The 118,796-nt window shown below is 42.5% G+C and overlaps 1 protein-coding gene and 2 pseudogenes across 2 annotated transcripts; all 3 read right to left on the bottom strand.

Annotated features, from left to right (window-relative positions):
- Nucleotides 1-8,754: 8,754 nt before the first annotated feature.
- On the bottom strand, nt 8,755-103,218 carry TPST1 (tyrosylprotein sulfotransferase 1). 2 transcript variants are annotated; one of them, XM_060173135.1, is made up of 6 exons: nt 103,083-103,218; nt 50,715-51,655; nt 31,754-31,952; nt 21,784-21,834; nt 16,560-16,606; nt 8,755-9,242 (listed from the first exon to the last, which is right to left on the bottom strand). In XM_060173135.1, the coding sequence occupies exons 2-5, from the start codon at nt 51,557-51,559 to the stop codon at nt 16,589-16,591; spliced, it is 1,113 nt and encodes a 370-aa protein (XP_060029118.1). In that variant the 5' UTR covers nt 51,560-51,655; nt 103,083-103,218; the 3' UTR covers nt 8,755-9,242; nt 16,560-16,588. The 2 variants fall into 2 exon arrangements, with proteins under 2 accessions (XP_060029118.1, XP_007530119.1); XM_007530057.3 differs by lacking the exon at nt 103,083-103,218 and adding an exon at nt 100,668-100,907.
- On the bottom strand, nt 93,774-95,091 carry LOC107522887 (large ribosomal subunit protein uL16-like; annotated as a pseudogene).
- On the bottom strand, nt 94,762-94,886 carry LOC132533254 (small nucleolar RNA SNORA70; annotated as a pseudogene).
- Nucleotides 103,219-118,796: the final 15,578 nt, after the last annotated feature.

The following is a 118,796-nucleotide window of genomic DNA, read 5'->3' as shown; positions in this document are numbered from 1 at the left end:
CCATTCTACAGTCTTTCTCCCCCCACAAGTGTCTCCACTCATTTAGAAACTGCTGAATTTGAGACCAAGAGGAGCCTGCTTTCTCTGAAGCCCTAAAAGGGAATGTATCAGGAAAACAATAACTTGCCTGCTGGGGGTTTCCTACATATGCCATTTGTTTAGAACTGTCAGTGGAAAGTCCTTTGGCCAGCTAGAAACATTAAGGTGTACTGAAATATTTAAATGTCCTGAGGCAATAGAGGTTAAAAATAACCTAAAAGAGATCTGCTAACTTTTTTGGGGGGGTAATGAATCAGATATTAAATATGAAACAGGAAGGTCTGGGAGGTGGTACAATGGATAGCATGGCGCTGCTATTAGGCATGAGGTCACATTTGATGGCTTGGCTCTTTCACTAACAAATAATGTAATAAATATAAAGAATTATATATATATAAATATTATATATATATATATATACAGTATATATGGGCAATAGCATAATGATTCTGCAGAGACTCTCATGCCTGAGATTCTAAAGTCCCAGGTTTAATCCTTAGAACCACCATAAGTCAGAGCTGAGCAGTGCTCTCAAAAGAAAAAAATTAAAATAAAATAAAATATTGAACTGTTGGAAAATTCATGACATATTTTTGCACAGAAAGACAGAGAATGGGGCCAGGTAGTGGCTCACCTGGTGAGTGTACATGTTACAGTGCGCAAGGACCCGGGTTCAAGCCCCCAGTCATCACCTGCAGGGGGAAATTTTTGCAAGTGGTGAAGCAGGGCTGCAGGTATCTGTTTGTCTCTGTCTATTGCTACTCCTTCCTCCAAATTTCTGGATATCCAATAAATAAATAAATAATAAAATTAAGATTACAAAATTAAAAAAAAGAAAAACATAGAAAAAATAAACCGTAACTTTTCCAATGACTCAATATTAATACTACATAGTTTTTCATCAAAAGAATTAACTAAACAATAACATTTATGCTAAAATAAAGGAACTGAACGTTAACTAGTAGTTATGGGTAAATCACAGCGATACTTTAAATCTCTATTTGTCTGTTTTTAATTTTTTTTAAGATTTATTTTTGTTTATGTATTTGTATTATTTGGATTCATACAGGGAGAAATTGAGAGGAGGAACAGAGACAGAGAGAGGGAAAGAGACAGAGAGACACCTGAAGCCTTGCTTCACTACTCATGAAGCTTTCCCCCTGCAGGTGGGGAGCAGGGACTTGATTCTGGGTCCTTCTGCACTGTAATGTGTACACTTAGCCAAGCACACCACCTCCTGGGCCTCATTTGTCCATGTGTATCTTAAGATTAAAGAGCTCAATTTATTTTTTTTTAATTTTTAATTTTTTTGTATTTATTTTATTATTATTATTATTATTATCATTTTAACCAGAGCACTTTTCAGCTCTGGTTTATGGTGGTGCAGGGGATTGAACCTGGGACTTTGGAGCCTCAGGCATGAGAGTCTGTTTGCATAACCATTATTCTATCTACCCTCCGATCAAGAGCTCAATTTCACACCATCTCTAAAAAATACAAACTTCTATTAAAACATCATAGCATATTTTGAAAAGAGTTAAAAAGAAGAAAACAGTAATAGTACCCACATATGCTGATCATAGCATATTTTGAAAATAGAGTTAAGGAGAAAGAAAACAGTAATATATGCCAAGCAGACTTCCCTGGACAGATAACCCCACCAATGTGTCCTAGAGCTCCATTTCCTCAGAGCCCCACCCCATTAGGGAAAGAGAGAGGCAGACTGGGAGTATGGATTGATCTGCCAACACCCATGTTCAGTGGGGAAGCAATTACAGAAGCCAGACCTTCCACCTTCTGCATCCCACAATGACCTTGGGTCCATACTCCCAGAGAGTTAAAGAATAGGAAAGCTATCAGGGGAGAGGATGGGATACGAAGTTCTGACAATGGGAATTGTGTGGAGTTGTACCCGTCTTATCCTATGGTTTGTCAATGTTTTCTAATTATTATTATTATTTTTAATATTTATTCCCTTTTGTCACCCTTATTGTTTTATTGTAGTTATTATTGTTGTTACTGATGTTATCGTTGCTGGATAGGACAGAGAGAAATGGAGAGAGGAAGGGAAGACAGAGAGGGGGAGAGAAAGATAGACACTTGCAGACCTGCTTCACTGCCTGTGCAGTGACTCCCTTACAGGTGGGGAGCCAGGGGCTCGAACCGGGATCCTTATGCCAGTCCTTGCGCTTTGCACCACGTGTGCTTAACCCACTGGGCTACTGTCCAACTCCCAAATGTTTCCTTTTTATAAATAAAATAAAAAAGAGAACAGTAATAATACCCATAAACCCACCATAAAGAGATACCACTGTTAAAAGTTTCAATTCATGTCCTTTTGTTGCCTGTCAATTTAACTATTGGATCTATTCTTTCATTACTAAAAAGTGACCTGGGAGATGGTGCAATGGATAAAACATCAAATTCTCAAGCATGAGGCCCCAAGTTTGAACATGGCATCACATATTCCAGAGTGATGCACTGGTTCATTTTGACTCTCCTCCTGCTTCTCCCTCCCTCCCTCCCTCCCTCACCCTCCTTCTCTTTCTCTTATTGATATGTTGCATAATAAAAACAATGAAAACACTAAGTGGTGTTAGTGAAAACACTAACACAACTTTTTACTTAGTATCAAATGAACATTTTTCCATGTTACTACTTTCTTACAATATTATATCATCAGTAACTGAATAACAATTTATTATGTGGATGTACCACACATAATCCGCTGAATAAATTTGCTTTTTTTTTTTTTAACTGGGATTTCACTGCTCCAGAATGACTTTTTAAAAATTGTTTTTTTTTTCCTCCAGGGTTATCACTGGGGCTCAGTGCCGGCACTATGAATCTACTGCTGCTGACAGGCATCCCCTCATTTTATTGAATATGACAGGGAGAAATTGAGAGGGGAAGGGAAGATAGGGGAAAGAAAGACAGGCACCTGCAGACCTTCACAGCTTGTGAAGTGACCCCCTGTGGGTGGGGAGTCGGGGGCTTGAACCAGGATCCTTGAGCAGGTCCTTGTGCTTCATACTATGTGTGCTTAACCCGGTGCACCACTACCCAACTCCCAGACGAACTTTTTCAGAGAAAAACAGATAAAGAACGATACCACAACAGATGTGATGACTCAAAACATAACAAAACAAGCACACTATCCAAGCGAGTTGCTTTGCCAATCCTTTTGTTAAAATTTCCCCCATTTTTCTTGTTTTCATAAACTATATTGCAATTGACATATGTACAGAGAAAGCTTTGTAATACATTTCCTTCAATTTGAAAGCATTTTCTAGGCTTCAGTAGTCATTTCTTGTCTTACCAGTAGAGGGCATTTTAAGTTTTCTTTTCCAGGTAAAGTCACTGATGCCATTTCTATAGTACAAAACTATGAAAAAAATAATAGTTTTATTATGAAATTCTTTTAACTTTGGGTTTTTATTATCAACAAACTCCAAATGAAGAATCAAAGTCATTTATACTTATATCTAACATTACTGTCTCTCTCTCTCTAACTATGCACTGCTGTTAGACTTAAAAATCCAAAATGGCGGGGGGGGGGGTTGGACAGTGGCGCAGCAGGTTAAACACACGTGGCTCAAGGCACAAGGACCAGCGTAGGGGTCCCGGTTTGAGCCCACGGCTCCCCACCTGCAGGGGAGTCGCTTCACAGGCGGTGAAGTAGGTCTGTAGGTGTCTATCTTTCTCTCCCTGTCTTCCCCTCCTCTCTCTATTTCTCTGTCCTATCCAACAACGAATGTCAATAACAGTAATAACCACAACTAGGCTACAACAACAAGGGCAACAAAAGGGGAAAAAATGGCCTCCAGGAGCAGTGGATTCATGGTGCAGGCACTGAGCCCCAGCAATAGCCCTGGAGGCAAAAAAAAAAAATCCAAAATACGGGGGTTGCATGGTAGTACAGCGGGTTAAGCGCACAACACGAAGCGCAAGGACCTATGTAAGGATCCTGGTTTGAGCCCCCAGATCCCCACCTGCAGGGGGATCACTTCACAAGTGGTGAAGCAGGTCTCTAGGTGTCTCCCCTTTCCCCCTCTGTCTTCCCCTCCTCTCTCGATTTCTCTCTGTCCTGTCCAACAGCAATAACAACAGCAATAAATGGAAAAAATGGCCTCCAGGAGCAGTGGATTCGTAGTGCAGGCACCGATCCGCAGCAATAACCCTGGAGGCAAAAAAAAAAAAAATCCAAAATAGATTTAGATCCCGTCCCCAATTCAGAATAATCAAGAGAGGCCTACTTCATGCAAAATTGTAAAGGCTCTATAGAAAACAATTTGGCAGTAACAGATAAGCAGGAAAAGAAACTCAAATTATCAAAATGCTGATCTTGTCAGAGGAAAAAGTCAACAGTTTCAGGATTTGCAGCTTTCTAGATGTAAGGAGTTGGGAGAAATAACGAATGGATTTTTGCTTGGACTACTGCTTATCCAGCAGTCAGTTTTGGGGAGATAATACTATGTCTTACATGATGGGGTTAGACCTCAAATAAATCCCTCTCTCCATTGTTACTGGTCATCTCTATCAAGAACAACATAATAGACCCCTTTGTGGGTCCCCCATAGGACCTTGCCCTCAACTTCGATCAACAACGATAGAGAATGTTCCATCCTCTGAAGGGAGGATGGACAACATACTCTATGCTACATCTGAGGAAGGTGGGTCAATACTGGGGCAGCTTGGAATGTTCCTACTCATGACCACAGAATGTGAGCTCAGATCTACAGGGATGCAGAGGTCACATAGGCTCCTAAGCTGAATATGGGCCCCAGATCACATCAAATTGATGGGGTTTACAGTCAACAATATTTATACCCTTTCCCATATTAGGGATCTTCCCTGATCCAGCTTTCTGTTCCTTTTCCAGCCATGACATCATCTCCCCAGACAATAACTTGGATCCACCTGCATATCAGATTTCAGGCTCAGGGGTAAAAAACAAAACAAACAAACAAAAAACAAACAACTAGTATAGCCACAGGCCCTTTGGAATATAACTAAAATATGCCTACTAACTATCTACAAAATGGAGGACCCCCCCCAACTCTTCATCTGCATTATTCCAGCCTTTAGTTTCGTGATTGTTCAACAATTTGTTTGGCTTTGTATGTTAACTCTCTTTTCAGACACCAGGTTCCAGATGCTAGCAGGATGCTGACTAGACTTCCCTGGACAGACAACCCCACAAAAGTGTCCTGGAGCTCCACTTCCCCAGAGCTCCACCCTACTAGGGAAAGAGAGAGTCAGGCTGGGAGTATGGATTGACCTGTCAACGCCCATGTTTAGCAGGGAAGCAATTACAGAAGCCAATGACCTTGGGTCCATACTCCCAGAGGGTTAAAGAATAGGAAAGCTGGGAACCAGCTAGCAGTGCAGCAGGTTAAGCGCATTTTGCTTGAAGCTCAAGGACCAGTGTAAGGGTCTGGGTTTGAGCCCCCGGCTCCCCACCTGTAGGGGAGTTGCTTCACAGGTGGTGAAGCAGATTTACAGGTGTCTATCTTTCTCTCTCCCTCTCTATCTTCCCCTCCTCTCTCCATTTCTCTCTGTTCTATCCAATGACAACAACAACAATAATAATAACCACAACAATGATAAAAAAACAACAACAATGGCAACAAAAGGGGAAAAAATGGTCTCCAGGAGCAGTGGATTCGTAGTGCAGGCACCGAGCCCTGGCAATAACCCTGGAGGCAAAAAAAAAAAAATAGGAAAGCTATCAGGAGAGGGGATGAGATACGGAGATCTGGTGGTGGAATTGTGTGGAGTTGTACCCCTCTTATCCTATGGTTTTGTCAATGCTTCCTTTTTATAAATAAAAAAAATACTATGTCTTGTTAAGAGTTTGAATTATTGTTTCAAGTATATTTTCTTGATTTTTCATCAAAATCATAAATTCCCAAGGCTGGCAGTAGAGTTTATCCCCAGCACCACATGTGGGCAACAAAAACCAAAATGAGCAGAAGTCCATGAATGGTGGAGCAGTGTTTGGAGAAGTGGCACGGTGGACAGAATATTGGACACTCAAGCATGAGGTCCAGAGTTCAGTTCCCAATATTGCATGTGCTCTGACTCTGTCTTCTCTCTCTCTTGCGCACATAAATAAACCCTTAAAATTTAATTTCATTCAAATATATTGAATGAAATTGGCAGTAGCAGCAATCCGTCTGCACTTGTTGGTACACTTAGTTACACCTAACAAATTACCAAGCACAAAGGAGGAACTTAAATACTTATTGAATGCTAACAACCAGTTTCTATTCTAGGAGGTGATGAAGAGGTAGAGCATAGTAGTTAAGAGTTGAGGCTCTGGAGCCAGACAGCTCTAGAATTACTAGGTGGACCACGTACTTGATTTCCCTGAGCCAGTGTTCATCCTCCTGTAAAATGTGAGATCTAAAAGAACCTGCCTTAGAGCGGGATTATGAGGGGTTTTTGTTTTTACTCTTACTCCACGCCTGCATGATTCTATCGTTCCTGGAAACTCCCCTTAAATCTTTCTCTCTCTCTCTCTCCCTTCCTTCCTTCCTCCCTCCCACCCTCTCTCTTTCTCTCTCCCTTCCTTTTTCTTTTTTTAAAGAATTTATTTATTTATTCATTAAGAAGGAGAAAGAGAGAGAAGGAGAGAAAGAACCAGACATTACTCTGGTACATGTGCTGCCAGGGATTGAACTCAGGACCTCATGCTTCAGAGTCTGATGCTTTATCCACTGCGCCACCTCCTGGGCCACTCCCTTCCTTTTTCTTTTCCTTCCTTCCAACTCCCCTTAAATCTCTCTCTCCCTTCTCTCCTCCCTCCCTCCCTTTCTCTCTCCCTTCCTTTTTCTTTTCTTTTCCTTCCTTCCTCCTGCCCTTTCTCCCTTCCTTCCTTCCTTCCTTCCTTCCTTCCTTCCTTCCTTCCTTCCTTCCTTCCTTCCTTCCTTCCTTCCTTCCTTCCTTTCTGCCTCACCCATGCAGGTGTGTCCATGTGGTGGCCAAGGGCTCAACCCTAGGTCCTTGCACATAGTAAAGTTTGCCCTCTACAGGGAAATGTACACTTGTAACAACAAAAATCCTGTGAATCAACATTCTTTTATAAAGTGATATTGGAATTAGAAAAAAAAAAAGGGGGGGGGAGTGGGATGGGGTGGGGAGGATATACCTGGTGAGCCATCCCCTGGTACCTGATTATGGGCACTGAATTTCAACATGGAAATGGGCCTGGATCATCAGAATCTCTGGCCTGTTACTCAAATGACTACTTCACTAAGTGATCACTCAGACTGTCCTCGTTTAAAAACATTTTGGTTACATTTTATTTTAAATTATGATAGAGACAGAGAGAAGCAAGGAGAGATGGGGGAGAGCGGGGCAGGAGAGGCCTGTAGCCTGCTCCACTGCTTGTGAAGACTCCCCCCTGCAGGTGGGGGTGGTGTTGAACCTGGGTCCCTGAGTGCTGTAACATGTACTCTCTGTTGGCTGCACCACCACCCAGCTCCCATCACATTTTCCCTTCTTTTCTACAATTTTTTTAAATTTGTGATTTAAGTTGATCTACAACATTATAACAGGGGTATAATTCCCACCATTCCCACCACCAGAGTTCTGTGTCCTCCTCCCTCTCCAGCAGAAGCTACAATAGTTTTTCCTCAGGTCACAGATATGGGTTGATTGTCTGTCTGTCTGTGTGCCTGTCTATTTGTATCTGTATTTTACCCCATTTTGACTTCTATGGTCCTACCTTCATTTTCATTTTTTTAAAAAGATTTTAATTATTTATTCATGAGAAATTATAGGAAAGAAAGAACCAGACATCATTCTGGTACATGAGCTGCTGGGGATTGAACTCAGGACCTCATGCTTTAGAGTCCAGTGCTTTATCCACTGTGCCACCTCCTGAACCACCCTTCATTTTCATTCTAAGTCACACCTACACCTGTTACTACTTCTCAATATCCTTCCTTTTTTCCTCTTCTCTCTCAGATAAGTCAAACAGTGCCTAATTTCCTCTGGTGTTCTCCAGATTACTTTTCTTTTTTTTTTAAATTATCTTTATTTACTTATTGGATAGAGACAGCCAGAAATTGAGAAGGAAGGGGGAGATAAAAGGAGAGAGAGAGACACTTACAGTCCTTGCTTCCCCACTCATGAAGCTTTTCCCCCTGCAGGTGGGCACTAGGGGCTCGAACCTGGGTCCTTGTGCACTGTAATATGTGCGCTCAGCCAGGTGCGCCACCACCCAGCCCCCAGATTCCTTTTCAGTGATGGTATAAAAACAGATTTCTGGTGGTAAATGTTTCAGGTTCCCATGGAATTGGGGTTCAGAGCCCTCTGCTCATCTTTCCCTGTCATTTTCCCCCTCTGGGAGTATGGATCAAAATTCTTTTTGGGGCACAGAAGGTGGAAGTTCTGGCTTCTGTAATTGCTTCTCTGTTGGATATGGGCATTGGCAGGTTGATCCATACTCTCAGACTTTCATGCCTGAGGCTCCAAAGTCCCAGGTTCAATCCACAGCACCACCAGAAGCCAGAGCTGAACAGAGCTTTGGCCTCTCTTATTTTGTCATTAAAAAAAATTAAAAAAAAAAAAAAGGAAGGAAAGGAAGGAATTATGATGCACACTGAAGATACCAACTGAAAAAAAAGTTGACTTATCATGTGACCGTCTGATTTATCATGTAACTGTCTGAAACTACAGCAATAAAGACATGCAAATAACCAAAAATGCTTCACATTAGAGCTTTTATTTTGAAAAATAAAATACAAAAGTCATTGGGTTGTAAATGTATATGGTAATTTCTCAACTTCTCAGAAACAATGCCATGATTTAAATAATTCTGATATTTAATATTATTCACATCAACACATTGAAGCAGGTATAAGTGTTCTCCAGCACAGTTAGAACACGTAGAGACAACTGAATGCAAGATGAAGCTGCCCAGTTTTGCTTATGGAATGCCATTTGGAAACAAACTCTGGTAGCCGGTAAGAGCTGACAAAGGCCAGGATGTTTTTAACTGAAAGCACACAGGCCCTCCAGACACCTTACCCATAGGGCTGAGCACGGCATCAGGATCAGAAACGCACTAAGGCCCACAAATGTGCACTGACACCCCATGCAGTGGGGGCAGGCAGCACACACGCTCTGCGTGGATCAGCAGGGCACAGCCAGTCCTGGAAACGGTGCTTCTGTGGAGAAGGCAGCATCCTTCCCTAGGACAAACAGAGAATGCAGTTACAGTGTGGAGTCAGTGTGCTCGCCCTGACCATTCACAGCTTCCTTCCCACGTGTGGGCCTGGCTTAAGCCTGGTGGCTGGGAGGTGCATCAACTGTTAGACCTGCAGCCTGGGAGGCTCACTCTCCCTCTGGCCAGGGATGCCTTCAGATGACAATCGGTAGCTTCATTACACAGAACGAGCAGATGGCAGGCAAAGCGAGGCCTGCTGCTGCCCACTTCTAAGTGTGACACTGTGCTCTGTTAGCAGGAGCAGGGCGGTGGCGCACCTGGTAAAGTGCACACATCACAGTGGGTAAGGCCCTGGGTTCAAGCCACTGGGCCCCACCTGCAGGGGGAGGTTTCATGAGTGTTGAAGCAGGGCTGCCGGTGTCTCTCTTTCCCTATCTCCCCTTTCCTCTCAATATCTGTCTCTAAACAAAATAAATAGAAAAAATATATATCTTTAAATAGAGTTTAAAAAAACAACAACTAGTCAACAAATGAATCCATGTGTGTTTCAGGGAGTTAAATTTACCCATAAAATCTGGAAGGTACTGGGGCTTCATGCTGGCACACCAGGTTGAGGACACAAGTTACCATGAACAAGGACTCAGTTTCAAGAACCCAGTCCCCACCTGCAGGGGAGAAGCTTCAGGAGTGGTAAACCAGTACTGCAAGTGCCTCTCTTCCTCTTTCCTTCTCTAACTCACTCTCTCCTCTCAATTTTTTAAAAAGATTTTATTTATTAATTAATGAAAAACGTAGGAAGGGTAGGGCACCAAAGTAATAACCCTGTGGTGAGGGGTAGACACGCAGCTTCCTGGGACAGTGGGGGGTGGGGTGGGAGTGGGTGGGAGGGATGGGTCACAGTCTTTTGGTGGTGGGAATGGTGTTTATGTACACTCCTAGTAAAATGTAGTCATATACATCACTAGTTAATTAATCCGAGAGGGGGAAAATTAATTGTATGTCTCGAAGTTTTTCAAAACACAGACTGAATCTTTTCTCAATATATGAACTGCAATTGATATGCAGACTCTCTCAAAAGCCTAGACCAAGTAGATCAGAAGCAACCAATAGCACAGCTATATACAAGATACTGGGTACTGTACAGCAAACCCTAACAAAAGGACTTTTCAAAGTTAACCCAATTACCAAATAATGTGATGATAACATTAACTATCGATTGTCTTTTTGAACCCTAAGACAGCAGGAACCTCACATCTCCACTATAGAGCCTCTACTTCCCCCAGTCCTGGAACCATTGTATAGGGCCCACTTTCCCGTATGCCTCTCCCAATCCATATCAAATAATATTGCATCTGCCGATCACAACCTAACCAACACAACGATTGTCACCTCAACATGCTTCACTTCAGACTGTGTCCAGAGACTTCACGTGTGGAATGACAACCCTTCAGCTTCATTACTCGGGTGAGACCTTTCCTTTCATAGTATACTCTAATTCCATCTCAGGTGGTTCACTTTTTTTTTCTTTAAAAAAATTTTTTTTTTAATTTAAGAAAGGATTAATTAACAAAACCATAGGGTAGGAGGGGTACAATTCCACACAATTCCCACCCATTTTCCATATCCCACCCCCTCCTCTGATAGCTTTCCCATTCTCTATCCCTCTGGGAGCATGGACCCAGGGTCATTGAGGGTTGCAGAAGGTAGAAGGTCTGGCTTCTGTAATTGCTTCCCCGCTGAACATGGGCGTTGACTGGTCGGTCCATACTCCCAGTCTGCCTCTCTCTTTCCCTAGTAGGGTGGGTCTCTGGGGAAGCGGAGCTCCAGGACACATTGGTGGGGTCTTCAGTCCAGGGAAGCCTGGCCGGCATCCTGATGACATCTGGAACCTGGTGACTGAAAAGAGAGTTAACATACAAAGCCAAACAAGTTGTTGAGCAATCATGGACCCAAAGCTTGGAATAGAGGAGAGGAAGTGTTAGGGAGGTACTCACTGCAAACTCTAGTGTACTTCTGCTTTCAGGTATATATTTTGCAGTAGTTTATGGATACGTGTGAACATAAGCTCTCTCTCACAGAAACTGGCGTATATCTAGGTTTTGGGACTTTGTTAGAAAGTGAACCACCTGAGATGAAATTAGAGTGTACTATAAAAGGAAAGGTCTCATCCGAGTAATGAAGCTGAAGGGTTGTCATTCCACACGTGAAGTCTCTGGACACAGTCTGAAGTGAAGCATGTTGAGGTGGCAATCGTTGCATTGGTTAGGTTGTGATCGGTGGATGCAATATTATTTGATATGGATTGGGAGAGGCATACGGGAAAGTGGGCCCTATCCAAGGGTTCCAGGACTGGGGGAAGTAGGGGCTCTATAGTGGAGATGTGAGGTTCCTGCTGTCTTAGGGTTCAAAAAGACAATCGATAGTTAATGTTATCATCACATTATTTGGTAATTGGGTTAACTTTGAAAAGTCCTTTTATTATGGTTTGCTGTACAGTACCCAGTATCTTGTATATAGCTGTGCTATTGGATGCTTCTAATCTACTTGGTCTAGGCTTTTGAGAGAGTCCGTATATCAAATACACAGCCTATATATTAAAAAGATTCAGTCTGTGTTTTGAAAAACTTTGAGACATACAATTGATTTCCCCCCTCTCATATTAATTAACTAGTGATTTATATGTCTACATTTTGCTAGGAGTGTACATAAACACCATTCCCACCATCAAAAGACTGTGACCCATCCCTCCCACCCACTACCACCCCCCACTGGCCCAGGAAGCTGCATGTCTACCCCTCACCACAGGGCTTTTACTTTGGTGCCCTACTTACAATTTGGTCAGGTCCTGCTTTTAGTTTCCCTTTCAGATCTTCTTAGTCAACTTCTGTTGATGAGTGGGATCATCCCATACTCATCTTTATCTTTCTGACTTAGCTCACTTAACATAATTCCTTCTAGCTCTGTCCAAGATGGGTCAGAGAAGGTGGGTTCATTGTTCTTGATAGCTGCATAGTATTCAGGTGGTTCACTTTCTAACAAAGTCCCAAAACCTAGCTATACACCAGTTTCTGTGAGAGAGAGCATATGTTCACACGTATCCGTAAACTACTGCAAAATATATACCTGAAAGCAGAAGTACACTAGAGTTTGCAGTGAGTATCCCCCTAACACTTCCTCTCCACTATTCCAAGCTTTGGGTCCATGATTGCTCAACAACTTGTTTGGCTTCGTATGTTAACTCTCTTTTCAATCACCAGGTTCCAGATGTCATCAGGATGCTAGCCAGGCTTCCCTGGACTGAAGACCCCACCAATGTGTCCTGGAGCTCAGCTTCCCCAGAGACCCACCCTACTAGGGAAAGAGAGAGGCAGACTGGGAGCATGGACTGACCAGTCAACGCCCATGTTCAGCGGGGAAGCAATTACAGAAGCCAGACCTTCTACCTTCTGCAACCCACAATGACCCTGGGTCCATGCTCCCAGAGGGCTAGAGAATGGGAAAGCTATCGGGGGAGGGGGTGGGATATGGAGAATGGGTGGTGGGAATTGTGTGGAATTGTACCTCTCCTACCCTATGGCTTTGTTAATTAATCCTTTCTTAAATAAAAAAAAAAAAAAAGAAAAACTTAGGAAGGGAGAGAGAGAGAGAAAGAACCAGACATCACTCTGGTACATGTATTGCTGAGGATTTAACTCAAGACCTTATGCTTGAGAGTCCAATGCTTTATCCACTGTGCCATTTCCCAGATCACTCCTCTCTCAATTTCTCTCTGTCCTATCAAGTAAAAGAAAGAAGGAAAAAAGGATAAGAATGGCTACTAGGAGCAGTGGATTCATCATGGAGGCACTGAGCTACAGCAATAATACTGGTGGCAATGAAAACTTTTTTTCTAAAGTATTTTTGATAAACAAAGTTATCCAAAGCCTGACAACTATTCTTATATAAGCTGGCTCATAGAGAATAAGTCTATCAGTCAGCATTTTCTCCTTAGTTAAAAGCCCATCATAAATCCTGAAAGCTATTATTACTAGCTCACTGCCACATACAATTTGACAAGGCACAGTGGCGTTTGCATGCGTTTTCATATCATACTATATCAACACAACAAGCGTCAGTCAAATTATCCAATCTCAGTTTCCTCATCGATGTTAATAGGGATAATACCACCTCCTTGCCAGAGTGATTTAAAATTGAATGAAGCTGGGGAGAGAGCACAATGGCTTACACAAGACTTGCATGCCTAAGGTCCCAGAGGTCTCAGGTTCAATCTCCAACACTACCAAATCAAGAGGTAAGTAGTGCTCTGGTTTTTCTCTCTCTCTCTCATTAAAGTGAAAAATACATATGTTAAAAAACCATAAAATTGGGAGTTGGGCGGTAGCGCAGCAGGTTAAGCATAGGTGGTGTGAAGCCCAAGGACCGGCGTTAAGGATCCCGGTTGGTGCCCCTGGCTCCCCCCCCTGCAGAGGGGTTGCTTCACAGGCGGTGAAGCAGGTCTGCAGGTGTCTTTCTCTCCCCCTCTGTCTTCCTCTCCTCTCTCCATTTCTCTCTGTCCTATCCAACAATGATGACATCAATAACAACAATAATAACTACAGCAATAAAACAACAAGGGCAGCAAAAGGGAATAAATATTTAAAAATCAAAAACCCATAAAATTGAATTAAATCATTCTTATTTATCACAGCTATTGTTATATATTGTATCACATATTCTATGCCATATCATATTGTATATGTCAATGTACATATAAAATAAACATATATGCAAATGTGTGCAAATATTTAATACAAAATATAATACTTTATATACAAAATATAATTTTTATGACTGATATGGAGTATGCATATGTAATTATTATGTAAAATAAAAATAAAAACCAGCAAGCTATACAAAATTCGGATAGAGGGCCCAGGTGGTGGCACACCTAGTTGAGTGCACATGTTACAGTGCACAAGGACCTGGGTTCAGCCCCCAGCTGCAGGGGAAAGCTTTGCCAGTGGTGAAGCAGGGCTGCAGGTGTCTCTCTCCCTCTCTTTTTAAAATTTTTTTTCTTTTTATTTATCTTCCCTTTTGTTGCCTTTGATGTCGTCGTCGTCGTCGTTGTATAGGACAGAGAGAAATGGAGAAAGGAGGGGAAGGAAGATGTGTCGGGGGGGGGGGGAGAAAGATAAGACATCTGCAGACCTGCTTCACTACTTGTGAAGTGACTCCCCTGCAGGTGGGGAGCCGGGGGCTCGAACCAGGATGCTTAAGCCGGTGAACTGGGATGCTTAAGCCGGTCCTTGCTCTTTGCGCCACTTGCGCTTAACTAGCTGTGCTACCGTCTGACTCGCCGCCCTTTTTTTTTTTTAATTGTTGTTGTAGTTATTATTGTTGTAGTTATTGATGTCGTTAATAAGAGAAATGGTGAGAGGAGGGGAGGATGGGGGGGGAGAAAGACACCTGCAGACCTGCTTCACCGCTTGTGAAGTGACTCCCCTGAAGGTGGGAAGCTGGGGGCTCAAACCAGGATCTTTAAGCCGGTCCTTGCGCTTTGCGCCACGTGTGCTTAACCCGCTGCCCTACCGCCCAACTCCCATCTGTCTCCCTTTCTATCCCCACCTTCCTCTCAATATCTGGCTGTCTCTATCCAATAAATACATAAAGATAATAAAAAACTTTTTAAAAAGACCTTTGCATTTAAAAAAACAAACTCAGATAGAAAACAAACAACAGGCAGAGGTAGACAGCATAATGGTCATACAAAAAGAGTCTCGTGCCTGAGGCTCTAAGGTCCCAGGTTCAATCCCCTGTACTGCTATTAGCCAGAGCTGAGCAGTGCTCTGGTAAAATAAAGAAAAATAAAAAAAAAAGAAAACAAATAACAATAACAAAAACAAACGAGCAAACATGGAGCACTGGTGGATAGTGCATGGCTTACTATATGTGAGATTCTGAGCTCAGACCCCCAGCACCACATGGACCATGGATTACAGAGCAGATGCTGTGGTAGCCCCTCTCTCAAAATAATAATAATAACAACAACAACAATATAAAATTGGATCAGTGAGATTACACAGTAGTATGGCAGGTGCCCTAAATTCATTCGCAGTGCCACACCTAACACTTTTCAAGTTCCAAGTGATCTAAGGTGTCTTCACATCATGTAAAACAAAACAGTATCTTAAAGGAGCCTACGAGGGGACGCAGAATTGCAGTACAGGACTTGCAGGAGTGAAGTCCCAAGTTTGGTTGCCAGCACATCATATGCCAAGGTGCTAATCTGGTTTGTTCCCCTCACATTAACAGATAAATAAACTCTTAAAAAAAAACAAACATTGTAGAGCTAGAAAACAACAAACAAAAAACCAACAATGGGGGGGGTGGGATGGGGAATTTCTGAGCACTTCTACCAGGAGGTATGGTTCAGAAATCAATTTTGTCATTAATTGGTCTCCCTTGACATTTTCTAATGGTGACTCAGATGTATCAATAAAAGGGGCTTTATGAGGCATGGCTGACCTAGCTCAGCTGCAGTCCTCAGCCACAATGAGACAGGACAGGTTGTAAACACAAGACATCACAATAAATTAAATACATCAAAGGCCGACTTGGAAAGCCAGCCAACCAACCAGTGCCCTCCCCTCCCCTAATACTAAAGCAAAAACATCTGCAGATGTACCCAGCAGATAGAACAAGCAACACAGGAGGTGGGTGAAGCCTTGGCAGGAAAGTTCCTCAGGCCTAGCTCTCGCCTCCCCGTGATGTCACCGTGACAGATGACCTGATCTCACTTGGATCAGTTTCCTCCTCAGCAAAGTGATGTCTGAAATTGGTGGGTCTCCAGGGTTCTTTTCAACTAAAATATTTTATCTATCATTTAAAAAATTTCCTCATATTAAAAAAAAAAGAAAACTCACACTACTTGAGTGCTTATTATATGTCTTGCTTTTTTAAAAAATTAGAGACGGAAATTGAGAGGGAAGGGGGAGACTGAGAAGGAGAGAGATAAAAGACACCTGCAGCCCCGCTTCACCACTAATGAAGCTTTCCCCCTGCAGGTGGGAACCAGAGTCTTGAACCTGGGTCCTTGCATATTGCAATGTGAGTGCTTAACCAGGTGTGCCACCAGCTGGCCCCCGTCATGCTTTTTTGATTCATTCTGACCACCACTCATTATCACCTTCTTTTTCCAGAGAAGGACGCTAAGACACAAAGACGCTGAGTCATTTGCTCTGTGCCACACAGAATCAAGACTGCAGTCCCTCAGAGTGACTCCAGAACCGTGCTCTCCACCCTGCCTCCTGTAGAGCCCCGACAGGGATGCCTGAAAGCCCTGGCAGTGTACCCCGACTCTCACCTCACGTCTGAAAGAGGCTCCGGGATCTGCTACTCCGCTTGCTGAGTCTGTTGGAGGAAGCAAAAGATGTTTTAAAAATCCTTGAAGTGGGTGAGCAAAGTGATTGCTGTCATTGAAATATTGAAGAAGTCATAGCTTTGGGGGCCAGGTGGTGGTGCACCTGGTTGAGCGCGCATGTTACAATGCACAAGGACCCAGGTTTGAGCCCCCAGTCCCCATCTACAAAGGGAAAGCTTTGCAAGTGGTGAAGCAGTGCTGCAGGTGTCTGTCTCCCTCTCTACCTCCCCCATCCTTTTCAATTTCTGTTTCTATCCAATAAATAAATATGATAAAAAATTAAAAGCTTAAAAAGTTATAGCTTTCAGGCTATTATACACACACACACACACACACACACACACACACACACACATATACTTGTCACCAAGGTTACCACAAGCCTGGTGCTGCCACTACATAAAGAAAATTTTTTTCTTTTTCTTCTTTCTTTTTTTTAAAATATTTTTTTATATATTTATTTTTATTTATTCCCTTTTGTTGCCCTTGTTGTTTTATTGTTGTAGTTATTATTGTTGTCATTGTTGTTGGATAGGACAGAGAGAAATGGAGAGGGGAGGGGGAAGACAGAGAGAGGGAGAGAAAGATAGACACCTGCAGACCTGTTTCACCGCTTGTGAAGCGACACCCCTGCAGGTGGGGAGCCAGGGCTTGAACCAGGATCCTTATGCAGGTCCTTGTGCTTAACCCGCTGTGCTACAGCCCGACTCCCCTTTTTCTTCTTCCTGTTTTACTGGCTAGGACAGAGAGAGACTGATTGGGGAGGAAGAGTTATAGTGGAAGAGAGACACCTGCAGACCTGCTTCACTGCTCACGAAGCATCCCCCCCTGCAGGTGGGAGCAGGGCTCTTGTGCATGGTGTTGTCCGTGCCACACTAACTGGGTGTGCCAGCACCCAGGCCTGATACACCTTCTAACAGTTGATCTCTTGGGTGACAGTACTGAATTTGGCTGACCTTGGTCCTGGCTACTGGTAAGGGAACCATAGTAGTTTCAGAGTAAGAGGTGTATTTATTTCTCTGTTTATTCGTGAACCCCTTGGATTATTACTGAGGTTTAAGCTCAGATGACTCAGGATGGGGATGGTCAATGAAAAAAAATAATCGGGTGACTAGAGGGTTGAAGCTCTGAGCCCTACCTACCTCTGGGGAGGAGAGCTTGGAAATCATTGAGCTCAGCTGCTGGGTGACTGATTCAATCAGCCCTGCCTTTGTAATTAGATTCAATAAAAATCCCTGCATGGGGGAGTCGCTTCACAGGCAGTGAAGCAGGTCTGCAGGTGTCTATCTTTCTCTCCCCCTCTGTCTTCCCCTCCTCTCTCCATTTCTCTCTGTCCTATCTAATGACGACGACATCAATAACTACAACAACAATAAAAAACAAGGGCAACAAAAGGAAAAATAAATAAATTAAAAAAAAAACAACCCTGCATGCGGCAATCCAGTGAAATGCCCTGCTGGTGAACCTGTTGATGTGTCAGGAGGGAGGGAGACAACCTACTCTGATTCCCTGGGGAGTGGGCACAGAGGCTCTGTATTTGAGACCCTCTTAGACATTGTCCTGTGTGTTTCATTTGGCTGATGCTAATCTGTACCCTTTACAATAAGACAATACAGCCACAACTGCCTAAGCTCTGTGACCTTTTAGCTGAATAAAAAAAAATTTTTTTTTAGTGGTCCAGAAGGTGGGGCAGCGGATAAAGCATTGAATTCTCAACCATGAGGTCTTCACAGAGGTTGGACCAATTTATATTCCCACCAGCATTGCAGGAGGGTTCCTTTGTCCCCACAACCTCTCCAGCAATTGTTGCTGCTGTCATTTTTGATGTATGATATTCTCACGGGGTAAGGTGGTATTTCATTCTTGTCTTTATTTGAATTTCTCTGACAATCAGTGACCTGGAGCAGTTTCATGTTTTTTTTGCCTTTTGGATCTCTTCTGCAGTGAATATTCTGTTCATATCCTCTGCCCACTTTTGGATTGGGTCATTTGTTTTTTGGTTGCTAAATTTAGTGAATTCTTTATATATTTTGGTTGTTAGTCTCTTGTCTGATGTATGGCATATAAAGATCTTCTCCCATTCTGTGAGGGGTCTCTTCATTTGAGTGATGGTTTCTTTTGCTGTGCAGAAGCTTTTCAATTTGATGTAGTCCCACTGATTTGTTTTTGATTTAGTCTTTCTTGCAACTGGGTTTGCTGTTTGTTTTTATTGATTTGTATGAATGTTCTATAATAATCTATACTCTACAGATAGTACAGAGAGAAATTGAGAGGAGGGAAAATAGGGAGAGAGAAAGAGAGAAACCTACAGAACTGCTTCACCACTAGGCAGGGACCAGAAGCTTGAACCCGGCATCTTTTGCACTGTAATGTGTACATTCAACTAGGTGGACCACTACCTGGTCCCAAAAGTAGGTCTTTATTCATTATTACTACTCTTATTATCATCATTATTTTACCAGAGCACTGTTCAGCCCTCGCTTATGGTGGTGTGGAGGATTGAACCTGAAACCGTGGCGCCTCGAGCATGAGAGCTCCTTTGCATAACCATTATGCTATCTCCCTCACCCCTTTTTACTGTCTTTATGCTGTTTTCCAATAAATAAACACCCCCAATTGTAATGGAGCCCAACCTATCAATAATTTCAAATTAATTATATTCTTCTAACTTGTTTAACAAATACTTCCCTCAACAGATCACAAAGATACTCTCTCTTATAATCTCAAGACTTGAATTATTTTGCCTCTCACTCCATAATCAACATGGAAATGATTTTTGTGTGTGCTATCAAGTAGGACATGTCCCTTGAGTTTGACTCTCAAATTTTCTTTCTCAATTCTTTCAGATTTATTGTGCAAAACTGCCTTTGGGTTGAGTCAATTCATAAATTCATATTATTTTCAGGCTCCAATTGCCACAGTAAGTAAATGAACATAACTTAAGGTTTCTGGAACTCCACGTCCATCCAGACCTCAGAGTCTGGAACATCATGTCCAGCACATACCTCAGACTTTGCCCCCTTGTCTACAAAAAGCCGGTCACACACAGTCTTGGACAGACGAGGAGTTCCCTAACTTCATCATTTTTTTTCCCCCTTCTGACTCCTGAGAACTTACTTACATTTCTTACCTATAATAAAAAATGCAGTACACATTTGTTAAATAAATGAAATCAATGGATAGATGGATTAAAATTTAATATACGCTAGTAAGAAAGTAAGTCTTGGATGCAGTTTGCAAGTCTTAAGTGATAGGTATCGATTATTGATGGCTGACTGTCCCAGACAAGGGTCTGGGAAGGCAGAGCCTTTGATCTGGGTGTGGGACACAGCTTCTTTGTCTCCCATTCTTTGGTTTTCTTTTATCACAAGCCATTTTTCATTTACGGTTAATATACCTACATATTATATTATATGTATTTCTTTACTTTTATTGCCACCAGTGTTACTGCTTGGGCTCAGTGCCGGCACTACAAATCCACTGTTCCTAGCAGCCATGTTTTCCTCTCCCCCCACCCTTTATTTTATTTGCTAGGACAGAGAGAAGTTGAGGAGATAGAAAGGGGAGAGAAGAGCTCCAGTGGCGCAATCGGTTAGCGCGCGGTACTTATACAGAAAGGGGAGAGAAAGACACCCACAGACCGACTTCACCTCTTATGAATGGGGGCTCAAACCTGGGCCCTTGCTCCTGGTTAACAGTGGTTTTGGAGACTGCACAATTCCAGGGTTTAGTTCCACACCGAACCCACCACTAAGGGTTTGACACACAGCTTCTCTTAAGAGCCCACCCCACTGACTCTTGGCTGGCTTCAGGCGACACATCATCACATAAACTGTGAGGTGGGATGCTTCCCATGCCAATGCACATCTGGCACATTATTAACTTAATTTTACGAGAGAGGTAGAGGAGAACACAGCTCAGACATATGCAGTGCCAGCTATCAAACACGGCCTTGTGCACACACAATAATCTCGCTATCTGCTGAGTCACCTCCTTGGCCCTCCTCCCCGCAACCCTGGAGCCCTTTTAAGGAATTTGAATTCAATGTCAACTATCTATTTCTTACTAATCAACTAACCCCAGATAGCAGCAATGTAGAATCAACGTGCATTATCATTATGTGAGAAAGGAAGTCTGCTGCAGTTATTGAACTTGGGTCTCTGTGCATTGTAGCGTGTGTGTTTAAGCAGGTGTGCCACCACCGACTGGTCCCCACTGTCTCTTTTTTTTTTTTTCCTCCAGGGTTATTGCTGGGCTCGGTGCCTGCACCATGAATCCACCGCTCCTGGAGGCCATTTTTTCCCCCTTTTGTTGCCCTTGTTGTTGCAGCCTCGTTGTGGTTATTATTATTACCATTGTTGATGTTGTTCGTTGTTGGATAGGACAGAGAGAAATGGAGAGAGGAGGGGAAGACAGAGAGGGGGAGAGAAAGATAGACACCTGCAGACCTGCTTCACCGCCTGTGAAGCGACTCCCCTGCAGGTGGGGAGCCAGGGGCTCGAACCGGGATCCCTACGGCCGGTTCTTGTGCTTTGCGCCACATGTGCTTAACCCACCGCCCGACCCCGTCTTTTTTTTTTTTTTAATCATTTTATTTATTTATTTATTCCCTTTTGTTGGCCCTTTGTTGTTGTTGTAGTATTATTATTATTGTTGTTGTTGTTGGATAGGACAGAGAGAAATGGAGAGAGGAGGGGAAGATAGAGTGGGGGAGAGAAAGATAGACACCTGCAGACCTGCTTTACCACTTGTGAAGCCACGCCCTTGCAGGTGGGGAGCCGGGGCTCGAACCAGGATCCTTATGCTGGTCCTTGCATTACATGTGCTTAACCCGCTGTGCCCGACTCCCCTGTCTCTCTTTTTTTTTTAAAGATTACCTTCACACAAAGGGGCAGGGTGTCACAGGAAGTGTGGTAGTAGGTGTAGTGAGCTGCACACATACATACAGGTGTGAAATTATAGCCCTGAAATTGTATAGTTGTGTAAACCAACGCTAAATCAGTAATGATAAAAATATGTAACAAAATCACTTACACAAAAGTTTATTATGCAATTTCTGGTTACACTTTATATGCTATATATATTTCATACATTATATCTGTGTATACAACACTACACATTATACAAATTACACCATACGTGGCAGAGGAGGAAGCAGATACAGTACCTGAGATTTTTCTTTCAGAAAGTCAGGAAGTTGAAATTCTCCTTTATAGACCTGGAAAAACAGAAGACAAATACGAGTGAGTTTAAGGAAACCAGGACTGCCATCATTTCCGAGGGTGTGTGTAATGTCTCAGAGTAGACAGATTTATTCCTTCATTCTGGATGGATTGAGAATGGGACGGAAGAAGCCATGAGATCGTACACTGGACTCAGGCCCTGGCACCACAGGGAAAGCTTTGTGAGTAGTGAAGCAGGTCTGCAGGTACCTCTCCTTCTCTCTCTCTATCTCTTCCCTCCCTTCTCATTTCTCTCTGTCCCATCAAAAATGAGGGGGGGAAATGAAAAAAAAAAAAAAGGCTTCCAGGAGCAGTGTGGTTCAGGTTACAGCCCAGTGATAACCCTGATGGCAATAAGAACAAATAAATAATTAAATGAATAACTAAAACATTTGCCATTACCAGTCAGAAACTGTCAAGCTGGTTTGCAAGTGGCTATTTCATTTTGCATCCCAACCAGCAATAATAGTCTCACATTCTCACAGTCACATAGTGGTGGTGTCATTCTTCTGAATTTTGGCCATTCTGATAGATGTGTCGCAGTTTCTCGTTGTTTTGATTAGCACTTAAGTAATGTTACACACCTATCCTTTTATATGCTTACTGGCCACTGGTATGTTTACTCTGGCAAGGTTTCTGCAGCTCTTTTGAGCTCTCTCATTTATTTATTTGCTTATTTTTTTTACCAGAACACTGCTCAGCTCTGGCTTATGGTGGTGCATGGGATTAAACCTGGGCCTTTAGAGTCTCAGGCATGAGAGTCACTTTGCAGAACCATTACGCTATCTACCTCCACCCTTGTTTATTTATATTTTACATTCACATACTGTCAGATTTTTCAGACCATGATGAGAAAATCAAAGTATAGAAAGAGCCAGAAGCTTGCTGAAGGTCACACAACTAGAAAGTACCAGCTAGGCCATATTTTATATTCTTATCTACTTCATCATATTGTCTCATTTACATTTCATTCTATTCTCACAGAAAGAAAGCAGAGACAGAGTCCATTTCTATGCTTCTTTTACTCACCTTATTGTTTTTTTTACTATAATAGTTCTGTGGTATCCTTGATTTACAAATCTATATTTGATATGACAAAGAGAAATTGAGAGGGGAGGAGGGAGACAGGGAGAGAGAAAGAGAGACCTGCAGCTCTGTTTCATCACTTGTGAAGCTCCTTCCCTGCATGTGGGGACTGGGGACTTGAACCTGGGTCCTTGTACATGGTAACATGTGTGTTCAACCAAGTGCTCCACTAGTTGGACCCTTGAGACTTGCTTTTTAAGAAGAATTCAAGTTGGACTTGCAATCATGAACGTTTTCAGACTGCTTTTGAAACCTCTGTCATTTTGGTTCACAGGGGAGTGAAGCATTGCCTCAGTTTCCGTGCGGGGCTAATCCTTACTTGTTGACCTGCCTGTTTATCAACCTGCTCACGTACCAGGACTTTGCTGGGGGAAAACAGCTTTCATCCTCGCATCTTGCGTCACCTCTCAGTTTCAGTCTCAACTCCCACAGTTGGTCAGTGTATACTATACTAGCTCTTTTGGACTATAGATTTGTAATTTATTGTGCATAAAATAATACAACTGATTTCCTCTAACTTTATAGTTACTACTGAATAAACATTAAAAAGAAAACATTTAAATGTTACAAATGATGCCAAGGTGATTTTACATGATTTAAAGGTGGCTGGCAAGCCGATTACCAATGTAGTATATTATGCCTGAAATACCAGTAAGGGTGGTTCTCGTTTCATCATAGATTCACTTAGCAACTGGGTCTCAGGAACAGTACCTATGTCAAAATTTTCCAGAAATCAAATTCTAAGCAGAGGGAAAAAACACCCCCCAAAACCTGTGATTAATTAAAAGAAAAGAACTGTGGGAAATCTTTGAAGGATTGTTAAGCGATCCTAAAATAATCTCTCTGTCTTTGTGAAAAGAGCAATACCTATGGGAGTCAGGCGGTAGCGCAGCAGGTTAAGCACACATGGCGCAAAGCACAAGGACTGGCGTAAGGATCCCTGTTCGAGGCCCCGGCTCCCCAACTGCAGGGGAGTAACTTCACAAGTGACTTTCTCTCTCCTTCTTCTCTCCATTTCTCTCTGTCCTATCCAACAATGACGACATCAATAACAACAACAATAATAACTACAACAATAAAATAACAAGGGCAACAAAAGGGAATAAATAAATAAATATTAAAAAAGAGTAATACCTATGAATCAGGTCTATCTGGTATGTTAAAATTTCATCAGAATCAAAGCACTGTCACATAAAAATGTTTAAGCTTCTTAACACACATGTAAGTGTTAAATGGATATTCGAAAACTGTAAAACTTGCTAAGATCTGATATGCTCTCGTTATTATTCAAACTATATGGCACAACATTTGAGAAAGCTTCTCTGACAGTTGCATTATAGTCAAACCTTTAATCATGGTTATTCAGAGTCCATTGTCACTTATGGAAACTACAGTTTACTCTAGTGCTCTAGATTCAGAGGATTCATTCACAGGAGAGAACATTGACAAGTACTTTGGAAATACAGGTTTATCATGGAACTGAAAATAAACAATCACAGAACCTATGGAAAAAAGAAAAATGGGGGGGTGCTGGGCAGTGGCACACTTGTTTAAGCACATACAGTACTAAGTGCAAGGACTCGCTCAAGGATCAGGGTTCAAGCTCCCCTGTAATGGGGACGATTCCTAAGTGGTGAAGCAGGTCTGCAGGTGTCTGTCATTCTCTCTCTCTCTCTTTTTCTCTCTCCTCTCTCAATTTCTCTCGGTCTCTCTCTGACCTATTCAGAAAAATGGCTGCCAGGAGCAATGGATTCATAGTGCTGACACCCAGCCCCAGTGATAACCCTGGAAGCAAAAAAGAAAGAAAAAAATAAAATTGGACTTTGGAAAAATTAGCAACGAGGGGTCCAAGAAAAGGCTCACCAGGTAGACAGCACACTTAATTACGCATGAGGACCCAGGCTCAAGTCTCTGGTAGCTGGAAATAATGAGTCTGGGGCTCAAGAAAGAGACCCACTGGGAGCTATTAAGAGGCTTTTAATTTGATTGGTTTTAGGGAGCAGTAAAACTGTGAATAAAAATTCTGTGTTACATACATGTCTGTGCTTCTAAGTTATAGGTCCAAAGGTTTAATATGCTTTTCATTAAAGGCCTACAAACCTCAAAAGATTAAAAATCTATGGAGGAGGAAGAAGAAGGAGGACATGACTAGAAGGCTTTTTTTTTTTTTTTTTTTTTTTGCTTTCAGGGTTATCATGGGGCTCAGTGCCTATGCTATAGATCTACTGCTCCATTTTTTCCATTGTTGTTGTTGGATAGGACAGAGAGAAACTGAGAGAGGAAGGGAAGGCAAAGAGGGAGAGAGAAAGACAGACAACTGCAGACCTGCTTCACCACTTGCAAAGCGACTCCCTCCCGCAGTGGCGAACTAGGGGCTCTAACCATGTGTGCTTAACCCTGTGCGCCAATGCACGGCCCCCCAGGGGGCACTATTATCCAACTTTGAAATCAGAGACAGTGGCGGGAAGGGCATGGAATACATTAGCATTTCACCCCCAATTTACCCTCTGAATCACAGCAACCAAGAAGCACATGATTTTCTTTTCAAACTTGGGCAATTATGTCTCCAAAATGTGCTGACGCAGAAATTTAGTATTTCCCCAGAATATATGAAAACCAGCAGTTTCAGGCCTGGAGCTTTGAGTTCTACATTCCAAGTCAAAATGTGATTTCTTCCTCCCACTCCCATCCCATAATAGAGGGAACAATCTCCCCAGCCACCTTTGGTCTCTGTGAAAGGAGAGTCCATATGAATTAGGCCTATTTGATGTTAAAATTCCAAGGCATAGTCACACAAGGAAAAAATTTAATAACATGGGAATATTAAGATGGGTATTCTAAAACTATGAGAAATGTGCTCATGTCATAGTTTATAGTCCAAGACTTGCTTTAAGCATTACTTTAAACCTTTTAGTCATCAAAGATGGATATCAGTTATCTGAATTTTTATGGGCAAAACAGCTCTGAGAATACAAAGCATTTAGACTCCACAAAGACTCCACTAAGCTCACAAAACAACAGCTTGAATGCATTATCACAAAATGCTTAGAAACAAAATACTGGGAGTTGGGCGGTAGTGTAGTGGGTTAAGTGCACGTGGCATGAAGCACAAGGACCAGCATAAGGATCCCAGTTCGAGCCCCTGGCTCCCCACCTGCAGGGGAGTTTCTTCACAGGGGGTGAAGCAGGTCTGCAGGTGTCTTATCTTTCTCTCCCCCTCTCTATCTTCCCCTCCTCTCTCCATTTCTCTCTGTCCTATCTAACAACGAACAACATCAACAATGGTAATAATAATAACCACAGCGAGGCTACAACAAGGGCAACAAAAGGGGGGGAAGAAACAAAATATTCTTCACACTTTATCTTCCCCCCCAAATTATCTGTCAAAAAAAATTATCTGTCAACTTAGAAACAGATGTCCAACAACAGATGAGTGGCTGAGCAAGCTGTGGTATATATACACAATGGAATACTACTCAGCTGTAAAAAATGGTGACTTCACCGTTTTCAGCCGATCTTGGATGGACCTTGAAAAAATCATGTTGAGTGAAATAAGTCAGAAACAGAAGGATGAATATGGGATGATCTCACTCTCAGGCCGAAGTTGAAAAACAAGATTAGAAAAGAAAACACAAGTCGAACCTGAAATGGAATTGGAGTATTACACCAAAGTAAAAGACTCTGGGGTGGGTGGGTGGGTGGGGAGAATACAGGTCCATGAAAAATGATGAATGAAATAGTGGGGGTTGTATTGCTAAATGGGAATCTGGGGAATGTTATGCATGTAAAAAAAAAAAAGAAGTAGAAACGCAAAGCAAAAAAAAAAAAAAAAAAAGAAACAGATGGCAGGAAAAATGCTTTTCTCCTCCACTGTGCATTTTGAAACCTTTTCAGATGCCACAAGTGTGTATGAGACAGATTCTGGGATCATATGTGTTCAAGCCACAGCGTTCTTCTCAGCCTAGCTTGGGAATAGCTCCCAAGTAGGGTGCCTGCCTCGCCCTCATGTGGCCTGTGCTCGGGTCACGTGTCACGTGGGGAGTGTTACCGTGGCACTGCAGGAAAGCTCTGGCGCTATGGCCTCTCCCTCTCTGTCTCTCTTCCATTACCGTCTAGAGCAGGGAAGATACAAGGACACAGACACACACGCCAGCCTGATTATATGTTATAAAAACATAAAAACTGATGCCTGGAAACCTCTAAACCAAATATATATACTTTTTAATAATAGCTTGGTTAAAGCGGATTCTTTTTAAAAATCTTTAAATTTGTATTATCTTTATTTATTTATTGCAGACAGCCAGAAATTGAGGGGGTGGGAAGAGACACGCAGCCCTGCTTCACCTCTTTTTTTTTTTCCCTTCCAGGGTTATTGCTGGGCTCGGTGCCTGCACCATGAATCCACCGCTCCTGGAGGCCACTTTTCCCCCCTTTTGTACAACATGTAATATATATGCCATAATTTCTTTATATTCTGTAGAATACTACTCTCTAACCCACTATTAATCACAAATAAGAAGTGGAAAAAGATAATGTACAACAAAAAATCCCATGAATAGTCAATTACCAAGAGATTATCTTGAAATAAAATAGAATGTTAGGACATCCTTGTTTGGCAGAATGTAGTTAATACCCTTAACAAATAAACATTTTTGAAAACATAAGAGACAGTTCATTCCCTTACACGCGCGCACACACACACACACACACACACACACACACACACATGAGTACTAACTGGAAAAGGGTTCAATTACATTAGCCAATAAAAGTTATTTGAGTAAGCAAATGTCTAAAGATCTTGCCTATTACATTGGTAGTTCAAAAGATTTAGGAAAAAAACTACCAAGCAGTTTACAAATTCTTTGATCATTTGAGTTGGTTTGATTCCACTTTTATTAGTCTAACCCTTTTTTGAAAACCTGAAATGTAGGATGTACAGAAGATGTTCATCACAGCATACCTGTAAGCAAAAATGATCAAATTACAGAGCACATACCAGAGAAATGTGTTTTGCTCGCTCATTCACTTAATGCTAAGTTTCAAAAAGGACTTAAGGTACTCAAATGATAATACATCTTAGTTATAAAATCCCTGCTTAAAAGTGCAGGGGTGGCAGCTGGGTCACCTGGGAGAGTGAACACCCCACCCTGTGAGAGGACCCAGGTTTGAGCCCCAGGCCACCACATGGGAGTCCTGCAAGAGGCGGGGGGGTCAGGGACTCAGGAGTGGGTGGGGCAGCGCTTCAGGGACTCCTCTCTGTCTCTTCTCCTCTGTCTAGGGGAAAGAAGTAGAAAACCAACTGTTGGGAACAGTGGAGTTGTGCAGGCATTGAGCCCCAGCAACAACCCTGGCGGCAAGAAAGAAAGGAAGGAGAGAAGGAAGAAAAGGGGGGAAATGTGCACAATACGAAAACGCTCAGGAGGAATAGAGGAAAGGACTGGATACAAAAATGTGTGTTGTGAAGGTATAATTACAAGAAGTGCAATCTGGGGGGGGGGCGACAAAAAAAGTGCAATCTGGGGGTCGGGCAGTAGCACAGCGGGTTGGACGCACATGGCGCAAAGCGCAAGGACCAGCGTAGGGATCCTGGTTCGAGCCCCGGTTCCCCACCTGCAGGGGAGTCGCTTCACAGGCGGTGAAGCAGGTCTGCAGGTGTCTGTCTTTCTCTCCCCCTCTCTGTCTTCCCCTCCTCCCTCCATTTCTCTCTGTCCTATCCAACAATGAACGACATCAACGGCAACAATAACCACAACAAGGCTACAACAACAAAGGGCAACAAAAGGGAGAAAAAATGGCCTCTAGGAGCAGTGGATTCATGGTGCAGGCACTGAGCCCCAGCAATAACCCTAATCAATCTTATTTTAGTAACTCAGAAGGCAGAAAAACTCATCAAAACATAGTAATGGTATGCATTATCTGGTGGCAATATTATAGACAAAACTTATTCTCTACCTTCTTAATTTCATAGGGCTTATATGTTGATTTAGCTTTGTACAAAATGTTTATACATATGAAAAAAATGAACAAGTGACACTATTAAATGATTTTTTCATCTTGGGGCTGGCTGTTCACCCCCTGTAGGCACACGCCTTGTTATACACAGGGTCTGAGTTAGAGCTCTGGCACCACATGAAATGCCAGGGCACCAAGGGAAGGTCCAGTGTTCTGGTGTTTCTCCTCTCTCTGCCTCTATTAGTAAAAAGCATACAAATGTGGGGGGGGGGCAGTGGTGCACTTGATCACTAGGCACAAGGATCCAGGTTCACCCCCGCTTCCCACCTGCAGGGAGGACGTCTTATGAGTAGTGAAGCAGGTCTGCTGGTATTTCTTTCTCTACCCCTCTATCTCACTTTCCCGTTCAAATTCTCTCTGTCCGGTCAGTCAGATAAGAATAAAGTAGAAAAAAAAAAGGCAAAATGGCCAGCAGGAGCCATGGATTCACAGTGCCAGCATTATTGAGCCCCAGCGATAACCCTGGTGGCAAAAAAAAAAAAAAAAAAAAGAGTGAAAACACACAAAGACCTCTAGTTTCATTTGCTCTATTCCAACCTTTGGGTTCCTGTTTATTGAACAATTTGTCCTCCTTTATATCTTACCACCTTTCAGTCACCAAATTACAGTCACTACCATGGCCATCCTGACCTCCCTGGGCAGACAACCTCACCAATGTGTCCCAGAACCTTACCTCCCCAGAGCCCCACCCCACTAGGGGAAGACAGAAACAGACAGGGAGTACGGATCGCCCTGCCAACACCCATGTCCAGCATTAGAAGCAATTAGAGAAGCCAAACCTTCCACCATCTGCATCTCATAAAGAATTTTGGCTCATATTCCCAGAGGGATACAGAATAGGAAAACCAGAGGCTGGGTGGTGGTGCCCCTGGTTGACTGCATATGTCACAATGTGCAAGCACCCAGGTTTGAACCCCCAGTCCCCACCTGCAGGGGGAAAGCTTTACGAGTGGTGAATCAGTGCTGCAGGTGTCTGTTTCTTTTCCTCTCCATCACCATCTTCCCTTTTGATTTCTGGCTGTCTCTATCCAATAAATGAAGGAAGGAAGGAAGGAAGGAAGGAAGGAAGGAAGGAAGGAAGGAAGGAAGGAAGGGAGGGAGGGAGGGAGGGAGGAGGAAGAAAGAAAGAAAGAAAGAAAGAAAGAGAATAGGAAAGCTTCCAATGGATAAGATAGGATATAGAACTCTGGTGATGCAAACTATATGGAATTGTATCCCTGTTACCTTACAGTCTTGTTAATAATTATTAAATCTCTAATAAGAAATTGAAAGAAAGTGAAAGTACTTATTGAATTAAAAGAAGGGGAGGGTCAGAGAGATGCTCTCTAGGAAAGAAGCTTCAGTGCGGTGGTGCCTTTTCCTCTGTCTGTATTAGAATGAAAAAGTGGCCCAAAGTGGTGCAATCACATAAGCTCAAGACTCAGGCTCTGGGAGAGACAGAGAAACTAGAAGTGAGGTCACTGATATTTCTGGTGCTTATATACATTTGTGGTGATCAAGTATGAGAATAAATCTCCCCCGCAAAGAAAGTATTATTGCTAGAAATTAGGTAAAATGCACTAAGGCACTGTCCCCACACTTCCTGGGAAGAGCCACAGTTATCCTTAAAATGCAAAGGAAAATTTCTGAGGACACAGTATTCCATAAAGAGAATGTTCTGAATTGAAAATATGTTCAAGGAGGTATAGGCAGTGCAGGGGTACAAAATAGCACTTGCGTGTGGTCTGGGAGGTGATGCAGCGGATAAAACACTGGACTCTCAAGAATGAGGTCCTGAGTTCGATCCCCAGCAGCACATGTACCAGAGTGATGTCTGGTTCTCTCTCTCTTTCTCTCTTCGCCTATCTTTCTCATAAATAAATAGTTGGGGGAGGGAAAGGATTAAAAAAGAAAGGCAAAAAAAAAAAAAAAAAAAGGACTTGCATGTGCAAAGTTCCAAATTTGATCTGTGGCACTGCATATGTGATGCATCCTCTCACTCTTTCTCATTAATAAATTTATTGCTTTTTTCATATAGTTTATTTATGGTTGGACAGAGACAGAGAAAAATCGAGAAGGGAGGGAGAGAGAGAGGAGAGGGGGAAAAAAAAAGAGAGAGAGAGATCTGTATCACTACTTTGCCACTTGTGAAGCTTCCTCCCTGCATATGGGGACTGGGGACTTGAACCTGGATCTTGGTGCTTGGTCATGTGTGTGGTTAACCCAGTGTGCCACCACTCCGCACGCCTGCTGGATTTTGTTTTGTTCTAAGTGGCCTTTCACATGCATGCTGCCATCCCTGAGTGGCATCTCCAGGTCAATTCCTAGCATTCCTTATTTGGACAGAAAGGGACAGACAGCTAAACAGAGACAAAAGAGACACCACAACACCACTCCACCATCTGTGGAGTACTCAGTACCACCCCGGGTGCTCCCACGAGGTGTAGTAGCCTGAAACCAGGACCTCACACATGACAAGAAGCATGAAGCTTAAAAGTAAAAACAAACAAACAAATTATCATAAAAAACCAGAAACAAAGGGCCAGGTGGTGGTGCATCTTGTTGAGCCCACATGTTACAGTGCACAAGGACCTGGGTTCAAACCCTCGGTCTCCACCTGCAGGGGGAAAGCTCTGTGAGTAGTGAAGCAGTAATGCAAGTGTCTCTCTGTCTCTTTTCCACTCTATCTCCCCCCTTTCCCTCTTGACTTCTGAATGTCTCTATCCAATAAATAAGATAATTTAAAAAAAGAAAGAAACCAGAAATGAAACCTAGGATCAACATTTCTTATCCAGTCTTTTCCAATTTACTTTAAAAAAAAAAAATCTCACTTACCCTTCTCGTATTTTCCAGGATTTTGGGATCGGGTTTTCCATAATTGGGTGGATTGGCATAGGGGTCGTAGCCCAGCTTGGCAAGCATAGGCGCAATCACCGCCATGTCCTGTAAAACATCTGGAGGGATCTTCCCAACCCACTTGGACAGAGCGGCCACGTTGACTGGCTTGATGACCTGGTCAGTGGATCTCTCCACTCTGAAAACAAGACAACATGAGTATGTACTTAGAATACAAAAGAGAGATGACGTATCACTGGGACTTTTGATAACTTTAGACTTACGGATGTTGGGTTAGAACTGGAGCTACAGCTCACTGGCTGGGGCACATGATGCCCAGGTTTAAGCCCTGGCACCGTGCCACTGATGCTGTGGTACCAGAGGAAGTTCTGGTGGAGTGGTATCTCTATGTCTCTTTATCTCAATTGAGAAGTGGCTCCAAGAGGCGAAATCGCACATGTGTGAAGGCGTGGCTCACCAACACCAAGCAGAAGTGTCTGGACTACAAAGCTACTGAGAAAGACGGCACTTAGCAAGCTTGACACTACTTATCAGAGTAATTAATTTTCCCAGAGCACTGCTCAGCTCTAGTTTATGGGGGGGCTGGGGACTGAACCTGGGAGCTCAGAATCTCAGGCATGAGAGTCATTCATATGACCATTGTGAAAGTCACTCCTATTTCCCCAGCCCCAAACATTATTTAATTCATCTATTTCTTACGTGGTCCTTGGGATTGAACCCACAGCTTTGCATATGTGCAACACTGGCAAGAAACCACTCTAGTCCAATTCCTCTTCCTCCCCCTCCTATGTTTTTTTTTCTTCTTTCTTTCTCCTAAGAGATGGGGACAATGGAAGGAGCAGGAAGAAGAGGCAGGCAGAGAAAGACACAGCACAGCACTGTTGTGCCATACCTAAGAGTCACACATAATGCTCCCAGGAGGTGCCAGGGTTCAGACTTTAAATTTTCTAAATCTGGTGCAACACGCCAATTCCAGTTCAGGTTCTACTTGTGCTTTCTCTTCTGATCTTGTTTTTCAACTTCTAGAGGTTGCATTGCTATGTGGAAAAACTGGGAAATGTTATGCATGTACAAACTATTGTATTTACTGTCAAATGTAAAACATTAATTCTCTAATCAAGAAATTAAAAATAAATAAATAAATTTTCTAAATCTGAAAGCAACTGTTGGCAATTTGAGAGTTCCAGAAAAAGGGAAGAGAATGAGTTAAAAACATCTGTGAAAAAAAAAAAATTGACACCTTAAATTACAAGTCAAAAAGAATGGCAAAGATTGCTTAGAAAAAAAAATCAATAAAATGCATCTTACTTGAAATGCATCAATAAATACACAAGGTGGATGACTAGAGAGAGCGAAGAGAAGAATCCATGGTATCGTAAATACAGCAAAATAGTCACTGGACAGCCAGAAACCTGGCCTGAGCAGCAGAGCACAGAAAGCACCTGCGTGAGGACCCAGGTCTGACACTCAGCATGCGCTACGTGTGCCAGAGTGGTGCTCTGATTTTCTTCTCTCGTTAAATAAATCAAACTTTAAAAAACAAACAAAAGAAATTCACACATCTTGGGCCAGCCCCCGCCGGCCCCTCTACACTTTGTTTCTTACTAATCTGTACTTTTACTTCCACAAATAAATCCTCCTTAAAAAAATAAAAATAAAATAAGCTGAATCTAAAATGTTTATAATAGGGGCTGGGTTGGCGGCGCAACTCAGCTGAACATACATGTTATAATGTGCAAGGGACTCATCTGAACATACATGTTACAGTGTGCAAGGGACTGGGTGCAGGCCCTCAGGCCTACCTGCACCTGCAGGGTAGAAACTTTGCAATTGATGAGGCCATACTGCAGGTCTTGCTCCTTCTGTCTCAGATTCTTTTAAATATATATATAATTTCATTGAATAGAGACAGAGAAAGATTGAGTGGGAAAGAAGGGGGGGAGCAAGTGGTGGTGCACCTGGTTGAGCGCACACATCATAGTGTGTAAGGACCCGGGTTAAGTTCCTGGTCCCCACCTTTGGGGGGGGGGGAGTTTCACAAGTGGTGAAGCTGTGGAGCAGTGCTTCAGGCATCTGTCTGCCCAGCTATTTATCTATTTCTCCCCCTTCCATCTCCCACTTCCCTCTCCATTTCTGTCTATCCAAAATAAATAAATATTTATAAAACATAAATAAACAGAGGGGGAGAGAGAAAGAGAGACACCTACAGCACTGCTTCACTGCTTGTGAAGTTCTCCTATAGGTGGGGACTGGGGGATTGAAACTGGGCCCTTGTGCACAGTAACGTGTGCGCTTTACTGGGTGCACTACCACCTGGCCTCTGCCCTCTAGACTTCTCTCTGCCTCTATCAGATAAATAAATAAAATATTTTTAAGAATAGATGTATAAAAATTTTCTATAATGAAATATTAGAGGGAAAACAACCAGTAACAATACACTTACAAACCACTCATCTGTAATTTTCTCTGACTTCCTGAAAAACCCTATCTTCTAAGGAAGAAAAAAAAAGTGCCATTTTATCATTTTCAATGTTACAGAATAAATATCCTTTAACCCTTGACCTGGAAATTTATTTTATAAATTTATAGAATATATAGATATTACATATCTATATATTCTATAAATTTATATAGGATATATCACTATTTCATAGAGAAAGTAAAAGCCATCATTTACCACTACCATCGAATTAAGGATTTGGAGATAAAGTTCAATCAGCTTTTGTGTAACAGGACTCTCAAATGAAAGAATTTGGAATGACTTTCTAAATTTGTATTAATTATTATTATTATTATTATTGTCACCAGAGTTTCACTGTTCTGGACCATCGTTTTCAGACAGAGACAGAGACAGAAAAGAGAAGTCACCAGAGTTTCCTCCGGTGTGGTGGAAGTGGTCTCATAAAGCCCTTACTTATGTGATCACAGAGCCACAAGAGCCACTAGTAGCAAAGGCGGTGACAAAGGCCTCAGTGGGAAAGTCTACTACACAGAAATGTGATGTTTTCCTTTAAGATGGCAGTAATGACATTTTATGTTTAGCAACCATTTGGAATTCAGATAAAACAAAGACCTTCATATTCACTACGTGTCACAACAAGTGTTAGGAACTAAAGATGCAGAAATGACTGACTAGGTCATTAGTCCTCCTCTCAAGAAGTGCAGAGTCCAACTGAAACACTAATTTGAAGGAACATATGCACCCCTATGTTCATAGCTGTATTATTCACAATAGTCAAAGAGTGAAAACAACCTAAATGCCCATCAACAGATGACTGGCTAAAGAATTTATGGGATAGGGTGGGGGGTAGATAGCATAATGGTTATGCAAAGAGACTCTCATGCTTGAGGCTCCGAAGTCCCAGGTTCAATCCCCTGCACCACCATAAACCAGAGCTGAGCAGTGTTCTGTTAAAATATATATATGTATATATATATATGACATATATTCCATGGAATACTACTCTGTAATAAAAAAAGATGATATTGTGCCCTTTGGAATAAAATGGATGGAATTGGAGCTGAATATGCTTAGCAAATTAAATAAAGAGATGAACGACAACCGTGGGATGGTTTCATTCATATGTGGAATCTAGAGATCTGGTACACACGAACTTGAAAAAAAAACAAACCCAAAAAACAGAAGTAAGCAAACTTTCTAAAACTTGTGAGAAATAAGAGTGGTTATCTTTGGGAAGTGGGGGTGGGGGGTGGGGATACAGAACTCTGATGGTGGGTATGTTGTGGAACTACACATTGTAATTTGGAACCTACTATTAATCACAAATAAGCAAATTTCAAAAAAGTGCAGAGTCCATTAAGAAAGCAAAGCATGCATGAATGACTAACATACAGTATGACAAATATAATGGCCATGGGTAGGATCTTTTTTATGGGAATGCAGAAGAACTAACAGTTTAGATGTGGAAAGGCCACACTTGAGGCCGTTCTCATGGGGCAGGGCAGACGGCAGAGTAAGTTATCAAGAAGCAAAGACAAAAGGTACAGGCCAAGTCCAGTCTCACTGCCTGCTTTTGACTGGCCTTGAGGCTAGGAATGGCATACATATTTTAAATCAAAAGAAAATCGTTCTAACACATGAAAATCACATAGAACTCAAAACTTCGGGCTGAATTAGCTTTTCTTCCCATGCTCCAACTACTGAGTTTTCTTTTTTCTAAGAAGTAGAGGGAGTTGGGCGGTAGCGCAGTGGGTTCAGCGCACGTGGCATGAAGCGCAAGGACCAGAGTAAGGATCCGGGTTTGAGCCCTGGGCTCCCACCTGCAGGGGAGTCACTTCACAGGTGGTGAAGCAGGTCTGCAGGTGTCTATCTTTCTCTCCCCCTCTCTGTCTTCCCCTCCTCTCTCCATTTCTCTCTGTCCTATCTAGCAATGACGACATCAATAACAACAACAACAACAACAAAAAAAAAAACAAGGGCAACAAAAGGGGGAAAAAAACCTATTAAAAAAAAAGTAGCAAGGAGTAATGAGATAACTACAGACCCTGGAGTTGTCCTATGTGATCTCAGCTTTCTCACAGACTGGGGATAATGACCACTCACACACAGATGTAGCTTCTAAAACCATTGTTTAAAAAAAAAAAGGAATTGGCAAAGCATGCCACCTGCTTTGCAAATGAGGCATCACGAAAAAAAAAAAAAAGCCTGTTTTTTTCACTACCCACAGCTGGTTTTGTTCTACAACACCAGAACAGTTACAGCCAAAGCCAAAAATACCTGTCCCTTCAGGGAAAAAAAAAAAAACCAAATAACAAACACTAGTCATTCTCTCTCCAAAAGGTTATTTCAAAAGGTTATACTATAGTGTGCAAGGACCCGGGTTCAAGCTCCTGGTCCCCTCCTGCAGGGGAAAAGCTTCATGAGTGATGAAGCAGGGCTGCAGGTGTATGTCTCCCTCTCTATTTCCCTCTCCCCCTCTCAGTTTCTTTCTCTCTGTCTCTATGCAATAATAAATAAAGATCAATTAAAAAAATAAAATAAAATCTCCCAGATTCTCTCAGTTAATCAGAGCTCAGTCCAACAGTCAGGCATAATTACACTAGGGTATAAACTGTTGGCTTGTCGGAAACGTCACTGCTCACAGCAGAAGGCGTTCCTCCTCGGGGAGTGGGGATGATGCCAAAGTCTTGAACAACTGAGGTGAACATAATCCTCCAGGACACTCATTTTAAAAGCACTGATCTTCCCTGAGTCTTTGGTAAACACTACAGTCCTGCAGACTGCCAGGCCAGAGAGGTCTGAGTTAGGATGCACAACAGCTACTACAGCAAACCAAATTCGGTCTACACAAAGGCATCAGTGTTAGAATGGACACGCAAAAAGGGGTGGGTGAGAGTACACAAACTCGAGGACGGTGGAGGTGTACCTACTTGAGCACATGCATTGCCATGTGCGAGGACCCAGGTTCAAGCCCCACCCTCCACCTGCAGGGGGAAAGCTTCATGAGCAGTGAAGCAAGTACTGCAGCTGTCTCTCTCCTCTACCTCCGCCTCCTCTCTCAATTTCTCTCCACCCTATCAAATAAAAGAAATTTAAAAAAATGTTGGAATATAAAGGAAGCCTTCTACACTGCTGGTGGGAATGTAAATTGGTCCAACTCCTGTGGAAAGCAGTCTGGAGAATTCTCAAAAGGTTATAAATGGACCTAATTACCTGGCAATTCTCTTGGAGATATATCCTAAGGAATCAAACACAGCCACTCAAATAGACCTACGTATACCTTCTATGTTCTATGTTCACAGAAGCTCAAGGTTTGTAATTGCCAGACCCTGGAAGCAACCCAGGTATCCAACAGCAGATGAGTGTGGCTGAGAAGTTGTGGTCTACATACTCAAAGGAGCACTGCTCAGCTATTAATGATGAAACCATCTTCTTCACCTCATCTTGGATGGGAGCTGGAAGGAATCATGTTACATGAGCTCTAAGCCAAAGGGAGCAGGATGAACAGGGGAATATCTCACTTGCAGGTGGAACTTAAGAACAAAGACAGAAGGGGGAAACACAAAGTAAAACTTGAACTGGATTTGGTGTACTGCACCGAGGCAAAGGATTCTGGGAGAAGTGGGGGTGGCTTTGGGGTCCTGGAGCATGATGGTGAAAAGACCCAATTGGGGGTGAGAATGTTCTGCAGACACCTAGCATGGTGACAGAAGACACTGTGCCCATGTGTCAACAACTGTACTATAAACCACTAACCCTCCCTAATAAAATGATCAAACAAAAATAACAAAACAAGAGAAAACCTGTCAGTTAACTCATACCAAAAGATCAGAGTCATTTGTGATACTAATACAGATTTTTTGGAAACATTCCTCCTCCTTAAAGCTTAAGAAAATTTTATTTATGTAAAAATGAACAACAAAGTATAAAGTCAAATTCCAACTAAGTTATTATAAAAATGAGAATAGTCTGGGGCCAAGTGGTGGCCTGATTAAGGACACACATTACAGTGTTCAAGGACCAGGTTTAAGCTCTTGGCCCCCGCCTGCAGGGGGAATGCTTCAAATGGGGTGAAGCAGGGCTGCCGGTGTCTCTCTGTTTCTCTCCCTCTCTGTCTCCCTCTCCCCTTTCAATTTCTGTCTCTATCCAATAATAAATAAAAATATTTTTTAAAAATGAGAATATTCTTAGAAGAAACAAGGCAGCCAGAAATACATGCCCACAAAACATATTAAGATTCTGAAAGCTAGATATTAAGAAAACAAGGGGCCGAATAGTGGGACACCTGGTTAAGCTTACACACAATGTGCAAGGATCTAGGTTCAAGCCCCTGGTTCCCACCTGCAGGGGAAAAGTTCACGAGTGGTGAAGTAGTGCTGAGGCTCCCGCTCCCTTTCTATCCCCCTGTCCTCTCAACATCTGTTTCTATCTAACAGACAAATAAACAAAGAAAACATTTTTTTAAAAATGAGAATGATATGGGGACTGGGTGGTGGCATGTCTGATCGAGCACACACATTATCATGTGTGCAAGGAGCCAGGTTCAAGCCCCCGAGTTTCCACCTGCAAGGGGGAAGTTTCATAAGCAGTGAAGTAGTATTACAAGCATCTCTGTCTCTCCTCTCTCCCCTCCCCTCTCAATTCTCGCTGTCCTATCAAATGATCATTTTTTTAAAAGGGAAAATAGAGAAAAATCATTTCAAAAATAGAGACAACAAGGGGATCAGGCAGTAGCGCAGCAGGTTAAGTGCACATGGTGCAAAGCCCAAGGACCACAGTAAGGATCCCCAAGTTCAAGCCCCCAGGCCCCCACCTGCAGGGGGGTCGCTTCACAAGCAGTGAAACAGGTCTGCAGTTGTCTTTCTCTCCCCATCTTCCCCATCTCTCTCGATTTCTCTTTGTCCTATCCAGCAACAATCACATCAATAACAACAATAACAACCACAACAACGATAAAAAACCACCACAAGGGCAACAAAAGGGGAAAAAATGGCCTGTAGGAGCAATGGGTTTGTGGTGTAGGCACCGAGCCCGAGCAATAACCCTGGAGGCAAAAAAAAGAGAGAGAGAGAGAGAGAGAGAGAGAGACAACAACAGACAACCTTAGAAAAAATTTAAAGTGTGGGGAGGGGTGGCAGGTGGCTCATTTGGCAGAGTGCACGTTACCATGCACAGGGACTCAGAATGACACCCTGAACCACCACATGGGAGTGGAAGCTTCACAAGTGGTGAGGTAGTATCTCTCCTTCTCTCTCTCTCTCTTTCTCATACTCTACCTTAAGAAAAAACTGGCCACCAGGAGCAGTGGAGTCAGCAGGTAGGCGCCAAATGCCAGTGATAAACCCAGTGCCATTTTGCCAGTGGCAAAAAAGAAAAAAAAGTGGAATGGGATGTCTTCAAGCATTTTAATATTCTCCAATCTAAAATAATTTGAAACAAAACAAATATTACAGCGGGCCCAGGAGGCCATTAGATAGAACCTAAAAGCATAAGGTCCTGAGTTCTATCCCTGTATTGCATGTGCCGGAGTGGTGATGCTCTGGCTCTCATTCGCTCATTCTCTTTCCCCCCTCTCCCTCCCTACTTCCTTCCTTCCTTCCCTCCCTCCATTATATATATTTAATTGTAAAGATAAAAAAGAAATGAAGAGAGAAAATGAGCTCATGATAAAGTAGCAAATACTGAAAATAAAAGTCAGTATTGAATAACAGGAGTGTTTCAGAAAAAAGAAAATCAAAGGTAGGAAACCAAAATAAAAACAAGAACAAAAATATGTGTGAGACCCAGGTTCGAGCCTGACCCCCAGCACCGGGAAGGGAACCTGAGTGCTGTGGTTTCGTGCACACTTATTGTCTCACTCAAAACAACAACAACAACAACAAAGGTGGGGAGAGAATAATCCACTTACTATATACAAGGTTAATCCATTCTGATCTGGCCACACAGACCTCTATAGTTTCAGGCCAGGTCAGACCAACTCCTCCTTAGAATCTCTAGTAGCTGGATTAGGAGAGAGAGTAGCTCCCAAATATGGGAAAAGTATACAAATACTATTAACTATAACCCCATCAATCTCATCTAGGGCCCATATTCAGCACAGATTAAAAAAAAACAACTGGATATATTTTTTTAAATTTTTATTTATAAAAAGGATACAACTTCGCACAATTCCCACCACCAGAACTCTGTATCCCATTCCCACCCCTGATAGCTTTCCTATTCTTTAACCCTCTGGGAGTATGGAGCCAAGGTCGTTATGGGACCAACTGGATAGTTTTATGATGATTAGTCTTGGTGGGGGCTCTTTTGGTTTCAGGAAACTGGGTATTTACTCAACTACCTGGATGTCTATGTCGTTCAAGTGTGGGAAAATTTTTGGTATGATTTCTTTGAGTATGGTCTCTACTCCCTTCTCCCACACTTCTCCCTCAGGAATTTCAGTAACTTTCACATTCACATTCACTTTTCTAGTGGAATCCGCTATGTTGTGGAGAATTCTTCATTTTTCCAAATTTTTTCTACTTCATCATTTTTGAATTCATATACTGTATTCATTTTATCTTTTTTTTTTTCCCTCCAGGGTTATCACTGAGGCTCGGTGCCTACACTAAGAAGCCACTGCTCCTGGAGGCCATTTTTCCCATTTTGTTGCCCTGTTGTTGTTATTGTCATTGTTGCCATTGCTGTTGTTATTGCTGGACAGGACAGCAAGAATTCAAGAGAGGAGGGGAGGACAGAGAAGTGGAGAGATAGACAGCCTGCAGACCTGCTTCATCACTTGTAAAGTGACCCCCTCTGCAGGTGGGGAGCCGGGGGCTCCAACCAGGATCCTTACATTGGTCCTTGCACTTTGTGCCATGTGCGCTTAACCTGCTGTGCTACCGCTCGGCCCCCCATCTTCTTTCAAAAAATATATATATATGTGTGTGTATGTGTGTGTGTGTGTATGTGTGTGTGTGTACATTAGAAGGAAACAGAGAAATTGAAAGGGGTGTGGGAGATAGAGAGGGAGAGAGACAAACACCTGCAGCCCTGCTTTACCATTTGTGAAGCTTCACCCAGCAGGTGGGGACCAGGGGGTTTGAACCTAGGTCCTTGAGCACTATAATGTGAGTGCCTAACCAGGTGCGCCACTGCCTGGCCCCTTCATTTTATCTTCTAGCACTGAGTTTCTCCTCTGTATGGCTGAATCTATTTCCTAAGCCTGCTGCTTGAGCCTGAACTGCATTCAAAGTATCCTTAACACCCTGTAAATGTGTTTTGTTTTGTTTTTTCTTTTATGATTCCTACATCCCTAGTGAACTCTGTTTGGAATTGTTTGATTACATTTTCTAACTTGTTAGCAAATTCTGTTTGGAGTTTTCCTTCCCGGTTTTCTAAATTCTTAGTGAAATCTTTCAACTCTTGCATATGTTGCTACACGTTAAGTTTAGACTCTTGAATTGTGCTCACGAGTGCTATGGCTGTGTTTTGAATAGTGTATCTCTGTGTGCACATTTAGGGGGGTTTCTGTTGTTGAGTCTGAGGGTGGTGCTAGGGTTACAGTACTACACTGCCCTTCCCTTTGTTTATATATTGGGGGTGGGGGGTTTAGCATGTCACTGGACTATTTAATGCCTGCAAAATAATGGATCTCTCTGCAATATTTCAACCTACACCCAGCTCTCTGAGGACTAGCTGTATGAGAGCTGTTTTCTTCTGAGTGCTTGGAGAAGCAAGGTTTACTTTCCCAGCCAGCAGCCAGCTGGGTTTGCTTATTAATCTCATACAAATCTTCTCTGGGGTAAGAACAGACCACACAGCTTTTCTTCTCAGCCAGCCTACTTCCTTGCCGCACTGTTGAACCTCTACAAGCTTCTCACTGCTCTGGTGCCCTTGAGGTTATGGTGTAAGAGCCCAGAGATTCCTGGCTTCCCTGTGACTGGCACTGTTGTCCACTGCATAGCTGCTCCGACTGTGCTGGCTGACAACACACACAGCTTCTGCACTGGACCTTTGCCCCACTCTCCTTTACTACCCACTTATCACATGCGCTTGCACCAACCTGTGGCTATGTTTTTTTAGAAGTCCCCACTGTGGTTGGATTAAGATTTAGTGTGTTCTTGCACTGACATTTCTAGTTGTTCGGGGGCAGTGACCGTGTATCTGCTGCCAAGGCTATGCCTCCAGAAGTCCTCCAGTAGTTACTTTTGTATCATGGAGAAGTTTGACTGGGATGAGACATAAAGGTATCTCCTTGTTGGCTGATAACTTTATTTTGATACAGGCAGTGATTACACAAATATGAAGGTTTGTCAAACTGTAAGGTAAATAAATACTTCTTCACTATATATGTTATACCCTACATGGTGGTGGTAGTGCTGCGGTGACAACCCGGGGCCTCATATATGTGAAGTGTGTGTTCTACAACTAAGCTATATTCCCAGCCCATATCTTAACTTGAAAAAGTCATACATGGGGGGTGGGAGGACAGCGGGAGTGGTGCACTTAGTTAAGTGCACACATTACCCTGCGCAAGGACCTGGTTCAAGCCCTAGTTCTCCATCTGCAGGGGGAAACTTCACGAGTGGTGAGGCAGGTCTGCAGCTAGTCTCTTTTTCTCTCTCCCTCTCTATTTTCTTTTTCTCCCCATTCAATCTCTCTGTACTATCTGGAAAGGAAAAAATGGCCATCAGGAGTGGTGGATTTGCTGTGCAGATACCACGCCCCAGCAGTAACCTTGGTGGCAATAAAAAAGGAAGAAAGGAAGAAAGAAGGGAAGAAAGAAAGAAGACATATAGTGGTAAGATTCTTGGAATTAGTACTGTAAATTCTAGTTATTGTTCTGCCAATTGTGATACTTGACAAAGCACAAACCCTCACTGGATCACAGCTCCAAATACTACTTACTAAGTCATGCCTTTTTCCCTTCTAAAATCCATTAATTCTAAGTTTTTGTGAATTTTCTCAGTCTTTATGATTACTTTAAACACAATAACTATGCAAAATGATCTACTGATTTCTATAAAAATTTAACTTACGCATATCTCTTTAATTCTATTTATTTATTTTTGCCTCAAGGGTTACCACTGGAGCTCAGTGCCAGCACTACAAATCCACTGCTCCTGGAGGCTATCTTTTTTCCACTGTTGTTGTTGATGATGATGTTATTACTGTAGTTGCTGCTGCTGTTGTTGGATAGGACATAGAGAAAATGAGAGAGGGGAAGACAGAGAGGGGGAGACACTGGCAGACCTGCTTCACCACTTGTTAAGCAACCCCCCTGCAGGTGGGGAGCTGGGGGCTGGAACCGGGATCCTCGCACCAGTCCTTGTGCTTCACACAATGTGCCTTTAACCCAGCGCACTATTGCGTGGCCCCCTGATTCTTACGTAGAGAGACCAGGAGCTCATATAGGCATCTTTCACATTAACAGCAGGAACTAACAACATTTTCTGGGCTAACACACAAGCACCCAGAGTGAACTAAGTAGTTCACCTAGGAATGCAGGTGATTAGAAATGAGATATGGAGATATATGGAAAGAATAAGAAACTGTGATGACAGTAGTTTGAGCTGTAACTCTCTGAATGAACAAAAATAACCGTGAGTTACTATGGTAAGTATGATTAATTTATAATAATAATTGAAAGCTAGGTACAGAAAGGCAGGTATTTCTTTTAAATTACCTGCACCTGGATTCTATTTCCTTTATAAGTACTATATAATAAAACATTAAGATTCAACTTCCGGAGGCGGAGCTACGAGCAGCAGATCGCTTTCTCGCCTCGCCTCGCCTCGCCTCGCCTCGCCTCGCCTCGCCTCGCCTCGCCTCGCCTCGCCTCGCCTCGCCTCGCCTCGCCTCGCCTCGCCTCGCCTCGCCTCGCCTCGCCTCGCCTCGCCTCGCCTCGCCTCGCCTCGCCTCGCCTCGCCTCGCCTCGCCTCGCCTCGCCTCGCCTCGCCTCGCCTCGCCTCGCCTCGCCTCGCCTCGCCTCGCCTCGCCTCGCCTCGCCTCTCTTCTCCCTCTCTTCTCCCAGATCAACTAGGAATACCAAAGGAGACCACACGGACCGAAACAAGACAGGACTAGAATGACCACAGGAACCCAGTAAATCACCCGTGAGTACAAACACGCGTGGCTGATGACAGAGAGGAGAGAGGGGCCTAAGGAGAGATTAAGTGGCTGCTAACAGTTCAACAGTTTATCAGTGGAGACACCACCTCCAGTCTGCTCCACAACAAGGGGACAGCTGAAGGGAGGAAAGGACTCCCCAGAGACTCACTAAGTGCAACTCTGAGTCTCCATTGCTACTACCCTCAGAATCTGGAGCAGCAACAGGGAGGGACACCAGGGGACAGAGATCTAACTGGGAAACTCAGGAGAAGACCTATACCTCGGTGGCACAGCTGAGAGGCTGTGAAAGTCTTTTTGCATAACCACTGGATTATCTCTGCCACACCCTGCTTTATCTATTGGTCAGGAGTCAGTGATTAAGCTAAGAAGCCTATTGATAGTTTAAAAGCCCTCAGGCTCCCATAGCCTACAGGGAAGAAAAACAAAGAGGCTTTTACACCACTGAGCTCCAACTCATTCTGAAAGGTCTCCTATAAACAACCAGACCACCACAAATAGGATATATATCAAAACACTCTAAAACTCTTCAAGAATGGCGTTAAAATATCTCCAATATTTGATATCAATAAATGTCAATGGCCTGAACTCACCTATTAAAAGACACAGAGTAGGAAGATGGATCAGAAAACAACAACCCAACAATATGTTGTCTACAGGAAACCCACCTAACTCAACAAGACAAACACAGACTTAAAGTGAAAGGATGGAAAACTATCATACAAGCCAATGGCCCACAAAAAAGGGCAGGAACAGCTATTCTCATATCTGGCATGATAGACTTTAAAATAGATAAGATTAAAAAAGATAGGAATGGACACTACTTAATGCTCAGAGGATCAGTCAGTCAAGAGGACTTAACAATTATTAACATCTATGCACCCAATGAGAAGCCATCTAAATACATCAAACTTCTACTGAAAGAGCTACAGCAATATATTAACAGCAACACAATCATAGTAGGGGACTTCAACACCCCACTCTCTCAACTTGACAGATCATCCAGGCAGAAAATCAATAAAGACATAAGGGAGCTAAATGAAGAGATAGATAAACTATAACTATTGGACATTTACAGAGTCATTCATCCCAAGAAACTGGAATACACATTTTACTCAAATCCACATGGATCATTCTCAAGGACAGACCATATGTTAGGCCACAAAGACAGCATCATCCAATTCAAGAGCATTGAAATCATCCCAAGCATCTTCTCAGACCTCAGTGGAATTAAACTAACACTTAACAATCAACAAAAGATTAGTAACAGTCCCAAAATGTGGAAGCTCAACAGTACACTTCTTAACAACTTCTGGGTCAAAGAGGAAATCAAGGAAGAAATCAAAATGTTCAGAGAGTTCAATGATAATGAAGACACAAGCTATCAAAATATTTGGGACACAGCTAAAGCACTCCTAAGAGGGAAGTTCATAGCTATACAAGCACACATTAGGAAACAAGAAAAAGCACAAATAAACAGCCTGATTGCACATCTTAAAGACCTAGAAGAAGAACAACAAAGGAACCCTAAAGCAACCAGAAGGACAGAAATCACTAAAGTTAGGGCAGAAATAAATAACATTGAGAATAGGAAAACCATACAAAAGATCAATGAAAGTAAATGTTGGTTCTTTGAAAGAGTAAACAAAATCGACAAACCTTTAGCCAGACTCACAAAAAAAAAGGAAAAGACCCAAATAAATCGAATACTAAATGAAAGAGGAGATATCACAACAGACACCGCAGAAATTCAACATATCCTGCGAGGCTTCTATGAACAACTATATGCCATCAAGCTAGAGAACCTGGAAGAAATGGACGATTTCCTAGATGCCTACCAAATTCCAAAACTAAGTCAAGAATAAGGGGATAACATGAACAGGCCCATCACAGCTAATGAAATTGAAACAGTTATCAAAAATCTCCCCAAAAATAAAAGTCCTGGACCAGATGGTTTTACAAATGAATTCTCCAAAACCTTCAAAGAAGAACTAATACCTCTACTTTTAAGTCTTCCAGAAGATTGAAGACACTGGAATACTCCCTGCCAGCTTCTATGAAGCCAACATCACCCTGATACCAAAAGCAGACAGGGACACAACCAAAAAAGAAAACTACAGACCAATATCTCTGATGAACATAGATGCGAAAATATTGAACAAAATTCTAGCCAACTGGATACAACAGTATATCAAAAAGATTGTTCATCATGACCAAATGGGGTTTATCCCAGGCATGCAAGGTTGGTTTAATATACGTAAATCAATCAATGTGATCCACCACATCAACAAAAGCAAGACCAAAAACCACATGGTCATATCAATAGATGCAGAGAAAGCCTTTGACAAAATACAACATCACTTTATGATCAAAACACTACAAAAAATGGGAATAGATGGAAAATTCCGGAAGATAGTGGAGTCTCTATATAGCAAACCTACAGCCAACATCATACTCAATGGTGAAAAACTGGAAGCATTTCCACTCAGATCAGGTACTAGACAGGGCTGCCCTCTATCAGCATTACTATTCAACATAGTGTTGGAAGTTCTTGCCATAGCAATCAGGCAGGAGCAAGGAATTAAAGGGATACAGATTGGAAGAGAAGAAGTCAAAAACTCTCCTTATTTGCAGATGACATGATAGTATACACAGAAAAACCTAAGGAATCCAGCAAGAAGCTTTTGGAAATCATCAGGCAATACAGTAATGTGTCAGGCTATAAAATTAACATTCAAAAGTCAGTGGCATTCCTCTATGCAAACACTAAGTTAGAAGAAATTGAAATCCAGAAATCAATTCTTTTTACTATAGCAACAAAAACAATAAAATATCTAGGAGTAAACCTAACCAAGGAAGTGAAAGACTTGTATACTGAAAATTATGAGTCACTACTCAAAGAAATTGAAAAAGACACAAAGAAGTGGAAAGATATTCCATGTTCATGGGTTGGAAGAATTAACATCATCAAAATGAATATATTACCCAGAGCCATCTACAAATTTAATGCTATCCCCATCAAGATCCCAAGCACATTTTTTAGGAGAATAGAACAAATGCTACAAATGTTTATCTGGAACCAGAAAAGACCTAGAATTGCCAAAACAGTCTTGAGAAAAAAGAACAGAACCGGAGGCATCACACTCCCAGATCTCAAACTGTACTATAGGGCCATTGTCATCAAAACTGCTTGATACTGGAACATGAATAGACACACTGACCAGTGGAATAGAATTGAGAGCCCAGAAATGAGGCCCCACACCTATGGACATCTAATCTTTGACAAAGGGCCCCAGACTATTACATGGGGAAAGCAGAGTCTCTTCAACAAATGGTGTTGGAAACAATGGGTTGAAACGTGCAGAAGAATGAAACTGAATCACTGTATTTCACCAAATACAAAAGTAAATTCCAAGTGGATCAAGGACTCTGATGTTAGACCACAAACTATCAAATACTTAGAGGAAAATATTGGCAGAACTCTTTTCCACATAAATTTTAAAGACATTTTCAATGAAACGAATCCAATTACAAAGAAGACTAAGGCAAGTATAAACCTATGGGACTACATCAAATTAAAAAGCTTCTTCACAGCAAAAGAAACCACTACCCAAACCAAGAGACCCCTCACAGAATGGGAGAAGATCTTTACATGCCATACATCAGATAAGAGTTTAATAACCAATATATATAAAGAGCTTGCCAGACTCAACAACAAGATAACAAATCACCCCATCCAAAAATGGGGGGAGGACTTGGACAGAATATTCACCACAGAAGAGATCCAAAAGGCTGAGAAACACATGAAAAAATGCTCCAAGTCTCTGATTGTCAGAGAAATGCAAATCAAGACAACAATGAGATACCACTTGACTCCTGTGAGAATGTCATACATCAGAAAAGGTAACAGCAGCAAATGCTGGAGAGGGTGTGGGGTCAAAGGAACCCTCCTGCACTGCTGGTGGGAATGCAAATTGGTCCAACCTCTGTGGAAAACAGTCTGGAGAACTCTCAGAAGGCTAGAAATGGACCTATCCTATGACCCTGCAATTCCTCTCCTGGGGATATATCCTAAGGAACCCAACACATCCATCCAAAAAGATCTGTGTACACATATGTTCTTGGCAGCACAATTTGTAATAGCCAAAACCTGGAAGCAACCCAGGTGTCCAACAACAGGTGAGTGGCTGAGCAAGTTGTGGTATATATACACAATGGAATACTACTCAGCTATAAAAAATGGTGACTTCACCGTTTTCAGCCGATCTTGGATGGACCTTGAAAAAAATCTTGTTGAGTGAAATAAGTCAGAAACAGAAGGATGAATATGGGATTATCTCACTCTCAGGCAGAAGTTGAAAAACAAGATCAGAAAAGAAAACACAAGTAGAACCTGAAATGGAATTGGCGTATTGCACCAAAGCAAAAGACTCTGGGGTGGGTGGGTGGGGAGGATACAGGTCCATGAAGGATGATAAATGACATCGTGGGGGTTGTATTGTTAAATGGGAAACTGGGGAATGTTATGCATGTACAAACTATTGTATTTACTGTTGGATGTAAAACATTAATTCCCCAATAAAGAAATAAATTTAAAAAAAAAGAAAAAAAAAAGCCTTTCATACCTGAAGCTCTGATGTCCCAGGTCCAATCCCTGGCACCACCATAAAGAGAGCTGAGCCATGCTTTGGTTAAATAAAAATAAATAAATAGATGAACAAGTCTATAATGAACCAGCCTGAAATAAAAAATAAAATAAAATAAAGCAAACTCATCAATGAGGATGAGAAGATAGCTCACTTAGCAGAGTGCACATGTGACCACGCACAGAGACTCAGGGTCAGGTCTCCTGGTCACCACATTGGAGCACCATTGCAAAGAGGAAGCTTCACAAGCAGTGGAGCCGTGCTGTGCTATGTATATGTATATGTATATGTATATGTATATGTATATGTGTATATATATGATTGTTGATTTATTAGATTTATTTATTAAATAGAGACAGAGAGAATTTGGGGGGTAGAGAAGAAGAGAGACAGATATCTACAGTCTTGCTTCATCACTCATGAAGCTTTCCCCCTGAAGGTGGGGACCAGGGGCTTGAACCAGCGTCCTTGAACCAGCGTCCTTGTGCACTGTGGTCTGTGCGCTTAACCAGGTGTGCCACGACCCGATCCCCTGTGGTGTATCTTTTTTATGTCTATACCTCTCCCTCTCTCACCCTCTGTACAAAAAAAATTGGATAGAGAGAATTGTGCAGGTGTGATGTTCCAGCCAAATAAAAAAGAGAAAGAAAAAGGAAAAGGAAAGAAAAAGAAAAAGAAGTAAGCCCCCCCTGCCAAATAATGATGTTTTTAACAAGATACATATCATTAAAAGTCCTTATCTCGGGAGTCAGGTGGTAGTGCAGCAGGTTAGGTGCAGGTTGCACAAAGCACAAGGACCAGCGGAAGGCTCCCCACCTGCAGGGGAGTCGCTTCACAGGCGGGGAAGCAGGTCTGCAGGTGTCTATCTTTCTCTCCCCCTCTCTGTCTTCCCCTCCTCTCTCCATTTCTCTCTGTCCCATCTAACAACGACAACATCAATAACAACAACAATAATAACTACCACAACAATAACAACAAGGGCAACAATAGGGAAAAGAAATATAAAAAAAATTTTTTAAAGGGTCCTTATCTCAGTCTTGCCAAATGAGGTAAATTATGTTAATGTGTTGAATTTTTAAATTGATAATATTTCATTTATTTTGATTTATGTTTTATATATTTTTATTATTTATGTATTAAATAGAGACAGAGAAATCAGGAGAGGAGGGGGGAGATAAAGAGGGAGAGACAAAGAGGAATACCTGCAGCACTGCTTCCTGAAGCTTTCCCTCTGCAGGTGGGGCCAGTGGGCTTGAACTGGGTCCTTGTACACTCAACCAGGTGGGCCACTAGCAGCCCCCCAAGAAAAACAACTTATCCATGAAGCTCTATCTGTTTCAGAAAATGCTGGAGTTTCCATATACACATATACACACATATGTGCATGTTTATCATTAGAATAGAAATAAATATTGGGTCAACCCAAGGGAGATCATGAGGCCAAAATATAAGTTATGACCTAAATGTACAACAAAACAGAGAGTCCAAGTAAATATATATTATATGGGAATATAGCATCAAAACAAAAAATTTAACTTCCAGGTGGGGGAGAGAACATCCTGGCTATGCAAAGAGACTCTCATGCCTAAGTTTCTAAAGGCCCTGGTTCCATTCTCCACATTACTATAGGCCAGAGCTGAGCAGTGCTCTGATAAGGAAACAAAACAAGCAAACAAAAACCAAGACATTTTGGTAAATAAATAAATAAATGACTTCGACTCACTTTGACAGAGATACACCTCCAGCTTTCCCAATCATCTCTTCATGGTGCAACACTGAGTGGTTCCAGGGAATATGGAGGAACTTCAAGAGTGTTCTCATCCACCGTTCAGGATGTAAGACAAGTTGTTCATAGTGAACCAGCATGCATTTTTTATAACCAACCTCTACGCACTGATTATACATGGTCTCTATGGCACGATTCCACTTGGTCAAACAGTCCCTATAGCTGTTCAGGTCGAATCCAGCTATGGTAACTTTTCGAGATATCATTGAATGTACAGAGGCCCGGCCATCGCGAACCATCAGGAGAAATTTGGCATTGGGGAACAATCGAGCAAGGTAGGTCAATGATTTCAAGGCGAAAGGATCTTTATTACATAAATAAGGAGCTGGCTCCCCGTGCTTGACTATGATCTCCAGTAAAAAGGCTTGCATGGCAGAGTCCAGCACTTCATCGGTGACGCCTGCTTCATCCAGGCGGATTTTCTCTTTACTGGACCGTGACCACATTTGCTTCAGGGCCAGGATTCGGGGGATGACTCTGGTTTCTTCTCCACAGCGCACATCAGGGTGTGCATCCAGCATGGCCCTCATGAGCGTGGTGCCACTCCGAGGCACACCTCCAATAAATATTAACGGCATATCTTTATGATAGGCAAAGGTTTTGTTGGTTTTGTTGCCTACGTTAGTTCGCACAGTGGTCTTTGTGTTCTCCAGTTTCAGAGGCTGACTACGTTCTTCTATTCGGTGATGGCATTCCATGGCATGTTGGCCCAAGTAAAAAACAGTCACAGAACTAATCACAAGACATGCCAATAGTAGGTTCTGCTTCAGCTTCCCGACCATCTTGATGTAGTGATTATTAGACAGATATTTTGCTTAAAACGACTTGGAGAAAATGTTCAGGCCATGGAGAACGTACTTCAGAAAGATGATCAGTATCTAATAAGAAAAGGGAGAAGTTATCTAAGCATCATATTCAGGTTATTTATTGACTAGTCATCAGTCATCACTATTACACTGTGTCTACATTTTAACTAGAAAGAAGCAGAGGGGATATATCTTAAGGAACCCAATGCACCCATCCAAAAAGATTTGTGTACTCATGTTCTTAGCAGCACAATTTGTAATAGCCAAAACCTGGAAGCAACCCAGATGTCCAACAACGGATGAGTGGCTGAGCAAGTTGTGGTCTATATACACAATGGAATACTACTCAGCTATTGAAAAACGGTGACTTTGGGAGCCAGGGGTAGCGCAGTGGGTTAAGCGCACATGGCGCAAAGCGCAAGGACCGCGTAAGGATCCTGGTTTGAGCCCTCAGCTCCCTACCTGCAGGGGAGTCGCTTCACAGGTGGTGAAGCAGGTCTGTCTGCAGGTGTCTATCTTTCCTTTCCCCTTTCTATCTCCCCCTCTTCTCTCCATTTCTCCCTGTCATATCCAACAACAATGACATTAATAATAACTACAACAATAAAACAACAAGGGCAACAAAAGGGAATAAATAAATAAATATTAAAAAAACCCGGTGACTTCATTGTTTTCAGCCAATCTTGGATGGATCTTGAAAAGTTCATGTTGAGTGAAATAAGTCAGAAACAGAAGGATGAGTATGGGATGATCTCACTCTCAGGTAGAAGTTGAAAAACAAGATCAGAAGAGAAAACACAAGTAAAACCTGAACTGGAATTGGCGTATTGCACCAAAGTAAAAGACTCTGGGGTGGGGTGGGGGGGAGAATACAGGTCCAAAAAGGATGACAGAGGACCTAGTGGGGGTTGTTTTGTTACATGGAAAACTGAGAGATGTTATGCATGTACAAACTATTGTATTTACTCTTGAATGTAAAACATTAATTCCCCAATAAAGAAAAGGAAGGAAAGAAAGAGAGAAAAAAGAGAAAGAAAGAAGCAGGGGCCAGGCAGTGGCACACCTGGTTAAGCGCACACATTATATTGCACAAGGTCCCAGGTTCAAGCCCCTGGTCCCCGCCTGTAGGGGGAAAACTACACAAGTGGTGAAGTAGGGCTGCAGGTGTCTCTCTGTCTTCCTCTCCCTCTCTATCTCCCCCACTCCTCTCAATTTCTCTCTATCTCTATCCAATAATAAATAAGTAAAAATATTTAAAAAAAGAAAGAAGCAGAGGCAGCCTAACCCTCTCTTAGAATACAAGTATACATACAAATTCAAGCAAAAAAATCAATCAACATTAAAGTCAGAAACTGTTCTTACTGTAATAACTCTAAAGTCACATGCTTTGCAGAATGGAATACAAAACTATCCCTATCAATGAACCGCACAAATGTACTTACTTAGTTTTATGCAAATATAAAATGTGCCCAACTATATCTGAAATCTAACCCAAAGCTCATCTCTGGTATTTTTTTTTTTAAAGACCACTGAGAGCAGTGGATTTTTTTTTAAATATTTTTTTTGTAATTTTATTTATTTATCTTCCCTTTTGTTGCCCTTGTTGTCTTTTTTTATTGTTGTTGTAGTTGATGTCGTCGTTGTTGGATAGGACAGAGAGAAATGGAGAGAGGAGGGGAAGACAGAGAGGAGGAAAGACAGACACCGGCAGATCTGCTTCACCGCCTGTGAAGCGACTCCCCTGCAGGTGGGGAGCCGGGGGCTCGAACCGGGATCCTCATGCCGGTCCTTGCGCTTAGCGCCACCTGCGCTTAACCTGCTGCGCTACCGCCTGGCTCCCCTGGTATTTTTTTCTAAGAGGTCATTATCTGCACATTCTAAAATAAAGATCTGTACAACTTACAGATCTTTAACACAGATTCGGCTTATTCATTCCACAAATTAGTTATCTAGGTGTTATAGGTCTGACGTTTGAGTGTGGTACAGGATAAACTTTGCAAAGAACAGACCTGCAGTGACCACTGCTCTCGAGAGACAAAATCTTGAGGGAAAGATGTACAATGATAGTAAAATGCGCTCAATATCTTAAGATAGAAACAAAGGCACAGTAGACATATACGGAGAAGCAAGGGAGTCAGGCAGTAGCGCAGCGGGTTAAATGCACGTGGTGTGAAGCGCAAGGACCGGCATAAGGATCTTGGTTTGAGCCCCCGGCTCCCCACCTGCAGGGGAGACGCTTCACAGGCGGTGAAGCAGGTCTGCAGGTGTCTGTCTTTCTCTCCCCCTCTCTGTCTTCCCCTCCTCTCTCCATTTCTTTCTGCCCTATCTAACAATGACAACATCAATAACAATAACAGCTACAAAAACAATAAAAAACAAGGGCAACAAAATGGAAAATAAAGAAATGAAATAAAATAAAAGAGAGAGAGAAGCAGAAGTCTGCCTGTGAAAGCTGTCAAAGTCATAAAATGAGGCGGGGGGGGGTTACTGTAAGCAATAAGAACTTGTATGCAAAGGCACAATGACAGGACCTAAGGCAGCAGGATCAGGTAAAGTCATCGCTCACGATGCAAGTCTGCATGCAGAGTGTATGTGTGAGGGACAGTCATGTGGTCTTCCAAGGGACAGATGAGACTAGGCCATACAGAACGTGTAAGCTGTTACCAAAGATGTGGATGCACAGAACTAGGGACATGCAGGTAAAATATGGGGACTACTAGTTTAAGTGAAGCAGATAGATGGTAATCAGACTATGTTTAAACTTTAAACAATCATAGTGATTAATTTTTACATGTCAAGTTGGCTATCCTAACATGCCCAGTGTTTGGGCCAAATATCAGTCTAGACAGTTGTTGTAAAAGCATTTGATAGATGTGATTAACACTGGGAATCAACAGACTCTGAGTAGAGCAGGTTACCCCCCTAAATCAACATTTCCTCTATAGCAGGATACTGAAGTTTAAAAAAAAACTTAATAAAAAACTAAAGTAACGGAGACGATGCAGTAATGGAATAAAAATAGACACACAAATGAACAGAATAAAACTGCAAGTCCAAACCCGATCTTTATTTACCATCTATTAATCTTTGACAGTGTTGCCATGACACGAGTGAGGGAAGAACAGTCTTTTCAGCAAATGGTGTTGGGACAAACTGGATATCCACTTGCAAAATAAAGAAGATCAGTCTCTACCTCATACCACTCATTAAACTCAAAATCCACTAGAGACCCAGATAAAAGACCTGAAACTAATAATAGTTGTGCAAAGAGACTCTTGTGCCTAAGGCTCCAAAGTCCCAGGTTCAATCCCTGGCACCACCATAAGCCAGAACTGATAAGTGCTCTGGTAAAAAATCAATAGGGGGTTAGGTGGTGGCGCACCTGGCTGAGTGCATGTTACCATGTACAAGGAACTGGGTTCAAGCCCCCAGTCCCATCTGCAGGAGGAAAGCTTTGCAAGTGGTGAAGCAATGTTGCAGATGTCCTCTCTCTCTCTCTCCCTTTCTATCTCCCGCACCCCTTGATTTTTGGCTGTCTCTATCAAAGAAATAAAGATAATAAGAACATTTAAAAATAAGGCTTGAAACTATAAAGCTCTAAGAAGAAAACAAAATGTGCATCTTTGTGTTGTGTTAAAACACAAAAGATAGGGAGTCGGGTGGTAGCACAGTGGGTTAAGCACACGTGGCGCAAAGCACAAGGACCAGTGTAAAGATCCCGGTTCAAGCCCCCCAGCTCCCCACAGAGGAGTCGCTTCACAGGCGGTGAAGCAGGTCTGCAGGTGTCTGTCATTCTCTCCCCCTCTCTGTCTTCCCTTCCTCTCTCCATTTCTCTCTGTCCTATCTAAAAAAAAAAGAACAGAAAGAGGAAGCACCACTTTCTGTTTAAAAAAACACACAAAAGATAAAGAAAAACCAAATGACCTAACAAATGACTTAACAAATGACAAAAAACAAATAACTTAAACTTTGTCAAAATTAAAACCATTTGTTTCAGGAAAAAAAAAAAAACCCTGAATTTCAAAGGATACTATTCCTAAAAGTGAAAGGCAAACAAAAGAAAGAGAGAAAATAAGAAAAGGAAATCAGAATATATGCAGAGCTATTATTAATTCAACAATAAGCACAAACAGTTCAATTAAAAACTGGGCAAAGACAATTATCCAAAGAAGATAAATAATCAATAAGCACATAAAAAGATATTCATCTCAGGGGGCCAGGTGGTGGTGCACCAGTTAAGAGCACATAGTACTAAGTGCCAGGTCAAGGTCCAATGCGAGGATCCAGGTTCGAGCTCTGGCTCCCCACCTGCAGGAGGGGACACTTCACAAATGGTGAAGCATGTCTGCAGGTATCTATCTTCCTACCTACCCCTCTCCTCTCAATTTCTCTCTGTCATATTCATATAGCAGTAACTATAATAATAAATGGCCACCAGGAGCAGTGGATTCAAAGTGCTGGTACTGAACCCCAGTGATAATATTGGAGGGGGAAAAAGATAGTCATTCTCTAGTCTTCAGGAAAAAAATCAATGTGATACCACTTCACATGTACTAGATGACTTAAAATAAACAAAGATATGGAGAAACTGGGACTTTCATGTAATGCTGGAAGGTGGGACTATAAAATTGTGCAGCCATTTAAGGAAACCGCTTAGAAAAAAATAACTAAAAACAAAAATAAAAAATAGCTGAAGACAGATGGGGCAGGCAGATAACATAATGGTTACGCAAAACTCTTTCCTGCCTGAGTTTTCTGAGCATCCACGTTCAACAGTACTTCAGTCTCGCCTCTCTGTCCCTCACCCTTTTCCCTCTCTTGTCCTCTCTCCTTCCTCTCTTCTGCTTTTCTATTTCTGTCATCTTCTCTAAACTAGTAAAAAGTGAAAAGAAAACACAAAACACTAGGTCCAGTAGGCTGTGCAGAAGTATCACACATGTGCACCTTGAGAACTGAAAGAATATGTGTCCATTAAAATGTCTTTAACTTGTTTAAAAATGTTCACTGGGGGCCAGGTAGTGGCTCACCTGATTGAACACACATTACAATATGCAAGGACCTGGGTTCGAGCCCCTGCTCCCTACCTGCGGGGGGAAAGCTTTGCAAGTGGTGAAGCAGTGTTGCAGGTGTCTCTGTCTCTCTCCCTCTCTATCACTCCCTTCCCTCTTGATTTCTAGCTGTCTCTATTCAATAAATAAATAAATATTTTAAAAGATTAAAAAAAAAAACATTCACTGCATTATTAATCTCAGCCCCAAAGTAGCAAGAACACAAATGTTCACTAACTGATAAATGGGTAAAAGATAGTGTAGCCATACAATGGAAGTATTATTAAGTCTTAAAAACAAAGGACATACTGACGGATGCTACAGTGTGAGTGACCCTACAAAATATTCTGCTAAGGGGTTGGGAGATAGCTCATTCAGTAGAAAGCCTGCTTCATTAGCCCCTGGCCACCAGGTAGGAGCAACACGCAGAAGGGGAAGCTTCCTGAGAAGTGGAACAGAGCTATTATTGTCACCTTCTCTCTCATTCTCTACCTGGGTAGGGGTGGGGGGAGTCTGTCAAGAACAGTGGAATTCTATAGCATGAAGACCTAGCACAGCTCTGGCATAAATATGTATATGTACATATAGATCTATATTGTCTGAAGTCACTAACAGAAGACTACACACTGTATAATTCCACTCTGATGACATTTCCAGACAGGAAAATTAACAGTTGCCTAGGCTTGAAAGGAAGACAGAAATGACGACTGTGGCTTCTTTTGAGGGGTGATAAAAAATGATGTAAATAAGGGGCCCTGTGGTAGAGCAGCAGGTTAAGCACACATGGCCTGAAGCCAAGGACCGGCCTAAGGATCCTGTTTGAGCCCCTGCTCCCCACCTTCAGGGGAATCACTCCACAAGCGGTGAAGCAGGTCTGCAGGTGTCTATCTTTCTCTCCCCCATTCCATATCCTCCTCCTCTCTCCATTTCTCTCTGTCCTATCCAACAGCAACAACAGCAGCAGCAACAATTACAAAAAATAAAATAATAGCAACAACAATAACGGGGGGAAAAGATGGTCACTGGGAGCTGTGGATTTGTGGTGTTGGCACTGAGCTCCAGCAATAACTCTGGAGGCAAATAAAATAAAATAAAATAAATGATGTGAATACAGACTATGGGGATTTTATGGTCTGTGGGTTATATCTCAATAATATTGTTTTTAATTACTATACACCTAAAAGGAAAGACTAAAATAAAAAAAAATACTGGCAATATCAAGTATTGCTGAAGAAGAGACTCATACACAATGAGACATCCACTCTGAGAAAATATTGGTAGTTTCCAATAAAGATAAACATGTGTTCACCATGTACTCCAGCAGTCTCACTTGTTCTGAGCATCTATCTCAGAGAAACAAAAGTTACATCCAAAGAAAGCCTGCACATGAGTGTCTCTAAAAGCTCTATTCATAGTTACAAAGAAAGGAAAATTAAAAAAAAAAAAACCCAAGTGCTTTTCAGTGCCTTTCTTTTTATTTTATTTTATTTTATTTATTTATTCCCTTTGTTGTAGCTATTGTTGTTGTTTTGTTATTGATGTCATCGTTGTTGGATAGGACAGAGAGAAATGGAGAGAGGAGGGGAAGACAGAGAGGGGGAGAGAAAGACAGACACCTGCAGACCTGCTTCACCGCCAGTGAAGCGACTCCCCTGCAGGTGGGGAGCAAGGGGTTCTAACCGGGATCCTTAAGCCGGTCCATTAACGCTTTGCGCCACGTGTGCTTAACCCTGGTGCACTACCGCCCAACTCCCCTTCAGTGCCTTTCAATGCAGTCCATTTGCTGCTAGAAATCCCATAGTAAAGAAGAAACAAACTCGTGATCCATGAAGCCATTTCATTAGTGGCAGAGGCCATCGACTAAGTAAGTGGAGAAGTCAGCCTCACAATCATGTCTATTCACAGACTATTCTCAGAAAAAGACAAAAACTACAGATCAACAGATGCCAGAGAGCTGTAACTCGAAAGACAAAACACAAGTGAATTTTCTATGGCAAATGAAGTATTCTGTGAGAGTATCTGATCCAAGAACCAAGAAATGCACCAAGGAATTGTACCTTCAGTAATGTCAATTTGACCACATAATACAATTTTAAAACAAAAATGTTTGTTTTAAACAACTCCTGAATTGGCCTTTTAATTTTCTTTCTTTTTTAAAATCTCATAAAGAAGAGGGAGAGAAGGGCTACAGCGGTGTTACAGCAGACAGGAAGGACGTAGCAAGTAACACTTCAGTCTGCGGAGGACACTGTATGGTGTTAGCGGGCCCAGCTGAGCTACTGAACCCTGAGTACTGAACCCTGAGTAAGATTGCACAGGGGATTTTATCTGCCTCAAGGCTGGAAATGGGACCAAAGGTGGGAGTTTTGAATTGTGAATTTTAAATTCATGGCAGGAAGTGAGTTACAGACGCAAAAGCATTTTCAGTTAGAAAGGGGGAGGGTCTCACATTGAGTCACGTCTGTGTCTTATCTCTGGAACCTGGAGGTTCCAGTAGAGGCAGCTCTGCTTATCAGATAGATTGGGTAATTAAACCCAGGGTTGCTGGTTTATTCACATAGCTGGGGAAGGGGACTAATCACCAGTCAGGCCACTTCACAATGAGACCCAGGGCCCCCGAAATTCTCACCATCACTGGGGTGTGGGGCCTTCCTATAGACATGGAGCTTCCCCTAGTGCTATGGCACTCTCATGTGGCACCAGACTTCATGTGTGGTAAGGTGTGTACTCTCCCCAGTGAACTAGCTCCTGGCCCCTAAATGATTTAATCAAGAGAAATATACAAGGGAATTTGAGGAAGGATTAGACAGAGGACAGAATCCCAAGAATAGAAAAGTTTCTGATCCTCAATCTCCCAATAATGTTTCACCAATTAGTGGTGACAGGAACACATTAATAATGGGTCTTAGTGAAACAGTGACCCTAGAAGGTGACCTCGTCCCCTCCATTTAACAGACATGTAAATGAAATAAAAAGTAAGCTGATTCTGAAGAGAAGTAAAACCAAATTCACTCAGTGAAGCAACGAGAACTACTGTTGGGTTGGTTTCACTTTAGACAAGTATGTAAGAACGACTTCTCTGTGTGGGCACTGGGTTCCACCTGGCCTGTCTCAAGAAAGAAGGGCAGAGATCACCCTGGTAAAGCGCAGCTCTGCAATACTACTCCGAGCTGTCCGTGTTTTAAATTACATTTAAACCACCAATTCTTCATATTATTTACTTGATTCGCTTCAGGTTTTTTTTTTTTTTAAGTTAATGTTATTTATTAGAAAGAGAGAGAAGCCAGGGCATCACTCCGGTACACGTAGTGTCAGGGATCAAGTAAGTCCTATGCTCTATCCACTGAGCAATTTCCCCAGCACTATATTTACTTAAAAAAAATTTTTTTGGGGGGGGAGTCAGGCAGTAGCACAGCGGGTTAAGCGCATGTGGTGCAAAGCACAAGGACCAGCCTAAGGATCCCAGTTTGAGCCCCCGGCTCCCCACCTGCAGGGGAGTCGCTTCACAGGCGGTGAAGCAGGTCTGCAGGTGTCTGTCTTTCTCTCCCCGCTCTGTCTTCCCCTCCTCCCTCCATCTCTCTCTGTCCTATCCAACAACAATGACACCACCACCACCAACAACAACAATAACTATAACACTAAAACAACAAGGGCAACAAAAGGGAATAAATAAAGAAATATTAAAAAAAATTTTTTTTAACATATGTCTGTGACCATTTGGATCTCCTTTGTCTATGGCCATACCACCCTGAACACGCCCGATCTCATCTGGATCTCTTATTTGGTGAGTATTCTTTTTTTTTTTTTTTAATTTCTTTATTGGGGAAATAATGTTTTACATTCGACAGTAAATACAATAGTTTGTACATGTATAACATTTCTCAGTTTTCCATATAACAATACAACCCCCACTAGGTCCTCTGAAGGACCTGTATGCTCCCCCGGCCCCTCCACCCACCTCAGAGTCTTTTACTTTGGTGCAATAAACCATTAGGAGAATATTCTGTTCATATCCTCTTCCCACATTTGGATGGTGGAGGAAATGCAAATTTAGACAACAATAGGTAGCACTTCACTCCTGTGAGGATGTCATACATCAAAAAGGATAGTAACAACAAATGCTGGAGAGGCTGCAGGGGTAGAGGAACCCTCCTGCACTGCTGGTGGGAATGTAAACTGGCGTAAACCCTGTGGAGAGCAGTCTGGAGAACTCTCAGAAGACTAGAAGCAGACCTATCCTATGACCCTGTAATTCCTCTCCTGGAGATATATCCTAAGGAATCCAACAACCCATCCAAAAAAAAATATGTCTATATTTATGTTCATAGCAGCATGATTTGTTTTTGTTTTTAATTTTTTTATATTTATTTTATTTATTTATTCCCTTTTATTGCCCTTGTTGTTTTATTGTTGTAGTTATTATTGTTGTTGTTGTTGGATAGGACAGAGAGAAATGGAGAGAGGGAGGGGAAGACAGAGAGGAGGAGAGAAAGACACCAGCAGACCTGCTTCACCGCCTGTGAAGCGATTCCCCTGCAGGTGGGGAGCCGGGGTTCGAACCGGGACCCTTATGCCGGTCCTTGTGCTTTGCGCCACCTGCGCTTAGCCCGCTGCACTACAGCCCGACTCCCAGCAGCATGATTTGTAATAGCCAAAACCTGGAAACAATCCAGGTGTCCAACAACAGATGAGTGGTTGAGCAAGGTGTGGTATATCAACATAATGGAATATGATTCAGCTACTAAAAAATGGTGAATTCACCTTCTTCCCCTCATTTTGGATGGAGTTTGAAGCAATCATATTAAGTGAGATAAGTCAGAAAAAGAAGGATGACTATGAAATGATCTCACTCATGGACAGAAGTTGAGAAGTAAGAACAGAAAGGGAAACACAAAGCAGAACATGGACTGTGTTTGGTGTATTGCACCAAAGCGAAGGGCTCTGGGTGGGTGGGGAGACAGACTATCAGGTGCATGATGCTGGAGGAAGACCTAGGTGGGGGCTGAGAGTGTTTTGCAAAAAAAATCAGAAAATCCTATACATATACCAACAACTGTATTTACTATAGGCAATTCCCCCAGAATAAAAATCATTTTTAAAAAATAAGTATTCATGACTAAAAAAAATACACCATGATAACATATCTTTGTATAGATGGTTATCTTCTTTTAAAACTAAATTTTTAGAAGAAGAATTGCTAGGTGAGTATGTATGGGATAGGCTTGATTTAAAGCATTTAATACATATTTGATTAGTCCTTCTCTCAAATTTACACCCAAATCTGACAAATATATACATCGACGGGTTTGCCTTCAATATAGTCAGAATCTGAGCCCTCAGTACACTCACTAGCATCATTCACATACATTCACTAGCATCATTCACATCTTTCACCAAGTTTACTGACAAGTATTATACATATATATATATATACATATATATTATACATATATATATTCTATATCTATTCCTGTCTTCTACAATGTATTCTCAACAGCCTCAGGATTGTTTTTAAGTGGAAAAAAAAATCATCTCACTGATCAAAGCCTGGCAGTGTTTTCTCAAATAGTCTTGAAAAGACTTTTTTTTTAATTATATATTTTTTTATTTTTCCTTTTTGTTGCCCTTATTTTTGTTATTGTTGTTGTAGTTATTATTGTTGTTATTGATGTCATTGTGGTTGGTTGGATAGGACAGAGAGAAATGGAGAGAGAAAGGGAAGACAGAGAAGGGGAGAGAAAGATAGACACCTGCACACCTGCTTCACTGACTATGAAGCAACACCCCTGCAGGTGGGGAGCTGGGGGCTTGAACCAGGAGCCTTAAGCCGGTCCTTGCACTTTGCGCCACATGTGCTTAACCCACTGCGCTACGGCCCAACTCCTGAAAAGACAATTTTAAGACATCTAACAATAATCTACATTAAAGTTCTTTTTCTTTTCTTTTTTAAAAATTTCTTTATTGGGGAATTAATGTTTTCCATTCGACAGTAAATACAATAGTTTGTAAATGCATAACATTCCCCAGTTTCCCATATAACAATACAACCCCCACTAGGTCCTCTGCATCCTTCTTGGGCCTGTATTCCCCACCCACCCACCCCAGAGACTTTCACTTTGGTGCAATACGACTGTTTCTTTTCTTAATTGTATCAGAAATCACTACAGGTTAATCTGTAAAGAATATAATACATATGTAGTGGTCTGAGAGGTGGTATAGTTAAGATTCTTAAGCATGAGGTCCTGAGTTCGATCCCCAGCAGCATATGTACCCAGAGTGATGCCTGGGTTGTTCTCTCTCTCTCTTCTAGACCTGGAGTGTTCTCTCTCTCTTCTTCTAGACCTCTCATTAATACATAAAGTTTCATAAAGACTTAACTGAAGGTAGCTCCCTCTTCACTGAAGAACAACTTACAGAAAAAGAAAACCTTCCATCTATCCAAGCACATTTGATAGTTCTGCTCATTAACACAACTTGCTGTTCTTTTTTCCCCTCAAGTTTTCATTTCTGTTATATTTTAAATAAAACACTGTCTCCACACAAATGCATATTAGGAGAGAAGTATGTTCTATAGCCTCTTTTTTAAATATGTATTTTTTATTTATTTTATTGGCTAGAGACAGAGAAATTGAGAGGGGAGACAGAGAGACACCCGCAGCCCGACTCCACCACTTGTGAAGCTTTCCCCCTGCAGGTAGAGACCAGGGGCTTGAACCTGCGTCCTTGTGCACTGATGCAGGTAGACATCAGTTCTATAGACTCTGTTCTATAACTTCTTCAAAATATTTGAAAGCAAGTAAGACACTGGGTCAAGGGCCTTACAAAAGACATTAAAAAGGAAAACAGGAAAGTTTTAACTTCTTCACAAGCATTCTCATTCCTTTTTCCTAAGCATGGGTGGCTACTTTTTCTCTCTGCAAGCTTCTTAACTTGAAGAATCATAAAATCAGAGAGAAGCAGTGCTAAAGAGAGTTTTTAGATTGTCTAGACTAAAAGTTATAATGTACAAACTGAGATCCAAGCAGCACATTCTCCTCACCACCTCTCTCGATCATTCTAATATTCCCCAAACATCATTGTCTCTTTGATTTTATTCACTCCAATTGTCTGTGTCCCACCCACCCCAGTATACTGAGTACAGAACCAGGTGACTGTATACATTGACTGAGCTTTCAAAAAACGTCAGTAAATGAATCAAATTGTTGCTATAGCTCTTTTTTCTTTTAAATCAGAGATAGAAAGAAATTGAGAGGGGAGGAAGAGAGAGACACCTGCAGCACTGCTTTGCCACTTGTGAAGCTTTTCCCCCTACAGGTGGTGACCAGGGGCTTGAACCTGGGTCCCTGTGCTTCATAACATGTGCGCTCAACCACAAGCACCACCACCCAGGCCCTTGATATAGTTCTTTATATTTTAATTTAATTTTACTACCAGATGCCTGCATTCCTCCTCCTCCTCCTCCTCTTTTTTTCTTTTTCTTTTTTCTTCTATTAAGACTGATAGGGAGAAATAGAGAGGGGGAGAGAAAGAGAGACACTTTGTCTCTACAGCAAAGCTTCACCGTTTGTGTAGCTTTCCGCTCTGCAAGTGGGGACCAGGGGCTTGAACCCAGGTCCTTGCACACAGTAGCATGTGCACTATACCAGGTGCCCCTCCACTGGGCTCCACTTTAACTGACAGACATTAGAACTTCAGGTTTCTATTCACATCTTGATATTGATTCTTCTCAGTGTCTTGGTGGGGAAGAAGGATTGTCCTGTAATTTAAGAAGAAAGTACAACAGAAGCCAGTCTTGACCACTGAGCCCACATGCAGGTATAAACACACAAACACAGACCTCTTTCCATTACAGGTGGTCCCCAACTTGACCTTTGATTTCACAACTTTTCAACTTTGCGGCGGTACAACAGTCAAGCGGCATTCAACAGAGACAGCTGCAAATTTTGCATGCTGATCTTTTGCCAGGCCAGGAATCTGCAGTAGAGACTCTCTTGTAATGCTGGGTAGCAGCAGTCAACTAGAGCTCCCACTTGGCACGATCGCAAGGATAAACAAGCGAGGGCCGGTGAAATAGCTCACTTGAATAGTGCACTGCTTTGCCATGTACATGATTCAGGTTCGAGCCCAGCCCCCAACTCACTGATGGGAGCTTTGGTACTGTGATCTATTTCATTCTCCCTGGTTTTCTACCTTTAAAAATAATAAATAAATAAATAAATAAATCTGACCCTCTACATGCCTTTTTTTTTTTAACTTCCAGTACAGTATTCAGTAATGTGTACTAGGGCCAAAAAAAAAAAAAAAAAAAAACATGAAGAAAACACTAATCGTGTTATTACCAGAAAAACGTAAATCAAGAAATCAACGAGATACTATCTCTCAGCCCTGTGAGAATAGTCTACATCAACCAGGACAGAAACTAGTGCTACTGAGAATGTGGAGAAAAAGGATGGGAGTCGGGCGGTGACGCAGCGGGTTAAGCGCACGTGGCGCAAATCGCCAGGACCTGTGTAAGGATCCCAGTTGGAGCCTCCGGCTCCCCACCTGCAGGGGAGTCGCTTCACAAGCGGTGAAGCAGGTCTACAGGTGTCTATCTTTCTCTCCTCCTCTCTGTCTTCCCCTCCTCTCTCCATTTCTCTCTGTCCTATCCAACAACAACGACATTAATAACCACAACAATGTTAAACAACAAGGGCAACAAAAGGAAAATAAATAAATAAATAAACCTAAAAAAAAAAAGGATCCCTCTCTCACTGTGGCTGGGAATGTAAATGGGTCCAGCCCATGTGCAGAAGAGTACAGAGATTATACAAAATCCTAAAAATAGACCAACCACACATCCATCAATTTCTTTTTAATGTATCCATCTGGAGAACATAGTCACTTATTTTTTTTTTAATTTGATAGGACAGAAAGAAAGTGAAAGGGGGAGCGGGGACAGAGAGACACCTGCAGACCTGTTTCACCACTCATGAAGCCTGCCCCCTGCAGGTGGGGACTGGGAATGTGAACCTGGATCCTTGTACATCACAGCACCTACACAATACACAGCACATACACAATAGCCAAAAATTTGGAGATAATCTGTCTAATGGTGGAGGGACGGATCAAGAAGATGTGGTTTATATATACTGTAGGATATTATTCAGCTTTCAGAAAGGATGAGATCTTCTTGCCTGTTGCTGAAACGTGGCTGGAACTGGAAGGAATTATGCTTAGTGAAACAAGCCAGATGACAAGATGGGATGATTTCACACATGTGTGGGATTTAAGAAACAAAGCAAAGGAAAAGAGCAGATGGAACAAAAACAAACCCTTGATATATATAAGTCAATATGAAAACACTAATGTGTGTAGGGGTTGGAAGCTGGGGCACTACGCCCCCACAGTGGAGGCAGATGGCACTCTGATGGGAGCTAACATGTGCTGGCATGTATTTAGAGGATATAAGAAACTGCATCTCTGGGGCAGAGCAGTGGCACACCTTACCACTGAGGTTGAGGGCACGTTATCATTCACAAGGACCCTAGTTCAAGTCCCAGTTCCTACCTGCAGGGGGGAAGATCCATGAGTAGGGAAGCAGTACTGCAGGTCTTTCTCTTTCCCAGTCTTCCCCTTCTCTCTACAATTTCTCTTTGTCTCTACCAAAATAAACAAGGAAACAAAATATTAAAAAAAAAAACCACTACCTCTAAGACAACTGTCTTGTAAAACAACATTTATTTCCACAATAAAAAAAAACCAAGGTGTTATTTATTAATTAATGAGAAGGATAAGAGAGAGAGATAACCAGGTGTATGTGCTGCTGGGATTTGAACATGGGAACTCACGCTTGAGAGTCTAACATTTTATCCACTGTGCCACCTCCACCACTAAAATTTTTAAACAAAAATAAATAATCAACATTTTATTGTAAAAGCAGGCTTTGTGTTCATTGATTTCTTCCCAACTGTAGGCTACAGTAAGTGCCCCAAGAGCATTTAAGAAAGGCTAAGCTAAGTCAAGAAAGATATATGAAATGTATCCTCAACTTTTCAGGGGCCTGGAGATACGCAGTTTATGTTGTGGTTTGTTTACTACCACAGCACTGCTCAGCTCTGGCTTACGGTGGTGCTGGGGACTGAACCGGGAACCTGTGGAGGCTCGGACACCTCCTCCAGCCCACGGAAAGAGATGTATTTTAAACTCCACTACATTTTTAGACAATCAGTATCAAAACATTTTTGACTGGGACATTTACAAATCTGAGACTGAGCTACAAAGAGACACTAAAGAGTTGAGTCTTGCAGTTTTATTTCCAGGAGAAAGAAAAAGCATTGAAATTCTGCAATAGACATATTTGAGAAATCACTATTAGTAGGGCTGTTCTTTCCCAGGATGCTAAATGAAACAGACTCCTATAAAAACTGTGCCAGAGAAAAAGAGTGCTGACATTATACTTCTATATTTAGACTTTTTGGACATTTTATAAAGGCTGCTAATCAAAAACACTGCAAGTCAACAGAAGTGGGGGTATGGAGGTGGTGACCAGCAAGGCCGCTGGCACATGAACTCATAAGCACTGGGAAAGTGGTCGTATGCTAGGTCCAAAGATATGCTGGATGGATATTCAAACACAAGATAAAATTACAGGAATGTTTTGGTCTGGGAGGTGACTCAGGGGCTTGAGCGTTGGACTTAAAAAGCATGAGGTCCTGAATTCAATCCCTGGTATCACACGCACCACCGTCATGCTCTGGTTCCATCTTTCTCTCCCTTTCTCACATGCTAGTAACTAAATCTGTGTTTGGAAATTACAGGAGTGTCATGGACAGAAGTTGAGAAATAAGAATAGAAATGGGAAACACAAGGTAAAATCAGACTGGGTCTGGTGTACTGCAGCAAAGTAAAGGACTCTGGGGGTGTGGGTTTGAGGGGACTTTCAGGTCCTGGTGCTTGATGGTGGAGAAGGACCTAGGTTGAGCAGGGGTGAAAGACTTTGGCAGAAAACTAAGAAGACTTTATACGTGTACCAACAAATGTATTTACTGTAAACCATTAACCCCCCCAATAAAAAATTACAGGAGTATAACAGTCTATTAAGTACCTCCTTACTGTTGTTAATCATTAGCTCTACGTCCTGTGACCTTTTATAATGCCAATACAAATCATCTGTCTGATGGCTAAAGTCTGGTCTATAGTGGGCTTTTCTATTTGCTTCTACCTTTTTACGCAAATGGAAAATAACAGGCCCACATCCAGCAGAAAAGCAATTACAGAAGCCAGAACTCCTACTTTCTGCACCCCAAAAACAACCTTGATCTATACTCTCAGTGGGGGAGAAGTGATAGGAGGAATAAGATAAGAGGGCTCTGAACTCCAGCGCCATCAGCACCCAGAGAGATGGGAGGAAAAGAAGAAGGACATATGGAGGTAGTAATGTTGTCATGAGTGTAAGGGAAGAGAGGATTGGATCAGGAAGAAGAGTGGGGCAATTATGTATAAATGTAGACAGACAGCTGCAGAGATGATGGTTGGCCCATGTCTACAACCTTAGGGGAACTGCATTGGCTGGAAGTGGGGCAACTGAAGATTCAGAACCCTGGTGGTGGGAATGGAGTGGATTTATAAACTTGTTGACATGTAATTTTGTAAATCAGTATCAAATCACTAATAAAATTTAAAAAAAGAAAATAACAGTATCATATGCTTGAACTTGTCAATCAAAAATGTCCAGCAATTAGTCTCGATGACAGCATTGCTTTTCAAGAGAAACTTCAAACGCTGCTATAAGAGGCTGAGAATCAGTCAACTACTAAGAAATGAAACTAGTGCATGGTACACAAATAGAGACAACAGTAGACTAGTTAGGAGCCAGGAGAATGAAAGAGTGGGCAGGGTTATGCAAAGAGACTTTCATGCCTTGAGGCTCCAAATTCCCAGGTTCAATCCCTGAACCACCATAAATCAGAGCTGAGCAGTGCTCTGGTAAAATAAATAAAAAAAGGAAGGAAAGAAGGAAGGAAGGAAGGAAGGAAGGAAGGAAGGAAGGAAGGAAGGAAAAAAGAAAGGAAGTTTGACCAAATGAAGGAAGGAAGGAAGAAAAAAAGAAAGACAGTTTGACCAAATCTACCTACCCCAAAGGAAAATTCTCTACATTAAGATAGACCTAGGTACACAATCTAAGAAAGTGAATCTGTGACCTGTTAAGCAAACTGAGAAAGGAAGATCTTACACTGTGAATCTTAAAATGTCTGGATATGTTGTGAAACACTCCAGACCCTAGCCTCCCAATATTACTGCAGCAATATTGGCTTATCATTTCTCCAGTGACCCTCCTTTCTGTCACAACTATATAAACAAAGGAGAATCCAACACTGTCGGGCCTTAAAGCCAGCCCCCCCCCCCCATGCTCCACTGCTGACACTATGGTCTATTTACATAATGACTGTTTTTCCTGAAAGAGCCCCACCATGTTATCCCCTCAGGGTATTGCTAATTCAGCTAAAAGCATCACAACAGTTGCTAAGGATGCTTCCACCTTCCCAGCATGCCTTTTGCCTCTCTCCACCCCCTTTCCTAGCCATTTCTGTTTCTGACTTGCCACTTCCAGCTTTTACCCTATAAAGCCAGCTGCTGTTCCGATTTTGCTTTCTTTTCTCTTCAGCTTCCCGACCTGGAGAAGACCTGGAGAAGGGCTGGCGTATATAGTGGGAGGCGGCCATTTTGCTAGCTCCACATGGCCTAAACCGCTGTGCTGGCACCGACTCAGAGTCTACATTAATAAAGAATTGTATTACCATGCCACCATGACTTCCTCGTTTCTCTCTCCCTCCGGTGAAGCTAGCCCAGCTCAGCACTATAGCCACAGCACCACCTATTGGGTTAACAGAAGCCAAGCTAAATGTGCAAACAGAAAAAATACTAACACCCCTTCAAAGCCTTGAAAGGGACCAAGTGGTGGCACAGCCTGGTAGAGCACACACGTTAACAAGTGCAAGGGAGAAGTTTCATGAGCAGTGAAGCATTGCCTCTTTCTCTCCCTCTTAATTTCTCTCTGTGTTTATCAAAAAGAAAAAAAATGAGATAGAAAGAGAAAGACAGAAGGAAATAAGGAAAGAAAGGGGATAAATAAATAAAGTAACAGAAAAGGGGAAAAAATGGGTAGCAGAGAACTCCAGTTGGTGATAACCCTGGTGATAACCCTGGCAGCAAAAAATTAATTAAATAAATATATAAATAAATTAAAAGCTATGGAAGTTCCTACAGTAAGTGATTCCACAGCAGAGATCCAGGTAGTTACAAAACTGGAAGACTAATCATAGAATGAAAAAGATCATCATAAGTACAATTAAAGAAATTTAAGGGGGCTGGGCTGTGGTGTACCTGGTTAAGCACATATATTACCAAGCAGAAGGACCCTCTCTATCTCCCCCCTCTCAATTTCTCTCTGCCCTATCTAAAAAAAAAAAAAAATTAAAACTCATTATAGATTCAAGATTAAAATAAAGAGATACAGAAACTCAAGGGATTCCTCACATAAGAGAAGAAAAGTTTGAAGGAAAATAAAATCCTGAACACAGTTACAGGGTGCAAAGGGCACTCTGAATATATTACAGGTTCACAGGGAAAGTTTAGGAAGTAGATACAATCATGCAGAGGAGAGAACATCAGGATTACAGAGAAACTACAGCCGTAACTCTTGCATCTCAGTAGCTAAGCAGGGTCAGATCTGGTCAGTATAGTAGCAGGACTGATAAAATGGCCAAGTCATAAAAACAAGAGAAACAAGGTTAAACAAAATTAACCAAATCTATAAGAAACAGCAGACTCCATTTCAAAAGTAAACACAAGGGCAATATGAATTCCAGAAGGAAAAGAGAGATAAATGGGACCAGAAATCACATGCAGGGAAATAATAGCCAACATTTTTCCAGATCTAGGAAAGGACCAGAACACAGATATTCAAGAAGCGAGAAAAGACTCAACTACCTAAATCCAAAACAGCTTGCACCAAGACATACCAAGGACAATGAAAATAACTTCACAGACTCCTGGGGGGGGGGGGGAAGTAACATATAACACTATCATGATGTCACCAGACTCTTCAGGAGAAACCCAAAATAAAAGAAGAATAAATGACAATTTTAAAGCGCTTGAAGATCAGAACTGCCTGTCACAAATACACTGTTCTGCTAAATTATTTTCTGCTAAAATATTCAAATATGAGAGAAAATTAAAAACTTTCCTCAAACACACATACAAAAAAAAAAAAGCTAAAAGAGTTAGCAAGGCACCTAGTTGAGCACATACTTTACAATACACAAGAATCCAGGTTCAAGTCCCATGTCCCCATCTGTAAGGGGAAAGGGTCACAAGTGGTAGCCACTACCAAACTTGCCTTATAAGAATTACTGAAAAGAGTTCCACAAGAAGTTAAAAGGAATATAAACACTGAGCGAGGTGGTAAAGGATAAAATAGACCCAAAAAAACACAAACAACAGTAATGAGAGATAACAATGAGATATGAGAAGGAAGAAAAAAAAAAGAATGATGATGACAAAAGGCCTTCAATCAATTAATTATTCCTTAATTTTAACTATGTTGTTTCAGAGGTGATATTTCTAAAATGTAAATATACTTATAACACTCTCCTGCTTAAAACTCTTCACTGACTCTATAGTTCTTTCAGAAAATGATTCCTCAACATAACATATAAGGATCTTTATGACTCAGTCCTTGCCAAGGTCTCAATCACTTTTTTAAATTTATTTTTTATTTTTCACCAGAGCACTGCTCAACTCTAGTTTATGGTGGTGTAGGGGGGTTGAACCTGGGACTCTGGAGCCTCAGACATGAGTTTCTTTACCATCTATGCTATCCCTCAGTCACTTCTTTAATCATTCCCTATTATACCACTGCCCCTTCAGAAAAACATACTCTCTCTCACTCAAGGCTGCTTGCACCTAAGGCAGAATCTCTTGGTCCTAATTCACACTTCTCTCAACATTCTGCTTCAACGTCATCTCCTAGGAAACTCTCCTGATAGCTGTCTCTTATGAGATGAATGCCTTGTATGGATTCTTATATTATTTAAGTTATATTGTTTATTTATCTATTTCTCTAGTAGTTTAAGAACTACTTGAAAGTAGGGACTTCTAAATGAGTTACTAGATTAAAAAAATATTAAAAGTGATGAAGAAACCTTCTTTACATCACCTTGAATGGAATATGAAGGAATCATGTTAAGTGAGATAAGACAGGAAGAGAAGGATGAATATGGAATTATCTCACTCATGGGCATAATTTAAGAAACAAAAACAGGGGCCATGTGGTGGTGCACCTGGTTAAACGTACACATCACAGTGCACAAAGACCTGGGTTCAAATCCCGGGTCCCCACCGCAGGAGGAAAGCTTCACAGGTGGTGAAGCAATGCTGCAGGAGTCTCTATCTCTTCCCCTTTACCTCCCCCTCCCCTCTCAATTTCTCTCTGTCTTCCCAATAATAAATAAATAGCTCTTTTAAATTTTTATTTTTAAAATACTTTTATTATTTATTATTGGATAGAGACAGAGAGAAATCGAAAAGAGAGGAGGAGATAGACACCAGTAGCCCTACTTCACCAATTGTGAAGCTTCCCCCATGCAGGTAGGGACTAGGGACTTGAACCTAAGTTCTTGCACACTGTAATGTGAGTGCTTAACCAGGTGTGCCTAACCCTGATCTTTAAAAAAAGGAAGAAGAAAAAAAATTTTTTTTAAGTAAACAGGAACAGAAGAAAAACAGAGAGAGAAAGAGAGAGAGAGAGAAACAGGAATAGAAAGGGGAAACACAAAGTAAAGCTTGGGCTGGTTTGGTGTATTGCACCAAAGCAAAGGCTTTGGGGAAGGAAGTCAGGATGGGTGGGAAGAAAAGGAGCTTTCGGAGCAGCAGATCGCTTCCTCTCCTCTCCTTCCCTCTCCCTCTCCCACTCCCTCTCCCTCTCCCTCTCCCTCTCCCTCTCCCTCTCCCTCTCCCTCTCCCTCTCCCTCTGCCTCTCCTCCCCTCTCCTCCCCTCCCCTCCCCTCCCCTCCCCTCCCCTCCCCTCCCCTCTCCTCTCATCTCCTCTCCCAGATCAACTAGGAATACCAAAGGAGACCACCAGGGACCGAAACAAGACAGGACTAGAATGACCACAGGAACCCAGTAAATAACTGGTGAGTACAAATACGTGTGGCTGGTAACAGAGAGGAGAGAGGGGCCTAAGGAGAGATTAAGTGACTGCTAACAGTTCAGCAGTTTATCAGTTGAGACACCACCTCCAGTCTGCTCCACCAACAAGGGGACAGCTTAAGGGAGGAGAGGACTCCCCAGAGACGCACCAAGTACAACTCTGAGTCTCCATTGCTACTACCCTCAGAATCTGGAGCAGCGACAGGGAGGGACACCAGGGGACAGATATCTAACCAGGAAACTCAGAAGACCTATACCTCGGTGGCATAGCTGAGGGGCTGTGAAAGTCTCTTTGCATAACCATTGGATTATCTCTGCCACACCCTGCTTTATCTCTTGGTCAGGAGTCATTAAGCTAAGAAGCCTATTGATAGTTTAAAAGCCCTCAAGCTCCCATAGCCTACAAAGAAGAAAAAAAAAAAAAAAAGAGGCTTTTAAACCACTGAGCTCCAACTCAGAGATTTAACTACTATTGAAAAAACTGTGAACTTCCACCACTGTGAACCCTTTAATTAACTTACTTAGACACAAGTCAATCCAGGCAATAGTGATCAATAATTTGAAAAGTACTGATAAAGGGAACTCATAACATAATATATAAAATGGTTAAAACAACAAAAAAAATATTGGAGACTCGAACCAGGACAAGAGTCCAGCTAAAAGTCCTCCAGAGGGTGAAGCACAAAACAACGAGTTCAACATACAAACATTAGCTAAGGAAATAATAACAGGAGTGAGTAAAGAATTTGAGAAAATTGTAACCAGAAATGCAGGAACAACAAATGAGAATATGGAAGAAAATACTAATTATCTCATGGTAATTAGAGAGCTGAAAGCTGAAATCGTTGAGCTAAGAATGCAACTAGTTGAACAAGCTAAAACAGTATCAGACCAGGGCAACAAAATAGATGAACTCCAGAATAGAGGGCAGAGAGAATAGAATCTATGAGGCTGAAGACAGAATTAGCAAGATTGAGGATGAATTAGAGACAACTAAAAAAGAAGTAAGAGATCTCAAAAAGAGATTAAGAGATGCTGAAAACAACAACAGAGTCCTATGGGATGACTTCAAAAGAAACAATATCCGCATTATTGGCATACCAGAGGAAGAAAGAGAAGGAGAGGAAGAAAACATTTTCCAGGCCATAGTAGCTGAAAACTTCTCTAGTCTAGACAACATCAAAGACATAAAAATTCAAGAAGCCCAGAAGGTCCCAAACAGAATTAACCCAGACCTAAAGACACCAAGACATATCATACTTAGAATGGAAAGGAACAAGGATAAAGAAAGGATCCTGAAGGCTGCAAGAGAAAAACAAAGAGTCACCTAAAAAGGAAAACCCACAAGATTAGCAGCAGACTTCTCCATACAAACACTACAGGCCAGAAGAGAATGGCAAGATATCTATCGAGTGCTCAATGAGAAAGGCTTTCAGCCAAGAATACTATATCCTGCTAGACTGTCATTCAGACTAGATGGAGGCATCAAAACCTTCTCAGACAAGCAACAGTTGAAGGAAGCAACCATCACCAAGCCTGCCCTGAAAGAAGTTCTGAAAGGTCTCCTATAAACAACCAGATCACCACAAATAGGACATATATCAAAACACTCTAAAACTCTACAAGAATGGCATTAAAATATCTTCAATCTTTGATATCAATAAATGTCAATGGCCTGAATTCACCTATTAAAAGACACAGAGTAGGAAGATGGATCAGAAAATACAACCCAACAATATGCTGTCTACAGGAAACCCACCTAACTCAACAAGACAAACACAGACTTAAAGTGAAAGGATGGAAAACTATCATACAAGCCAATGGCCCACAAAAAAGGGCAGGAACAGGTATTCTCATATCTGACATGATAGACTTTAAAATAGATAAGATTAAAAAAGATAGGAATGGACACTACTTAATGCTCAGAGAATCAGTCAATCAAGAGGATTTAACTATTATTAACATCTATGCACCCAATGAGAAGCCATCTAAATACATCAAACTTCTACTGAAAGAGCTACAGCAATATATTAGCAGTAACACAATCATAGAAGGGGACTTCAACACCCCACTGTCTCAACTTGACAGATCATCCAGGCAGAAAATCAATAAAGACATAAGGGAGCTAAATGAAGAGATAGATAAACTAGAACTACTGGACATTTTCAGAGTCATTCATCCCAAGAAACTGGAATACACATTTTACTCAAATCCACATGGGTCATTCTCAAGGATAGACCATATATTAGGCCACAAAGAGAGCATCAGCCAATTCAAGAGCATTGAAATCATCCCAAGCATCTTCTCAGACCACAGTGGAATTAAACTAACACTTAACAATCAACAAAAGATTAGTAACAGTCCCAAAATGTGGAAGCTCAACAGTACACTTCTTAACAACTTCTGGGTCAAAGAGGAAATCAAGGAAGAAATCAAAATGTTTCGAGAGTTCAATAAAATGAAGACACAAGCTATCAAAATATTTCGGACACAGCTAAAGCACTCCTAAGAGGGAAGTTCATAGCTATACAAGCACACATTAGGAAACAAGAAAAGGCACAAATAAACAGCCTGATTGCACATCTTAAAGACCTAGAAGAAGAACAACAAAGGAATCCTAAAGCAACCAGAAGGACAGAAATCACTAAAGTTAGGGCAGAAATAAATAACATTGAGAATAGGAAAACCATACAAAAGATCAGTGAAAGTAAATGTTGGTTCTTCGAAAGAGTAAACAAAATCGACAAACCTTTAGCCAGACTCACAAAACAAAAAAGGGAGAAGACCCAAATAAATTGGATACTAAATGAAAGAGGAGATATCACAACAGACACCGCAGAAATTCAACATATCATGCGAGGCTTCTATGAACAACGATATGCCACCAAGCTAGAGAACCTGGAAGAAATGAATGATTTCCTAGATACCTACCAACTTCCGAAACTAAGTAAAGAGGAAGTGGATAACATGAACAGGCCCATCACAGCTAATGAAATTGAAACAGTTATCAAAAATCTTCCCCAAAATAAAAGTCCCGGACCAGACGGTTTTACAAATGAATTCTACAAAACTTTCAAAGAAGAACTAATACCTCTACTTTTAAAAGTCTTCCAGAAGATTGAAGACACTGGAATACTCCCTGCCAGCTTCTATGAAGCCAACATCACCCTGATTCCAAAAGCAGACAGGGACACAACCAATACAGAAAACTACAGACCAATATCTCTGATGAACATAGATGCGAAAATATTGAACAAAATTCTAGCCAACCGGATACAGCAGTATATCAAAAAGATTGTTCATCATGACCAAGTGGGGTTTATCCCAGGCATGCAAGGTTGGTTTAATATATGTAAATCAATCAATGTGATCCACCACATCAACAAAAGCAAGACCAAAAACCACATGGTCATATCAATAGATGCAGAGAAAGCCTTTGACAAAATACAACATCCCTTTATGATCAAAACACTACAAAAAATGGGAATAGATGGAAAATTCCTGAAGATAGTGGAGTCTATATATAGCAAACCTACAGCCAACATCATACTCAATGGTGAAAAACTGGAAGCATTTCCACTCAGATCAGGTTGCCTAGACAGGGTTGCCCTCTATCAGCATTACTATTCAACATAGTGTTGGAAGTTCTTGCCATAGCAATCAGGCAGGAGCAAGGAATTAAAGGCATACAGATTGGAAGAGAAGAAGTCAAACTCTCCTTATTTGCAGATGACATGATAGTATACATGGAAAATCCTAAGGAATCCAGCAAGAAGCTTTTGGAAATCATCAGGCAATACAGTAAGGTATCAGGCTATAAAATTAACATTCAAAAGTCAGTGGCATTCCTCTATGCAAACACTAAGTTAGAAGAAATTGAAATCCAGAAATCAATTCCTTTTACTATAGCAACAAAAACAATAAAATATCTAGGAGTAAATCTAACCAAGGAAGTGAAAGACTTGTATACTGAAAATTATGAGTCACTACTCAAAGAAATTGAAAAAGACACAAAGAAATGGAAAGATATTCCATGTTCATGGGTTGGAAGAATTAACATCATCAAAATGAATATATTACCCAGAGCCATATACAAATTTAATGCTATCCCCATCAAGATCCCAAGCACATTTTTTAGGAGAATAGAAAAAAAGCTACAAACGTTTATCTGGAACCAGAAAAGACCTATAATTGCCAAAACAATCTTAAAAAAAAAAAGAACAGAACTGGAGGCATCACACTCCCAGATCTCAAACTATATTATAGGGCTATTGTCATCAAAACTGCTTGGTACTGGAACATGAATAGACACACTGACCAGTGGAATAGAATTGAGAGCCCAGAAATGAGGCCCCACACCTATGGACATCTAATCTTTGACAAAGGGGCCCAGACTATTCAATGGGGAAAGCAGAGTCTCTTCAACAAATAGTGTTGGAAACAATGGGTTGAAACATGCAGAAGAATGAAACTGAATCACTGTATTTCACCAAATACAAAAGTAAATTCCAAGTGGATCAAGGACTTGGATGTTAGGCCACAAACTATCAAATACTTAGAGGAAAATATTGGCAGATCTTTTTTCCGCATAAATTTTAAAGACATTTTCAATGAAACGAATCCAATTACAAAGATGACTAAGGCAAGTATAAACCTATGGGACTACATCAAATTAAAAAGCTTCTTCACAGCAAAAGAAACCACTACCCAAACCAAGAGACCCCTCACAGAATGGGAGAAGATCTTTACATGCCATACATCAGATAAGAGTTTAATAACCAACATATATAAAGAGCTTGCCAGACTCAACAACAAGACAACAAATAACCCCGTCCAAAAATGGGGGGAGGACATGGACAGAATACTCACCACAGAAGAGATCCAAAAGGCTGATAAACACATGAAAAAATGCTCCAAGTCTCTGATTGTCAGAGAAATGCAAATCAAGACAACAATGAGATATCACTTCACTCCTGTGAGAATGTCATACATCAGAAAAGGTAACAGCAGCAAATGCTGGAGAGGGTGTGGGGTCAAAGGAACCCTCCTGCACTGCTGGTGGGAATGTCAATTGGTCCAACCTCTGTGGAGAACAGTCTGGAGAACTCTCAGGAGGCTAGAAATGGACCTATCCTATGACCCTGCAATTCCTCTCCTGGGGATATATCCTAAGGAACCCAACACATCCATCCAAAAAGATCTGTGTACACATATGTTCTTGGCAGCACAATTTGTAATAGCCAAAACCTGGAAACAACCAAGGTGTCCAACAACAGATGAGTGGCTGAGCAAGTTGTGGTCTATATACACAATGGAATACTACTCAGCTGTAAAAAATGGTGACTTCACTGTTTTCAGCCGATCTTGGATGGACCTTGAAAAAATCATGTTGAGTGAAATAAGTCAGAAACAGAAGGATGAATATGGGATGATCTCACTCTCAGGCAGAAGTTGAAAAACAAGATCAGAAAAGAAAACACAAGTAGAACCTGAAATGGAATTGGCATATTGCCCCCAAGTAAAAGACTCTGGGGTGGGTGGGTGGGGAGAATACAGGTCCATAAAGGATGATAAATGACATAGTGGGGGTTGAATTGTTAAATGGGAAACTGGGGAATGTTATGCATGTACAAACTATTGTGTTTACTGTTGAATGTAAAACATTAATTCCCCAATAAAGAAATAAATTTAAAAAAATAACTACAACACTAATACAAAGGCAACAAAAGAGAATAAATAAATTAATTAATTAAAAAAATAAGTGAAGCCTGGGGGGTGGCGGTGCACCTGGTGAAGTGCACATCGTGCTAAGCGCAAGGACCTGCACAAGGATACTGGTTTGAGCCCTGGCTCCCCACCTGGGTGTGTGTGGGGGGGGTCGCTTCGCAAGCGTTGAAGCAGGTCTGCAGATGTCTTTCTCTCCCCTTCCTCTCTCAATTTCTTTCTGTCCTATCCAACAGCAATAGCATCAGCATCAGCATCAGCATCAGCAATAGGAAGAAAAGATGGCCGCCAGGAGCAGTGGATTCCTAGTGCAGACAAGGAGTCAAAAAAAAAAAAAAAGTGAAGCTTTGCCTATGCCTGGAGCACATCTGCACGCTCTGGCGGTTCAGCGCCCCAAACCCCGGGCTTCAGGGTCTCTACCCCCAAAAAAAAAAAAAAGAAAAGGAGCTTTCTGTTCCAGCTACATTAACGATGGAAAAAGACCTGAGCTGGGGTAGAGTGTTTTGCAGACGCCTATAATGATGAGATGGGAAATTGTACCCACGTGCCAATAACTGTAAACCATTAACATCCCAATGGAAAAAAATAAAAGCAAAGACAAAGCACTGCTGAGCTCTGTCTTACTGCAGTGTTGTGGATTGAACCTGGGACCTCAGAGCCTCATATATGAAAATTAGTTGCATAACAATTATGCTATCTTTTCGGTCAGAGTCAATATATGTTTGATAGCCATTATGTTAATTTTTTTGCCTCCAGGGTTATTGCTGGGGTTCAGTGCCTGCACCAGAATCCTGTTCCTGGAGGCTATTTTTCCCCCTTTTGTTGCCCTTGTTGTAGCCTTCTTGCAGTTATTATTGTTGTTGATGTCATTTGTTGTTGGATAGGACAGAGAGAAATGAAGAGAGGAGGGGAAGACAGAGAGGGAAAGAAAAAGACACCTGCAGACCTGCTTCACCTCCTGTGAAGTGACTCCCCTGCAGGTGGGGAGCCGGAGGCTCCAACTGGGATCCTTACACTGGTCCTTGCGCTTTGCGCCACATGCGCTTAACCCGCTGTACTACCGCCCAACCCCCATTATGTTAATTTTTAAAATAGCTAGAGGCCATAAATGTATTTAGTTTAAATTGTTAAAAGAATTTATCTTGTATACAAAATGCCACCTGCATTTTAAGCACTCGATATACATTGAGTAACCTCACTAAAACTTTCTCACTAAAACCCCAGACAGCTAACACTTTCCTAGGGTAGGAACACTGGACTTTGTCTTTGATTCAGTGTTAAAATATAATCTGACTATATTCAGAAACACTAACGGTCAGCACTCACTGTTTCTCCCCCTGACCCTTGCTCTTTTAATCCCCTCTGTTGACCAGTCCATTTCATCTGTGTCTGTCACTTCATACTCTGACTTAATGAATTCTACTTTTTTGTGTGATCTCTTAAGTTTACTGAAAAAAAAAAAGTACATTTCTGTTCTAAAATCATTTTAAAAATAAAGAAACAAAAACTCAAAAAAAATGTAGCTGGATTACGGTATCAATATTTGGCAGCTAGGGAAATAACTGGTAGAATGTCAGATTCCACACATGAGATTCTTGCTTCAGTCCCCAGTAACATCATGAACTAGAATAGCAATCTTGCCTGTCCCTCCCTCCCCTTCCCTCTCCCTCTCTTCTTCTATTCCTCATGTGAAACTCTCTGATGTATATTAAATTAAATCTTTTTTTTTTAAAGCATCACTATTTAGAGGCTGCAAGGTGGCACATTTAGTTGAGTACATGCATTACAGTGTGCTAGGACCCACGTTCAAGCCCCCTAGTCTCCACCTACAGTGGAGCAGTGCTGCAGGTTTCACTCATTCTGTCTGTTTCTCCCTGTTTCTCTAAGTCACTCTCTATCAAAAAGAAAAAATGTTAACCAGTGGTGATGCAAAAGACTTTCATGTAAGCCTCAGGTTCAGCCCCTGGCACCCCCATTAAGTCTGAGCTGAGCAGTGCTCTAGTAAAAAAAAAAAAGGAAGGTCTGGTCTTGAGAGACAACATAAAATATGGAGGCTGGAAATTCACATGTCAAATAGCTCTACCTTTCCAATACTTTTTTTTTTTTAAACCAGCTGAACTGGCCTTAGCGCAGTTATCCTCATATGCAGGTAGAGTCCTGCTTCTGTCATGAAAAATTATGCCTGGGTGGCTGGGCAGTGTTGCACCTGATTAAGTGTACTTAGTACTAAACAAAAGGACCTGCACAAGAACACGGGTTCCAGCCCCCGGCTCCCCACCTGAAGAGGGGAAGCTTTACTAGCAGCAAAGCAGATCTGCAGGTGTCTCTCTTTTACCCTCCCTATCTTCTCCTCCTCTCTCAATTTCTCTCTGTCCTATCCAATAAAAGTGGAAAAAAATGGCTGGCAGGAGCAGTGGATTCTTAGTGCAAGTACGAACCCCAGTGATAAACCTGGAGTGGAAAAAAAAAAGGAAGAAAAGAAAGAAGAAATTATGCCTGTGACACACAGCTTCTGGGAGCTAGACACCCGTGCTCTCTATAAAAAGCTAGGCATCAAGTCTCTAGTCAGACATCACTACTCTAACAACGTCTGTGGGGAAAAATTGAATCCTGACTTTATTATATTACTTTCATGCATCTTCCTAATGACTACATAATGTGACATATGCATAATGATACGCTGGTGTTTAATTTTTCTAAGGTAGACTGTTCTCTTCAGCTCAATAATAAATGAAAAAAATGCAATTCTTAGTAATAAGAACTAAAATGTGGGGACCAGGTAGTGACCTGGTTGAGTTTTTTATGTTATAATACATAAGGGTATGGATTGGGCCCTCCTCAATCGCTATCGAACAGGCCATGGCCAGTGCGCCGCTATGTTCCACCGCTGGGGAGCCAGAGACGACCCGAACTGCCCCTGCGGCTCCAGACAGACTATGACCCACATAGTCAACGACTGCCACCTCTCCAGATTCAAAGGAGGTCTCGAAACTTTACATCAGGCTCAACCTGACGCTGTTGACTGGCTATGGAAGAAGGGCAAACGCTAGAAGTCACCAAAGGACTGTCACTACTAATCTGGCTAGCAATTCTGGTCTGGGTCAGAGGATTCTTAATATAGTCTAATCCCTAGGATGTCTGTTAAAAATAGTCAGAGATCTCTCCTCTCCTCGATCAGCTAGGGATATCAAAGGAGACCACCTGGGACCTCAACAAGACAGGACTAGAACGACTCTGGGAACGCATCAAATCACCAGAGCATACAGAGACCACAACTCTGCCCAGACCTCCAGCTCTACCCAGTTGAGAAACTTCTCTAAAGCGTAAGGAATATTAAAGATCACCTGAGACCACAACAAGACAAGACTGGGACTACTTTGGGAACCCACCAAGTCACTGGTGAGTGAAAACACGTGTGGCTCATGGACAGAGAGGAGCCTAGGGAGAGACTCCTGGGACTAAAGCCTGTATCTACTCCCGAGCGGCTGGTAACAACAGTCCAGCAGTTTGCCAGTCGAGGAGTCACCTCCAATCTGTTTCACCAGCAAAAAGACTGCTGAAGGGAGGAGAGGACTCCCCTAAGACTCACCAAATGCAATTGTGAGTCTGCATTGCTACTGCCCTCAGAGGCTAGAGCAGCAGTGGGGAGGCCCTGTGCTGCCATGGGGGGGCAGGGGCAGAGAACTGACCAAGAATCTCAGATCTACACCCCGGTGGTCTAGCGGCAGGGCTATATAGTGGGAGCCTTTCCACATTACGGAAGATGGATCAGAAAACACAACCCAACCATATGCTTGCTGTCTACAGGAATCCCACCTAACTCAACAAGACAAACACAGACTCAAAAGTGAAAGGGTGGAAAACCACCATATAAGCCAATGGACCACAAAAAAGGGGCAGGAAAAGCTATGATCATACCTGACATGATAGACCTTAAAATAAATAAAATTTAAAAGGATAGGGATGGACGAAGTAATCTTAGTGCTTAGAGGGTCAATCAATCAAGAGGACTTAAAGATTATCAACAGCTATGCACCCAAAGAGAGGCCATCGAAATACATCAAACATCTACTGAAAGAGCTACAGCAATATATTAACAGCAACACAGTCATACTAGGGGACTTCAACACCCCACCCTCTCAACTTGACAGATCATCCAGGCAGGAAATCAATAAAGAAACAAAGGAGCTAAATGAAGAGATAGATAAACTAGAACAAGTGGACATTTCCAGAGTGAAAATGGTGATTTCACTGTTTTCAGCCCATCTTGGATGGACCTTGAAAAATTCATGTTAAGTGAAATAAGTCAGAAACAGAAGGATGAATATGGGATGATCTCACTCTCAGGCAGAAATTGAAAAATAAGATCAGAAGAGAAAACACTCAGCAGAACTTGGACTGGAGTTGGTGTGTTGCACCAAAGTAAAAGACTCTGGGGTGGATGGGGGTGGGTGGAGTTCAGGTCCTGGAACAGGATGGCAGAGGACCTAGTGGGGGTTGTACTGGGTAGAAAAATGAGAAATGTTATGCATGTACAAACTACTGTCGACTGTAAAACATTAATTCCCCCCGGGGAGTCCTGAGATTCCCAAACAGACATGATGGGCCTAGACCTCGAATAAATCTCTTTCCACTGTTACTGGTCATTCCTATCAGGAACAACACAATAGACCCCTTTGTGGGCCCCCATAGGACCTTGCCCCAATGTGGATCAACAATGGTAGAGAATGTTCCATCCTCCAAAGGGAGGATGGACAATATACTCTATGCTACACCTGAGGAAGATGGGTCCTAATATTGGGGCAGCTTGGAACGTTCCTACTTATGACCACAGAATGTGAGCTCAGCTGGGAGAAATGGCGGTGGACTGTGCCCCGTAAAAAAAAAAAAAAAAAGAATGTGAGCTCAGATCTACAGGGATGCAGAGGTCACATAGGCTCCTAAGCTGAATATGGACCCCAGATCACATCAAATCGATGGGGTTTACAGTCAACAATATTTATACATCTTTCCCATATTTGGGAGCTGCTCTCTTCCCTGATCCAGCTTTCTGGTCCTTCTGCCAGCCACGACATCACCTCCCCAGATAATAATTAGACTCCACCTGCATATCAGATTTTTATCAGGCAACAAAACAAAACAAAACAAAAAACACTAGTATAGCCACACAGGCCCTTTGGAATATAATTAAAATATGCCTACTAGCTAGCTACAAAATGGAGGGCCCCCCAACTCTTCATCTGCACTATTCCAGCCTTTAGGTCCATGACTGGTCAACAATTTGTTTGGCTTTGTATGTTAACTTTATTTTCAACCACCAGGTTCCAGATGCTAGCATGATGCCGACCAGACTTCCCTGGACAGACAACCCCACCAATGTGTCCTGGAGGTCCACTTCCCCAGAGCCTCGCCCCACTAGGGAAAGAGAGACAGGCTGGGAGTATGGATCAACCTGTCAATACCCATGTTCAGTGGGGAAGCAATTACAGAAGCCAGACCTTCAACCTTCTGCATCCCACAAGGACCTTGGGTCTATACTCCCAGAGGGTTAAAGAATAGGAAAGCTGCGAGTCTGGCGGTAGCACAGAGGGTTAAGTGCACATGTGCAAAGCGTAAGGACCTGTGTAAGGATCCAGTTTTGAGCCCAGGCTCCCCACCTGCAGGGGAGTCACTTCACAGGCGGTGAAGCAGGTCTGAAGGTGTCTATCTTTCTCTCTCCTCTCTGTCTCCCCCTCCTCTCTCCATTTCTCTCTGTCCTATCCAACGACAACATCAATAACAACAACAATAAAACAAGGGAATAAATAAATAAATAGTAAAAAAAAAAGAATAGGAAAGCTATCAGGGGAGGGGATGGGATACAGAGTTCTGGTGGTGGGAATTATGTGAAGTTGTACCCCTCTTATCCTATGGTTTAGTCAATGTTTCCTTTTTATAAATAAAAAAATTAAATTAAAAACCAATCCCCCAATAAATAAAGAAAAAAATTAAAAATAAATAAATAAATAAAAATAGAAATCTGAGGCTCCTACATCCCAGGTTCAATCCCCTGTATTTGAGCTGAGCAGTGCTCTATTAAAATTAAGATTATTCAATATCACAGCTATCTGGAGTAATAGCTGCAGTAATAGCTGAGGTAAAAAAAGCACTGATGAAAACACAAAGTGGGAATCAAAGACTTAGCTTACCTGGCAGGGTGCCTGCTTTGCCAACAGCACTGCCCCAGTCTGAACCCTCAGCAAAGGAGCATTATAGCACTAGAGAAAGCTTTGGTACTGTATTGCTCTCCTACTGTCTCTGTTTTTCTGTCTGAAAAAGTCAGCCTAGAGCAATGACAACACAGCCTGGCGATGCCGGAAACAAAAAGAAAAAAGACATAGAGACCTCCAGTAAAAGCTACCAAACCTAGGGATTCAAGTCATTAAAGAAAGCTGTGAAGTCAAAAGTTAATCACTACCAACGAAGCAGAAAAATTAAGTGGCTACGGGGAGCGGGGCAGTAGTGCATGGGTTAAGTGTACACAGTACCAAGCAAAAGGAACCCTGTAAGGACCTGGGTTCAAGCCCCTGCTCCCCACCTATAGGGGGGTCACTTCACAAGGGGTGAAGCAGGTCTTTCACCAAGACACATCATATTTAGAATGGAAAGGAATAAGGATAAAAGAAAGGATCCTGAAGGCTGCAAGTGAAAAAACAAAGAGTCACCTACAGAGGAAAACCCATAAGATTAGCAGCAGACTTCTCCACAAAAACAATACAGGCCAGAGAGAATGGCAATGTATCTATCGAGTGCTTAATGAGAAAGGCTTTCAACCAAGACTACTGTATCCTGCTAGACTGTCATTCAGACTAGATGGAGGCATAAAAACCTTCTGACAAGCAACAGCTGAAAGAATCAACTATCACCAAGCCTGCCCTGAAAGAAGTTCTGAAAGGTCTCCTATAAACAGTCAGACCACCATAAATAGGCCATATATCAGAACACTCTAAAACTGTACAAGTATAGCGTTAAAATATCTTCAGTCTTTGATATCAATAAATGTCAATGGCCTGAATTCACCTATTAAAAGACACAGAATAGGAAGATGGATCAGAAAACACAACCCAACAATATTCTGTCTACAGGAAACCCACCTAATTCAACAAGACAAACACAGACTCAAAGTGAAAGGATGGAAAACTATCATACAGGCAGGCCAATGGCCCACAAAAAGGGGCAGGAACAGCTCTTCTCATATCTGACATGATAGACTTTAAAATAAATAAAATTTAAAAAGATAGGGATGGACACTACTTAATGCTCAGTGGATCAATCAATCAGGAGGACTTAACAATTATTAACATCTATGCACCCAATGAGAAGCCATCTAAATACATCAAACATCTACTGAAAGAGCTACAGCAATATATTATTAACAGCAACACAGTCATAGTAGGGGACTTCAACACCCCACTCTCTCAACTTGACAGATCATCCAGGCAGAAAAATCAATACAGACATGAGAAAGATAAATGAGGAGATAGATAGCTGAAGTAGAACTACTGGACATTTTCAGAGTCATTCATCCCAAGAAACTGGAATACACATTTTACTCAAGTCCCATGAGTCATTCTCAAGGATAGACCATATGTTAGGCCACAAAGACAGCATCAGCAAATTCAAGAGCATCTTCTCAGACCACGGTGGAATTAAACTAACACTTAACAATCAACAAAAGATTAGTAATAGTCCCAAAATGTGGGAGCTCAACAGTACACTACTTAACAACTTCTGGGTCAAAGAGGAAATCAAGGAAGAAATCAAAATGTTCAGAGAGTTCAATGAAAATGAAGACACAAGCTATCAAAATATTTGGGACACAGCTAAGGCAGTACTGAGAGGGAAGTTCATAGCTATACAAGCACACATTAGGAAACAAGAAAAAGCACAAATAAACAGCCTGATTGCACATCTTAAAGACCTAGAAGAAGAACAACAAAGGAACCCTAAAGCAACCAGAAGGACAGAAATCACTAAAGTTAGGGCAGAAATCAATAACATTGAAAATAAGAAAACCATACAAAAGATCAACGAAAGTAAATGTTGGTTCTTCGAAAGAGTGAACAAAATCAACAAACCTATAGCTAGACTCACAAAACAAAAAAAGGGAGAAGACCAAAATATATGGGATAGTAAATGGAAGAGGAGATACCACAACAGACACCACAGAAATTCAACATATCATGTGAGGCTTCGATGAACAACTATATGCCACCAAGCTAGAGAACCTGGAAAAAATGGACGATTTCTTAGCTACCTACCAACTTCCAAAACTAAGTAAAGAGGAAGTAGATAACATGAACAGGCCCTTCACAGCTAATGAAATTGAAATAGTTATCAAAAATCTTCCCAAGAATAAAAGGCCTGGACCAGATGCTTTTACAAATGAATTCTACCAAACCTTCAAAGAAGAACTAATACCTCTACTTTTAAAAGTCTTCCATGTGATTGAAGATACTGAAATACTCCCTCCCTTCCATCTTCTATGAAGCCAACATCACTTTGATACCAAAAGCAGAGAGGGACACAACCAAAAAAGAAAACTACAGACCAATATCTCTGATGAACATAGATGTGAAAATATTGAACAAAATTTGAGCCAACTGGATACAGCAGTATATTAAAAAGATTGTTCATCATGACCAAGTGGGGTTTATCCCAGGCATGCAAGGTTGGTTTAATATATGTAAATCAATCAATGTGATCCACCACATCAACAAAAGCAAGACCAAAAACCACATGGTCATATCAATAGATGCAGAGAAAGCCTTTAACAAAATACAACATCCCTTTATGATCAAAACACTACAAAAAATGGGAATAGATGGAAAATTCCTGAAGATAGTGGAGTCTCTATATAGCAAACCTACAGCCAACATCATACTCAATGGTGAAAAACTGGAAGCATTTCCACTCAGATCAGGTACTAGACAGGGTTGCCACTATCACCATTACTATTCAACATAGTGTTGGAAGTTCTTGCCATAGCAATCAGGCAGGAGTAAGGAATTAAAGGCATACAGATTGGAAGAGAAGAAGTCAAATTCTCCCTATTTGCAGATGACATGATAGTTTACATAGAAAAACCTAAAGAATTCAGCAGGAAGCTTTTGGAAATCATCAGGCAATACAGTAAGGTGTTAGGCTACAAAATTAACATCCAAAAGTCAGTGGCATTCCTCTGTGCAAACACTAAGGTAGACGAAGTTGAAATCCAGAAATCAATTCCTTTTACTATAGCAACAAAAACAATAAAATATCTAGGAATAAATCTAACCAAAGAAGTAAAAGACTTGTAAAAAAAAAAAAAAAAAAAAAAGAAGTAAAAGACTTGTATACTGAAAATTAAGAGTTACTACTCAAGGAAATTGAAAAAGACATAAAGAAGTGGAAAGATATTCCATGTTCATGGGTTGGGAGAATTAACATCATCAAAATGAATATACTACCCAGAGCCATATACAAATTTAATGCTGTCCCCATCAAGACCCCAACCACATTTTTTAGGAGAATAGAACAAATGCTACAAACGTTTATCTGGAACCAAAAAAGACCTCGAATTTCCAAAACAATCTTGAGAAAAAAGAACAGAACCGGAGGCATCACACTCCCAGATCTCAAATTGTATTATAGGGCTATTGTCATCAAAACTGCTTGATACTGGAACATGAATAGACACATTGACCAGTGGAATAGAAGTGAGAGCCCAGAAGTGAGCCCCCATACCTACTGACGTCTAATCTTTGACAAAGGTGCTCAGACCATTAAAAGGGAAAGCAGAGTCTCTTCAACAAATTGTGTTGGAAAAAAAATGGGTTGAAAACATGCAGAAGAATGAAACTGAACCACTATATTTCACCAAATACAAAAGTAAATTCCAAATGGATCAAGGACTTGGATGTTAGACCACAAACTATCAGATACTTAGAGGAAAACACTGGCAGAACTCTTTTCCGCATAAATTTTAAAGACATCTTCAATGAAATGAATCCAATTACAAAGAAGACAAAGGCTAGCATAAACCTATAGGACTACATCAAATTAAAAAGCTTTTGCACAGCAAAAGAAACTACTACCCAAACCAAGAGACCCCTCACAGAATGGGAGAAGATCTTTACATGCCATACATCAGACAAGAGGCTAATAACCAGAATATATAAAGAGCTTGCAAAACTCAACAAGACAACAAATAACCCCATCTAAAAATGGGGGGAGGACATGGACAGAATATTCACCACAGAAGAGATCCAAAAGGCTGAGAAACACATGAAAAAATGTTCCAAGTCTCTGATTGTCAGAGAAATGCAAATCAAGACAACAATGAGATGGCACTTCACTCCTGTGAGAATGTCATACATCAGAAAAGGTAGCAGCAGCAAGTGCTGGAGAGGTTGTGGGGGCTCCAAGGAACCCTCCTGCACTGCTGGTGGGAATGTCAATTGGTCCAACCCCTGTGGAGAGCAGTCTGGAGAACTCTCAGAAGGCTAGAAATGGACCTACCCTATGACCCTGCAATTCCTCTCCTGGAGACAGATCCTAATGAACTCAACACACCCATCCAAAAAGATCTGTGTACACATATGTTCTTAGCAGCACAATTTGTAGTAGCCAAACCTGGAAGCAACCCAGGTGTCCAACAACAGATGAGTGGCTGAGCAAGTTGTGGTATATATACACAATGGAATACTACTCAGCTATAAAAAATGGTGACTTCACTATTTTCAGCCCATCTTGGATGGACCTTGAAAATTTCATGTTAAGTGAGATAAATCAGAAAGAGAAGGATGAATATGGGATGATCTCACTCTCAGGCAGAAGCTGAAAAACAAGATCAGAAGAGCAAACACAAGTAGAACCTGAACTGGAATTGGTGTATTGCACCAAAGTAAAAGACTGGGGTGCGTGGGGGGGGGGGGAGAATACATGTCCTTCAGAGGACCTAGTGGGGATTGTATATGGAAAACTGAGAAATGTTCTGCATGTACAAACTACTGTATTTACTGTCAAATGTAAAACATTAATTCCCCAATAAAGAAATAAAAAAAGAAATTAAATAGCTCCAACAAGACTTCATAAATGCCAAAGACATTACAGGCATGCATTGCTTCACAATGAGGATTTACTCTAAGAAATGTGGTTAGGTAAATTCCCTAGTGTGAAAACAACACAAATATTTCCACAGCCTTACATGGCACACACCAACCCTAATCCACAGCAAAGTGGGTTTGGCAGCATAAACACTATACTTCTGGGTCCCTGTTACATTGGCAATGGGTTGACTAAAACATGGGTGCTGACTGAATATTATTTTTGCCTGTAACTCTTCCAGTGTGAAAGAAAAGACAACTCCATAAAGCAGTTAGTATAAACTGTCAATGAGGTTGTAACATAAATATATGTAAAGTGAACAACAATAAGAACTCCAAGGAGGGGATAATGAACGGCTCTATTAAAGCAGTTTTGTTGCTGTTGTGTTTCCCAGGCACCAGGGGAGCCCTCACATCAGCGATTCCAATGCAAAGTAACTAGCCAGCCTTTATTAAAGCCAGACTTAATTGCCAAATAAATTAAAACTGGGGTTGAAACAGAAAAATAAAGGAAAGCAATTCCACTGCTCCCAGGCTGATGTTTTTATTGCTTTTGAAAATTCCAAATAGAGTTAGAGAGAGGTTGACTTTTTCTATTCCTTTTTAAATCCCAGCTAGAGTTAGAGAGAAACAGTTATAGGGGAGAGACAACCTAGCAACAGAGCTTCCCCTGGTGCCCTGGGACTCAAATTGAGGCCCTCCGTGGTTCCCTACTAAGGTGAGTCTTCGCTTAGATCTTGCATTTATTTTAAGAGCTTTATTTTTCACACATATGGACAGCCTGGAAATAGTGAAACTGCATGTGTGTATGAGGCTCTGGCACCGTGACAAAAAAAATGTATATTGTATTGTATACGACAGCCTTGTAAACTAACCCTAACTACACCTCAATGAAAATAAACAAGATATACTAAAATCTGCTGTTATTTTATGAGGAGGAAGAGAAAGTGAGAAGAGGTGGTAGGAGGGGATGGGGGTGTGGGTGAGGACTAGAAAGGGGCTGGGGAGGGTTCTCTTTGGGGTCAGGGCACAGGAACTGTAGTGGTGGGAGTGGCAGGCCGATTACTCACACACACTGTATATAAATGTGTGGGAGCTCCAGTTGCACAACTGCACGGTACTTATAGACGTGCGTGTGAATCTATAAAATCTTAAAGTACTGCAAGCCAGAGGGCCAGGTGGCAGCGCAGCAGGTTAAGCGCAAGGACCAGCATAGGGATCCTGGTTCGAGCCCCCGGCTCCCCACCTGCAGGGAGGTCGCTTCACAAGCAATGAAGCAGGTGTGCAGGTGTCTATCTTTCTCTCCTCCTCTGTCTTCCCCTCCTCTCTTGACAACAACAATGACAGTAATAACAATAACAACAACAATAAACAACAAGGGCAACAAAAGGGAAAAGGTGGCCTCCAGAAGCAGAGGATTCGTAGTGCAGGCACCAAGTCCCAGCAATAACCCTGGAGGCACAAGCCGATGTTAGATCAATTCAGAAAGTGTGGGAGTAGTGTAAACATTAATTAGTGTCCTATCACTTTCTCTTTCTGCTCTTAGATCAGAGCACAGACAGTCCTTAGATGAATCATACTATCAAAACAGAAACATTTTTAAATGATTTGGTTGAAGACATGTTGCTTTACATGATTACCACAGAGTACAGTTCACCATTTCCCCATGATGGTGTTACCACAAGAGAAACATTTTTTTAAGGGACGAGAACTGACCCCACACCCGACCAACAATCTCTCTGGAAGCCTTGATTTCCCTTGATTTAGAAGTTTCCCCAGTGTTTGTTTGGTTTTTAATTAATTTACTTACTGGTTTTTTGGATAGCGACAAAGAGAAATTGAGAGGGAAGGGAGAGATAGAGGAGAGAGAAGGAGAGACACCTGTAGCACTGCTTCACCGCTCATGAAATATCCCCCCACACGTGGCATCGTAACATGCGTGCTCTGCCATGTGTGCCACCACCCAGCCCCCTTAGTGTTTGATTAAAAAATTTTTTTTGTGCTCTGCCATGTGTGCCACCACCCAGCCCCCTTAGTGTTTGATTAAAAAAATGTTTTTTAAGTTTTGTTTAATATATACGAGAGTTTCACATGAGACACACACAGAGAAGCCAGAGCACCACCCTGGTACATGCGGTGCCAGGGATCAAACCAGAAACCTTCAACATTTATTCAATAAGCTTGATGATCTATTAGTTCAGCTACTTCCGCCACCCTTATCCCCACACCAGGTGTTTTTAAAGTAAAGTCAGAGTTGAAAACGCCTACATAGAGTTGAAAACGCCTAGCTAAGTCATCTCAAGCACTACTCACAACTTGGGGTTTCTCTCTGGTGCAAGTCCTACAAATCCATCTCCATCTCTGGGCCCATCTGAACTGTTAAGAGTTGGTGAGTACGGATAGTACAGCAGGCATCTTGCTTCCCACAAAACCAAAAATGAATTCCTCCTTTTCCTTCCCAAACCTGGTCCTTCTTTTCTGTTTCTTTTTCTAAAATTTTAAAAAAATTATATATATATATATATATATATATATATTCACTTTTGTTGCCCTTGTTGTTTTATTGTTGTTATTGATGTCACTGTTAGGTAGGACAGAGAGAAATGGAGAGAGGAGGGGAAGACAGAGAGGGGGAGAGAAAGATAGACACCTGCAGCCCCGCTTCACCGCCTGTGAAGTGACTCCCCTGCAAGTGGGGAGCCGGGGGCTTGAACCAGGATCCTTACGCCAGTCCTTGAGCTTTGTGCCACCTGCGCTTAACCTGCTGCGCTACCGCCTGACTCCCTCTCTTCTGTTTCTTATCTGGAGGAGAAAGCCACCATTAGCCTCATTACAGATGAGGGTGGCAGGGAATATCGAATCCCACTCCTTGAATTCTGACCTGAGTGATCAGGCTAATGGTGGCTTTCTCCTCCAGATAAGAAACAGAAGAGAGGGAGTCAGGCGGTAGCGCAGCAGGTTAAGCGCAGGTGGCACAAAGCTCAAGGACTGGCGTAAGGATCCTGGTTCAAGCCCCCGGCTCCCCACTTGCAGGGGCGTCACTTCACAGGCGGTGAAGCGGGGCTGCAGGTGTCTATCTTTCTCTCCCCCTCTCTGTCTTCCCCTCCTCTCTCTATCTGTCCTATCCAGCAACAACAACAACAACAATAACTCCAACAACAATAAAAACAAGAGCAACAAAAACGAAATATATAAATAAATATTTTTAAAAACTTAAAGAAATATTTATATATTTTCAAAAATATATTTATTTTAACTATTCCTTTTTGTTGCCCTTGTTTTATTGTTGTAGTTATTATTATTGTCGTCGTTGTTGGATAGGACAGAGAGAAATGGAGAGAGGAGGGGAAGACAGAAAGGGGGAGAGAAAGATAGACACCTGTAGACCTGCTTCACTGCCTGTGAAGTGACTCCCCTGCAGGTGGGGAGCCGGGGGCTTGAACCGAGATCTTTATGCCGGTCCTTGCACTTCACTCCATGTGCGCTTAACCTGCTGTGCTACCACCTGACTCCCCCCCTTTTTTTTTTTAATTTTTAAGATTTATTAGAGATGAGAAAGAACCAGAGCCAATGCCAGGAATTGAACTAAGGATCTCATGCTTTTTAAAGTCTAGCTACTGTGCCACTTCTCAGATTGTAAATTAAAAGAAACTTTTTTTTTTTGCCTCCAGGGTTATCACTGGGGCTCAGTGCCTGCACTATGAATCCACTGCTCCTGGAGGCTATTTTTCCCCTTTTGTTGCCCTTGTTGTTTTATCATTGTTGTTATTATTATAACTATTGATGTCGTTGTTCTTGGATAGGACAGAGAGAAATGGAGAGGGTAGGGGAAGACAGAGAGGGGGAAAGCAACCCCCCTGCAGATGGGAAGTCAGGGGCTCAAACCGGGATCTTTACGCCGGTCCATGCGCTTACCCACTGCACTACCGCCCTGACTGCTGAAAAGAAACTTTTTTTTTAAAACCTTTCATTTAACTGCGTTTGCGCTCTCCCCTGATAGATTAAATAAATAAATAAATAAATAAACCTTTCATTAAAAAAAATGTTTTAAAGAAAAGTTGGGGAGGCCAGCAAATGAGCTCACCTGGGAGCAAACTGCTTTGTTTCCCACGCCAACTACTTCGCGTTCTCAGTACTCCACATGGTAGTACACCGGCGCTGGAGGAACTGGTTCCTTTCCTTTATTCAAAGAAGTCAGGGGGCTGAGGTGGGGGAGGAAGTAAAATGTTCTGTTGCTGCAGATTATCAGCGTGTAGAATCTACAGGCATTGAAGGAAGGAAAGGAACACAAAGTAATTTTGGCATGTTCTGGTGATTCTAGTGTTCCCGGGACTCTAGCAGCCAAATGCAACGGAAGTCACTAGCAGGACATAAAATCTGAGGTGGAAGCAAAGCAGATTTGGCAAGCTCTACCCCCAAGCGGAAATTGTGCAGAGGTGTCTCACAACATCAAGATAAAACTCTTTGGGGCTTGGAGATGGTACACCCAGCTGAATGCACATGTCACAACATGGAAGGATAGGGGTTCAAGCCCCTGGCCCCCACCTGCAGGGGAAGGGCAAATTCTCTAAGTGGTGAAGAGATGCTGCTATAGGTGTCTCTCTCTTCCTTTCCATCTCCTCCCTCCATCTTAGTTTCTTTTCTTTTCTTTTTTTTTTTTTTAAGCAGGATCTTGATTTATTGGCATTGATTGAGGGACACCTCTGAGGCTCTCAGGAGTGCAGGGCCCGCCACTTGTCCAGGGGACTGCGGTTGGGGATGTATTTGACTCCACAGCCGTCTGGAATGAGGTGCTTTTCAGCCACCATGTCTTCAAATTCATCTGCATTAAACTTGGTGAAGCCCCACTTCTTGGAGATGTGGATCTTCTGGCATCCAGGGAACTTGAACTTGGCCCTGCGCAGGGTCTCGATCACATGCTCTTTGTTCTGCGGCTTGGTGCGTGCGGATGGACGTGATGACCTGGCCGAATGTGAACTCTGGCCACAGTACCCTGGGGCTTCCCAAAAACACCTCGCATCCCTGTCTGGAGCCTAAGGTTAGGGGCAGCAGGAGGTCAGGCATAAAATGAACACAGAGCAGGAAGGGCTGTCTCCAGGGTCCCTTAGGGCAGCGATACAAGCAGCAGGCTGCATGCACTACCCAGCAGGCTGCTGTTGGCAGCCACTGCACACCGGACGCCATTGGGAGGGCCCATCTCAGTTTCTGTCTCTATCCAATAAGTAAGTACGAGAGAGAAAGAGAGAGAGAGAGAGAGAGAGAGAGAGTGAGAGAGAGAAACTGCAATGGGACAAACATCATGAACCACATTTCTATACTTTCCCGGTCTTGCAACATCTCCTAAGTTGCCTTCTTCTCTAAAAACCAGTTTGAACTTAAGAAGCAGGGACAGTACGGTGAAACCTGGGCTAGGCATGGCATATGGCACCAAAGCAAAGGGCTCTGGGAAGGGAAGGGAGAGGTGGCTGGGTCCTGAGGTCCAGGTGTGTGACGGGGGACAAGGACCCAAGTTGGGGGAGCAGTTGCCTCACAGGCACCTGGACACACATCATGGGGAGACAAGAGGGCGTATCTATGTACCAACAGGTGTTAACCTCCCCACCCCCATCAAGTATTTTAAAAAGGGCCAGTTGGGCACACCCTCTACACGTCACCCAAGAATGTCCCGCTCCTGGCCTTGTTGAGATTCAGCTCAGGAGCTGTCTGCTGTTGGCTGGGCCCTTACACTGCCTCAGATCCCATCTTCTCTGTGTCAATTTTATTTCAATACTAAACATCTGAGTGGCCTGCAATGTCTAAGAGTAGGAGGCCCTTGTTTGTCATTCTGCTTCCCTTCCCCTCCCCACCACTTTGCTCTCCATGGAGTAATTCTGCTGATAGCAATCTCTTTACTGATTTATCTGAGAATCCCCCCCGCTGTCCCCCCCTTTTTTAGAGACAGAGAAATTGAGAGGGGAAGAGAAGATAGAGGGGAAGAGAGAGCAAGAGACACCTGCAGCCCTGCTTCAACACCTGGGAAGCTTTCCCCCTGCAGGGGGGACCAGGGGCTTGCCGCATCTTTTCACACTGTAATATGTTCACTCAATCACTTTGCCACCACCCACCCCCTGGTTTTCGTTTTGTTGTGGTTTTAGCATATGAGTCAATAGCGCATTAAGTGTTTCATTGAAGGGGCCAGGAGGTGGCACACCTGGTGAAGTGCACACATTACAGTGCACAAGGACCTGGTTCAAGTCCCTGGTCCCCACCTGTAGGGGGACAGCTTCATGGGTAGTGAAGCGGGGCTGCAGGTGTCTCTCTGTCTCCTTCTTTATCTCCCCTCCCCACAATTTCTCTCTGTCTCATTATTTATAAATAAATAAATAGATTTCTTTTAAGAACTGTCTCATTGGGGGTTGGGTGGTAGCGCAGCGGTTTAAGTGCAGGTGGTACAAAGCACAAGGACCGGCATAAGGATCCCAGTTCAAGCTCCCGGCTCCCAACCTACAGGGGAGTCACAGGTGGTGAAGCAGGTCTGTAGGTGTCTGTCTTTCTCTCCCCCTCTGTCTTCCCCTCCTCTCTCTATTTCTCTCTGTCCTATCCAGCAATGAACTACATCAACAATAACAATAATAGCCACAAGAAGGCTACAACAAGGGCAACAAAAGAGGGGGAAATAAAGTGTTTCATTGAATAAAAGAGCAATGTAGTAAAAAGAGAAAGAAACAAAGAGAAAAGAAAAGAATTGGTTGACCATTACACCCTCATCATTTTGCTATAAACTGGAGATATAAGATATGACACAACCCTGTTCTTTAATGAGTTTGCTAGCAGGGTACTGTGAGAACACAACACTAACCCAAAATGAGGAAGGATATGGATGGTCAGGGACAAAACAAAAACAAAACCATGGTAGCTGTGAACAGAAACCTTTCCTCATCCTCTCCAAGGAAGCATTCTGAGCATAACCGCTGCCATCTCTGTCAGCTTTGATCACACTGGATTGAAAACTGTTTCTTGAACTGCTTTCTGCTCTGACTCACAAAGGGCCCAGAATGAAGATAAGGTCATCCTAGAGAAGATCTGGCTGGATGTGGTGGTTGCGAGCTGGTGAAAACTGTTAAGTGGCATGATCAAACAGACAGTTTATTTTATTTTATTTTTAAATATTTATTTATTTATTCCCTTTTGTTGCCCTTGTTGTTTTATTGTTGTAGTTGTTGATCTCGTTGTTGTTGGATAGGACAGAGAGAAATGGAGAGAGGAGGGGAAGGCAAAGAAGGGGAGAGAAAGATAGACACCTGCAGTCCTGTTTCACCACTTGTGAAGCGATTCCCCTGCAGGTGGGGAGCTGGGGGCTCGAACCGGGATCCTTACACTGGTCCTTGTGCTTAGCGCCACCTGCGCTTAACCCGCTGCGCTACCGCCCGACTCCCAAACAGACAGTTTAGACACTCGATCAACCCCAGCAGCTATATGGAGGAAGAGCTGGAGAGCAGAAGCCAGGAGGTTCATGAGGCATCTCTGACTCTATTCAGGGAAAACATAACCTAGGCTGCACCCAATCTTCTGGTATTGAAGAGAGAAAGGAGACAATATTAAGTAGGATCTATGAAGACTTAATGTGAGGAGAGAAGATAATTCTAAGGTTTCTCTTATGAAAATTTTTAAATAGAGGGAGTGTTTATATGTATATATGCTAGAGGGCATGGTGAACAGAAGGAAAGAAGGAAAAAAAAAAAAGTACGAAGCAACAAGTATCCAAGGATAGTTATCCAAAAGACAGATGAAAATGAGAAATACTTGAAGTCATGGAAAGTGGGGTCTAAATATACATCTTTGAAAATGATAAATATATAGTTGCTATTTGAAGCCTGAAAGAAAACATAATTACACAGGGAAATTAGAGAACAAGAACAAAAAGTGAATACCATGTTCGGGGGAGGGGGGGGGAACACCAAGGGCAGGTTTTGCTGTTTATTTGTTTTAGGTCCTGGAAACCTAAGCAAAGCAGGCTAGAGGGTGGGGCCGTGAGCAAACATAAAAAGGAAATTAAAAAAATAATAATCTTAGCAAGGAAGACTCCTCTTCCTCTAAAACTAAAGAAATCATATCTTTGGTTTAAAATCTTAGGTAGGGGAGTCGGGCTGTAGCGCAGCGGGTTAAGCGCAGGTGGCGCAAAGCACAAGGACCAGCATAAGGATCCCGGTTCGAACCTTCACAGGTGGTGAAGCAGGTCTGCAGGTGTCTGTCTTTCTCTCCCCCCTCTGTCTTCCCCTCCTCTCTCCATTTCTCTCTGTCCTATCCAACAACAACAACAATAATAACTACAACAATAAAACAACAAGGGCAACAAAAGGGAATAAATAAATAAATAAATAAATTTTTAAAAAAACCAAAATAAAATAAAATAAAATCTTAGGTAGGTTGAAATTATTGTCCATGCATTTTTCACACTGTTGATGCATCATATTCAACCCCCCAGCTGAGAAATCCAGTTATGATCCTTTCCATGTAACAGGTTATATCTTACATGGATATAAAGCATCATTAAAGACAAGAACTTGCTAATCTTAAAAAAAAAAAAAAAGAAAGAAATCATATAAAGAAGGGTGGGGGAGCTAGCATAATGGTTATGCAAACAGACTTTTATGCTTGAGGCTCCAAAGTCCCAGGTTTAATCCCCCACACCACCATAAACCAGAGCTGAGCAGTGCTCTGGTTTTTCTCTCTGTGTCTCTCTATCTGCATCTCTCTCAAAAATAAAATAAATAAATTTTTTAAAAATGGGGAAAAATCATATAAAGAGAAAAATATAAGACCCTTAAGAGTTCTGGACAGATGCCCACAAATTTCCTCTGTGAAGAGGCAAATAAAGCAATTAAAAGAGTTGGACAAAAAGTGAATGAGGGGGAAAAAAAATCTATAAATTGCCATTTAGATTTCTGTACATATGCTGAACCTAGAGGGTAAGAATCCAACATTCTCCAAACAGTGTGAGCACTGGCAGAATGCAGAAACTGAGAATAGCACCAACTGTATATTTGTATGATGTTCTCTGGCCTGCCCTGAAGATCCCATAAGTAGAAAAAGAGAAAAAAAAAATGTTTTGATTTATCTTGGCCTGGAGACCATCAGAGTAAAAAATATGGCATGAATGACTTGAGGTCAGTTGCATCGCTTTCAAAATGTTTAAGTCAAACATTGAACTTTCTGAAAGAAAGAAAGAAAGAAAGAGAAAAAAGACTGTAGCTATTTCCTCTGATATAGCCAGAAAGTGTTGGGGGGAGGGGTAATCTAACTCTGAAGGAACTTTCACTTCTGCAGCATAACTGAAGCCTTCAGCACTTTCTCCAGTCTTACTGGGTGACAATTTATTCAAGAACTAGATGATCCAGCTCAAAGACACTGTCACTTCAGTTAGGAGGTGGGGGCTCTTGCTTCCCTAAAGAGAGATGCTGCAGATGAAAAGGAGGTGAATTAAGGGTTAAGAATCCTTTACAGGGGAGTCAGGCGGTAGCACAGCGCTAAGAGCATGTGGCGCAAAGCGCAAGGACTGGCATGGACCCTGGTTCGAGCCCCCGGCTCCCCACCTGCAGAGGAGTCGCTTCACAGAAGGTGAAGTAGGTCTCCCCCTCTCTGTCTTCCCCTTCTCTCTCCATTTCTCTATCCTATCTAACAAAGACATCAATAACAACAACAATAACTACAACAAGGGCAACAAGAAGGAAATAAGTAAATAAATATTTTTGAAAAAGAAGAATCCTTTACAGAACCCTCCTGCACTGCTGGTGGGAATGTCAATTGGTCCAGCCTCTGTGGAGAACAGTCTGGAGAACTCTCAGAAGGCTAGAAATGGACCTATCCTATGATCCTGCAATTCCTCTCCTGGGGATATATCCTAAGGAACCCAACACGCCCATCCACAAAGATCTGTGTACACATATGTTCTTGGCAGCACAATTTGTAATAGCCAAAACCTGGAAGCAACCCAGGTGTCCAACAACAGACGAGTGGCTGCGCAAGTTGTGGTTTATATACACAATGGAATACTCTTCAGTTATTAAAAACGGTGACTTCACTGTTTTCAGCCCATCTTGGATGGAGCTTGAAGAAATCATGTTAAGTGAGATAAGTCAGAAACAGAAGGATGAATATGGGATGATCTCACTCTCAGGCAGACGTTGAAAAACAAGATCAGAAGGTAAAACTCTAAGCAGAACTTGGACTGGAGTTGGTGTACTGCACCAAAGTAAAAATCTCTGGGGGGGGGGGGGGGTCCAGGTCCTGGAACACGATGGCAGAGGAGGACCTGGTGGGAGTTGAATTGTCACGTGGAAAACTGGGAAATGTATCTTACTGTCGGCTATAACCCATTAATCCCCCAGTCAAGTGGTAGAAACCAAGATACCCCACGGAGACGGTGGAATCCAGCTGCTCCTAACTGCTGGATGCAGGTAAATAAATACACGATCGCTGGCTACACCCCTTTGTCACCCGTGGGAGTTCGCCATTCACCCTTCCATCTCGGTAGGGGCCCTATCTCTTTGCATCTGCCGCCTCTGGCCACCCTCCTCCGGGTTGCAGAGAGGCCAGTGCGCACCCGCATCCGCCAGGTGCCCGGCCCCGCACCGCCAGTGTGGCGGGCGCCGCTCGGAGTCACGCCGCCACCGCGACGGCTCAGACGCGCAGGCGCGGGCTCGGGAGCCGGGCTGGCGGCAGCGGCGGCGGCTGCAGAGGAGCGCGCGGCACACGCGGGCGTCGGGGGCAAAGGGCACAGGGGGCGACCCAAGGGCGCGCGGACACCAAAGGGGCCGAGTGACAGGCCCAGGACTCGGGACGCCGCCAGGCCGGAGGCGGAGGCTGTGCCCCGGGGGCTGCGCGGGCAGGGACGCGGGTGGGCGCCTGCCGGGGGAGGCAGAGGCTGGGGGCGCGGAGCCGCTGCCCGCGGGGAGGGACGGCGGGGGCGCGGGGCCCGGAGCCGAGCCGCAGTGAGCGCGGCGTCCCTCTTACCTGGAGCGAGCGAGGAGCCGCTGCGCCACCTCCCCAGCATCCTGGGCTCCGCCGTCTCCCACCGCCCTAGGTGGGGGCTGTGAGGCCGCCCGCGAAGCCAGCCCTCGCCAGCAGGCGCCAGCCGCGGCCACTCAGGCCGTCCCCGCGGAGCAGCGCTGCGCGACCCACAGACGCGGCCGCCCCAGCAGCGACTCAGGCCGTCGCCGCCTCGGCGGCGGCCGCCTCCCTCCCAGCGGTGAGCGGGATCACACGCGGGCTCCGATTGGCTGCCGAGCGCTCGGGCGGGTGATGTGTCGGCCTTTCTGATTCGTGGGGTCGCCTCGGCGGCCCGCGGGTCCAGCGGGCGAGGGGTGGGAGGAGGAGCTGGAGGCGCGGCGCGACGGGCGCCCCCTTGTCCTGCAGAATGGCGCTGGCGGCGGGGGCTCGGGGCTGGCACCTGCGTGGGCGAGGCGTTGCCGGGGCAACGGACGGCTGGCGGGGCCTAGCTGCGGGGGCGCCTTGCGCGTGCTGCCTGCCCGCACCCCCTGCGTGGATGGAGGGCCGTGGGCTGCGAAACCAGGACTGGAGGAGGGGACGAGATTTCCCCAGGAGGAGCCAGGGAGCCCTTCTGCTTGCCCGGCGCTGCAAATGCCACCTCGGTGCCTGCTGGGCAGAGGCGCTTCCAGCTCGTTGGCGATGGCAGCTGGGCACCGTACTCATTTCCACACAAGTGGAACCTCGAGTGGCGGCGGCGCCTGTCCCCACTGCGATCACCTTAGAGAAACAGCCTGCGGGGGCAGCGAGGGCCGAGCGCGGGGGCCTGAGAGCAGAGGCGCGGCTGGAGCCCAGGACCGCAGGTGCCAGAGGGATGCTCGGTGTGTCCTCCCCCTTCCCTCCCTCCCTCTCTCTGTCTTAAAAAAAAAATCTTCAAAAAGAGAAAAGGTACAAGACCTCCTGAAAGAGCTGAAATGTCACAACTGAAAACTAGCCTTTCCTCCCCGCAGTCATGTCCAGGTTCGTTCGTTGGTTTTGTCTGTTTTCTTTTTACCTATATTTACTTGAGAAAGAGAACCAGAGCATCACTCTGGTACATGTGGTACCCGGGATCAAACTCAGGACCTCGCGTTATCCCACTGTGCCACCTTCCAACCTGATCACCAGGTTGTTGTTTGTTTGTTATTAAAGCTATATCTATGTCCGATTCCACCTCCTGCACTCCAGGTCTTGTTAGGAAAAAAAAAAAAGGAAAAGAGAACTCAGTGCAACCCGAGTAATACTGGAGCCAGTGCCAGCACCACAAGGGCATTAATCCAGGAAACACGACCCCTGCCAGATTCTCTTTACAGGCCATAAATGCAGCTTTCAGGGTTGCCTTCCACAATGCCCAGAAAATGTCACCCACCTACAAATCCTAAAAAAAAAAAAAAAATGCAGCCAGTTGCGGGGGGGAGTCTGGTCTTGTATCACACATAGGAAACTGTAGGAACAAATCTCAGATGTGGAGAATTCAAACAAACCAGGGCATAGCAATCCCTTCAGTGAAATCCAGCAGAGAAATTGGCTCCCTTCCTGTTGGGTGGACAGATGAACTGCAAATACTGCAGCTGTTCCCCCAACCTTAGAGACAGTACAGTAGTTGTGGAAGAGATTCTCATGCCTGAGGTTCTAGGTCCCAGGTGCAATCCCCAGCACCACCATAAGTCAGAACAGTGCTCTGGGAAAGAAAAGAAGAGGAAAAAAGGGGGTCAGGCGGTAGCACAGCGGGTTAAGCTCACATGGCACAAAGTGCAAGGACCCGCTCAAAGATCCGGGTTTGAGCCCCTGGCTCCTCATCTTCAGGGGAGTCGCTTCACAGGTAATGAAGCAGGTCTGCAGGTGTCTTTCTCTCCCCCTCTCTGTCTTCCCCTCTTCTCTCCATTTCTCTCTGTCTTATCCAACAACCACAGCAATGACAACAATAATAACAACGATAAACAACAAGGGCAACAAAAGGGGGAAATAGCGTCCAGGAGCAGTGGATTCATAGTGCAGGCACCGAGAGCCCCAGCAGCAACCCTGGAAGCAAAAAGAAAAGAAGAGAAAAAAAGGAAAGGAGTGGAAAGGAGGACTGAAAGGAGAAGAAAGAAAGGAGAGGGAAAAGACTTAGGGAGTTTGCATAGTGGTTAGATAACTTTCATGCCTGAGGCTCTGAGGTCCCAGGTTCAATCCCTAGTACCATTATCAGCCAAAACTGAGTAGTGGGCTTTGGGGGGGGGGGGACCCATGAAAAAGGACACAGGGAAGAGAGAATACGAGGGTACTCAGAGCCCCCAGTCGAGGGCAGGGGGACTGATTGAAGACCCGAGAGCCAAAGATCCTTGGTGGGAAATCGAGGGTTAAACTTTCCTCTTAAAGTGACCCCACAGCCCTCTGACTTGGGACAAGATGAACACTTACCTGAGAACAACATCAAAGAGCCGTTGAGCCACAGGAGACACTTAACGGTTCTCTGGACACTTGCAGACCACAGGGATTCAGAGACTAAAAGAAAACTTAAATGAAAGGGGGGGAGAATGAGCATACTTCCTCTTGGCTTTCCCGGCTATTAGATCCAGGAAAAGGAGCCAGGTCAGGCCTCTTAGCCACATCATCATTCTGAGATGAGGATCCAACCCAGTCTGTGAGCAGGCGTTTTCCAAATGGCTATGGAATTCCTGCACCTTCCAAAAATACCTCTTTCTACGCTCCTGCCAGGGAGGAAGGGCTTCGTGCCCAGGCCACAGCAAGCCGATGGGGCTTCCTGAGATGGGGATCTGTACCCACTGGCCCTGATAAAGAAATTCACACTGCTCTCAGGGCTAACACAAGCAAACAGCTCAAGGCAGGGAGCAAACAACCTCAAGTTTCACTGATGGCAGGAGAGACTAAGCCTTCCTGGAGTGATTTCCTCACCTAACTAGGAATCCAAACCACCTATGCTGCTTTGCCAAGTAGACACCAGGCCTCACATCAGTTTTGTGAAAATAAAAGTTCTGACTTAGCCCTTGGAGTTCAGAAACAAAGATAGTGACTGGGAAATGGCATGAGGGTTTCAGAGAGGTGTGGAATTAGGAAGAAGCTGTTGTGTACACTTGGTTTCTCAGTGGCTGAAGAACCTCAAACAAGCATGAGGCAGATTTATAAGAGAAACAGTGAAGAGTATTTTTCTAAACAGCATGTATACCTCTTGTACACATGGCAGAAAACCAGAAATTCTGAGTAACATATATGTATTCCATATTCCATGGAATACTACTCTGCAATCAAAAAGATGGTATTATGTCCTTCGGGACAAAATGGATGGAACTGGAGGTGATTATGCTTAACAAAATAAATAAAAAGATAAAAGACAACTACCAGATGATTTCACTCATATGTGGAATCTACAGATCTCATTTACATGAACTTGCAAAAAAAAATCCAAACAAAACAGAAGCCAACAAACTAAGACTTAAGAGAACTCTGGTGGTTCTCTTTGGGAGGTGGGAGTGTGGAGATACAGAACTCTGGTGGTGGGTGTGGTGTAAACTAGACATTGTCATCTTATAATCTTGTAGCAAACCACAATAACAAATAAGAAAAATTAGAAGAAGCTATTTTGCTGGCCCTGTCACATACTTACTTTAAATACTGGGCTTTTAAAAAATTGTTATTATTTCTTTGTTAACATGAGAGAGGCAGAGAGGGCTAGACAAAGAGCCAGAGCATCACTCTGCCATATGAGGTGCTTGGGATGGAATTCAGGATGCTTTCCATGCAAGTCCGCTGCTCTGGCCTCTCCATACCTCCAGACCTGCATATGACTATCCTTATTCCTTGAGAAAATGAGCCAGGAGCCGAAGCTACTCGGTTTAAATCAGCCTACCACCCCCAAATAGGCCCCAGTTAGCAAGAAGATTGTTTTCAGCTAGAAGCCATTAAACAGAAAACACTGGAACTTTTGTTTTTCTTTTCTGCAAACTACGGGACAGGTATTTCCCTCTTGGAAAGTTCCATTTGTAAAGGTGTCCTGCTCTACCAGTAAGGGTGATCGATCCCTCCTGTCATCTTGTCCCCATCTGGCTCAGCATAATCCATCTTGCTGCCTGCTGCCTAGCTTCCATTAGTTTGCCACAACCATTTATAGTGGCACTGGAGATTGAACCTGGGACCTTTGGGGCCTCAGGCATGAAAGTCTTTTTGAATAACCATTATACTATCTCTCTAGGCCCCCAGCCTTTGTGTTGATCGGTACTTGCACTACTGACTGGTCACCTGGATATGACCCTGTAAGCAACACAAGATTATAGACGATATACTGGTTTTAATTTGTTTGTTTCTACCAGAGCCCTGCTCAGCTCCGGCTTACTATGGTGTGGGTGACTGAACCTGGTCTCACCCTATCAGTTGTTTTTTACATTCTTAGTTCACACGTATCATGAGTTAGCCTGCCAACATTTCACCAGTTTGCGGGTATTGGAGCAATGCTATGGTTTCTCTCTCTATGTCTCTCTATATCCCTCTTTATTTGGAATAGCAAGAACAATTTTGAAATCAGCCCAGAAGCAATAAAATAAGGCATGTGTAAGACCCTGGAAGCACAAAGAAATAGATAAATTTTTAAAAAGAAATGTTTTAAACAATAGAATAGGGCTTGTGAAATAGTATAGTGGTTATGCAAAAGACTTCCATGTCTGAGGCTCTGATGTCCCAGGTTCAATCCCTAACACCACCAATAGCTAGAGCTGAACAGTGCTCTGATTAAATTAAAAAAAAAAATTGAGGGCTGGGCAGTAGCACAGCAGGTTAAATGCACATAGCATGAAGCACAAGGAAGTATAAGAATCCCAGTTCCAGTCCTTGGCTTCCCACCTGCAGGGGGGGTGCTTCATAAATGGTGAAGCAGGTCTGCAGGTGGCTATCTTTCTCTTCCCTTCTCTGTCTTCCCCTCCTCTCTCGATTTCTCTCTGTCCTATCCAACAACAACAACAACATGTATAACAATGATAACAATAACAAAGCCAACAAAAAATGGGGAAAATGGATTTCGGGAGCAGTGGATTTGTAGTGCAGGCACCGAGCCCCAGCGATAAACCTAGAGGCAAAAAAAAAAAAATTAAAATTAAAATAATAAGATACTGAAAAAAATGGGACTATTTGTATAATCACAATCGAGAAAACCATATAAATTCTGTCAAACTTAAATGAAAATAAAAGTAAATCTTCTGAATTGCTTTGTTGGGACCTTGGCAAGAAAATCACTCCTTTCTCAGGAGTCACCACCAGTCTCTGCTTGTAAACGTCTAGATTTGGGGGTTAACATCTCTCTTCAGGTTCCCCATATCCTGAGTTGATTGTCCTCACATGGAACCACCTTCATTGCCTCTCAGTAGGCTGGAACCCCATCAGTGAGTTATCAAACTGTATTCTTTTTTTTTTTTAAAGATTTTATTTATTTCTGAGAAAGATGGGAGGAGAGAGGAAGAACCAGACATTACTCTGGCACATGTGCTGCCAGGGATCAAACTTGGGACCTCATGCTTCAGAATCCAAAGCTTTACCACTGTGCCACCTCCCAGACCACATCAGACTGTATTCTTATTCATTGGTTTTTCCGATAGAGAAAATATAAATGGTGGTCCTGAGTTCAATCCCTAGCAGCACATGTACCAGACTGATGTCTAATCCTTTCTCTCTCCTCCTATCCCTCTCATAAATAAATAAATAAATAAATAAATATTTTTAAAAAGAGAGAATATATAAGTGTAAGATAGATATAGGGAAAGAGAGACAGGGAAAGAGAAGGCGAGAAACCACAGTAAATCCCACCATTCATGAAGCCTTCTCTAGTGCCATATATGGTGTTCCCACATGGTGCTGGAGGCTTCAGCCCTAGTCCTGTGCATGGTAAAGTGTGTGCTCTGTTGGACGAGCTGTCTCTCAGTCCCAAAAGTCTGTTTCTGTGTTTGTTTTTCTTTTTTCTTGTTTTCTTGTTTTGCCTCCAGGGTTATCGCTGGGGCTCGGTGCCTGCACTACACATTCACTGCTTCTGGCAGCCATCATTTCCCACTGTTGTTGCTGATGCCATTGTTGTTGCATAGGACAGAGAGAAACTGAGAGAGGAGGGGAAGATAGGGAGAGAGAAACATAGACACCTGCAGACCTGCTTCACCACTTGCGAAGCAGACTCTCCCCTGCAGATGGGGAGCTGGGCTTGAACCAGTATCCTTGCATTTTGCACGATGTGTGCTTAACCCCGTGTGCCCCCTGTGTTTGTTTTTAAATGTATTACTGTGGCTTTGCTGCAGTGTCAAGAGGATAGATGCATAGGCCCTCTCTGTTTTGCCATTTTGGACCCCCACTTCCAAACTTAGTTGGTTCCTTTCTTTCTATTTTCTTCTCTCTTTCTTTTTCTTTCCAAGCTTGGTTTCTTGAAGCAGTGTGTTCACTAACATTTCATCAAAGTGTGGGTTAAACTACCTGTATAACAGGGGAACAGATGACTCATAAAAAGGCAAATTTGGGATTTCCGGAGGTGGGGCTACAGAGCAGCAGCAGCTGTTTCTCTCCTCTCCCAGGTCAGCTAGGAATACCAAAGGAGACCACCTGGGACCGCAACAAGACAGGACTAGAATGACTTCAAGAACCCACCAAATCACCGGTGAGTACAAACACGTGTGGCTCCTGGACAGAGAGGCGCCTAGGGAGAGATTAAGTGGCTGGTAACAGTCTGGCAGTTTACCAGTTGAGACACCACCTCCATTCTGTTTCACCAACAAGGGGACAGCTGAAGGGAGGAGAGGACGCCCCTAAGACTCACCAAATGCAATTGAGTCTCCATTACTACTGCCCTCAGAACCTGGAGCAGTGGCAGAGAGGCCCTGTGCTGACACTAGGGGACAGAGAACTCATGAGGAAACTCAGGAGAAGATCTATACCTCGGTGGCCTAGCAGTGGGGCTGTGAGAGTCTCTTTGCATAAGCAATGGATTATCTCTGCCCCATCCTGCTTTATCTCTTGGTCAGGAGTCAGTGATTAAGCTAAGAAGCCTACTTAGAGTTTAAAAGCCCTCAACCTCCCATAGCCTACAGGGAAGAAAAATAAAAAAAAAAAAGAGGATTTTAAACCACTGAGCTCCAACTCAGGGATTAAAATACTATTGAAACAACTGTTAACTTCCACAACTGTGAACCCTTTAATTACCTTACTTAGACACAAGTCAGTCCAGGCAAGAGTGATCAGGAATTTGAAAAGTACTGAGAGAGGGAACTCACAACATAATATATAGAATGGTTAAGCCAACAAGAAGAAATATTGGAGAAACGAACCAAGAGTCCAGCTAAAAGCCCCCCAAAAGGGTGAAGCACAAAATAATGAGGTCAACATCCAAACACTAGTTAAGGAAATAATCACAGGAGTGAGTGAAGAGTTTGAAAGAATTGTCATCAGAAATGCAGAAACAACAAATGAGACTCGGGAAGAAAACACTAACTATTTCAAGGTTATTAGAGAGCTGAAAGCTGAAATAGGTGAGCTAAGAACACAACTAGCTGAACAAGCTAAAACAGTATCAGAACAGGGTAACAAAATAGATCAACTCCAGAAAACAGTAGAGGGGAGAGAGAACAGAAAAAATGAGGCTGAAGACAGAATTAGCAAGATCAAGGACGAATTAGAGACAACTAAAAAAGTGAGAGATCTCAAGAAGAGATTAAGAGATATTAAAAACAACAACAGAGACCTCTGGGATGACTTCAAAAGAAATACTAATTATTGGCTTACTAGAGGAAGAAAGAGAGGGAGGGAAGAAAGCATTCTTCAGGACACAATAGCTGAGAACTTCTCTAGTCTTGACAACATCAAAGACAGAAAGGCTCAAGAAGCCCAGAGGGTCCCAAACAGAATTAACCCAGACTTAGAGACCCCAACACACATCATATTTAGAATGGAAAGGAATAAGGATAAAGAAAGGATCCTGAAGGCTGCAAGAGAAAAACAAAGAGTCACCTACAGAGGAAAACCATAAGATTAGCAGCAGACTTCTCCACACAAACAACACAGGCCAGAAGAGAATGGCAAAATATCTATTGAGTGCTCAGTGATAAAGACTTTCAACCAAGACTACTGTATCCTGCTAGACTGTCATTCAGACTAGATGGAGGCATAAAAACTTTCTCAAACAAGCAACAGTTGAAAGAATCAACTATCACCAAGCCTGCCCTGAAAGAAGTTCTGAAAGTTCTCCTATAAACATTCAGAGCACCATAAATATGCCATATATCAGAACACTCTAAAAATTTACAAGAATGGCATTAAAATATCTTCAGTCTTTGATATCAATAAATGTCAATGGCCTGAATTCACTTACTAAAAGGCACAGAGTAGGAAGATGGATCACAAAACACAACCCAACAATATGCTGTCTACAGGAAACCCACCTAACTCAACAAGACAAACACGGACTCAAAGTGAAAGGGTAGAAAACTATCATACAAGCTAATAGCCCACAAAAAGGGGGCAGGAACAGCTATTCTCATATCTGACAGAAGTAAGCCCCTACACCTATGGACATCTAATCTTTGACAAAAGTGCCCAGACTATTACATGGGGAAAGCAGAGTCTCTTCAACAAATGGTGTTGGAAACAATGGGTTGGAACATGCAGAAGAATGAAACCTAACCACTATATTTCACCAAATACAAAAGTAAATTCCAAGTGGATCAAGGACTTGAATGTTAGACCACAAACTATCAGATACTTAGAGAAAAACACTGGCAGAACTCTTTTCCGCATAAATTTTAAAGACATCTTCAATGAAACGAATCCAATTACAAAGAAGACTAAGGCAAGTATAAACCTATAGGACTACATCAAATTAAAAAGCTTTTGCACAGCAAAAGAAACCACTACCCAAACCAAGAGACCCCTCACAGAATGGGCGAAGATCTTTACATACCATACATCAGACAAGAGTTTAATAACCAAAATATATAAAGAGTTTACCAAACTCAACAACAAGAAAACAACCCCATCCAAAAATGGGGGGAGGACATGGACAGAATAGTCACCACAGAAGAGATCCAAAAGGCTGAGAAACACATGAAAAAATGTTCCATGACTTTGATTGTCAGAGAAATGCAAATCAAGACAACAATGAGATATCACTTAACTCCTGTGAGAATGTCTTACATTAGTAATAAAAGGTAACAGCAGCAAATGCTGGAGAGGGTTTGGGGTCAAAGGAACCCTCCTGCACTTCTGGTGGGAATGTGAATTAGTCCAACCTCTGAGGAGAACACTCTGGAGAACTCTCAAAAGGGTAGAAATGGACCTACCCTATGATCCTGCAATTCCTCTCCTGGGGATATATTCTAAGGAACCCAACACAACCATCCAAAAAGATCTGTGTACACATATGTTCTTAGCACAATTTGCGGTGAAGCAGGGCTGCAGGTATATCTCTGTATCTCTTTCTCTCCCCCTCTGTCTTCCCCTCCTCTCTCCATTTCTCTCTGTCCTATGTAACAATGACAACATCAGTAACAACAACAATAACTACAACAATGAAAAACAACAAGGGCAACAAAAGGGAAAATAAATATTAAAAAAAAAGAAAAATTCATGTTAAGTGAAATATGTTAGAAACAGAAGGATGAATATGGGATGATCTCACTTTCAGGCAGAAGTTGAAAAACAAGATGGGGAAAAAAAAAAAAAAACACAAGTAGAACCTGAACTGGAGTTGGTGTATTGCACCAAAGTAAAAGACTCTAAGGTGGGGGGGGGAGGGGATACAGGTCCAAAAAGGATGACAGAGGACCTAGTGGGGGTTGTATTGTTATATGGAAAACTGGGAAATGTTATGCATGCACAAACTATTGTATTTACTGTCAAATGTAAAACATTAATTCCCCAATAAAGAAATTTAAAAAGGGGGGGAACAAATTATTTCAGAATTTTTGCAAATAAACCCATGAAGTAAGACTATTTGGTGGTCTGGGAAATCTTGAAGCCAAAGTGCAGCATACTTTTAAGGAGTAACAGTCCAATGTGGAGGCACTTATGCCAAGGTACTGGAGGCCATCTTCCCAGTTAACAAGCTTGCAAGCGTTAACCAGCAGATGACCCTGTGAGCATCAGCACATAGCAGAGATAGATAACATGATCAGCTGCACATGGACACCAGCTTCACAGACATTCTTCCTGCCTAATACAGTAAGATAACAGAATGGAAAATGAAGGTTCCTGGGATCAAACCAACCCCCTTATCAGAACAGGACACTTGTGGTTTGAACACCTGGTCCACTCCATTCTCCATAGACCTCATTGCCTCTGCCTGCCCTGTTCCCTCATAAAGCCTAACAGCGGGCAGAGGAGATAGCATCCTGGCTATGTGTGAGGCTCTGAGGTCCCAGGTTAAACTCCACATCACCATAAGCCAGAACTGGGCAGTGCTCTGGTAAAAAAAAAAAAAAAAAAAAAAAAAAAAAAAGCCAACAGATAGATAAATACTTGACAGAAATTTCTCTTGGGGCTTTGGTTCCTTAATCATTAACTATGCTCTTCTCCACCCCTTCTCTCTCTTTACCCTGTTTTCTTTAAACAAGTGCACTTTCCTGTTTATGCATGAGACCCTGCATCTTATTTATCTCCATTGCCCTATTAGTTTTCTTCTGGTGGGTTCCAGGCTGGGACTTTGTAGACTGAGGTGGAGGTGGTGTGTCATGGTACAGGTCCCCAGCCAACCAGGACAAATTCATCTGTATCTATTCTGCTTATTTAAATAACAAGAAAACCATCTCAGAGCAGAAGCAATTCCTCATAAATAAGGCTATTGAAAACCCTACAGCTATAAAGATCCAACATGTTTATTTCTGCAACTGGACTTGACATATTTCTTGAGAAACATAAGGTGTGTTCTACAGGATGGAATTATGATGTTCAGAACAGGAGTGGAGTCTGTGTCCAACTGAAGTAAAAGATGGCAACCCCTGTTTGATACAATTCCATCACATAAAGCATAGGATTCCTTTTTTTTTTTCATTTTCCCTTTTGTTGCCCTTGTTATTTAACGTTGTTGTTATTGATGTTGTTGTTGTTGTTTGATAGGACAGAGAGAAATGGAGAGAGGAGGGAAAGACAGAGGGGGAGAGAAAGACAGACACCTGCAGACTTGCTTCATCACCTGTGAAGCGACTCCCCTGAAAGTGGGGAGCTGGGGGCTCAAACCGGGATCCTTCCGCCGGTCCTTGCGCATTGCGCCACATGTGCTTAACCCGCTGCGCCACCGCCGGACTCCCAGCATAGGATTCTTTTATAAAATTTTATTTTATTTTATTTTATTGCAGAGAGAGGGCCTAGAGGGGTTTAGATTTTTTTACTTTATTTTTTTTAATTGGGGAATTAATGTTTTACATTTAACAGTAATTACAATGGTTTGTATTTATTCTATTTTAATGACGAAGACAGATAAAGAGATATTGGGTTGTTGGGAAGTCATGACATATTTTTCTGTTTTTCTTTCTTTCTTTCCTTTTTTTTTTTTTTTTTGCCTCCAGGATTATCACAGGGGCTCGGTGCCTGCACTATGAATCCACTGCAGCCTTTTTTTAGGGGGATAGAACAGAGAAATTAAGGGAGGGAAGACAGAGAGGAGGACAGAAAGGAAGAAAGATAGGCAGATCTACTTCACCACTCGCAAAGCGACCCTCCTGCAGGTGGGGAGCCGGGGGCTGGTTTGTACTCTGTGCACTTAACCCAGTGTGCCATTTTTCCCCCAAGGTGGTTTTTTTTTCTATCTTATTGGATAGGACAAAGAAAAAATGAGAGGGAAGGGGAAGATAGGGAGGGAGAGAGAAAGATACACACCTGCAGACCTGCTTCATCACTTGTGAAATGTTGCCCACTGCTGAGCTCTGGCATATGGTGGTGCTGGGGACTGAACCTGGGGCCTTAAATGAGCATCTGTTTCATAACCATTATGCTATCTCCCCAGCCCATCACATAAATCCATAATGTCACATGCAATTAAATTAAAAACAAGGACACAGAAAAACAGACATAAATAACCAAACTCTTCAGCAAGGAGACAGAAGGAGAGAAAAGAAGTAACTGTGTGAGAGAAGCAAGTATGTTGTACTACACTAAGAGGTATCAGTGGAGGCTTCTGATTTGTGTCTGAGAGGAACAGACACCTTTTGTTTGCATCCTTCAACTTGAACTGTGAATATCTGTGCCTTCCAGCTGTAGCTTCAGAGTTGTGACTCTTGAGAATCTCCATTTCGTGGACCGATACTCTCCATTTTGAGAGCTAACTGCTCATCTGAAAGGCATGAGAAGGATCAAGAAGATCCAACCCAAACACACCTAGAGCCAAAGGCTTATCAGAGATTAAGAGCTGGAAAAGCATTATGGGCTAAAAAAAAAAAAAAAAAGCATATTCATAGCCCAAAATCTGAATAAATATGTGCAGAGCATAATTTGACTTAAGCTCTTAGCGGGCAGGGGAAACTTGTCTTGCCCAGCTCTCTGCTGCTGTTTCTTCTGATGTTCCCCAGCCAGAGGCCCTGTCTGTGGTGTTTATCTTCCAGCTTCAGCTTTCAATAGCACTAACTGTAAATCAGTTCTCACAAGTCAGCTGACTGTCTAGGGGGAAAGATTGAACTGCTTGTCCAGCAGCTTATCACCCCAAGGCACGAGTAAGATCAGCCATGTGACAAGGGATCTGTATCAGAACTTTGCATCTAGCGTTTATTCTATCTAAAATAAAGATTTTATCAACAGAGTTTGTAAAAGTAGCATATATTTTTATAATATTTATTTATTTACTAGATAGAGACAGAGGAAGGAGAAAGAGAGACAGGGAGAGGGAGAGAAAGAAATCTATGGCACTATACATTAGACAAGAGTTTAATAACCAACATATATAAAGAGCTTGCCAAACTCAACAACAAGAAAACAAATAGCCCCATCCAAAAATGGGGGGAGAACATGGACAGAAGATTCACCACAGAAGAGATCCAAAAGGCCGAGAAACACATGAAAAAATGCTCCAAGTCTCTGATTGTCAGAGAAATGCAAATCAAGACAACAATGAGATACCACTTCATTCCTGTGAGAATTTCATACATCAGAAAAGGTAACAGCAGCAAATGCTGGAGAGGGTGTGGGGTCAAAGGAACCCTCCTGCACTGCTGGTGGGAATGTCAATTGGTCCAACCTCTGTGGAGAACAGTCTGGAGAACTCTCAGAAGGCTAGAAATGGACCTACCCTATGACCCTGCAATTCCCCTCCTGGGGATATATCCTAAGGAACCCAACACATCCATCCAAAAAGATCTGTGTACACATACGTTCTTGGCAGCACAATTTGTAATAGCCAAAACCTGGAAGCAATCCAGGTGTCCAACAACAGATGAGTGGCTGAGCGAGCTGTGGTATATATACACAATGGAGTACTACTCAGCTATAAAAATGGTGACTTCACTGTTTTCAGCCCATCTCGGATGGAGCTTGAAGAAATCATGTTGAGTGAAATAAGTCAGAAACAGAAGGATGAATATGGGATGATCTCACTCTCAGGCAGAAATTGAAAAACAAGATCAGAAGAGAAAACACAAGTAGAACCTGAACTGGAATTGGTGTATTGCACCAAAGTAAAAGACTCTGGGGTTGGTAGGGGGGAGAATACAGGTCCAAAAAAGGATGACAGAGGACCTAGTGGGGGTTGTGTTGTTATGTGGAAAACTGGGAAATGTTATATATGTACATACTACTGTATTTACTGTTGAATGTAAACAATCCCCCAATAAGGAAATTTTTAAAAATCTACATTACTGATTTACCACTCATGAAGCTTCCCCCAGCTAGTGGGAACCAGGCCTTTGAAGCCAGGTCCCTGCGCACTATAATGTATGAACTCTACTTCTAGTACCCCTGCCTGGCTTCAAGAAGCATATTTTAAAGCCAACAACAGAGTTTACCATAAATCCATAAATTATTTGAAACCTTATATTTGTCCTCTAAGCATATTTCAAATCAATGAGTTGAGTAAGATTTGAAATGCACACTTTGTTCACCTTTTAGCTAATGAAATAAAATCCGAGCCTGTCAAAAAAAAAAAAAAAAGGAATACCTATTAGTAATATTTATATTCTGATGGTGTTGAGGGTGAGAAAAAAAACATTTCAGTGCTACTCACAAAAATTGGAAAATCCATGGTCTGGGAGGTGCACAGTAGAAAGCATTGGATTCTCAAGCATGAGGTCTTGAGTTCAAGCCCCAGAAGCACACGTACCAGAGTAATGTCTGTTCTTTCCCTCTCCTATCTTTCTCATGAATAAATAAATAAGTAAACTTTTTAAAAAGGGAGTTTGGGCAGGGGTAGGAAGCTTAGCAGTTATGCAAATAGACTCTCATACTTGAGACTGCAAGGTCCCAGGTTCAATCCCCTGTACCACGATATGCCAAAGCTGAGCAGTGCTCTGGTTAAACAATAAATAAATAAATAAATATTTTTAAAATGGAGGTAGAAATCCTCCAGGTTGTTTAGTAGTGTAGTCAACTCAAAATGAACAACAAAAAAAATCTTTTGGAAATTTTTAAAATATTTATTCCCTTTTGTTGCCTTGTTTTATTGTTGTAGCGATTATTGTTATTGTTATTGATGTCATCGTTGTTGGATAGGACAGACAGAAATGGAGAGAGGAGGGGAAGACAGAGAGGGGAAGAGAAAGACAGACACCTGCAGACCTGCTTCACCGCCTGTGAAGCGACTCCCCTGCAGGTGGGGAGCCGGGGGCTCAAACCGGGATCCTTACACGGGTCCTTGAGCTTTGCGCCACCTGCACTTAACCCGCTGCGCTACCGCCCAACTCCCCCCCACAAAAATCTTAAATACAATATGCATATCCCTTTGGAGGGGAGGTTCTCACATTCAGAAATGGGTTCCTTCTCACCAGACAGTTAGCTGGATCTAGGTTGTCTTCAAGCCACTAATGGAAAGAGAAGCTTCCCTGTTGTAGGTGGAAACTGGAGGTTTGAACCCGGCACCTGTGAATGGTAATGTATGAGCTCAGTCTGCCGCCATCTGGTAGCTGATCACTGATAGGAAACAACGGTCTTTATAAACAACACAGGTTTAAAAAAAAAAAAAAGGAAATATTAGCTGAGTTAAATCTAGAACATATTTAGCTTCACGTTCGATATTCATCAAACTGAAGCAAGTCCATTTTTAATTTTATTTTTTTTATTTGTGAAGGGAAAATATCAGCATACAAAGGATAGCAAAGGAATCTGGGAAACTTCATTCCTGAGATATGTGACGTCAGTCAAGTCTCCTAAGATTCTATAAGGGCCTTTTAGATTCTACTATCCTGACAAATCCAAGGAAGTCCTAGCCACTACATTTTAACAGGACTGTAAAAGATTTTATGATACTGTGAACTTTCTAAACTTGGGTCATATAATCTTGTAAAATATGAATGTTTGACACAACTATCCATATCTAAATGATGATGGCAGATGACAGATGACAGATTAGATAGATGGATAGATCATTAATAGATAGCTACATAAATAGACACAGATGATAGAGTGATGATATACTATGGGATGTATAGAACCTTCTAATCAATGATGTCTGGTCTGATTTGCTGGAAGAAGAATCCAGACCATAAGAACTGATAACAGGGGGCTGGGGCAGTGGCACAGCTGGTTGATCACACATGTTATTATGCACAAAGACCTGGGTTCAAGTGCCTGGTCCCCACCTGCAGGGATGAAGTTTCACAAGTGTTGAAGCAGTGCTGCAGGTCTCTCTCTTCATTCCCCTTCCCTCCCTCCCTTCCTCCCTTTTTTCCTTTCTCCCTCCCCTCTTAATTTCTGTCTGTCCAAAATTAATAATAATAATAATAAATACTGGTACAAGAAGGATGATAGAGGACCTAGTGGGGGTTGTATTGTTATATGGAAAACTGAGAAATGTTATGCATGTACAAACTATTGTATTTACTGTTGAATGTAAAACATTAATTTCCCAATAAAGAAATTTAATAATAATAATAATAAAATAAGGAACTGAGAACAGGACCTCAAGAATTTCTCAACTGGTGAGTTGAAATGGCTTTGTGCTTCCTGTTGGGGAATAACCATGCAAGGACACATTTTAATCATTAATTCTGATGCAGGCCAGATTGCTTTCCAAGAACCCAGCCCTATTACTTTTTCCAGCCATGCTTGTCTGAGGACACAGAGGAAATTAAGCAAGCCTGGGTTTTCTTGGAAGGAATGCTACGCCTCAGTGTGGTGACCAGAGTTTCAGCAGGGACGTGCCCAATGCAAAGTGTGATGGTAGGAAGAGCAGCTTCCTGGGGCCTTGGGACAAAAGTGGGGGATTTGGCATTTGAGCACTTCCAGGGATGATGCTGCCTCAGGATTGGAGGCCGCAGAAGGCAAACCACCTAGAGGATCCACATAAGATCCCCTTCCTCCTGTATTGTTTTAAAATATTTATTTATGTATTCCCTTTTGTTGCCCTTTTTTATTGTTGTAGTTATTATTATTTTTTCTGTAGTTATTATTGATGCCATTGTTGTTAGAACGGAGAGAAATAGAGAGAGGAGGGGAAGACAGAGAAGGGGAGCGAAAGATAGACACCTGCAGACCTGCTTCACCACCTGTGAAGTGACTCCCTTGCAGGTGGGGAGCTGGGGGCTGGGACCGGAATCCTGATGCCAGTACTTGGCTCTCAGCGCCATCCTCACTTAACCCACTGCACTACCGCCTGACTTCCCTCCCCTGTATTTCTAAAAGAAGTCCAGAGATTTTAGTTGAGCTTCTGACACTGAGTGTCTCCCACCTTTATAGCTAGATATAACTAGTCATTGGGTTTATGTTAGCCTCTTGTTGCAATCCCCTGCACGGCTTTCCAGTGATATGCTTGTTCTAAGAGCACCAGGAAGTTTATGGGTGTGCAAAGACACTTCAAAAAGTTGAGACCAGGGAGCTCAGCAGAAGAAGGATGAGGGCCATGTCTTCACAGGGGTCCCCAGTACATCAAAGCACCCTGAGTCAAAGGAGGCGGGAGCGCACTTTCTTCACGGATGAGCAGCTGCAGGAACTTCAGAGGTACTTTGAGCAAGTGCCTGGGAACAGGAGGTCCTAGCCCAGCAAATGCACTCCAGGAAGGACATCATGAGGATTTGGTTTAAGAATCAGCAGGCCAAACTCTCTAAAGAGCAAACCCTCAGAATACCTCAGGAGACAGAGGTATCCCAGCCCATCAAGACAGTCTTGGCCCCTCCACATGGGGTCCACCAGTTACCAGTTGTTCCTGCACCCTACAAACCTGCCACCAAGTCCTCAGCTCCTGTCCCTTCCCAGGGTGCTCAGGGGGCCATCCTGGCTGCCCCAGCCCCCACCTACACTTGTCACACCAAGACCCTGAGGAAGCACAGGGTCTTCACAGAGGGGCAGCTACAGGAGCTCAACTGGTATCCAGGCTTCAGGGAGCTCGTGGTCTTGGCACAGAGATTGCAACTAAAGGAGGATCAAATCTCTGATGCTTGGGGGCACCCCCACTTCTGTCTGCAAGGAGGAGGGCTCCCTGGACCTACTCTTACCCCCTGACTGCCTGCCCACTCTCAATGTGGTTGACCCGATGGAACTCGGTCTCCTCCATCACTACTGGAGTCTTGTTCACCTGGGTCTTGGCTGACACTGGTTTTCCCAATCCTGGAACCCTGACCTTGGCCCCAGAAGATTCAGGACCACAGATGAACTCCATGACACGTTCTGAAACCGCTGGCTTCCAGAACAGGTTGATGTTAAACCTTGGAGGGAGGACTCGCCCCTCCCCTGAGGACACATTATCCCAGGACACTTCTGGCAGCAGGGCTCCTGGCCCCTGGTTCGCTGCAGGGAAACTGGGAGAACTGACTTATTGTCAGAAACAGATTTGACTTTACATTTTGTACCTCTCATGCTGAGAAATTTGAGAGACAAATTAATGTTTTTAAATTTTTTTATTGGAGGATTCATGTTTTACAGTTGACCATAAATACAATAGTTTGTACATGCATAATATTCCCCAGGTGAAGCACTTTGAGAGATTTTGCTGTCCCATTCTCACTTTTCTGAAACCTAGGTTGAGCG

This window comes from Erinaceus europaeus, chromosome 15 (assembly GCF_950295315.1).
Source record: "Erinaceus europaeus chromosome 15, mEriEur2.1, whole genome shotgun sequence".
NCBI lineage: Eukaryota > Metazoa > Chordata > Mammalia > Eulipotyphla > Erinaceidae > Erinaceus > Erinaceus europaeus.
This window is presented reverse-complemented; position numbering and strand designations above follow the sequence as displayed.

Coding starts and splice junctions, on each gene's coding strand:
- TPST1 (XM_060173135.1), bottom strand. CDS start 51,559: ATGGTCGGGAAGCTGAAGCAGAACCTACTATTGGCATGTCTTGTGATT. Junction 31,953..50,714: donor GGAGGTGTATCTCTGTCAAA/GTGAGTCGAAGT, acceptor TCTTGTTTTCAG/AGTGGAGAGATCCACTGACC. Junction 21,835..31,753: donor TCCTGGAAAATACGAGAAGG/GTAAGTGAGATT, acceptor CTGTTTTTCCAG/GTCTATAAAGGAGAATTTCA.